The following is a 133,619-nucleotide window of genomic DNA, read 5'->3' as shown; positions in this document are numbered from 1 at the left end:
AAAATGTTGGCTGCAGGGCTTATGAGTACAGGGTGGGGGCTGCAGACTGTGGGGCAAGGACTAGACACAAGGGCTGGACTCGAAGCTCTATTTGCACAGCAAGCTCAGGGTCCTCTTCAAACGACTTAAAATGATGGAGTCCTCGGCCTCACTCCCTGCCACCTCCTGGCATTGCCCCTGCTGTCTGGGGCTTCACCTACATTCTCTCTGCACCAGCCATGTGGGAAGCCTTCCCTGGTGTCAGTTTTCTCCTGCTTGCCCTCAGTTGTCCTTAGTTGTCTCACAAAAAGTTATATTTTAACTGAATTTCCTTTAGAGAAGGTGAAAGAGAAACAAATGAATGAGTCATTCTCAGAAAGATGTCATGTGATTTCGGTGAAACCACTGCTTTTGCTAACAGTCCATCTATGGTTGCACAGAGGGAGGGGACAAGGAAACACACTCTCAAGTCCATTTCCAGATCTAGACCAGCCAGAGTCACAGGGAGCCTCGAGGAGAGAGGTTGGCCTCCTTCCCAAGGTGAGAGCTGGGTGCCTGGGAGGGGGACCAGGGTAGGTAGGTGCTCCACCAAAATGTGTGCATCTAACAGGGGGTTTGTTATCTGGGACAGGGCTTCGCCTCAGAGGCTGGGGTCCTCAGCCAAGGGAGGTTTAGGTAGAGCAGGAAAATGATTTACATGCAAGAATCAGGTCTTCCTTCTAGAAGGGGCAATGGAAAACAAAGGGTGAGGGTCAGGGTTAGCCAAGACATCTGGGCCTTGGAATGTGTACCTTTGAATTGGCTGAGGTGTGGGGGTGTTACCTAAAACAGTCTGCCGGAGCTCTGGGGAGTCTCCCCCGTTGGCCAAGAGGGTGGCAGGGTGAGGTTCTAACACTGAGCCTGCCGAAAGCTAGATGAATGGATAAGGCCCCAAGTGAGCCAAAAGCTAGCAAGATAACTATAGAGAGAGAAGAAAAAAAAGCCCTCCCCTCCCTGGAAGAACTGCAGGCTGGGGCAGAAAGAAGAAATGGTCTTCCAGACAAAAGTCCAGAAGCAGTGAGTAGGTAAACTCCTCTCCCAGGCCTGCAGAGGAGTCTCCTGAGCCTGAAGCAGAGCAGGGCCCTGGCACCTCCACAGACCCCTAGAGATCGGGCCTGGGCTCCAGGGCAATAAACCCTCAGGTCTCTTGTCCAGGTGATCCCCTCCAGGCAGGACCCCTGTGAGGCTGAGGCCTGGCCTCTGACTTTGAGAAGCAGATCCCAGAGGCCCTAGGGGTATTGGAGCATTTGGGAAGATGACTTGGGTTGTCTTCTCCACAGGGGTGAGCTCTGATACCTTAAGAAGATGGTGGCATGCCCTGGCTGGTGTGGCTCAGGGGACTGAGTACTGGCCTGTGAACCAAAGGGTTGCTGGTTCCATGCGCATCAGAGCACATGCCTGGGTTGTGGGCTGGGTCCCTGAGGGGCATCTGATTGATGTATCTCTCACACATCGATATTTCTCTCCCTTTCTTTCTCCCTTCCTTTCTCTCTCTCTAAAAATAAATGAAATTAAAAAAATAAAGAAGATGACGTCAAAAAGCGTACTGCTCTTCGCAGTGGTGAGTAAAGATATCCCCCCATCACAATTAGCCAGGATTGGCCATGCCCAGCCACCAGCTACTGGAACAGGAACAGGACCCTGGTCATTTTCTCCATTGGCAGTGTGCACCCAGGGACAACTAAAGGCCTATGAGTCCCACTGCTTTCCTCTGGGCTAAGACCTCAGGACACCTGGGATGGGGTGTCTCAAGCTACAGGCCAGGAGTTCTCAGGGGACTCAGGGACCCCTCAGACTCCATCCCCTGCTGAGGAGTCACAGGCCCAGCCAGAACCGTGCTGTGGGAGTCAGAAGGACCCCAGAGCCCGAAGGCCCCTCTGTAGTGTGCCCAGCTCAGCCTGTGAGCACTTCCACTGGCCAGTACTCCTCCAGGTGCCTCCAGACAGTCCCCTGCTTTCTCCCTCCAGCCCAGTGGGTGGAGAGTGCCATCCCCACGACCCCAGGAAGTAGGCCCAGCGAGGCCAAGGAACCACCCCGCAACTACCACCTGCTCACTTCAGAGGGCAGAGCAGAGCCGGCATCTGCCTTGGAGCCCATTCTTCCCACTGAGCTCAGTGGGATGGGGCCATCTTGTGTGTCCCTCTTTTCTCTGGTTCCTAGCCACCCTGTCAGCCAGGACCCGAAGCCCCATAGACCCCTCATTGTCTGTATCCTGTGGGATCAGCCTGGGGTCACTGAGGTCTCCCCTCTTTATTCTTCCTCCATATAGGGAAAGGGGAGCCTGGCCTTGTTGGCCACAGGGTCTGCAGTGTGGGTCGCTGGGTTTGCATTGGCTCTGGGCGTCGGCATCGGTGGATATCTATACTTCAAGAAGGAGGTCAGAGCAAACCTGGGATCAGCACCTGGGGAGGTCTGGGGCTGGTGTAGGAATGAGGGGTGGGGGCTGCGCATGAGGAGGACTGGGGAGGGTGTGGGAGAGATACAGTTCAGACCAGAGAAGGCAGTGGGGCCCTCCACTGGCCTGGAGGCTTGGCAGCGCCCCCCCAATTGGCCGCCCATACTGTCCTCCCATTGTCAGCTCTGAGCCCTGTCTGACCTGCCCTCCTTCTCTTGCAGATGCAAAACAAGAATAAATTTCATTGACAGGAATCCTTTCCAATCCCCTAGCCAGACATGGAGGCCTGCCTTGCTGAAGAACTTTACGAAGCAACTTGCTATACATGGTTTATATTTTGAGTATGAACAAAGTATGGACAAAATAAAAATTAATTGAATACATATTTATTGAGTGCATACGGTGTGCCTGACTCTTTCAGAACCAGGCCCTGAATCCCAGGATTCTGGGTCCTTTGACACCCAGCGCCAACACCTCCAGCCCTGGGGCCTCCCCACACTCGAGCAGCCCCCACCTTGCCCTTCTGTTCCTGGACGAACACCTGGCCCTGCGTAGGTCTGGCCAGGAGTAGTGTGTGAGTTCTTGACTTCGTGCAGCAAAGATTTCACAAAATGAATCCAGGTGACTATGAGGATACATTTATTAAAGCTGAGGACCCTGAAACAAGGAAGGGCTTAGCATAGAAGAAGCAACAGGAGAGCCTGGTCTGGGCTGCCTTAGCTCACTGGGAAGTCAGAGTAAAGGGGTCTTAGGGGACAGGTTCAGGGGATCAGCTCGGGACAAGCTGCCAGCTGCCCATGGCTTTAGGGTTTAAGAGGCAAGTGCCTGTGAAGAAAGAAGTGGGGGGTGAAGGGAAAGGGAATGGCGCAGGTGCTCCCTAGGGGGAGAGCTCATGCTTGCTGAGTCCTTCCCCTTGCAGTCAGGAATCTTCAGGGAGGTCTCAGGGGAGGGTTTTAGCAAAGTATTCATCAGTTCTCCAGGGGTGCCCTTTAAGGGTCATGATCCCCAGGGGCTCTCTAGTCAGTGCAGTTGGTCCTGGCATCGCCCCCCTGGTTTTGCTGCTCTTCTGGGCCTGGAGCTGAAACACAACTGAGGCCTGGATGTCATCTCCAAGGAGGTGGTGACCTTCTGTATCCGGCTGTAAATTGCTTGGCCAGTCTCAATTTCCTATTCCACTTGCCAAGGAACTTTCCTAGCTTCTTACTATCCTGTCTCATTTTTCCAGGACTACTCGACCTGGTTCACCTTTCAGACCCAGGGCTGCTCTTCTGGGGCCTCCTCAGGGCCTGAAAAAGGAAAATCAACTTTGTTTCTCCTCTGCAATGTTCATGGTCACACACCCACACTTTGGACACCAGGCGTGTGGGATTTTCCACACCAAGCAATCTCCGGCTCTCTGTGGATACCAACTTTGTTTCCTCTGATTTAACTCAATTCAGACACTAACAGGCGTTATCAAAGACCCCACAGGGCAAGGGCTCAGTCCCACAGGTTTGCCCCCACGCCAGATGCCAATTGCAGGTACTGGGTTCCAAGTTATCCACAGAGTTTTTTTTACAACTTGGGGTTCTGTGGCTGGAGGGAAGAAGGGGAGATGATTGCTTATTGGGTAGAGTTTCTCTGGGATGGTGAAAAGTTTTGGAAATTGACTGGTGGTGGTTGAACAGCACTGTGAATGTAACTAGTGTCACTGAGTCATACACTTAAAATTGGTTAAAATGGCAAAAAGGGCTCTCCTTAGTTTTGTGTGTGTAGGCCTAAGCTGTTGAACAGATGAAAAGTAGACCCTGTAAACACTTCACAAAAAGAGAGACATATACAAAATAAACTGTAACGTAAAAGCAGTCTTTCTATCCCACCCCCTACCCCCCTCCAAGTTCCAGTCCTCACTTCTGGTGGATTGGACCTTGTCCCTCCGGGTATTTTCGGTACAAAGACGATCCAAATAGGTGTATTAGTCCCCTGGAGCTGCCGTAACAAATCACCACAACAGTGTGGCTTAAAACAACAGAATTTTATTCTCTCTCAGTTGTGCAGTTCTGAAGTCCAAAATCAAGGTGTGACCCCTGCAGAAGTCTCTAGGGGAGAATCCTCTGTATCTTCCAGCTTCTGGAGTTTCTTAGCTTATGGATCACTCCAGTGTCCACCTCCAACATCACATGGCCTCTCCTGGGTGTACCTGTGTGTCTGCATCTTCATGTCCCTTTCCTCCTATAAAGACACCTGTCCTTGGATTTAGGGCCCACCCTCAATCCTTGATGATTTCTTCTTAAGCTCCTTAACTAATCACATCTGCAAAGATCCTATTTCCAAGTAAGATCATATTTGTAGCTACTGAAAGCAATAGGATTTGAATGTATCTTCTTGGGGGACACATTTGTACACGTGTTTACACACAAGAGAGATCATACCATAAACATGTATGTTGCTATTGAAACTGGAGGGCAACTGAGTCCAGGGTTGTGCTTCCTGTCACCGCTCAGCCAAACAGCAGAGACAAGAATTGGGTGATAACTGCACTTTTATTAATATCAGAGGTCAGCAATCTGAGAAGGTGGTGGGTAAAAACCCTAATACCCACCTTCCCTTGAGCTTTCTGGAGCAAGTTTACATAGGGGAAACGTGGGAATTTAGGAGGCAGAAATTCTTAGGGGTAGTGCGGACATGCTGTTTCTCTTGAGAGGAAGGGGACAAGGAGCTGAAAGGGGAGTCACGTGGCTTCTTCCCAAGCTCGCTCCCTTTTTTCAGGTGTTATCTCTCCGTCTGCATTAGCAGTCCTCTCTTCCCTGGACACCAGAAGTTTATGGCCAGCAAGACTGTGTGTTCTCTGGTTAGGGAGGAGAGGTATAAACCATTTGCTTTCAAATGTCCTCAGCCCTGGCTGGTGTGGCTCATTGGATTGAGTGCCAGCCTGCAAACCAAGGTGTTGCAGGTTCAATTCCCAGTCAGGGCACATGCCTGGGAATTGCAACCACACATTGACATTTCTCTTCCTCTCTTTCTCCCTCACTTCCCCTCTCTCTACAAATAAATAAAATCTTTAAGTATCCTCAGTCAGGGGAGATAAGGTTTTACGATTCACCAGCTGACTGTAAGTCACTCAAACTGGCCTTGCTAAATTTTCTTGTCTTGTTTCCACATCCCACTTGCCCAGGAGTTTTCCTAGCTTCTTACTAGCCTGTCTCACTATGACAAAGTATAGAAATATATGTGGTTCTTTCTAACCACAAAGTAGAATTTTTTAACTTTTTATTTTGCAATAATTTTAAATTTACAGAAAAGTTGCCTTAAAAAGTATAGAGATGTCCCATATATTCTTCTCCTAGCTTTTACTAATGTTATCATTTTACATAACTATAGTAATTAACCACAGAAATGAACATCAGTACAATCCCATTAACTAAACTCCTAAAATCACAAACTTACTCAGATTTCACCAGATTTTCCACTAATGTCCTCCTCTGGTCGAAGATCTAATCTGAGATCTCAAATGCATTTATTTGTCATGTGTCCTTAGCATCCTCCAATCAGTGACAACCAACTAGAATATTTTATAGCCATTAGTAACTTAAAATGTTATGTATGGTCCAAATATTCATCAGTTTTATTGTTACCAGTCAGGCTCTGGGCCTGGAGTGGGTTTGCCTCCCACTACCTGGAGCTGGCAGGTGTAGTGTGTGGGTCCTTGACTTTGTGTAGGGAAGGTTTCACAACAAAGTTACAGGTGATTTTGAGAGTATGTTTATTAAAGCTTGAGACCGTGCAACCAAGGAAGGGTTTAAGGAAGAAGCAACAAGAGGGAGAAAGTCAGAGAAAAAGGAAGCCTTCGACACAGGTTCGAGGGGGTAAGCCTGGAAAGGGCTGCCACCGCCTGCTGCTCCCTTGGTTGCAAGTCTCATGGGGGCCCCTAGAGTTTAGGAGAAAAGAGGTACAAGCAGTGGATGTGCTTTGGTGAGACCGAGACCGTGCTGCGGGTCTTTGTCTTGAGGCCTCTCACCATTCTTTAGCAGGTAGGAATCTTAGGGGAGGCCTCAGGAGAGGGTCTTAACAGAATATTCATTAGCTATTCAGGTTTGTCCTTTGATATGCTGATTCACCAAAATGTGTGTATAGTGGGGTCAGGGTTATTTTTTTATTAGTCTTATTTTATTTTTTTAATATTTATTTATTTTTAGAGAAAAATAAGTTGATGTTTCTCTTTAGGGAGAGGGGAAGGGATGGAGAAAGAGAGGGAGAGAAACATCAGTGTGTGGCTGCCCCTCATGCACCCCCCACTGGGGACCTGGCCTGCAACCCAGGCACGAGCCCCCACTGGAAATCAAATCTGGTGACCCTTTGGTTCACAGGCCGGCATTCAATCCGCTGAACCACTCCAGCCAGGGCGGTTAGTTTTATTTTTAAAGAATGTTGTTGAACAGGGCATTCTGCTCCAGGACGGCCTGGAATATGTCAACCGTTCGCTCCTGAGTGTCCTTGGTTAGGGAAGATAAAACTTTGTGATTCATTAGCTGGCAATAAATTACTCAAATTGTTTGTCCTTGTTTAATTATTTTGTATCCGGTTCTCTTATTCCATTTGTTGAGGAATTTCCCTAGCTTCTTACTGTCCTGCCTTGCCACTTTATTTTAAAGAGGCATGAACCAGGGAATTGAATGAGGTATGGCCTCATCTGTCAGCTTGCACATCAACAATAACATGGCTTAAATTTCAAGCTATTTTTAAAAAATATTTAAGCTATATTTATCCCAGGATTGAAACAGAATAGTACTTTAGGAATGAGAACAACTTCATGTGAATAAGAATGCCTGTGCTTAAGGCATGTTTATAATTTGATTCTGATGGCACACCCACTAGAGTGTATTTTATTCCTTCTTCACCTAGGTAAAGGTTAAGACTTATACCCTCTGATTGAAAAATAGCCACACAGTCCTGGTCGAGTAGCTCAGCTGGTTGGAGCATTGCCCTGATACCACCAAGGTTGCAGGTTGGATCCCCGGTCAGGACACATGCAAGAATCAACCAGTGAATGTATAAATAAGTGGAACAATGAAATTAATGTTTTTTCCCTCTCTCTCTCCTCTCTCTCTTTCAATCAATCAATAAAAAAAAAAAAAAAAAGCCACACAGTGGAGCTGGTATCCACTGATCCACTGGCATCAGGGGTTCTTGGGAATTTCCAAGAAGGAAAATAAGAGAGTTCACCACACCCCAAAAAATCATTCTCAGGGAGAGGTGTACTACACCTCTCCACAGGGAAAGGAAGCACAGGGTGCACAGGGAAAGGAAGAATGGGCTGCTCCCCGAACAAAGGCTGGGGGACAGTTTTAAAGAAGCTGAGCTGGAAAAGACAACATCTAATTGTGACGTCCACGTGTGCAGAGCCGGGGACTCTGGCCCGTGCACAGTGGAACTACATGTTTCTTTCTTGTGTGGCGTGTCTCATTATCTCATTAAATCTCCACCCAGGGGTGTGTTTTCTAGCACTTATATGAGGGAAAATCAGAGAGGACAGTGCTTCTTGTTAGTGTGCATGTGTGAGCAAAGGGAACAAAATTTAAGCTCAGGAAGTAAATCTTGCAGATACCAATGTCCTCACTCTAACTGCTAATTGGCTGTGAGAAGAAGGGAAAACACTGGGGCAATTAACGGGTTTCTTGGCTTCCTACCAGCTAGGCTCAGGAAGGAGCCTGCCTATCTCACTGAGTTCAGGGTTAATACCACAAGTGATCTTTACAGGTAGTTTTTATTTTTTTTACAAGTATTGTTTAAACAATTAGTGATTTTTGTATGAAAGAGGTTATGAGAATATGCAGAAAATGCATGTCTAGACTCAAGGAACAAAATATGTTTTAGTTTCACTTTTTGGTACTTGAAATGAAATTATGTAAAATAAATGAAATTAGGAATATACAATTTATGAGGAGGCAGCTCTAATATACCTATCACCTTCTTGATTCTTTGTTTTTTAAAATTTTTTTAATTTATTGATTTTAGAGAGAGGAAGGGAAAGAGAGAGAGAAACACGGATTTGTTGTTCCACTTACTCATGCATTCATTGGTTGTTTCTCGTATGTGCCCTGAGAGGGCATGACACCCACAGCCTTGGTGTATCTGGACAATGCTCTAACCGACTGAACTACCTGGCCAGGGCACTTCATTTCTTTTTAAATTTAAAAAGATGCCATAAAATTTACCATTTTAGAGTGTACAATTCTGTGGCTCTTAGTATATTTATAAGATTGCACAGCCATCACCATTATCTAATTCCAGAACATATTCATCACCCCAAACAGAAACCCCACACCCATTACTAGTCACTCCCTATTTCCCCCAAATTTCCTGGCCCCTGGCAACCACTAGCCTACTTTCTGTCTCTATGGATTTGACTAATCTGGACATTTCAAATAAATGGACTCATCAAATCTGGCATTTTGTGTGCGTGTGTGTGTGTGTGTGTGTGTCTGGCTTCTTTTGTTCAGCGTGTTTTCTGAACTCAAGTTCATTCACTTTGTATTTGTATCTGTATTTCATTCCTTATTATGGCTGAATAATACTGCATTGCAGGAATAGGCCACATTTATTATTTGATGGACATTTGAGTCACTTTATACTTGTTTCACTGTTATAAATCATTTAAAAGTCCTTGTGGCTAAATCCTTGTCCCCTCAGGACACGCCATGAAATGAAAATGCAATTTAGTAAGGAAGTCAGAGGGATAAATAGGAGGTCTAATTATTCAGAAACTGAAGTGGGAGGTGAGAGGTGATGCAGGCCAGGACCAGGTAAACAAAACAGTGTCACCCATGGGCATGCGACTTCTGTGCTTTCCCTGGTTAAGGTAGAAGAGCAGGTCACAGTTATATTCAGACCTTCCTGGGAGGAAATTTTGTGACTGATGCTCCTGGCAGCCTGGAGGGAGCTTGCGTGGATTTGACCTCTCTCCTGGTGCCTCCTCGTTACCCGCGGTGAGAGCTGGCAGGAGTGCCCTTGGAGCCCTGCAGTCTTAATCTGTTACACAGGGCAGACCTAGGTCCCTCAACTAGGAGGTTTAAGAACCGGTGGCTCTAATCTGTCTTCTGCAGTGCTGGGGGATGGGGGGTTGACCGGCAGATGGCCTGCTACCGGGACCGTGTGAGATCCTTACTCCACTGCAACTTCCAGTTGCAATATTAATTGCAGTCCCCCATTTGATCTCCTTTCCATGTTAACTTTTTTCCCCCTCTCATAACGCTTTTCACAAAATCAATTTTCTTGATTTTTGTATGATTGACATAGAGTAAAATTTTCCCCTTTTGAAGTGTATACGTGGGCGTCGTTTGCCTGTAACCACCACTCCAATCAAGATAAGGAATGTTTCCATCATCCAAAAAGTTCCCTCAGATAGCGATTACCTTTAAATAAACTGTATAATTACTTAATTACTTACTATACCTATCTTATTATGTTTCCACACTGGTCCCACAATGTAGTCTCCTAAAGGGCAGAATCTTTGTTTTGTTCACTGAAGTTCCCAAGGTCAGAGTGCTGAGTATAGAGTAGCTATCGGACACACACTTGTTAGATAAATTCCAAAACACGAAATAATCAAATGGGCAAGGAGGTATTATCAAACTGTTGATGGGAGAGACCTGGTTCTTCTTGCTGGCGCATGTAAAGAATTACGTATCAGCAAATCTAGTAGTATGTAAGAAGTTTATTAGTGGTCCGCTTCCATGGAAGAGAACAGGACTGGGTAGATTAGGGGGCGAAAGGGAAAGTTTCAGAGTAAAGCAGGGTGAGAAAAGCAAGAGAGGCTGGAGACCAGGGTGCTAGGCCCCTGGGCAGCCTGAGGCCTGGTGGCCAGAGGCCCTGTGGCCTGAGAACGAAGAGCCCCCTGAGCTCACTAGAGGGGAGGGAGAGAGAGAGAGGAGAGAGAGAGAGAGACCTTTGTTCTCAGGACTTACATAGTTGGTGGGATAGGAGGGAAAAAAAGTTACATATTGACTAAAGGGTAAATGTGACGCCAGCTTTCCTAGGGAAATGTGACTGCCCAAATTTAGGGATGGATGGGGGTCTGTCCGCCCGAATTCTTATCTTGCTCCAGACTCCATTTGGTCATCCTGTTGTAAAACAAATACGTGACAGGAGGCAGTTAATTAGAATTGGGACAATTTCCAACATTATTTATGGGCTCTTTCTGTGAGCATCAGGGACTCCCTCCTAAAATAGTGACCAGAGGTAGGCAATTAACCGAAGTTGTTTTATGGGCTCTTTCTTTGGGCCCCAGGCCCCTCTCCCACATTCAGGCCTCGGGATGAAAGCACAGTTTCAAGGCTTTCTTTCTTGTTAATATAGTGTTTCTTGTGATATTGATTGAAACACCTGGCAATATTATCAGACTAGGCTTAGGACTGCTGAGTTAGCATGTGAGACTTGTCTCCTCCCTGCCTCGGTTTCTCTTTATTCTACCTAATTGGTAAAAGGTGTTTCCTGGCAACCAGAGTGCTAAATGCTGGCCGGTGACAGTATTGCAGTCTCAGAGTTCTTCCTATGCTGTCTCCTGCTTCAAAACCACTAAGGAAAAGTAAAGGTGCACATTATGAGTTAAACTGTGTTCAGCAAAAAGGTGAAGTCCTGACCCCCTAGTGGCCATGAATGTAACCTTATTTGGAAAGAAGATCTTTGCAGATGATCAAGTTAAGATGACATCATTAGGGTAGACCCTAATCCTACATGACAGATATCCTTTTATAAAAAGGGGAAATTTGGACACACACACACACAGGGAGAACGCCATGCAAAGATAAAAGCAAAGATGCACATGAAAGCCAAGGACAGACGCATGGAGCAGATTCTTCCTCACATCCCTTAGAAGGAACGGACCCTGTGGACACCGTGATCTCACACTCCTGGCCTCCAGCACTGCAAGACAAAATACATTTCCACTGTTTAAGCCCCCTGTTTGTGGTACTTTGTTTGACATCCAGAAAACTAATACAGGGAGTATCAAATAATTTATCCAATTCAGTATGGGTAGAATTTGCCAAGGATAATTTTTTTTTTTTAAGGAAACTCAGATGGGACAAGACCATTAGATTCAACTCTACAAACACATTATGAACCCTGAGAAAGAAGATACCTACTAAGAAGGGCTCCTGCTAGCTAACTGGGCTGAAATTTAAAAAACAGAGCCTAGCTGCCATTTCTACACAATGGCCTCTCACACCAACTGCACTTCAGGGAAAATCCTGTACTGAAGAACTTGCTTCTACACTAACCTGCCAGTCTGCGCTTTGTTTCTGCCGGCTGAGTCAGCCCTTATAAAGGAATTCCTGGAATTCAATTTTAACCAATAAGATTGAGGCTTTCCCATCCAATCACGGCTGCCCAGCCACAAACCCTGTCTGCTTCTTCACCAACCAATCAGAGCAGCTCCATTCTGACCAATCAGGTCAGTGCCTTTTGGACCAATCACACTTCGAGGATTTGCAGTCCTCATTTGTATGAAGAGGAACCAATCAGGGGCCATGGACGGTGCCTTCTGTCTATATAAATCAGCTCCCCTCTTCCTCTGGGGGTGCCCATTCCTTTGCACTGAAAATTGCATTTTCTTGACTAGAGCTGAGTGGTTGCGGAAACAGTGGAGCCCGGCCCCAGGACTACCTTGCACCAAGGCCTCCTAACAGCTGTGCTGTTTGCACTGAACAAATTCTCTATCTTCGCTGCACCTGTTGGTATTGCATTGATGCTAGTGACCTTCGGTTGACATATACCTATTTCCCTATGCCTCCACAAATGCAAATGCTATTTCAATCCAATGTGGAATGGTAGGATAAATCTCAATTTATTAAAAATATTTCTTAGGTCAGTAAAAAAAAATCAATAACTCAGTAGAAAAATGAATAGCATAGCAGTTCGCAAAGTGTGGCCTGGTGAGTCCTGGGGGCTCCCAAACCCTTTTCAGGAGGTCTATGATTCTCTTCTGTTTTTTTTAAACGAGATTCTTTAAAAAAAATTTTTTTGTTTTTTATTTTTAGAGAGAGGGAGAGAAACATCAATGTGTGGTTGCTGCCTGCAACCCAGGCATGTGCCCTGACTGGGAATTGAACCAGCGACCTTTTGGTTTGCAGGCCAGCACTCAATGCACTGAACTGTATCAGCCAGGGCTATGATCATTTTCATAGTAATTGTTAGGGTGGCCAGTGCCACAGGCTGTGAAAGAATTCACAAAGAAAAGACAAGGCAGAGAGCAAAGGTTTTATTCACTTTCCAAGAGGAAAAGGGGAATGTTGTGGAGAGGTTCACCAGCAGCAAGAAGTTGGGGCTGTGAGTTTTTATGGGGTGATAAACAGGGATGGAACTGGGTAATCATGGCAATTAGTTGTAAAATAGGAGGTTTCAGGCTGATTGTGCAGGCTTTGGTTTGTTCTGCTGTTATCTTTGGGTTCAGGGTCTGGGCACTCTGGTCTGGCATGTCTTGTCTGTATAAATTTTAAAACACTTACACAAGGGATGCTTATAATAATCTCTCCAGTCCTGAGAATAGAGGCCCAGAGAAACAACAGTTAATTACGCCTGACAAGCTCAAGGAAAGAGATAGCTAGCTCTGGTAAAGAAGACCCAAAAGAGGCCCTTTTTGTCCTTGCGGTAATGCTGAGAAACAATTTGCCTTTTTCACTATGTTGGCTTTGTACTGATGATGCAAAACCAACGGTGGCTCTTAGTTTGAATCAAGGTAGTGAAACCAAATTCACTAGCTGTCACTGTGTACTTAACCACCACCTACTGGCAAGGGGAAAAACAACTCTTTCACTTAAAACAGTCCTTGATAAGCAGTAAAAAATTATTAATTTTATTAAATCTTTGTCCTTAGGCACACATCTTTTTATTATTTTGTTAGTCAAAATGGAAGATGAAACAGGTACATAAAGCACCACTGTTGCATACCATTATTTTCTCAAGGAAAAGGATATAGGCCATTATTTGAGTTGCAAGGTGATCAAGCTGCTTTTTTCATGGAACATTATTTTTTCTTGAAAAAAAAATTATGGAGCCTGGCCAGGTGGCTCAGTTGGCTGGAGTGTTGTCGTGTATACCAAAAAGTTGCTGGTTCATTTCCCAGTCAGGGTGTTACTGGACAGGGACCAGCCAGGACATGGGTCTGTCTTAGGCCAGCCTATAGTGTGTGGGTTCTTGACTTTGTGTAGGAAAGATTTCACAACACAAGTCCAGGTGATTTTGAGACTATGTTTATTAAAGCTGGGGAGAGTGAAACAGAGGAAGGACTTAGGGCAGAAGAAGCAACAGGAGAGAGCCTAGGTGCTGCTCAGCTTTGGCTTCTTTCTAAGAAAGAAGCGAGCTGCTGTTCAAGGCAAGGCTGCTGTTAGCTGGCTCACTGGGAAGTAAAGGTCACAGTGACAGAAGTGAGCCGATGCAAGGCTGCTTTCAGTTCACTGGGAAGTCAGAGAAAAGGGGGGCCTTAAGAGACAGAATTGGGGGTAAGCCAGGGGTGAGCTGCCTCTGCTCACTGTTCCCCTGGTTACAAATCTCATAGGGTCCCTTAGAGTCTAGGAGGAGGTAAAAAGTTCATGACCAAAGGTACACACACGGATGAACTCTAGAGCAAACCAGCACAGAATCTTTGCCCTGAAGGCTTTTTATCTCTCCCTGCTGTCCCCCCACCCCACCCACACCCCAAGGGCAAGAATCTTAGGAGAGGGTTTCAGCAGGATATTCATCAGCTTTCCAGGTGGGATTTGAATATGCTAACACATCAAAATGAGCATTTAGGGGTGGGGGTCGGGGGTCGGGGTTGTTCTGTGGTCTGTTTTGCATTTATCTTGGGTCTGTGTGTCTCTAAGGTGTTTTTTGTTATTTGTTCTCCTGACTTCATCTGTCTTTGGGTTTAGCTGGCACAAATTAGGTCTCTGTTCTCTCTCTCTGATGAGGGTGATTTAAATTATGTTTTCTCTGGTTAGAGAGGAGAGGTATTTGCTCTCAATTGAGCTTGGTTAGGGAAGATAAGGTCTTGCAATTCACCAGCTGACAGTGAGTTGTCCAGATTGTTTGGTCTTGTTTAATTTTCTTGTCTCAGTTTCCTATTCCACTTGCCCAGGAATTCTTGTAGCTTTGTACTATCCTGTTACAAGGGCACATTCCTAAACTGTGGGTTTTGTCCCTGATAGGAGTGCATTTGGAAGGCAACCAGTTGATGTCGCTCTTTCTCTTTCTCCCTCTCCCTTCCTGTCTCAATGAAGGTATATATCCTTGGGTGAGAATTTAAAAAATAATGACCACCAGACAACCTGTGATTATTCAGAGTTTGGTAATTGGTAAACATTTTCTTAAAAATGACAGCATCAGCCCTGGCTGGTGTGGCTAAGTGGATTGAGTTCCGGCGTGTGAATCAAGGGGTCACCAGTTCGATTCCCAGTCAATGCCTGGGTTGCGTTGTGTGTTGGGTCCCCAAATGGGGGAGTGCAGGAGGCAGCCACACATCAGTGTTTCTCTCCCTCTTTCTTCTTCCTTTCCCCTCTCTATAAATAAATAAATAAATAAATAAATAAATAAATAGAAAGAAAACGTCATCCCAATATGCCAAGGTTGTGGGTTCAATCCCCAGTCAGAACACACAAGAATCAACCAGTGAATGCATCAATAAGTGGAACAACAAATCAGTGTTTCTCTCTCTTTCCCCATCTCAAAAATCAGTAAATATATTTTTGAAAAATGGACACTGTTGACCTTAGCCAGGTAGCCAGTTGGTTAGAGCATTGTCCCAACACACCAACGTTGCAGGTTTGAACCCCAGTCAAGGCACATATAAGAAGCACCCAATGAATGCATCAATAAGTGGAACAACAAATTAATGTTTCTCCCTCTCTCTTTTTCTTGCTTCCTCTCTCTCAAATCGATAAATAAAATAAAAAAAAAAATAACAGTCTGTTACTTCAAGGAAAACAACTGGCATGATTTCTTGCCAAGGGTAAAATTCTACCTAGCCTTCTTGGAAAAAGTAAAATTTTGGAAAACTTGAATATGCTGCCTTTAGATTCACAGATTCCCAATATTGTTAGACTTTTCTGATATGATTGGTGGCAATATCAATGAATGTTAATTTTTTTATATTGTATAATAAAATGGGCCAACATTTGCAAGATCTGCACAAGTGAGTAAACCAACATTTTCTAGAAAACCAGTGTGTGATGTTACAAAAGTACAGATGGGTAAAAGATCCCTTCAAAGTGCAAAATAGACAGATGGATCAGAATGTAATAGAACACACAAAAGGCACTGATGTCATTTCAGATTTCACATTTCAACTAGCCTTCAAGAAAGTGCTAGCCAGGAGAAGGGTCTCAAGGTCTGGGCAGTTCTTACTAAATTCTACACTTGCTAAATGTTAAAATGTAGCAGATGCTGCTGTGAACAGGATAAGCCTGACAGGAACTACATCAGGATAAATGTAGCCAACTGCAAAGAATTCAACATCTAACTGACCAATAGTGTATATAAATAATGTCTAAGCCTCCCTTCAGGGAGACAGAGCTTTGGATGTGAGTCCCCTGTCCCCTGTACTTGCTGCAGGCAATAAAACTACATGTGACAACCATGCCTCATTCTTGAATAGAACACCCCAAGCAGTGAATCCCTTGAGTTTGGTTAACAAAACTATCAGTGGTTGAGTGTTAGTGTAGCATCAAAGACTATCCACAATGATCTTCATAGGATATTAAATTACTTCCTTTTCCAATTATTATTCTATGTGAGACTGGATTTCTTCTCATGTTTCAACCAAAACAACAGTGCGACGGAGTGAAGGTGGAGGCAGATAGGAGAGTCCCGGTGTCTTAAAACAGATAGTAAAGAAATTTTTCAAAAATGTAGAACACTGCCACTGTCCTCACTTACTTTTTGGTTTGTAGTTAATTTATTATTGCTATTTTAAATTCTCAGCTTAAATTTATAAAATGGTAAATACTGGTAGATGTGACCCCAGGTAACTAAAAGCTCTTTGAGCTGCTTAATAATTTAAAGAGTGTACCTGGCCCATTGTCTTTGCTCTGTTCATGTCTGTCTAACTGCTTACCATATGGTGATTGTGCAGATTTTTTAATAAACTAAGAACTTTTAAAAAACTGAGGCAAAGAAGAGAAGTAACTGCTCAAATCACGCAGCTAGCAAGTGCCAGAGCTGGTATTTGAACCCATGCATCTGACCCCAAGCTCATGTACTTCCTTTGGCAACATGTATTAAAAGCCTTTAAAATATTCACTTTCTTTGACCTGTTACCAGGGAGAGACGGGCATCAGCACCCCTCACTCCCATCCAAGCTTGTTCCTCAGTTCTTGCCTCACTCTTGAGAGATGAATTCAACTGAGAGACAACACGTATAGTGGAAATGAGACAGCAAGTTTATTTATGAAACACATGCAAGCACAAAGCTGCAAGCAGGCACCTGGCTAGTCTGAATGCCCCATGTGTAAATGAAGTTGTTGGTAAATTTGTTCTATACTCTTGAGCAGAGGCTACAAGTGGGCACTCAGCTAATCTGAGTGCGCTGACTATTCCGGTTCAGGGGTTATAGACCTTAGTCAGCTTCTAGGTTCTCTCTTCCCCTTCCCCTTCTAATCTTGGGGATAATGTACAGCTACAAAGGCTTACTTTCTTAGCTAGTAAAGGATCTTTTTCTTAAGTGAAATTGCTACAGAGGCTCCCTTTCCCAGAACAGAGTCTCAAGGACTCCCTTCCTCCTGCACACTTTGTGATGTTCAGAACGCCTGGCAATCTTACGGGTCGCAACTCTGGACTGCCCAATCAATGGCCGAGACATGTCTCCCTCCTCCTCCCTGCCTTAGTTCGCTACCTATCTTACCTAACAGACGTCTTTCAGGAATTTAAAGAAAGGGGATGATCAGAGGTGTCAGAAATTTATATACAAAGATATTTATGAGAAAATAAAACTAGTAGCAACCAGCAGACAGTGGATGATTAATGGCAAATAAACTCATGAAAGGCTTTGACGAACACTGGAGAATGTCCAGGAAATGACGTGGCCCCAGGAGAAAGGACTTGGGGACAATGGAAGCCATGCAGGCTCATCCTGGGGTGGGAGGGAGGAATCTGCAGAGGCAGGGCCTGGGAGAAAGCAGAGAGCCTTTCTTGGGAGCGTGTGCAGGCCCTATTGCTATTTGGACGTGAGGAGGGGGAAGATATGGACTGGGCCCCAGTGGGTGTGGCTCGGTTGGTTGGGGCAACGTCCCCTTGAGGAAAGGTTGCATTGGGTTCCCCTCCGGTGCCTTCGGAAGGCAATCGACTGAGAGTTCCCTCTCACATCTATATTTCTCTCTCTTTCTCTGAAAGCAATGGGGAAAAAAAATGTCCTCGGGTGAGAAAAAAAAATTAATGTGCATATTAGGATGCCGGAGGACAGGAGAGAACTGGAGGACAGAGACGCAGAGCATGCGGAGGAGAACGTGGGAAATGCTGGAGGCCTAGCAGGCAGACCCCTAAGGAGCTGGACCGCACCTGCCCGGGGCCAGGGCGCCCACCCGCAGCAGCTTTAGAGCGACTCTGGAGGGAGGCGGAGGGAAGGGGTGTCAGAGGAGCGTGGGGTTTCCTAGACAGGAGCAGCGTCTTCACTCTGCAAACGCCGAGGACACAGCCCGAAGACCAGGGGCTCCGCTCGGCGAAGGGGTACGGTTGGAAGGAGGAGTCACGCGAGCTGTGGAGGGTCACGGTGAACGGAGGGCCGGGGGCACCGTGCGGGAGGGGAGGCGAGGCGTCGGGCCGCGCGCAGAGGCTTAGTGCTCGGGGGCCCCAGATCGGCAAGGCGGGAGTCAACTCAGATGATGCTGGGACTGCTCGGCCCAGCACCTGCCAAGTGTTCAGGAAAGCAGCGCCATGGCCCCACAACTTCCTGTACGGGAGTATTCCAGGTCTCCACCGCACAGGGTGGTCGGAGAATGACAAGTGTCCAGTGGCTGCGAGAAGGACTGATGGACGAGGTCCGGACTCGATGGGCGACGGCAGGACGAGTGGGGACCTCTGGGCTAATGGACGAGGGCCGGACCAATGTGCGAAGGTTTGACCTATCAGTGGGGGCTGGACCTACGGTCAGGGGCGGGACCGGCGGGCGGGGGAGGGTCCAATACTGAAGATGCTGGGCCATCCAGGACGCTGGGCTGGGCGGAGTCAGTGCCTTCCAGGAGCTGAGAGACCTACCCTTCGCTCTGGCAGGAAAGAGACTGGATTGAACGAGGCCATTAAAAAATTCCCCAGCTTCCTCCGCAAGGATCTGGGATCACACCCTTGGGGATGCCCGAGGGTCGCAGTTAAACCCACTTGCTTAGTGCTGGGGATTTGTAGCAGAGGATCCAAATCCAGGCCTCGGAGTTGCCGACACCACCGTCCCGCCCCCCCCTCCCCGCCCCCTGCCTCTCGTATTGGTCAGGTCGCTAGTTCGGCGCAGTTCTTGGAAGACCTGGAAAAGCGGAGTTTACCCAAGGAATAGGGTCCCCGCGTTGCTACTGCGCATGCTTGCGTCGTGACCCTTGCTTGAGGTGACTGTCACTATCAAGGCGAGGGCTGCAGGCACGGAAGCTTAGGGACTTGCTGAGGCTCAGTGGCCGGAGAGGGAGGGCTCCTCTGCGGTTGCTGACCTGCCGGTGCCTGGTAAGGACGGGCCACAGCGGGTCCGGAAGGGTCCTGGGTCCCCTGGCGGATGCGCCCCTCCCGGCAGGGGTCTTTCTTGGTTCCTAAGGGCTGCTGATCCTGGGAGTTTCCCCTGGCTCTGCGTCGCTGCGCTCAGGCCCCCTCCCTGTTTATCATCTGTGGTACGTCTCCTTTCTCCTCGCTCCTCCTTTTCCCAACCCAACCGACCCCGGGACGGAGCCCTGACAGACACCCTAAATCAGGGAGCCCCACATTGGCCTGCCTTTCCTTGACCCCACCCAGTACTTCTCCCCTCCCTGCACCCATCTTGAGCCCCGTCCCACCCTTGTGGCTCCAGAGGTCCCCGCAGGGATGGCAGAGAGTTGGAGGTGTGCAATATTGGGGCGGGCGACACACTCAAAGGCTTGGTCAGGAAGCAATGGAAATTACTGGAGATAATGGGAGCTGGGGCCATTTGGGCGCGGCACAGACAGGTGTGATGACAAATTACAATGGGTAAAGGACGAGTAAAAGTAACTAATATTCTGAGCCATGGTGATTAGGGGAAAGGCGGTGCCATGACACGAAATTCGCACTTTGGAGAAGCTCTTCCCTGCATACTATAGAGTAGCAGTTCTTGAGTTTTTTTGGATCACTGCTGTTTTGAAAATCTCCCTGTAAGGATATGTACCTGCACAGCTAAGCTGGCCCATCATCCCACCAACCATCCATTCACATCCCTCCATGAACCGCATGGGACAGTGATTATAGGGGGTGGGGGCAGCTGTCAATATCACTGGAAATTTTTTTTTTAAATCCTCACCCAAGGATGTTTATTGATTTTAGAGAGAGGGGAAGGGAGGGCACAGGAAGGGGGAAAGAGAGAGAAAAAAACATCAGTGTGAGAGAGAAACATCAATCGGTTGCCTTCCATATGCACGCTGGCTGGGGAATCGAACCCCCAACCTAAATATGTGCTCTGACAGGGAACTGAGTCAGCAACCTTTTGGTAAATGGGATGATGCTCCAGCCAACTTAGCCACCTGGACTGGGAACTTTTTATTTCATTTTAAAGACTTTTATTTATTCTTAGAGAGAGGGGAAGGAAGGGAGGGAGAAAGAGAGGGAGGGAAACATTGATCAGTTGTTGAACCCAGGCATATGCCCTGATGGAGAATCGAATCAGTGACCTTTCATTTTGCAGGACCACTGTGCCCAACCAACTGAGGTACACTGGTCAGGGCTCACTGGGAACTGTTTAAAACAACCACTTAACCTTTCACCTACCTGTTATTAAGAACCCCTGCTAAATTTACCACTATTCCTATTACACAGATGAAACCAACCCAGAAAGGGTAAGGGGTTTGCCCTCACGGCAGAGGACACAAGTGTTGATGGACATTGATGGTATTTCTCTCCCATAAGTATGAAGGTAATTCTGCTGATCCATCATCAGCCACCAGGCAGGGCTCCCACCTTTCAGAATCTCACCAGTAAGGTATTGGACCTCCCATTAGTTTCCTATTGCCTCAAATTACCACAAATTTAGTGGCTGAAAACAACACAGCTTTGTAACCAACTTACAGTTCTGGAGTTCAGATGTTTGATTAGGTCTCACTGGGTTAAAATCAAAGTGTGGGCAGGGCTGTTGCTTCCTGGGGACTCTAGGAGAGACCATCTATTTTTTTGTCTTTTCCATCTTCTAGAGGCCTCCAGCATTCCTTGGCTCAGGGCCTCCTCCACAGCCAGCAACACTGCATTTCTCTGACCCTGCTAACATCAGCGTATCTTTCTCTGACTCTCTTCTTCTGCCTCCCTCTCCTGCTATTTAGGATCCCTTTGACTGCACCCACGTGGATAATCCAAGTTAATCTTCTACTTTAGTAACCCTAATTCCATCTAAAAACTTCATTCCTCTTTGCTACATAAGGTAACATTCGCAGGTTCAGGGTTTGGGACCTGGACATTTTGGGAAGGCTGTTATTCTGCCTCCCAAAGATCTGATGATGTCTCAGAGGCTCCTGCCAGTTCTTAATATTGTGTGAGCCATCTTTAACTCCTGGCTCTCCTTTGTACAGACCAGTGTCATGGCAGCTGGTTGGGATAAGTGGAGACTGAGGCCGCAGCAATATAAAACCACCAGGTTACACAGTTATGGGGAGCATGTAAACTGAATGGAGTAAGGTAGCTGTTAAACCTTTTGATCTTTTTAATTTGTTTCTGCTTCACTTTTTTTTATCCTCACCTGAGGATATGCTTATTGATTTTAGAGACAGGGGAAGGGAGAGAGAGAAACATCAATGTGTGAAAGAAACATCAACTGGTTGCCTCTTGCATGCTCCAACTGGGGACCTGGCTGGCAACCCAGTCATGTGGCCTGACCCAGAATTGAACTAGTGACCTTTGGTTTCGTAGGCCGATGCTCAATCCACTGAGCCACACCAGCCAGAGCCTATCTTTAAAAAAAAAAAAAAAAGTTTTATAACCCCTGGTTGGTGTGGTTCAGTGGATTGAGCACCGGCCTAGGAACGAAAGGGTTGCAGGTTTGATTCCCAGTCAGGGCACATGCCTGGGTTGCAGGCCAGGTTCCCCGGTGAGGGGCACACGAGAGGCAACCACACATTGATGTTTCTCTCCCTCCCTTCCCCTCTGTTTAAAAATAAAGAAAGAAAATGTTTTAAAAAAGAGTTTTATAACTAGCTCTTACAGTTAAGTCTATGATCTATTTAAAGTTAATTTTTCATGTGGTGTGAGGAGGGAGCTCATCTTCATTCTTTTGTATTGGATATCTAGTTATTCCAACATTCCACATTTGTTGAAAAGTCTATTCTTTCCCCCTCATCAAGGGTCGGACTTAATCTTTACCTCCTGAAAGGGGAAGTGTTTACTTTTTGGAATTATTCATGAAGATTACTTGTCCCTTCTCCCCCATTTGTTTATTTATTCATTCAATTATTCATATCGGTGTGGACTTATGGAAATGTATTTATTCTTTGGGCTATACCCTGAGAACTTCCTCTGAGGTTCTGGATGAAGTTTTCTCTGTAACTGGCATTTCTCAGTTTAAGCCTCAGCTGCTCAGGGTGAAGCAGCTGAGGAATGTTGGATCTGGACCAGCCAGACTGGGTTCAAGTTTTGGCTCCGCTATCTCTGCTGTCCCGGGACACTTATTTAAGTCCCTGGGCCTCTCAGTCCTACCAGGGGCAGAGCAAGGGTGATGGTGACACTTGGAAGGAAGGTTGTTGGGTTATGTGTGGCACTGCAGGTGTGGACTAACGTCATGGGGTTTTTGTTCCCACCTCAGACCCCAGCCTGAGAACCAAGGACATGGCTCTGGGTGGGTCACTTTAATGTTGAACAGGGACAGGAATGCCAGAGGGGCAGGGTGTATCCTCTCTTTCTCATTTATTTTGAATTCTGGTTGTTTATATTAATCTTTACTTTTAAATGTTAATTACTTTCCCATTGTAAGAGTAGTTCATAAACATTACAATTTGGGGAAAATAATGGAAAATTAGAAAAAATTATAGAAAACTAGCAAAAAATGAAATCCCTCATTCCCACCACTAACATATTGATAAATTACTTTTTAGTTAGCTTTAGTGCATTTTTATATAATTTTTTGCAAACAGACTAGAAAGCACCTGCTTTTTAAGTTAAGAACAAGTCAAATAAAATTAGTACACACATGACAAATATGACTGGAATGGAGAATAAATAAAAGGAAAGACAAGTGGGTTGAGAGAGAAAGACACAAGACAGGGACCAAAGTTCTTGGTCTTAGTTTTTGTTTTTTGGAAAAATGCACAGTTGTTTAGCCTAGAAAAGATCATCTTTGCTAAATATGGTCATTGGACTTTCTTTCTAACGATGCTTTTTTTGTAAATCAGATGTAGACACTTTAAAGCCTTATATCCTTTTCCTTTGTCACCCCTTGTGTCCTCTCCTTTTTAAAAAGTATTTTTATTTATTTATTTTTAGAGAGGGAAAGGGAGGGAGAAAGAGAGGGAGAGGAACACCAATGTGTGGTTGCCTCTTCAGCGCCCCTCACTGGGTACCCGCCCCACAACCCAGGCATGTGTGCTGACTGGGAATTGAATGGGCGACGCTTTGGGCTGCAGACCAGAACTCAATCCACTGAGCCACACCAGCCAGGACTTTTTTTTTTAATCTTGGTAAAATGGTTCATTTTAAGGATGAACATCCCTATGTTTTGGTCTTCTAGAATACTGTTGCTAAAGGTTTAAATTGAATTTTCCACAATACAAGGGTGAATTAAATTGTGCTCTGGCACTTTATAAGGGTCTTTACATCTGGTCTCTAAGCTGATGGTTTCCACCTAACAAATGGAAAGAAAACAGGAAATACAATTATTTGAAAGCTTTGTTTGTAGCTATGAAAAATGTATGTAGAAAACAATGCAGAAATGAAAGCAGTTTGTGATAGGATGGTAGGATTATGCAGATTTACTTTTATTGTTTAATGTATTCTGTATAACTTTTTCAATGAAATGTTTCAAAATTTTAAAATAAACTCAATATAATCTATCTTATTGCTTTCCTTTGGTTAGAAAACTAAATCCAGATAAACTGTGTAGTGTCTCAGCAGTGTGGAAGAGCTGTTAATTGTGCAGGAATATGTTTTCAAACTGGTAGCTCTTGGATGGTGGTTTCCATGAGCATTTACCTTATTTTATTTTATTTTTTTATTTGAATGATGATCTAAAGAAAAAAAATTGTATAAGCCTATTCTGGCTCCCCGGATGACAAGCAGAGCTTTTGGAACTGTGGAGGCAGCTGTGCTAAGATCCAGCTGGCTTGAGGGCTCCTTACTGAGCAAACAGCCTCTAGTCTCATGCACAGGCCCTGTGTGTGCCTCCCTTCTGGGAGCATGCTCTTGGTCTGAATGTGATGGAAGGTTGGGATCAAGATATAGGGATACCACAAGCTATGATTTTTTAAAGATTTTATTTATTTATTTCTAGAAGAGGGGAAGGGAGGAAGAGAGGGTGAGAAACATCAATGTGTGGTTGCCTCTCATATGCCCAGACCAGTTCTCATGCACTGGAGAACTGGCCTGGAACCCAGGCATGTGCCCTGATTGGGAATTGAATTGGGGACCCGTCAGTTTGCAGGCCGGCACTCAATTCATTGAGCTACACCAGTGAGGGCGCTATTATTTATTGGGCACTTACCATGCTCTATGCCCTTTTGTGCTGACTTGTGCCTGCCCCCAAATTCATATGCTGAAGTTTTAATCTTCAGGACCTCAGAATGTGACTATATTGGAGATAGGGCCTTTAAAGAGGAAATTTAGGTTAAAATGTGTCATATTAGCTTGGCCTTGATCCAGTACGAACGGAGTCCCTATAAGAAGATATTAGAGTCCCTATAAGAAGATATTAGACTGTGAAGCTTCCGTCCAAGATGGAGGTGTAGGTAAATATGTTTTGCTTCCTCGCACAACCAAAAGAAGGATAACAACCAATTTAAAAACAAAAAACAACCAGAACTGCCAGATTATTGAACTGTATGGAAGTTCGAAAACCGAGGTGTTAAAGAAGAAACATTCATTCAGACTGGTAGGAGGGGTGGAGATGGGCAGCCACGTAGGAGAGGATGTGTGGCAAGGCAATGGCTGGTGGACCGGGCGGTCCCACGTTTGCATGCAGATAAACCAGGAGAAACTACTGGGAAGTGAGACAGACAGTGCAACCCAGGGTTCCAGTTCCAGGAAAAGAAAGCTTCAACAACCTCTGGCTGTAAAGTCTGTGGGGTTGCAGCGGTGGGAGAAACTGCCAGTCTCACAGGAGAGTCCTTTGGAAGGACCCATGGGGTCCTAAACATACACAAGCCCACCCATGCAGGAATCAGTACCTGAAGGGCACAACTCCCTTGTGAGTAGTGAGGGAATGACTGACAGTGGGGCAAGAGCTGAGCAAGCAGCATTGTTCTCTCTGACCCCTCCCACATACAGCACCACAACACAGAGATGTGGGTTGCCCCACCCCCAGCGAATACATAAGGCTCTGCCCCTTACAACATAACAGGTGCGCTTAGACAAAGAAATATGGCTCAAATGAAAGAACAGATCAAAACTCCAGAAAAGCAACTAAGCAACGAAGAGATAGCCAGCCTATCAGATGCAGAGTTCAAAACACTGATAACCAGGATGCTCTCAGAAATGACTGAGTATGGATACAAAATAAAGAAAGAAATAACCCTGGCTGGTGTAGCTCAGTGGTGAACTGAGCATGGACTGTGAACCAAAGGGTCACTGGTTCAATTCCCAGTCAGGCACATCCCTGGGTTGTGGACCAGGTCCCCAGTGGGGGCCATGTAAGAAGCAACCACACATTGATGTTTCTCTCCCTCTCTTTCTCCCCCGCTTCCCCTCTCTCTAAAAATGAATGAATGAAATCTTTAAGAAAAAAAGAAAGACTATGCAAAGTGAAATAAAGAAAAATATACAGGGAACCAAGAGCGAAGGAAAGGGAAGAGATCAATGATTTGGAACAGAAGGAAGAAATAAACATTCAACCAGAACAGAATGAAGAAACAAGAATTCAAAAAAAATGAGGAGAGGCTTAAGAACCTCCAGGACAACTTTAAATGTTCCAACATCTGAATCATAGGGGAAGAAGAAGAGGAAGAAGGAGAAATTGAAAGCTTATTTGAAAAAATAATGAAGGAAAACTTCCGCAATCTGGCAAAGGAAACAGACTTCCAGGAAGCTCAGAGAGTTCCAAAGAAGTTGGACCCAAGGAAGCACACACCAAGGCACATCATAATTACATTACCCAAGGTTAAAGATAAGGAAAAAATCTTAAAAGCAACAGGAGAAAGGGTGAGGGTTACCTACAAAGGAGTTCCCATAAGACTGTCAGCTGATTTCTCAAAAGAAATCTTGCAGGCCCTTCTTGGAGACACCTCCCAGGGCCAGGGACTCTGGTCTGCAGAGTGTCAGGGTGGAAAGGTTCTGGGAATCCTGGGAGGGTCAATGACCTGAGCCCACGTCCCCACTGTCTGTCTCGGATGCAGGGACTGTTACCCTGGACAAGGCACAGCAGGTGTCGGTCGTGTGAGGTTGGGCTCCGGATCTTCCTCAACTAGACTCCCAGCTCTGCTGCTTCCTGGCTGTGTTAGCCGCCCTGGCTTGGCTCAGTGTCCTCATCTGTAAACTGGGTCAGTAACAATGGTAAACTTTTATAACACGGGGGCTGAAAGGTTAAATGGAAAAACCGCTGAAACACTTGGCCCCATCCTCAGCACCTTCAGGCCTCGATTCGTAGTAACTCAGTGATCAGTATCTTTATCCCCCAACAGTGCTGCCCTCCCTGCCCCCCACCCTAGGGGCCCTGTGCTTGGCACATTTTACACTGGGGGCTGGGGGGAGTGAGATTTGGTTGGGGGAGGTGACACACTCACTGCTGCCAAGAGAGGAACTGGCCAAGCAGAAGCAGCTGCCCAGACTTCTCCGGCTGTGTCCAGGTCCGTGCCCATCCTGGTGCCCCGTCTGCCCAGTCTGCACCCCGGGGTCCCTTCTGAGCCCCAGGCTTCACTGATGGGGGCTGTATCCTCTCTTAGGACAGAGCCCCTGGACTGCCAGCTCCCTTGCCAGGGAGGAGGAGTAGAAGTCCATCCACTGGGGCCTGAGCGAGGCCTGGGGGACAGGCTGTTGGTCCCAGGATGCCTCTGCCTGAGCCCAGCGAGCAGGAGAGTGAGAGTGTGAAGGCCAGTCAGGAGCTGTCCCCTGAGTCTCCTGGGGCTGGCACTGATGTTATTCCTACAGCCCCCAAGAAGCCCAGGAAGTTCTCCAAACTGGTCCTGCTGACAGCCTCCAAAGACAGTGCCAAAGTGGCCACAGCCAAGCGCAAAGGAGTGCACTGCATCATGTCTCTGGGGGTGCCTGGCCCCACCACCCTTGCCAAGGCCCTCCTTAAGATCCATCCTGAGGCCCAGCGTGCCATTGAGGCAGCCCCCCAGGAGCCTGAACAGAAATGCAGGAAGCTGGATGCTGGTGAGGCCCTGGTCCCTGAAAGAAAAACTAAACAAGACCTCCCTGGGGCCAGAAATCCCCTGATACCTGGGCAACCAAGGTGATAGACAGGCTGGGTCGGCTCTGGAAAGAGTGTGCCTGTCCTGTGAATGTGTCTGTGTATGTCCTGCTTTTCACGATACATCTCAGTGTAAATCTCTGTGTGTTTGTAGCCTCCCTACATGTGTGTCTAGAGTTCTGTGTCTACATATGTGTTTGTCTGGGAAGGTGTGTCTGTGTATATCATTGTGTGTCCTTGTCCCTGGGACTATTTCTGTCCATGTCTGCTAGTATGTGTTTGCGTATTTATGTGTCTGGGGGTCTGTGTGTGCATGTTTCTGTGCAGAGTCTATTTGAGGCCCCAACTGGAATGCCCCCACCCACTACCCCCTCCACCAGGCTTGGTGCAGATGACAATGGAATGTAGAATCCTGAGGGATGCCTGGGGGAGAGGATGCCTAGTGGTTGGGAAGGAGATGAGCTGGGGTTTCTTTTCAACTGGAAGTGGGTCTGCCATGCCCTAAGAAGACAGAGAAAATAAAAGCCACAGCAGTTGGCTCTGTTTGCTGCCTATGAACAGGCAGCCCCCTTGGAGTTAGTCAGGGCACTTGGACTGGCAGCCAGTCTCGGGAAAGGGAAACTAAAGCCTCTTGGTTTCCATCATATGTAGCTGGGCAGTGCAGTTGACCCCACCTCATTGATGGAAATTTACAGGGGAGTGCTCTGAAGTCAGCGGGGAGCCCTACTGTTTCCCCAAGGCTAAGACTTCAGGGCTCCTGAGATTGGGGCACCCCAGCTACAGGCTGGGAGCTCACAGGGGACCTAAGGAACCCCTCACCTTCCATCCCTTGCTAGAAAGGAGCTGCAATCAGGGAGTTGGGGACCTCAGCTCCCCAGAACCTGGAGGCCCCGTTGCAGCACCCCCAGCTCACCTTGGGAGCACTTCTACCAGCCAGTTCTGGTTCAGGTGTCTCTGTGTGTCTACCTGCTTCCTGCCAGCCCTGGGGGTGAAGGTTGCCACCGCATGACCTGTTGGGCAGCAAGGCTCAGACAGGCAAGTTACTACCTTGAAGCCACCCGTTGATCGTGGCAGAGGGTGAAAGGGGAACATCTGGCTCAGAGCTCATGCTTCCTGCTTAACTCAGTGGGTTGGGTAATCTGCAGGGTCTTTTCTACCCTGTCTGAGACCTCTGTTTAGCCATTTCCCCAGATTCTGGAGCTACATGGGCCCCACTCCACTCATGCTACTGTGAGAATTAGAACAAAGCCACCCTTCCTCAGATGGAGAACAGAACAAGGACTGCCTCTCAGCCACACAGTGTCCCTTAGGCAGGCACTCCGGCAGTCAACAGCTCCCTCAGCCTGCTGCCCCATCTTCACCGCTGTACCTAATCCATACCTTCTCCACCTCTTGCTCCGCCCCAAGCCAGGAAGTGGAGAGAGCAGCAGGTTCCACATGCTCAGCCCATACTTGGTCCAGAGTTTCCTGGAAATGACTTTAGCAGCCTCGGTGGCCTTTGGGAGCATATCTCGAGTGGCAATTACTTCTTTAAGTCAGTCTGTGGAAACCCCCACCCCTCCCTTTTCCTCTGACACCAGCCTGACCCACCCCCTTCTCTTCCAGAAGGAAAAGAAGACAGAAGGTTGGCAGGGAGGCCTGCCCCCAGTCCTGCAGTGGGCGGGGAGGAGTCCTCTGTGGGGCCCAGCAAGGCCTCATAACCCTGACAACTGCAGGCGAAGCATCCTTGACGAGTGATGAATTTGGCTGTGACTTCTGGCTGGGGCCCTGTCCCTGGCTGATTTTCACTCTTAAACATCATGTAATGTTTTTCAGCTCAAGCGCAATTTACTTTTGTAAGCAGGGAAAAAAATATGAAAACAGAATAAAATAAGCTACATGCTAGATCCCATCATGAACAGGTTGTATAAATTCCAGGATTCTGGATCCTTTGAGGCCCAATTCCAACCACCCCCCATGCCCTGGGACCCTGCCCACCCTACCAGCCCTCACAGGGCCCTTCCCTGGGGCTGCCTGGTTTGGGCTATCTCTCAGCCCTGGGGTGGCTCTCGGGGGGCCTCCATCCCTCATAACCTCATACCCTGGGGCACTTTCAGTCTGGAAAACCAGCCGCTGGCCCAGAGACTAGGTGGGGTCCCTGAGGTTCCCCTTCCTTCTGCCTTGGCCTGAAAGTAGGCAGTGGGACCTCTAACCCTGATCCTCTAGGAATCTTGTCCAGCCCCTCCCTGACTCTCCTTCCATGGTTGTTCCCTTGCTGGAGTGTCAGCCTGTTCCTGTGGGACTCCCAGGCAGCCACACGGGACTGACAGCCCCCTGCACAGGGTCCCTGCAACAATGGCAGCCCAGGGTTCTACTGAGGAGGGGGTGGGCAGGCAGTGCAGGGGTAGGAACCGTGGCAGAGGTGTGCGGTAGGTACTCCCATCATGCTCCTCCCAGGAGGTTTTGTGGGCTGAGGGGGATAACCAGGACCCTGAGCCCCACCCCAGCCCCTGGGAGCTGCCCCTGCTGGAGGAGGAGGGGAAGAAACACAGTTTGCCTTCACTGGAAGTCAGGATCCCCCAGAGCTCCCATGGGGAAGGTTTCCGCCCCAGTTGCTTCACCACATGTGGCCTCATCCTTTGAAAACTGCTACCGGACACAAGAAATGGCTTATTTTTTAAATGTAGGGTTTAGAGGCCTTGTGTAATCCATAATCAGTATCTATTGACGCCCTCTCAGGAGAGGGAGACACTTAGCAGTTTCCTTGCCCGCTCTCCATTTTACTATTTTATTTTTATAGCATGTTTGTTTATAATATTTGTATTCTATAATCGTAATTTGAGGTGTTCTTTTGTCTTAATTCTATATTTAAATAGATTCCTCTTACCCTCCAATTCCGCCTTTCCTCAGTTCTGAGTCATCCTTTCAGTGGGCTTTGTCTGATGGTAAGAATGCAGGGGGAATTGCTCAGGGCCTAATGTGTGACGGTGGAGTGCCACTAGAGAAGCAGCAGTGGAAAAGAGGATGTGAGGAGAGGGAGCAGGCAAGGCGTGACTTCAGCCTCTCAGCCTGATGTCCAGGCAGGCCCAACCTGGGTGGGTCAGAGAGGATTAACCCTGGCCCACCCACTCCCTGAACTTTAGAGTCACATTGTTGACCCCTCCTGCTATTATCAGGGAAGCCTCAAGCTGGGTTCTTCGGTCCCCAGTGAGGGGCCTGGCTGACTTGGTGGCCACTGGAGGCTGCTTGAGGGCACAGCAAGGACCCACCTCCCTCCTGAGTGGCAGGTGGTGTCCATTGTCTGTCTGCAAGGTGTTCAGTACCATGAGGCAGGAAGCTACTGCTGAGCCAGCTGGGAGCACACTCTGGGGCCAGTAGTGTCAAGATTTCCTTTATTTTAAGACATTTCAAACTTCCATAAAAGTTGAAGGAACAGTGCAGGTGACATGGTGTAGCCCTCACCTAGATTCACCCTCGTCTCTCCCTCTTTCCCTCTACCTGTCGGTCCAGAGTGGGGTGCCTGGGATCTGGGTCACAGCTCTGGACTCCCAGGGCTAGACAGGAAACATGGAGCTATCTGACTTGTAAGTTTATGAAAGCTGACCAGGAGAAGGCCAGGTACGCCACAGCATCTGACAGGGTTCTGACTTGGTGGGCTCAGGGAGACCCTTAGAGGGAGCTGAAGGGTGAGGAAGGTGGGCCTGAGAGGGTTAAGTGTAGGGCCCAGAGGGAGCAGGGCAGGAAGACCTGGAGGCAGGCATGGTAGGCAGGTGCTGGTGGCTCAGGGCCTGGAGTCCAGAGTGAGGGTTTCAGATTTATCATGGATATTGGGAGTCAGGGGAAGGATTCATGCAGAGAAGGGACATGGTCAGCATCATTACACAAAACTCCCCCAAGCGCCATTAGGAGGGACTGGTAGGGTCTGGAAAGCCGTTGAAGAGGCCCCACAGCCTGGGTGAGAGGAGAGGGAGGGGAGGTAGCTGAGCCAGGCTTAGTGACAGATGGTTTTGCTGGGGGACTGGGCATGAGGGAGAGAAGACTGACCTGCCCAGCTGAGGGGTGACAGTGTCACCTACCAGGAGGAGAAGGGGCAGGGGAAGTGACCCATTCTGGTTCCACGCAGTTGGCATTCTGCCGGATGATTTCGTTCCTGTGAGGAGAGTGGTTCCCAGGAGTGTCCAACGAAGCAGAAAATTCTCAGAGGTCGAAGATGACGCTGCCAGCTCCTACTCGGTGTGTGGGAGGGTGGTGCATTAATTACGGTGGGGATGAAAAGTGAATAGGATGATCACACATTTCCTTTTTAAAAAGAGCTTTTATTCATCTTCAAACTAAAATAAAAGGTAATTCATAGTCATTGAAAAATAGAAAATAGACGATGAAAAAATATTACAAACACATTTTGTAACCCACCATTTATAATCCATATGTTTCATATTCAGAAAATTGAGATGATACAGCTCATACGTTTTCTTAATGATTTTCTAACATCCTTTTACTAACTGCACAGCACACCACTGCAGGGATGGGTTTGTCCAGTCAGTTCTGACTGCGGGAGTATCCCAATTGTTTCTACATTGCTAACAATCTTTTAAAGTAGCAATTTGCAACCTTTTCCATCTCATGGCACACAAAAAACTAATTACTAAAATTCTACAGCACACCCAAAATTATATGTTTTTTGCCAGTCTGACAAAAACAAAGCTCGAATTTTGATTCATTCACACTGCATGGATGTGTTGCTGTTGTGATTTATCTGACAATCTAAGGGAACAGAGGTCAGTGCCCCTCAATAGTCAGGCACTGCAAAGTTCCTGTGGCACGCGGGTTGAAAATCGCCGTTTTTAACAGCCTTGGGCTTTCCTAGGACAAAGCTTTCATTGGCAAACCTCATTGAAGTGAGGTTGCCAATGAATACCGAACTGTCCGACATTCTTGCAAGCACCTGGTTCTATCATTAAAAAGAAAAAATAGCACCCTCCACTTTCCTCTTGTACGCACAGCTTTTATATGTTTTCTCCTGGGGGGTGAGTTTCCCTTGGTTGCTTTCGAGAGTTCGGGAGAACCTTTGTGGCTGACCCTCCTGGCAGCGCCCCGCCCCTCACGTAGGGGGCGCAAGCTGACTCAGCGGCGATCCAGGCGCCTCGCTTATACCTGGGCTGTGAGGGCCGCCAGGTGTGCCGTTTTTCGGCAGTGTCTGTTTATCCTACTCTACGAACCCAAGACGCACGCCCAGACACATCAGGGATCCGGCACCGGCTCTAAAGTGCCGTCTGCAGGGGGAGATGGTGGGCGATTGACCGGAGAGGGACCGCTACCAGGAGAATGCGACTGCCATCTTCCCACCCTAAAGTCTAGCACAAGTTATAGGCAACGCTCCTTCCTATTTTATTTCCCCATAGCACGTACGTCTTTTTCTTTTAATTAAAATTTTACTTTTCAACTACAGTTTACATACAATGAGCCTGTACTACTTATAACAGACCATCAGCTCAGTGTTTGCATCTATTGCTTCCTGCCCATCCCTAATAACACAAGCTCCACATCACTAGGGCGGGGAGCTTTGTTGATTTTGGTCCCTGAGGTGGCAGGTGTGGAGAACTGGAAGGTGGGCAGGCTGAAAGGTGCGGAGTGCGAAGGGGTACAGGACTGGGAGTGCAGGTGGAGAGCAGAGATGTGGAGCTTGGAGAAGCTTAGGAGCGAGAAAGACGTGGAGGATGCGGGGAACGGGGCAGAGCACTGAAATTGTCGAGGGTGGGAAAGGGTGCGGGAGAACGCTTTAGTTTAGACGAAACAGACTCCGGGATAGGACTCGCGGAGGATTCGGAGAATAAGGGAACCAGGAGCCGGCGGGAGGACCAGCAGTAGGGCCCTGCAGGATGTGGACATCCACTCGCCTGGCTCCAGGGGGCGCTAGAGCAGCTGCTTTAGAGCGACAAGCAGGAGAAGGGGAGGGCGGTCTGAACAGCGCGGAGTTCCCTACAGAGGAACAGCGTCTTACTCCACAAACTCCGAGGCCGAGGACGCGCAGCTAGAAGACTGGGAGCTCTGGCTGGCGAAAGAGAGAGAATGGAGGAAGGGGTCCCCCAGGGCTACGGAGGGTCGCGGTGAACGAGGTCCCGGGGACCGAGCGGGAGGAGAAGCTAGTTGTCCGGGCGACAGGCAGTCGCTTCGCCTCTGAAGCCCCTCAGGCTTTCACCAGCTAAGTGTCTAGGAAAGCAGTGCTGAGGCCCCTCAGCTCCCCACGCCAGATCAGTTCTGGTTCCCACATCACAAGGGGGTCGGAGAATGACAAGTGCCTAGTGGCTGTGCGAAGGACGACCACTGCACCTATGGACGAGGTCGGGACCAAGGGGCCAAGGCTGGACCGGACCCATGCGCGAGGGAGGGACCAATGTGAAATAAATGCTTTCCTATCCGGAATATTTTTGTTTGTTTGACGTTTTACTTTGACATAATTCACACCTACGGAAAAAATTCAAGAAGTGTTCAAAGCATTCCCATGTATTCTTCACCCCCCAAATGTTAGCAATGATGCCAGCCACAGCAGCAATATTGATAATAGTTAGATTTAGAAAAGAAATTTCCAAAAGAAAAATAAATTATGTAGTCAACCATGTGTAAAATTAGCTTACATATTTTTACTAAAAGAAATTTCCCTTCTCCCCTATTTACTTATTTACATCATGCCAACTCATGGATTCTTATTTTATTCAATGTTATAGTCCATTATCATTTATTTTGAATCTCAAATTGGCCCACGTTGGGGCGGGGTCATTTGAAGGTTTCAATGAGATGCAAAAGAAATTGCCTTCTGCTCCCAATTAAGATCCCATTCACTAGTGTAGGAGCTACCATTCAGGAGACCCCGGACTAGACGCAGGTACTGAGGCTCCGCCCAGGAAGCCGCCATCCAATCCTGGGCTTTCTCCACCTCTTTTGCGAGCTCTAGCCCCACCTCCCAGCGCGGATTGGTTGAGCTGCCAGCTCCACACCGCGCCGCAAGACCCGGAGAAGCGGATTTCGTTCCCCAAAAAGGGCTCTGCTGCGTAAGAAAACCGGGAGCTGGCTTAGGCGATCCCAAAGGCCGGTTCCCCCGAGGGGTGGCGCGCGCTCCCGACCACCCGTGTGACGGCGCGCGAGGGCGCGGAGCTCGCTCCCGAGTGTCATGTGGGGGCGGGGATCCGGAGCTCCTGTTGCGGTGGCCTGAGGGGCCTGGGCCGCAAGGTCGACGCCTGTGGCTGCAGTGGCCGAGGCCAAAGGACCTGCCGCAGCTCGGTCGCCGGGGAGGGAGGGCCCCGATGCCGTCGCCTTCTGGCCGGTGCCCGGTGAGGACGGGTCCCAGCGGGTCGGGGAGGGTTCCAGTTATCATGATATGGACGCGACTCTCCTGGCGGTCCCAACGGTTGCTGATGCTGGGAGTAGGGGGGGTCCCAGGCTCTGGGTTGTGGCGCTGAGGCCGCCTCCTTGTCCTTCACTCGAGATTCGCCGCCTTTCTCCTCACCCCTCCTTCCCGCACCCACCGCACCCTGGAACTGAGCCCTGACACCCGGAATGAGGGAGCCCCACATTCGCCCGTCTTCCCCAGCGGTGACCACTCCACGACATACAGCCTCCACTCTGGCACCCATCTTTGCAGCTGTGGAGGTACCAGTGACCTTGCACTTTTTGCTGTTCTTATATTCCTCATTCCACTTCTGACTATGTAGATTGTCCCCTGTGGCTTTCAAACTTTTTTCCAACTTACACTGAGAAATATATTTTACGTACAAACCCTGCACCTGTACATACAGATTAATGAAAGATAACTTTAAAGGGAGATGTTACCCTAATTTCACATTCACATTCTATTCTAGTCTAGCCCAGCCTAGTCTATTCTATTCTATTCTTTCCATTTCAAAAGACTATTGCTAAACTATGAAACTGATTTTGGGACCTATCCTGTGTGACCATAGTTCCAAACACTTGCTCTAACCATCAGTTTTTCACTTCCGTTATTCCTTGACATTGGTGGATACTGAGCTGCGTAATCAGAGAATCATGTGTAACCTTCAAAAGGGTATATTTTTATTATTTTGACATTTCTGTGTTTCAGGCCCAAGACCATTTCCAGGACTTGATTTGAATTTCCTGGTTTGATTCAGTCAGGTTTCTCGTGCTCGTCTTCCAAATCTTCCAAAACCCCATAGTCAGACTGGAGGAAGAGAAAGTGTGTGGGGCCTGAGCTAAATTGTGGAGGGGTGTGTGTGTGTGTGTGTGTGTGTGTGTGTGTGTAGCTTTTATAACAGAGATGGAGATGGTTTTTATTGGAGAGAGAAATGATTCAAGTTGAATTTTAGGAAGATTAACCTGTCAGTATTGCACTGCGTAGGGAGAATTGGAAAGACGAAGCTAGTGGAGAAGGCCATTAAGGACACAGTGGGGATTGTCGAAGTACTGAGGTGATGTGCACTGGAAGGCGTGGAAGATGGCTGGATCAAGTATAAAGAGAATGAGATTTGAGGATACATTAGGCCTGGTAAGGGAGAAGTTAAAAATAGCTAAGATTCTGATGGGGGATTTGGGGTTTAGGGGAGGGGAGTACCCTTGGCTGCAATCTCTCTTTCTATAATGCATCTCAGGGAACATTCACAATGTTGGTTGTCAGGACTTTGGAGGTGCTCTGGCATCTAGCAGGTAGAGACTATGGATGCTGCTCAACATCCTTCATTGCACAGGACATCCACCACAACAGAGAATTATCTGGCGCAAAGTGCCAGTGGTGCTGAGTTTGAGAAGCCCTGCTTTAGAATAGCAGCTCTGAATCTTGATCGCTGCCACCTACAAGCCCCCCCAAGAATAATGCCTGTATACACACTCAGGCTGGTGTGTATATAGAAGGGTTCACAGGCTGGCCAGTGTGCATCTTTAACCCACATAGCTCATTAGTGGCGAAAGGTAGGGGGACAGCAATTGGACTCATCCAGGAGCTTTAAAAAAATTTTTTTTAGCCCTGGCTGGTGTAGCTCAGTGGATTGAGTGCAGGCTTGTGAAACAAAGCATTGCTGGTTTGATTCCCAGTCAGGGCACATGCCTGGGTTGCAGGCCATATCCCCAGATATGGGCTGTGCTAGAGGCAGCCATACATTGATGTTTCACTCCCTCTCTTTCTCCCTCCCTTCCCCAGCTCTCTAAAATAAATAAACAAAATCTTTAAAAATTTTTTCAATTCCTTTTTTTTTATGTATTGATTTTAGAAAGCGAGGAAAGGAAAGAGAAAAAAACATCAATTTGTTGTTTCACTTATTTATGCATTTGTTCGTTGACCTGGGATTGAACCCTCTACCTTGGTGTATTGGGAGGATGCTCTAACCAACTGAGCTGCCTGGCCAGGGCTCATCCTGGAGCTTTTTCAAATATCATGACCTTCTCTCCTCCCCTCCATTCTTCAGGACCACTATTTGGGCCTGGACAAAGAATTCCCTGTTCTTGTGTGGTGACTTACAATTTATAGAAGAATTTCACATACAATATCTCATTTGCCACTTTTCCTGTTTCACAGGTGAAACCAGCCCAGAGAAGTGATGGGATTTGCCCCAGGTCTCCCACCTAGAAAGCCAGAGCTAAGGACCTAGTTATTGGCACCTGACGATGGGGGTTGTCCCTCTCTTGTGTGAAGGTAATTCTGTTGATCAGTTGCTGAGCCAGGCTCCACCTTCCAAGGTCTTACTGATCAGGGCTTGGACCCAGGAGTGCCACTTGTGTGTTGGGTTTACACCGATCCCTTTGTCACCACCAGAGGACAGCATTATCAGAGCAGGCTATCTGAATACTGCCCTCAGATTGCTCTGTACCACAGTTTTGGGGGAGGGGAGAGAGGGTAAGAGAGTGACCAACCAAAACTGTGAAGCTCTGGAACTTTCCATTTACATCTGCCTGACTGAAAAACACTCCAGATGCTCAAGAAATCTGTATTAAGTAAAAATTAAGTGCTATGAAATAAATATATTAGGACCCAAGAATTTACCTCAAAACAATGACCATCCAAAGTAAAAAATGCTAATCTACCTAGAATAAATATATGTATAACAAATAACAGTTTCATATGATAATACTCACTTTTATTACAGGCAATAAAGATTGGTATAGCTGAAGTAATTTTTTAAATTGTGACTGGAACCCAAAGATGATAGGACCAATGACCAGGATAATTTAAAAAGTGGAGCCTTAGACCAAAACAAAGGAAATAAAACTCATGATTTCATACAGATATAAAATGAATATGTGTGAAAGCTTTTACTCAATTCATGAACCAAGAAACCAGTAAGATCTTACAATCAGTTATCAAGAGAACCCAAAGAAGATTTTAGAAGACTAGATCAAGAATTTAGAAATGAATGTACAGATGGAGGCAAAATTGGTTTCTTCCCCAGTGGGAAGAATCATTTACATGTCTATCTTTATTTACATGGAGAGAGAGAGAATTTATTGTCTTTAGCCTAAGTTATTTTGCATTGTTATCAGTTCTTTTTTTAAATGTATTTTATTGATTATGCTATTACAGTTGTCCCATTTCCCCCCTTCTCTCCCCTCCACCCTGTACCCCCTCTCCCACCCACGTTCCCCCCCTTTAGTTCATGTCCATGTGTCATTCTTATGAGTTCTTTAGCTTCTACATTTCCCATACTATTCTTGTCCTCCCCCTATCTATTTTCAACCTACATTCTATGCTACTTATTCTCTATACCTTTTCCCCCTCTCTCCTCCTCCCACCTCCCTGCTGCTAGCCCTCCATGTGCCCTCCATTTCTGTGGTTCTGTTCCTGTTCTAGTTGTTTACTTAAGTTTCTTTTGGTTTTGCTTTAGGTGTGGTTGTTAATAATTGTGAGTTTGCTGTCCTTTTACTATACATGTCTTTTCTTTATCTTCTTTTCTTAGATAAGTCCCTTTAGCATTTCATAAAATAAGGGCTTGGTGATGATGAACTCCTTTAACTTGACCTTATCTGAAAAGCACTTTATCTTCCCTTCCATTCTAAATGAGAGCTTTGCTGGATAGAGCAATCTGGGATGTAGGTCCTTGTCTTTCATGACTTGGAATATTTCTTTCCAGCCCCTTCTTGCCTGTAAGGTCTCTTTGGAGACATCAGCTGACAGTCTGATGGGAACTCCTTTGTAGGTGACTGTCCCCTTATCTCTTGCTGCTTCTAGGATTCTCTCCTTCGTTTTTACCTTGGCTAATGTAATTATGATGTGCCTTGGTGTGTTTCTTCTTGGGTCCAACTTCTTTGGGGCTTTCTGAACTTCTTGGATTTCTTGGAGGACTGTTCCCTTTGCCAGATTGGGGAAGTTCTCCTTTATCATTTGTTCAAATACGTGCTCCATCTGTTGCTTTTCTCCTTCCTGTTCTGGTACCCCTATAATTTGGATGTTGGAACGTTTAAAGGTGTCCTGGATGCTCTTAAGCTTTTCCTCAATTTTTTGAATTCTTATTTCATCATGCTTTCCTGCTTGGTTGATTCTATCTTCCTTCTGGTCCACTGTATTGTTTTGAGACTCAGATTCCTTCCTTTCACTATTGGCTCTCCTCCGCGTATCTTCCTGCATCTCTTTTATGGTAACCTGCATCCTTTCATCTAAATTGCGCCCAAAATCAACCAATTCCGTGAGCTTTCTGATCACCAGTGTTTTGAACTGTGCATCTGATAGATTGGCTATTTCTTGGTCGCTCAAAAGGATGAGTCCTGTGGGACTGATCTGTTCTGTTGGATGCATGTCTTATGTCTTTCCCTGTCTCTGGTCTCTCTTGTTACAGTGGGGGGCGGAGCCTTAGGTGTTCACCGGGGCTGGGCACCCTGGTCGCTAGATTGTGACGTTGTATGTGTGGGCGGGGGCGGGAGCCGGAGGGGGCTCAGGCCCTTCCTTGGGATCCTGGGCTGCGAGCTCTGCCCTGGTCCACAATCGCTGCCCCACAGGGTCCGCCAGCCGCAGCTTGCCTACTCAGGGATCACCGCTGTGTTCTTGCGCCCCCGGATGGCTGTCGCGCTGATTTCGCACCAAATTTTCCCCGACCTCCGCGCGCCGCTGACCCACGCCTGCCCGGCTCGTCGTCTCCTACCGGTCTGGATGCACGGGTCTACTTCAACTTCTTGGCTGTCTGACTTCCATTCAGATAAATCCTGTCAGTTCTGAGTGATATTCTATCTGTAAATTATTGTTGTTCTAATCTTGGTTGTGCGAGGAGGCACGGTGCGTCCACCTATTCCTCCATCTTGCCGGAAGTCCGCATTGTTATCAGTTCTTACTTTTCATTATTCTGTATAATGTACAGAGTTGTAAAAATAGCTCAAGCTATGGAAAGGCTAGATTCATATAACCTGGAAGGGTATGTTCTAGACAATGTGTAGTTTTCCACTGAAGAACAAATTTTCCCTACAGTCTCATAATCTCAGTGAAAGATATTTTTATCATGAAATAAGGCTGGTCTCATTAGTTTTGGTCTGATTATTTTCCTAGGTGCAGCAAGTGTGTTAATTCACCTTATAGGCTTTTTTTTTTTAGTCTCATTCTTTTTTTTTTAAAGATTATTTATTTATTTTTAGACAGAGGGGAAGGGAGGGAGAGAGAAAGACAAACATCAATGTGAGGTTGCCTCTCACGCGCCCCCTGCTGGGGACTTGGCCCACAATCCAGGCATGTGCCCTGACTGGGAATCGAACTGGGGATGCTCTGGTTCACAGGCCAGCGCTCAATCCACTGCACCACACCAGCCAGGGCACCTTATAGGCTTTCTTGAGTTTGCTTTGCTGGAAGTCTTCATAAGGAATCTCAGATTGAATTTTTGAAAGTCTGGTGTTTGCTCTCCTGAGGCATAGAAACCATGCCCAGGAAGCTCTCTCCACCATATTTTACCTGTACTACTTACACATTTTCTCAAGTTCCTCTCTTTTTGAGGTGCCCACAACACTCCAGAGTATCTGAAACTTGTTAAATTGTTAAAGGATCATTTTTTAAAAGAGGAAATCATGACTCTCCCACTGATATAAAATAAAGAGATGTTAATGATTTTATTTAACATATTAATGAGGGAACCTGTACCATGCGACAGATTTAAATGACATAATATACATAAAACATTTTGTGTAGTACCTGGCACAAAGAAAACCTCAGATACTTCTTAAGTTGGTCACTTAGCTGTGGACCACCTATTTGTCAAGGGCATTTATTCCAGTGTGTCTCAAAGCACAGTTCATGGTCCACTAGTACCAAAGCCTCATGGAGTACTTGTTAAAAACCCAGATTCTTGAATCCCTCTCCAGAATTTTAGGTGTGAAATTCAGGCACCTGTATTTTTGTCAGATACCCTGGGTAATTCTTACAGAGACCAGAATTACACTTACAAATACTTAAAATAAAAACTTAATGAAAACTATACTTAGCTTCGTTATATGGATGCTGTCTTTATATTCTACTTCATTTTTTAAAAGTTTAATTCAAGTGTCGCAGGTTCGATTCCCAGCCAGGGTACATGCCTGGGTTGCAGGCCATGACCCCCAGCAACCGCATATTGATGTTTCTCTCTCTCTCTCTCTCTCCCTCCCTTACCTCTCTAAAAATAAATAAATAAAATCTTTTAAAAAAAGCTTAATTCATAGTTTTTGCAAATTAGATTTACTTTTTTTTTAGATTTTATTTATTTTTAGAAAGGGGAAGGGAGGGGAAAAGAGAGGGAGAGAAACATCAATGTGTGGTTGCCTCTTGTGCACCCCCTACTGGGGACCTAGCCTGAAACGTAGGTATGTGCCCTGACCGGGAATCAAACCAGAGACATTTGGGTTCACAGGCCGGCACTCAATCTACTGAGCTACACCATCCAGGGCCTATTCATTTTTTAAACACTGGTCTTAGGCAGGGTTTCTCAACCTTGGTACTATTGTCATTTTAGACCAGATTCTTCTTTGAAGTAAGTGGGGTGAGAGGCTGCCCTGGGCACTGTGGAATAAGTAAAAGTAACCTTCCTGGCCCTTACCCACTAGTAGGGTAGTGGTGTGCCCTGCCCCCCCCCCCCTTGTGACAACCAAGGATGTCTCCAGATATTTGCCAAATGTTGCCCAGGGAGCAAGTCACCCTGACTGAAAAACACCAGTCTTAACTCACTATAGTGATACCTATGGCTGGAACTATTTTAACTTATTTTAAGAGTTTAGGCCCTGAAGGCATACCCAGAAGGTTTGAATGCTCACTCTGGCCCTTTGCTGTCCTGTCCTTTAGGTTGGTCTCAGGAACCTAAAATTAAGCCTTATGTGCCTACTCTAATATCAAAGAACAGTAGAATTTTTTTAAAGATTTCATCCATTTATTTATTTTTAGAGAGAGGGGAAGGGAGGGAGAAAGAGAGGGAGAGAAACATTGACGTGTGAGAGACCCAGACCAAAACCCAGGCATGTGCCCTGACTGGGAATCAAACCAGTGACCTTCCAGTATTCAGGCCAGCACTCCATCCGCTGAGCCACACCAGCCAGGGCAAAGAACAGTAGAATTTAATTGATGGGGCTCTTTGGAAGATAATATGACATGATGCATTGAAAGTCCTTAGCTTAGTGTGGCACATAGCTGCTGTTTGATAAACATTAAATGTTGTAATCACAGTCCTTTAGACTCCTGAAGGATGTATCTGTCAGAATCTAACTAGGAAAACAGAAACTACTGTAAGATTTCAACTGGGAATTTCATTGCTCTTCCTGGTGGTAGAAGAGCCGAGAAGCCAAACAAGAATGGTGAGCATCCTCGGAGATGGACAGTGGTTAGATGCTGCCACCACAACCATGCCAGGGATCCAGGGCAGTGGGAGGGCAACCCTGAAAAGCCGGAGCAGACAGCCCTGGTGGGGCCAAATCAGGCAGGTGACTGTGGAGACACCCTGCTTGCTCTGCCCTCCAGTCTCCCACAGCACCCCCCATTGGGCAGATCAGTTGGAAGCCACTATGACAAACCACAGAATAGTTGGCCTGTAGGGATGCGTCAGTGCAGCCGACAGCTTACTCTGAGGGTCTGGCCACAGCTCTGTGCCTGTTACCTCTGCAACTGGCATTCCTCACTTTAATCCCTGCACTGCACCGTCCGCCCACCTTAGGAAGTCTCTGATCACCTATTTTCTCTGTCAACTTCCATTGTGTCTATAATTTTGAAACTTGGGTTTTCAAAAACCTATTATTTTTAGTTCATTTTAGACTTTTTAAAAATTGCAAAAATAGCACAAGGAATTCCCATATATCCATCAGCCAGTCTCCCTGAATGTCAACATGTTACCTGACATTGTGCGGTGATCAAATCCAGGAAAACCCCACCAGTGCAATACTGTTAACCTAAACTATTGACCTTACTCAGATTTTACCACCTTTGCACCTAGCACCCCCTTTCTGTTCTGGGCTCCCACATTGCATTTAGTTGTCATGTCTCCTCAGTCTCCTGCAGACTCGAACAGGTATTCAGCCTTTCCTTGCCCTCAATGACTTTGACAGTTTTGACAGTTCTGGTCAGTTGTTTTGTAGACTGTCCCTCCATGTGGCTTGTCTGACTAGAATAGGGGTGCATGTTTTGGGCAGGAGTATCACAGAGATGCTATTGTGTCCTTGTCAGTGCTTTTTATCAAGGACGTTATTGAGTAAATTTGTCTTTTTATTGGTTGACCTTGCTCACTTAAGGGGATGTCTGTGGGATTTCTTCACTGTCAAGTTACTATCTTTCCCTATGTAGTTAATAAACATCTTGTGGGAAATATCTTTGAGGCTATGCAAATCCCAGAACAGAGATTTTAATATACTTGATTTTTACTCATTTCTCTCTTCTATTGTTTATACTATTTATTTTCTTGTATGACATCATGTCATATAGGAATGTTCCCTGCTTTTTCTATGAGTTACAGAGTTAAAAAGAAATCACCAAGCAAGAAGATACAGCTTATCTTTAAAGCATTTAATATTTTCCCACTGTAAAAAGAGTTTATGCACATTGTAAACCATTTTGAAAAAAAGTGTAAGGAAAAAATAAATCACTATTCTTAATACTTTCAACATTTTGAGATATTTCTTCCTCGTTACTTATGGTTTATTTTAAGTCATGAATACATAAAGTAAAATTAGTCAGTAAATAAAAAATATGACCAGAATCAAGAAGATTCAGAAGAAAAGCGAATTGGTAATGTCAGGGTCTCAGTGATACTGTGGGTTTGTTTGTTTTTTTAAACCTAGTTTAGAAAAAATAGTGTTTGTTGAATTTGTTCATTGGATTCTGCTTCTTAACTAATAAGTTTTATAGATACAAGCATTTTCAGAATTCTTGAATTATTTTTGTGACATATTCAAACTCACAAATTCTTGTTTTGGAAACACTGTTCTGTGCGTTTAACTTTTACCAAGGATGCTGTAGATTAATTTTTATGGGGCAACATCACCATCTTGTGGCCTTCGCAAGTATTGCTGCTGAGGATTTAGATTTGTATTGTAACTGTTACGGGCCTAGGTTAGTTAGATAATGCTTTAGGACTCCACCTAGTCTGTAGGCAGGGGCTTACCACTTCAACATGCAGTAAAATAGCAAACAACATGTTGAACACAATGTGTGTACAACAGGAAATAAGGAGTTGTTAAAGGTACAATTACAAGAATATAAATAGCTGTGCACTGGCGTGGCAGGATTATGGGTGATTTATTAGTGTTTTGTTCTTAACATTTTAAAAATGTATTCTGTGTAGTCTTTACAATATAACATTAGCACCTTACACAATATCTCAATACACAATTTATACTACCCCCTCCTTTGATGAGTAAACCAAGCCCAGGAGTGAGAAACCTGTTTATGGTATAGAAAACTGTTTTTTATCCAAGTGACCCTGGGAACCTAAGTTAACTATAAGAATGAATTTATTTATTTATTTATTTATTTATTTATTTATTTATTTATGATTGGAGAAGGGAGAAAGAAGGAAAGAAGCATTAATGTGTGGTTGCCCCTTGCGCGTCCCCTGCTGGGGACCTGGCCTGCAGCCCAGGCATGTGCCCTGACTGGGAGTCAAACTAGCAACCCTTTGATTTGTAGGCTGGCACTCAATCCAGTGAGCCACACCAGCCAGGGCCCTGTAAGGATTTTTTAAATGGCATTATTGAGATATGATTTATATACCATACAATCCCTCATCTAATGTGTATATTCCAATGTTTTTAGTGTACTCACAGAGCTGTACAACCATCACCAGGACTAATTGTACATTTTCATTATCCCCAAAAGAACCCCCACACCTCTTGGTATCACTCCCTGATCTCCCCCACCCCCACAGTTCTATGCAACCACTAATCTGCTTTCTGTCTGTGTGGATTTGCCTTTTCTGGACATTTCATATGAATGAATCACACAATATGTAACCTTTGTGTCTGGCTTTTTTCACTGTGCATCGTGTTTTCAAGGTTCATCCACATTGTAACATGTGTCAGAACTTCATTCCTGTATTCCTAAATAAATGCCCTTGTCCAGATAGACCACGTGCAGGCGTGAACAAGGGTTTCAGAGGGAGAGCGTGGTTTATGGACCGATTCTGCACGGTGGCCAAAGAGGAGAGTGTCTGCGGATGACCAGGGTGAGAAGGAAGGGTATGGGCTGTCCTTGCAAAATTAAACCATTAAGGGAAGAAGGGGGTTTTGTTAGGTTTTGTTTTAGTATACAGGAGACCAAAAACCTTGATGATCCAAATGCAAAGAACCAGTCGAGGCGCAGAGGTCTGGTGACCAGAGCGCAGGACATGAATGGTAGAGACAGGGCTCCCCTGGGATATGGGGAGCCCTTGGTACCTGGGAGGTGTGCCAAGGGAAATGGATGAAGACACGTTATTCTCCAAATTAGGGTAAAATGTGTACGCCTTTTTATCCAGAAAGTGAGGGGTTATAAGAGCTTATGAAGATATCTATCCCAAATGGACAAATTGTGAAACCTGAAATTGTAAAAATTCTGAATCATGGAGGGACACCTGTAGTTAATCAGATGTTAGGTAAATGGGGCATTACTACATATAGTTGGTTACAGACTGTTTCTTTGCCTGTGTGGTAAAATAGACACAAAAATTTACAACTTAAGTCATGTTTAAGCACACAGTTCAGTGGCATTAAGCACATTCACAGTGTTGTGCCACCGTCACCACCGTCCATCTTGTCATTGTCCCAGACTTTGCCCTGTACCCCTCACACAACTCCCCACCCCCACCCCCGCCCGTTAACCACCATTCGACTTTCTGTCTCTGAGTCTGATCACTCCAGCCAAATCATAGAAGTGGAATCATATAGTATTTATCCTTCTGTGACTAGTTACTTCATCTTATAGGCTTTTTCTTTTTCTTTTATTATTATTATTATTATTATTATTTTAGAGAGGGGGGAAGGGAAGGAGAAAGAAGGAAAGAAACACAGATGTGAGAGAGAAACATCTTGTATGCGCCCAGATGGGGGACTGAACCTGCAACCTAGGCATGTGTCCTAATTGGAAATCCAACTGCTGACCTTTCGCTCTGAGGGACGATGCCCCAACCAACTGAGCCACACAAGTCAGGCCTCATGTTACATACTTTTTAATACATAACTCTCATTTGCTCTCCTTTATACTTAATATTTTTGTTTGAGTGTATTATACTTAATATACTAAATATTTTGCTCCTTAATGTACTTAACACCTTCACAGCCCTTTAAGTGCAGTCATCTGAGGGATTGAATATTTGTGTAGCATGGCACCTGGATTTCAAAAGCACTTTGATGTTGAATATTGCAGAACCATTAGTGTCATTCCATTCATCAAAAAGCCAAAACCCATGAGGTTCAGTCACTTGCCAAGAACTGTGTAATAAATGTAAATAATCCTTCATCTTAGTGGCTTAAGTGACAGTCGTTTATTATTGATCAGGGTTTCGTGGGGTGGCTGGGCTTTCCCAGGCACCTTCATGTGGCTACATCCAGCTGGAGGGTCTGCTGGGCTGGACGGTGCAAGATGGTCTTCCTCCATCCCTGCAGTGCTCCAGTCCCTCTCGTGTGGCCACTCATACAGCCCCCTTCCCTGTCAGTCTCAGGGCCATGTCCCAGCAGACAAGGGCTCCAAACCCCCACAGTATTTCTGTGACACTCAAGTCACACAGTGAGTGACCAATCTGGGCAGGAGGCCAGTCCGGGTTCGAGACCACAGTGTAAAGGGGCCTGTATACTTTACAGGAGAATTTGTGGTTGTTAAATGGTCTACACTTTAAGGCCCCTCAATGGCTGAGAATGGGAACTATGAATCAAATCCAAACTCTAGTCCATGGAGGTACCCAGACCTTTCCAGATGATGGTGAGCTATAGTTCAAGGTCTCTTGTTATACAAGGTCTTTTCCAGTACATGGGTCTTGAATTTAAACAGCAATTTCTGTTGAAAGGATTGCAGTGTCTCCTGACTCGGGTGCGTACAGTTTCAGGGGAATTTTGAGTCCTTGCCATGCTCACCTGTGTTGGTTATGGCTGGTCCTGTCAACCCCAGCTGAGCAGGAGGAGGCAGGGCTTCAGCATCCTATGTCTGGGCCAGGCAGTTGGTGTGGGGCAGGGAGGGGGCGTCAGGGGAGTCCCTGCAACCTCCAGTCCTGTCCAGCTGCGTGGCAGGGACCAACTGCCTGGTGCTGTAAGAATGTGCATGCTGGCTGGACAGTGACCTTACAGCTTTTGGGTGGCCTGAGGGGTCGGAAAGGCCACCTGTGGAGGGGAAGGCCAGCTTCTCTATGTTTTTTTACCCTGTCGGTGGAGAGCACGGGCAACTCTCTGGGGCATGAGAAGGAGGCAGCATAGGGGGCCCACCATTTTCTTTCATCCCAGAGACCCCAGGGACCCCAGAGACCTCAGGGACCCCAGAGAGCCTGGGAGCCAGCAGGGCAGGTTGCTGGTGGAGGGACATGCACTGGGGCCAATCAGCATGGGAAGCTGGGTGGCCTGTAGGTGGGGCCTCCACTGTAACCCTTACCTGCCAGAGGGAATCTGCCTGAGGAGGTGCAAGAGGTGTCTGCTTCTGCCAGCACTGTCCCCAGAGTCCCCACCTGCTTCATGGAGTTGTGGTGGGAAAGGCAGGGCAGAGAAGGACAGCACAAGAATGAGGGATTAGCTTGTTCTGGAGCTGGACCGGGGTGCGGAGGCAGGACACAGGAGGTTAGGTGGGGTCTCCCAACCAGATGTCCCAGTACCTGGAGGATTTATTTTCCTGACTCACCCCGCCTCAGGGCTAGGCTTCACTGCTGCCGGGGGCTGGGCAAGCATGGAGCACAGGGACTTCTGGGGAGGCAGCAGGATACTTGGAAACCCTGGGGCCCAGAGCTTGGGCTGACCAGGCCTTGGAGAGCTAAATGTGGCCACCAGCCCAGGGAACTTCTAAGTGGGTATGGGGAACCAGGAGGAATTGGAACTGCAGAACTTGGGATCGAGGTGGTAGGTCACAGTGGAGAAACCAAAATACGAATGCAGGCAGCTGTCTTGAATCTGGGCTATTAGTGAAAGATGGGAAAGACTCCACAACCCACCCACCACCTACTCCCCCGAGAAGACAGAAAGACCATTCCACACTGGTACCCCTGGGCCAAGTATCCGGTACACCCTGGCCCATAGTTCATTCTTCCTGCCTCTCCAGGCCAGGGAGTCCTAGGTGACCACATATTCTTGAACAGCTTCACAGCCCTGTCCCCACCCAGCTGAGGCAGTGCCAGCACCAGCTCAGGTACAAGGTCACTGCACTCACAGAACCCCGGCACCTCCTGAGCTCTGGGGGACCCCAGGCCTCCTGCCTGGGGCTGGGGCAGGATCTAGTTGTGAGTCCAGAGAGTCCCACCTCCCAGGGCCAGGGACTCTGGTCTGCAGAGTGTCAGGGTGGAAAGGTTCTGGGAATCCTGGGAGGGTCAATGACCTGAGCCCACGTCCCCACTGTCTGTCTCAGATGCTTGGCGCTCAGGAACACCAGGGACTGTTACCCTGGACAAGGCACGGCAGGTGTCGGTCGTGTGAGGTTGGGCTCCGGATCTTCCTCAACTAGACTCCCAGCTCTGCTGCTTCCTGGCTGTGTTAGCCGCCCTGGCCTGGCTCAGTGTCCTCATCTGTAAACTGGGTCAGTAACAATGGTAAACTTTTATAACACGGGGGCTGAAAGGTTAAATGGAAAAACCGCTGAAACACTTGGCCCCATCCTCAGCACCTTCAGGCCTCGATTCGATTCGTAGTAACTCAGTGATCAGTATCTTTATCCCCCAACAGTGCTGCCCTCCCTGCCCCCCACCCTAGGGGCCCTGTGCTTGGCACATTTTACACTGGGGGCTGGGGGGAGTGAGATTTGGTTGGGGGGAGGTGACACACTCACTGCTGCCAAGAGAGGAACTGGCCAAGCAGAAGCAGCTGCCCAGACTTCTCCGGCTGTGTCCAGGTCCGTGCCCATCCTGGTGCCCCGTCTGCCCAGTCTGCACCCCGGGTCCCTTCTGAGCCCCAGGCTTCACTGATGGGGGCTGTATCCTCTCTTAGGACAGAGCCCCTGGACTGCCAGCTCCCTTGCCAGGGAGGAGGAGTAGAAGTCCATCCACTGGGGCCTGAGCGAGGCCTGGGGGACAGGCTGTTGGTCCCAGGATGCCTCTGCCTGAGCCCAGTGAGCAGGAGAGTGAGAGTGTGAAGGCCAGTCAGGAGCTGTCCCCCAAGCCCTCTGGGGCTGGCACTGATGTTATTCCTACAGCCCCTGTGAAGCTCAAGGAATTCTCTGATCTGGTTCTGCTAATGGCCTCCACTGAGAACGGGGGTGGGGTGCGCTCCCTGCCCAAAGGAGCAGACTGCGTCACGTCCCTGGAGATGTCTGGCCCTGACACCCTGGCCAGGACCCTCCAGGCCCTGCCAGCAGAGGAGCAGGGAGGGCCAGTCCAGCCAAGCCCCCGGGTCTTCGAGCAGAAATACAACAAGCCAGATACAGGTGAGTTCCAGGCCTGCTACCCCTGGCCTTGCATGCTCAGACTTGGGGCCCCACAAACCTCCCCCTCTCTTTCCAGTGCAGTGACTTTGGATGTCCCAGTCCCTCTCTGAGCCACGCCTGCTTGTCTCTCATTACGAAGCTGTCCCAGGCTGGTGTGACGATCCTCATCCCTGTCCACCATCTCCCCCATCCCTCTGGTCCACATCCCTGACTTCATGTTTGCTCCGTGTTAGCTAACCCAGCCCTCTCCTTGGTCTTAGCAGACCCCAAGCCCCTGGAGTTCCTGAGGACCCCATTCGGGGGCCGCCTCCTGGTGCTCGAGTCCTTCCTGTACAAGCAGGAGAAAGCCGTGGGGGACAAAGTGTACTGGAAGTGCCGAGAGCACACAGAACTGGGCTGCCGGGGCCGGGCCATCACCCGGGGCTCTCGGGCCACAGTGATGCGGGGCCACTGCCACCCCCCTGATGAAGAGGGCCTGGAGGCCCGGCGCCAGAAACAGAAGCTGCGTGGTCCAGTCCTGCCAGAAGGCTCTGGGGGTCCTGAGGTCCTCCGAGGCCAGGTGGAGGAGCCACCCAAGGGAGTGGGCCCATGGCCCTGCCCCAAGGAGCCAGAGCCTGCCCCTGGGCTGGTGCCGAGCATGCCGGCTCCAGAGAGGAGTGGAGGGCTGCAAGGCTTGTCGATGCTGAGCTTGCCCTTCAAGAAACGCCGAATACTGAGGATTGGTGAGTGCATTTCAGCTGCTGCGTGCACCCCAGCTGGGGATCAAGCCCATGTCCTAGGCACATGCTCTGACCAGCAATCAAACCAGCAACCTTTTGGTTACAGGGTGATGTTCCAACCAACTGAGCCTTGCTGGCCAGGGCCCTTCTAGGATTTTCTGATGCAGCAGGGTCTGGTGTGGGGCCCAGAACTATGAGTTTTAATAGGCGCCATGTAATCCTGGTAACCCATGCAGTTTGGGAAGGTTGGCCTGGTGGGAGAATTTTGAGCTATGGGTTTCAGATTCAAGTTCCAGCCCCACCTCATGTAGCTGGGTAGCCTCACAACATTTGCTGAATTTCTGCAGTTTTGGGAGCTTTGTCCTAAGAAGGGTGATAGCCTAAGTGTCAGGGAGATTAGATGTTTGGCATGTGGGAAGTACTCGGCACCAGCCCAGCATGTGGTGGTGGCACTGAGTAACTTATAGATGGAATTTTTGTGCAGTTTTTATTACCTGTAACTGGGAGGTGGACTTGGTCCCAAAGGTGGGTGCCTCCCAACCTGGAAAGGATTAAGGACTTGAGGATTAAAGGATTAAAGGCAGCTGCTGTGCTGGGCACTTGGGGTGGGATGAGGGAGAAGGACTGGTTTTACATTGTGTGTCTTCATAGCATTTGTATTTATGACATGTGCAAGCATCACTCAAAAATTAGATAAAAATTTCAAACAAACCCTAAGAAAAAGCATGGCCTGAAGTGACTGAGCACGCAGGCTGTCTTCCTTCTGGGTGCATGACCTTGGACGTGGCCTCCTCTCTGACCACCAGGAGAGGAACTGCAGCCCCCACTTGGGTTTCTGGGTGAGGGGGCTCAGTGGGGTGCATTTGGACCAAGCCCACCTGGCCACCCATTCCACTGGCCGAACCGCCCACCTCCTCCCCTTCTGCCAGTGTGACTGCCAGTTCCTCCTCCAGGCGAGCTCCCGCCCTTCGAGTTCCTAAGGACCTGCTATGGGGGCAGCTTCCTGGTGCACAAGTCGTTCCTATACAAGCGCGAGAAGGCTGTGGGAGACAAGGTGTACTGGACGTGCCGAGACCACACACTGCACGGCTGCCGTAGCCGAGCCATCACCCAGGGCCAGCGAGTGACTGTGATGCGCAACCATAGCCACCCACCTGACATGGAGGGCCTACAGGCCCGGCGGCAGCAGGAGAAGACCATGAAGGTGCCGCAGGCCAGGCCAGCTGGCCCTGGGAGCCAAGTGGACAAGGTGCTTCAAGGAGTGGATGGCCTGCTCTACTGCAGGGCGCCCGACACCACGACTCTCACCAGGGCCCGTCCCAGAAAGCCCACAAAGCCCCAGGCCCTGCGGGGATCCCCTACCGAGGACCAGGACAAGGGCCCGGGTGAGTCCTCCTTACCCACTGACCAGAGCTGGGGCCCCATCAAGTCTTACTTTCTGAGGGCCTGGGAGGCAGGAGGGGGTAGCATCAGGCCTGGCCCAGCATTTTCTGACCACCTACCCCATTTCTCTTAAGGAGGCCCTGAGTTCCTGAGTACCCCTCTTGGGGGCAGCTTCTTGGTGCACGAGTCCTTCCTCTACAGGCGGGAGAAGGCCGCTGGCGAGAAGGTGTACTGGACGTGCCGCGACCAGGCCCGAATGGGCTGCCGCAGCCGGGCCATCACCCAGGGCCAGCGGGTGACTGTGATGCGAAGCCACTGCCACCCGCCTGACCTGGTGGGCCTGGATATCCTGAGGCAGCGGGAGAAACACCCTGGTTCAGCCCAGCGTGGAATTTCAGGTAATTCAGATGCTGCAGGCCTGGGAAAAGGCAAGAGATCCAGTGAGCTAGCCTTTCCCTCTTGACCCTCCATGCTCCCTAGGAAGCACCCTCCCTTCCCTTGCTAGGAGCACTCTGGAAGGAGTCACAGCCCTCTCCTTGCTCTTCCCTTTCCTCACCTCCACTCCTTGACCACCACCCCTCACTGCATTTCCCGACCAGACCCCACCAGGCTCTGGGCGGCTGGGGGTGGTCCCGCCGACTCAAGTGGCAGTCCTCACCCTCCTGCTCAGAGCAGCCGAGCTGCCCCGCAATCTCCACATGACCAACCCAGGCTCCCTTTTCTCTCCCTCCTCCCTTCTTTTTCTTAAGAGTTTGTAGCATTTATAAAGGAAGCTGATTGCACATGGCCATTTTTACAGTGTGAGTGGGTAATACAGAGCCTAGTAACAAGCACATCTTGCAGACCTGGTGGTTAAAGACAGAAGGTGCTATTTTCGTGTAGTTAATCAACTACTTCTCTCCTCCAGCTGCTCTCCATAAATTTCTGTCACCAGCCCTAAGGGAGCACTGATGAGAGAGATACAGCCCCTCTCTTGTCAGCCTTGTCCACCTGGTCAGCCCCATAGGGCGCAGCGCTTGGGCTCTCACGATCACAATGATGTAAATGTTCCTGTCCTCATCTTGCTAAGAAGAGCAACTTCGGCCCAGTTCTTCATTCATGTCAGAGAGACATCTGCCTCTCCTTCAGGGGTTACCCATTGTATAATTTTCTGAGTTACCTGAGTCACCTCTGGAGTCTTTTTGGCCCTAAAGTTCTCTGAAGCTTGCAATCTCTGATTATATTTCTTCCTGACTGTCTTCCCCCCACCCCCGCCTCCGCCCCGCCATTTCCTTGTAACTTCTGTGTACATGGAGACAAAGCTACAAGGCACACGGCAGCCCTGCCCTATCCTCGCCCCCAATTCCCACCCCGAATAACCACTCTGGGCTCTTTCCCTTGTTTCTTAGAGTATCTGCTGCCCTATTTCTTGAAATTTGCTTCTACCACTATGACTGCTTTTTCAACCTCTTGTTGACTTCCAATGAAAGAAAGAATTGGTTTAAAAAAGAGAGAGAAAATATGACTTCAGCTGTTACCTGCTGCCCCCATCCTTTCAATGAAGTTACTGCAGTTTTTGTTTTTGCTTATATAAACCTGTTCACGCTGAGCTGGGAACGTGCCGCCATTGTTTCCTCCTCACACAGGGCTTTGTTTTCCAGGCAGTCCAGCAGCTGCTTCATTTGTAGGCCTGGTGCTCTGCATGCCCCTCACTTCTCTTCTTCACATACCACTTCCTTTCCTCATCCGGCAGCAGACAACTCCAGGTCTTTTTGCTCCAGTCTGACTGGGGCCCTGCCTCACCATCTCCCTGTGGTCCCCTAGCCGGACCCTCATCTCTAGGTCTCTCTTGCTCTTGCTTGGTGTACCCCCTTGTCATCTGAAGCCCCTCTTCTAGTCACTCCCCTAGCAAGAATTCCTGGAGGCCACACTGTTCAGACCATGCATATCCGAAAGCCTCTTGATGGAGAGTGTGGCCATCTGCGGAGCCCCAGGCTACATGAGTCCTTCTGCAATTGTTTGGTCTCTGTTCTTGAATGACACAGCTTTCTGAGGACTGATCCTGTGCAAGTAGTAATGTGTCTTGGTTTGAAGCTTTAGGTTGAGTCTGCATCCCTGGGCTGATCAGTGTCCACGGGAAGAACTTCCCACAGTGGTCTATGGCTGGCTACGGGCGTTCTGGGACTTGGGCAGGGAAAATAAGCGACAAGTGTCACGTTCCAGCTGCAGACCTCCACTTCCTCTTTCTGCACCCCAAAGAGTCTTTCTTCCCCAGGCACAGACACCCTTACATCATTGATCTTCATACAAAAACCTCACACCCAGGCCCCCTGTGTAGCACTGCCCCAGACCCCACCTTCTGAGAGACCTCAGACCTCCCAGACTTGTTCACGAGACTCCACTGTTCTCAGTGGCTTCCCCGTCAGGCTGGTTTGCCAAGTCTGTAACCGCACCTGCCCCTCCATACCCCAGCCTCTCCCATTCTGTCAGCATCTCTGCTCTACTGCCCTGTCCCCTCCTCTCCAGATTTCTGCCCAGTACTCTGAGCCTTCATCATCCCTCAGGCGACATTTCCACTGGGTGTGGTGCTGGAGGAACAAAAACATGCCCTGAGGTCAGCTAGCTCCATTCCACATCCAGATACCCTCGACCCAGCCCCCACCCTCTCCAGGGCTTTCTCACCCCCCCACCCCCCCTCCCCCCGCCCCATGGCTCCTGCTGTTCTCTGCTGTGGGGAGACAGATTTCCCAGTTTGTCGCCAGCTCTTCTGTGTGTTCCCTGAATGGAGGGGAGGGAGTCCTTTGGGCAGAAGCGTTTGGCCACCTCCCTCTCAACACATTCAAGACCTGGCTCACTCTATTGCTTACCTCCTCCTACTGCCCTCCGGTCAAATCCCCACTTAGCCCGGCTCCCTGGAGAGTCTACTCTTCTTTAACCCAACTCCCTGCTGCAGGAAAGTGGAAGGTGCCACACACAGTGCCCATGTCATTGCTGATTACTTGTCCCCCAGAGGAGCTGTCCACTTACTCCTCCAGTGCATTAGGGACCGCACGGCCTGGTGTGCATCCCATCACAGGCCTCCAGGATAAGCGAGTGCATGGAGTAAAGACACCCCTTTCCCGTAGGCACCATGAGATGGGGGGAGAGCCCTCTGCCTTCAGCAGCCTCCACCTCATAGTCTCCCATCTCCCCGACCTGCCAGACTCTGGAAAGTAGCCTCCAGGACTTGAAGCTAGGCTGGGTTTAACACTCCTGGCCTGTGGGTGTCGGTGCCCTGGGCTCTAGGGCCTCCTGCTATGAGGAGGTGGGAGCAGCATGGGAGGGTTTGTGGAGGTCACTCCAGGAGCCGAGCTGCTCTGGCTCTGAGAATAGAGCACCCACCACCTCACTGCTCTGCTCCAAGGCCCAGGCTCCAGGCTTTCCCTCCACTGACTGCTGCCCCTTTTTCCCCTCTTTTCCCCCAGGAGGCCCTGAGTTCCTGAGGACCCCTCTGGGGGGCAGCTTCCTGGTGCACGAGTCCTTCCTCTACAGGCGGGAAAAGGCTTCCGGCGAGAAGGTGTACTGGACGTGCCGAGACCAGGCCCGCATGGGCTGCCGCAGCCGGGCCATCACCCAGGGCCAGCGGGTGATGGTAATGCGCAGGCACTGCCACCCACCGGACCTGGGGGGCCTGGAGGCCCTGAGGCAGCGCGAGCACTCCCCCAGCCGAGCCCAGAGGGAAGGTTCAGGTGTGGGTTGGCGCTGGGCTCTGGGCTCCCTGCTGACCTGGCTGGCCCCGGGCCAGCCTCAAAACACAGGCTGAAGGCTGCCTGCTAGGACCTTCCGTACATGGCCCATGTCCAGTGGGGTCCAGCCAGGCACATCAGTCCGTCCATGTGGGCTGTGAGTTCCCTGAGGGCAGAGGCTGCATCTGGGCTCCTCATTCACGGTCCTGGTCCCAGGCTGAGATGGGCTGTCAGTGGGAGAAACCCACTCAGACCATTGAAGAAAAGGGGGTGTGCCAGGGTGGCATTATTAGCCGGCACAGGAAGTGCTTGGCACCCATTTATGGGGCAATGCGCCCAGACCTTGGGGGCCCTTTGTCTCCACTCTCTGGGTCTCTCTTAGGCCTGTTTTCCTCTGCCTCCTCTCTCTCTTCAACTGCCACTCTCCCTGCATTTGTCTCTGGCCACCCCAAACCCAACATTGCTTGACCTTTCAGTTAAGGTCATGAGAGACAGGGTTGATTGGTTGCCAGCTGGCCAACAGGAGGGTGGACGGGGAGTTGGGAGGTCCCTGGTGCACATGGTTCAGACCAGCCATGGGCCTCCCCGAATGTTCCAGCTCAGCCCCTGACCTGGGGTGCTTGCCAGGAAGTGTGGAGTCCAAGCCAAGTCAGGAGAGGCCAGCAGGAAGCTCGGGGTTTGGGCGGCTGCAGAGCCAACCTCCCCAGGCAGCACTAGCACCCTTAGAGACAGCAGTCTCCACTTGTAGGTGTCAGAGCTGTGGGCCCTAGGCCAGTGACCTGAGCTTTGGTCCCCAGGCCCCTGAGGCACAGACAGGGGTAGTAACCAGAGTGAGCACTACAGGGGGTGGGGATGGCAGTTTCCTGGTTGGAGCAGGCTAGTGGGAAAAAGGCAACAGGCTCCCTCCCTGGCACCTAGGCTCCTGCCCCTGCTCCCAAGGTCTGGCCCAGGCACTCTACTCACAGCACTGTGTTCCTTCCAGGAACCCCCCAGCCTCTGGAGTTCCTGAGGACGTCCCTCGGGGGGAGGTTCCTGGTATACGAGTCCTTCCTCTACAGGAAGGAGAAGGCCGCCGGTGAGAAGGTATATTGGATGTGCCGGGACCAGGCCCGCTTGGGCTGTCGCAGCCGGGCCATCACCCAGGGCCAGCAGGTGACTGTGATGCGCAGCCACTGCCACATGCCTGACCTGGTGGGCCTGGAGGCCCTGAGGCAGCGGGAGAAGCTCCCCAGTGCGGCCCAGCAGGAGGACCCAGGTACAGACAGGGATGGGGGGCAGAGGAGGGGTACAAAAGCCTGTGTGATCTTGCTCTCCACCAGCCCAAGGTTCAGACACCTCAGGGAACACGCACTGTCTTGGGAGCTTTGTGCCCTGGCCTTTCTGTCTTTCCAGAATCTTCTATCTGTCCTCTCATCTGGCTTCTTCTCCTGAACTGGAAAACACACCTAAATCTATCACATCCTTAAAAACAAACTACCATTTTCTGTATCTTTTATTTTGAGGTCTTAACTTTTTAATGATTGTAATCTCTTTTGAAAATCTGATGAAAAAATATAGACCACCCCGAAGGTTGAACTAAGGTATGTGCCCAAGCACAGGCAAACACTCCTGTAAATTTTGCAAACAATTAACTGTGTTGAATTGAAATGGTTTCTCTTCATGTAAACAGAATATAAAACCAGTCTTTAGAAAGCATTGTGTGTCTCACATGAATTCATGTAAATATTAAGGCCCACATCTTATAAAATACAGAAATGAATCCAAGTTGTATAAAACAACCAAAAGAAACTTGATTTCTGCTTAAAACATAAAAGAAGATTTCGAGGAGTTTCAACAGGAAGTGGAAGTTGTGGAGTGCCTTTGGCATGGTAAAGGGCAGATCATCTTTGGTATCTGGTGGATTCCCAATCTGTTTGAGGACAAGGGCAGCCAACTGACTCTTGGGATCTCATACAGCTTATTGTCCCAGGCACAGGTGGTTTGGGGCTTCCGGGGAACTCCCCAGATCAGCATCATTCTACTGGTTTTCTTTATCCTTAGGCCTTGAGGTCTTCATTACAAGGTATGTGTCACTGGCTCTAGCAGCTTCAACAAGAAAAGAGTTATTAATCCAGGTTTTCCTTTTTTTTTTCTTCAGAAAGGATAATTCAACTGTGCTTCAAGACTTGTTCTCCTGAAAGCCAGCAGATTAATGGGTAATTGTATTAGTTATCTAATGCTGTGTCACAAATTACCCCAAAACTTAGTGACTTAAAATGACAAATATTTACTGTCTTACACAGTTTCTGTAGGTCAAGATTTCAGGAGTGGTTGAGCCGGGTGCTTCTGGATCAGGGTCTCTCATAAGGTCCAAGAACAGATGTCAGCCAGAGCTGCGGTCTCCTCAGGGCTTGAGTGCAGCTGGAAGAAGTAGCTCCTAGCTGGTCCATTCACTCACATGACTGTGAGACTCAGCTTCTCACCATACAGACCCCTCCACAGGGCTGCTTGAGTGTCCTTAAACATGACAGCTACCTTCCCCCCAAATGAGTGAAAGAGCAGAACAAGAAGAAAACCGCCAACAATAGCAGAGTCCATATTCTTCTCAAGCGCACATAGAACATCCTCCAGAATAGACCATATCTGAGCCATAAAACAAGACTCCGTAAATTTAAGAGGATTGAAATAATACAAAGTGTGCTATCTGACCACAGTGGAATGAAACCAGAAATTAGTCACAGAAAGAAATTTGGGAAACTCACAAATATGTGACAATTAAACAACATACTTCTAAATAATCAATGACTCTAAGAAATCACGAGGAAAATTAGAAAACACTCTGAGATGAGCTTTGGAGACACAGCACACAAAAACCTCCCGGGGTGCACCGAGCACACTTAGAGGGCAATTTATAGCTGTAAATGCTATGTTAAACAACAAAGATCTCAAATCTACAACCTAAACTCACATATTAAAACACTAGAAAAAGAACAAAGTAAAATAAAGTAGAGGAAGGAAATGATAAGCATAAAAATAGAAATTAATGAAATGAAGAAGAGAAAGTTAACAAAACCAAAAGTTGGTTCTTTTTTAAATTTTTAAATTTATTTTTAGAGAAAGGGAAAGGGAAGGAAAAAGAGAGGAAGAGAAACATCATGTGTGTTTGCCTCTCAATGGCCCCCACTAGGGACCTGGCTTGCAACCCAGGCATGTGCCCTGACTGGGAATCGAACCGGCCAACCCTTTGGTTTGCAGCCTGCACTCAATCCACTGAGCTACACCAGCCAGGGCAAAAAGTTGGTTCTTTCAAATGATCAACAAATTTGACAAACCTTTAGTTAAATTGACCCAAAAATATTTTTTAAATATCAAGAAAACTCAAATTATTAAAATCATGAATGGAAGATGGGACATTACTCCCTACCTCACAGGAAAGAAAAAGGATTATAAGGGAATACTATGAACAATAGCATGCCAACAAATTAGATAACTCAGATGAAATGAAAACAATTCCTAGAAAGACAAGCTCAAGAAGAAATAGAGCCCTGACTGGTGTGGCTTGGTTTGCTGTTGTCCTGCCAAAGCAAAAGGTCGCTAACTTGATTCCCAGTCTGGGCACATGCCTGGATTACGGGTTCAGTCCCTAGTCAGGGCACGAACAAGAGGCTACCGATTAACGTTTCTCTCCCTCTCTTTCTCCCTCCTTTCCCCTCTCTCTAGAAATAAATAAAATCTTATTTTTTAAAAAATTTTTAAAGATTTTATTTATTGAGGGAAGGGAAGGAAAGAGAGAGAGAGAGAGAGAGAGAGAGAGAGAGAGAGAGAGAGAGAGATCAATGTGCGGTTGCTGGGGGTCATGGCCTGCAACCCAGGCATGTACCCTGACTGGGAATCAAACCTGTGACACTTTGGTTCACAGCCCACACTCAATCCACTGAGATACGCCAGCCAGGGCTTTAAATAAAATCCTTTTTAAAAATAAAAGGAAATAGAAAATCCGAGTAGACCTATATAATAAGAGATTGAATTAGTAATTTTAAAACTTCCCACAAAGAAAAGCCCAGCCCCAGATGAATGATTTCATTGGTGACTTCTACAAACATTTAAATAATGAACACCAGTTCTTCACAAATTCTTCCCAATAATAGAAGAGGAGGGAGAGGACTTTTGGGGTAGTGAAAATGTTCTACAAGTAATTATGGTGATAAATGCACAACCCTGTGAATATACTAAAACCATCAAATTCTATACTGTAAGTGGGTGAACTATATGGTATGTGAATTATAACTCAATAAAGCTGTTTAGGAAAAGAGGGGGAAATGCCACCATAGCTTTATGACCGATGCTTCACCGCTTCACTGCTGCTTTACTCTGTTCGTTAGAAGCCAGTCACCTTGCCCAAGGGAGAGGAATCACACTCTTCCACTCAGAGTGAGAAATATCAAGGAATTAGAGAACATTTTCTAACCCTATCGCAGTAACAGAGGAGAATTGTTTTCTGACCAAGAATCTTGAAAAGGCTTGGCAGCTCCCAGAGCAGCACGCGGGCCCCCACAGACATGCTGGTGCTTCCTCCCAGGGCACTGTAGTGCACAGAGTCGGGAATTCCCAAGTTTCATGGCAGTGGAGTAATTTCAGTTCTAAAGGGACTGGTGTGATGTATGTATATGTGTGTGTATAGAAATGTTCTCATTGATGGTTTTCTCTAGGGAAAAAGTATTACAGGAATCCTTAACTTTCTCTTTTCCCTATTTCTGCCATTTTTGGGTTTTTATGATGAATGTGTGTTTCTTTGTAATCAGAAAAGTCAAAGATATAAAACCCAACAGTGATTCTCAGTGAAGCCAGTCTCCTCTCCAACTCAGAGGAACCTCATGTGTCTCCAGCTTCAAGGATGTTCCACATCTACACGGGACCCCGGCATCCCCCACCCGATTAGCTTCTGCTGGACAAAAGCCCTTTTCCACTCTCTGAAAGCATCAGCAGCCTTCACGCTTCCTCAAGAGGCCTCTCAGGAGGAATGCTCTGGTGTCGTCTTCGTGCAAGCAAACAAAAGTTCCAGAAGCTGGCAGCTGACAGGTGTGCCTGACATGGGGAAGGCCTGACCTCCAAAAGATCTGAAGACGCATCTTTTGACAAAGTCACTCTTCCCTGTCTGCCACCCTGAGCCACGAATACCCATCTGTTTTCAGAGCATGAGACTTTGCCAAGGACTTTCCAGTCAGGTGTTGCCCTGCTTTGGCCAAGGAACGTTTGGGGAACTTTCTGCTTTTTGGAGCTGAGCTGAGCTGCCCTACCTAGCTCCAGCCACTCAGGTGTTTTCTAGACAGGTGCCTGATGGGTCTTTGTGCCCCTTGACTGCCTGTTGTTGGGGTGCAGTGATCAGAGCAACAGCAGGCCAAACAAGAGGCCCCATTACACGCACTGCCCAGCTTTCTTTCCCTCACCGTTTTCCACCTTGAGCCCAGTGTCCGTGATCCCCACAGCAGGTGTTGTTCCCGGCAGTGGGGGCCAGCCCGGATGTTTGCAGAAAGCCAGCACGGGGCAGATTTGGCCTGGCTGAGGCCAGCAGTGTCCTGGGTCACCCAAGTTTGACGCAGGAGGAGAGGCAGATGTGGATGGCAGCCGAAGTGAGGTTCTTTCTCTCTGCAGGTGACACAGCAGAGACCTGCCCTAGCAGGTCCAGGGGAAGCAGGCTGATGTCCCCCTGGGAACTCCAAAGACTGCTGCTTGCTAACAAGTCTTCATCTTTGACAGTGAGGCTCCTTTCCTTCATTCTGTAATTGCAGAGGAGCGCACATGCAGGCTTTTTCTCTCCCGGCAAGCCGACCACAGAGCCTGCCATCCCACCATGGGACAGTGACATCTTGGATGCCCCTCACTGTCCCTCTGCTTGTTCCTTTCCCTCAGTAAACCTTATTTTATATATCTCACTATGCAGAGCTGGTGTGTGTGTTCACATCCCCTTTGCAACAACAGCTGGCCATCACAGAGCCACACACTCCAGATGTCTCAGTAGCATGTGGTGGGAAAGCTGGACTTTGGCTTAGTTCCCTGAGGATGGGGAACCTGACACAGGCCTGAGGTGCCTGGTGTGAAGCACTCAGCCACAGCCATTGCCATCTGCAGAGCCTGTACTCTTCTACCCGTTCTGCAGCCTCCCCAGTGGGGCCTTCAGACCAGTAACTTTCCTGGTCCCAAGTCCCACGGCTGTCACCTTGGCTGGGCTCTAGGCACCCAGAAGTTGGGTTCAGTGTAAAAAGGATCGAAAGAGGACACAGGGGCCAGTGCATTTCTTCTTCTCCAAACCTGCTTTTACCTTAGAGAATAGATGGATGGTCCATGTTGCTTGGACTGAGGACACCCAGATGGACATAAATTTGGACACTGCCATCACTTTGGGTGGCCCCATGGCCCCTCAACCGCTGGAAGTGTCGTCCTCCTAAGTCCAGATGTCCCCTGCTCCATCACTGTTACAAAGTGCACAGGGCAGACCACTCTCTTGGAAGCTGACCCCTCCGCAGACAGCAGCATCTCAGAGGGGTGGTGCTCTCCTTCCCTGCTCCCACTCTGCTGCTAGTTTCCCCCAGTAAATCCTGTTTTATTATGTCTGCACCTCGGGTAGGTGGTATCTCTGTGCTCCTGTGCATGACAGTGCACAACAATGTCTCAATTGTGCAATTTAAAAAGTTCACAAGGGTTAGGAAAAGTATCAATAAGGAACTCAAATTTTAAAAATGGGGAGCAGTGGCCAGGCCTAAGAGCCTTGGCCCCAGTCCCTGTCCCCAAAGTTGTAAGGTAAGCATCATGGAAAGCTAGTCATGGCCCCACTCCCCCTTCTGGCCCCAGCCCAGCTTCCTGTCCCCATGTCCTCTGTTGGGAAAGCTTCTGCAGGGTGGAACTAAGAACCTCCTTTTCACTAAAGTCAGCAGATGCTTTTCAGAGCTCATGCTCTGGCATTGACCACCCCTGCCTTGATACTGTCTCTTGGTTCACTAACCCCTACCTGCATTCCTTCCCAGTCTTCCTCAAGGGATCCTCTTCCCTCTCCTAACCCCTGACCTATAAGCCTGGTAGTTGGTGCTCTGGAAACTGGACCTCAGTCCTTTTCTGCCCAGCCACTTTCAGAGTTCATGGTTCGTCGGTGTGCAGCACTAGCCTAGCCCTCCCTTCTGCAACCAAACCTGTGTATCCGGCTGCCTCCAGGGCCCTGGCCCTGGGTGCCCCGTGAGCACCAGAAGCGGGCAGCAAAGAGGAATGTCTACCTGTTGTCCTTGTCTGGTGGCCCCACCACACAAGTAGAGCTCAGAGCCATCCTCAACACTGTCCTGCCTGTCCCTATGTGTCCCATCAGTTGTCAATGTCCACCAGTGCCACCCAACACATTTCCTTTTCTTTCTTTCTTTCTTTCTTTCTTTCTTTCTTTCTTTCTTTCTTTCTTTCTTTCTTTCTTTCTTTCTTTCTTTCTTCCTTCCTTCCTTCCTTCCTTCCTTCCTTCCTTCCTTCCTTTCTTTCTTTCTTTCTTTCTTTCTTTCTTTCTTTCTTTCTTTCTTTCTAGTAAAAGCTTTATTGAGCTACAGTCCACATACCATACAACTTATCCAATAGGCTGTAGCAAATGTAATTAGTTAAGACAAGGTCATCCTGGAGAAGAGAGAACCCTAATCCAATGAGTGTCATCCTTATATAAAGGGGAAATTTGGACACAGACACACACACAGGGAGAAGATGGAGGCAGAGATCTAGGTGATGGACACTTCTGCAAGCCAAGGAATGGTAATGATGGCCAACAAACCACCAAAGCCAGTCCAGAGCCACAGAACAGATTCTCCCTCACAGCTCCTATTGTTCACAGGAAGGAACCATCCCTGACTGTGAACAATAAATTTTTGTTGTTTAATTCCCCAGTCTGTGGGTCCCCTCAGCAGGAGGCAAGGGCCCTGGCTTCCTTAGTTGGAAGTTCCATGTGCCACCTAGGACTGGCGCTTGCAATGGGGGCACTGCCCTTCCTCTCAGTGCCTGAGTCCTGGAACTGAGCACCCCTTCCCTTTCAACCAAAACCCCCTTTTCAGGAGACTAAGGTAGTGGGGAGTGGGGAAGGCAAGTGCTGTGGACCCAATGGACAGTCCTTTTTTGTCCAGACTCCCTCCAGGGAAAGGGCCAGTTACTCCTCTATTCCCTCCATACCCCCCATTGTTCATGTGGGAGCCTGGTTGTCCTTGTCCCCCACCTCACCCTTTCCTTGACAGGCTGTGACTAAGGGCTGGGAAGGACCACATGCACCCCTGTTGCCCTGGACCCTGGCCCAGGCCTGTGGCCCTAGGATGCTTTCCATGATCCCATGGAGCCTCTGCAGTGATGGTACTCACGGGCAGAAGGGAGAAGGGGACCCAATCCATGGGTGGCTACCCAGTCACCAGTAGCAACTCCCAGTCAGGTGCTCCACAGGGCCAGGAGACTGAGAGGTGAGCTTTGGGCCAGCCTGGCCACTGACTGAGCTCCCCAGGAGGCAACTCCAGTGCCAGCCTTGGGTCTCAGCAAGCCCTCCTCCTTCCGGTGCTCCCCTGTGTGCCACCCCCATCCACCTACCCAAGAGCTTGTGTGTGAATTACTAACTTCGAAGTCTTCTCTGCTCTCATCACCCGCAGAGGCACCTTGGCCTTCCTAGAATCCTCCCTGTGCCCCCCATCTTGGGAGGAGTTCGGTGCTGACATGTTGGGAACAGGTCTTCCCAGGCTGGACAGCCTGATTTGGGCCTGGTGAGGCGTGAGGCTGGACTGAGGGGCAAGGGATCTGGGAGAAACTGGTCCGTTTTGGGCCTCGGGCCACCACCCATCTCCTCCCCAGGTCCCCTCCCTCACCCTCCAACGCACCTGCGCTGGCCTCCCCCCAAGCCCTGGGGGCAGCCGGCGGGCGGCGCTGGGAGATCAGAGAACTCAGTGGAGTCGGGCCCAGGGGGAGGGGGCGGGGAATTTCCCCCCACGCCTGCCTAGGCCTGTTAACCTCCCCCTTCTTCGCCGGGGAAAGGGGGGTACCGCTGGGGGAATTCCATCGAGCTGCGATGGCTCCGGGGAGCCTGGACTAGGGGTCTTAGGGAGAGAAGGGGGAGGAGAGGAAGGGACAGGCTGGGACCAGGGGCGCAGCTGCCTTCATCCCCAGACACCAGCTGCCCCTGCCTGTCCGGGACAGAGCGGGCACCATTCCCGCCTGTCTCGAGGGTGCGGGGGCAGGGCGTGGCACTTCCTCTGTCAGGCCAGAGGCATCCGGACCTGTGGAGCGAGGGGAATGAGGATCCGCGAGAGCGTATGTGTGTGAGCGTCTGACAATGAATGGGCGACTGAGTGGAAGTGCGTGCCAAGTGCATTTCATTCAGGAGTGCTTGTGAGTAGTGTCCCGGGGGCGTGTGGCCTCGGGAGAGGGTTCTGTATCTCCCCCATTAAGGTCTTCCCCCACACATCCCACTAGAACCTGCACCAACCCTGAGAAGGGGAGGGGGCAGAGAGGCCCGTGCCGGGACGCTGAGGGTCCCGGGGCAAGCAGGAAAGGCGTCTGGACCTGCTGCCTTCGCTCCAGTCTCGGGCGGGGCTTCCCGGCCTCAGGGGTGGGAGGTGGGGAGGTAGGGACTCAAGGGGGAGGGACTCAAGGGGGAGGGACTCGCAGAAGGACTCGAGGGGGGCAGGAGCCAGCTCATTAGAAACCTACTGTAGGGAAACTCAGAGCGAGGTTCAGCGGGAGGGGGAAGGTGTGGGAGCTGAGGCAAGACCCCCCCCCCCGCCCCCGCGAGCACCGAGAAGCAGAGATGGAGAAGCACTTGGCCAGAGATCCCCTGGGAGACCCCCAGTAAGGACGGGGCAGAGAGACGCCTTCAGGGGCAGAAACCCTGGGATGCAAATACCCGCAGGAGATATTTCCCCACCCTAGACGGAGTGTGCTGCCCAGAGTCGACGAGGATTCACAGTCAAAGGACAACGACCCCTCCCCCCCAGGTCTCCTGGAAGACCCCGGAGAGACCCCAGGGGTGGAACAGGTCGTGAGCGGGCCAGGGCAGCCTCTCCTAGTTTGGGGGAGATGGGGACACGATCCCCTCAGAGTCTCCTCCTTCTCCTCTTCTTCCTCCTGGCGCTGCCGCCACGGGGGGCCTCTGCGGGGAGCCTGCATAGCCCAGGTGAGTCTTGATTCTGCTACTGGACCTTGGTCACTATTCCCTCCTCTGCCTTCGCACCTAGGAGCCCGGTCCCGAGCCTGGAGGCCAGGCAGGGCAGGTGGCAGGAGCAGCTGAGCAGCCCCCAGGGCCCCGTAGGCATCAGGGGTGCCAGCTGGGGGACCGGCAGGAGTTGGTGTGGGGTGGGGATCAGGGCCAGGTTCTGAACCTCCCAAGGTCCTGCCGTTGCCGTGCAGGCCTATCCGAGTGCTTCCAGGTGAACGGCGCCGACTACCGTGGCCACCAGAACCGCACGGGCCCGCGCGGGGCGGGCCGCCCTTGCCTCTTCTGGGACCAAACGCAGCAGCACAGCTACAGCAGCGCCAGAGACCCCCAGGGTCGCTGGGGGCTGGGAGCACACAACTTCTGCCGGTGAGGGGCGGGGCCAGGGCGGGGCCAATTGGAGGCGAGCCTTTGGGGCGGGGCCTTGCAGGAGGCGGGGCTGGGTGCACCAATGCAGGCGTGGGTGTGAGGCAGGGTCCCGGGATTGGTGGAGCAGAAGGCCTGGGGGCAGGCCTTAGTCTGCGCTGGGGGCGGGGACGGGCACTCAACTGTTTCCGACTTGGGTCGGCCTCAGGTGCCCAACTTCTCAGGTCAGACCCCGACTTTCAAAGGGGACTTGGGGGCGGGGCCAGAGAGCGAGCTCTGGAATGAGGGGCCTGGTTCTTGCTCTACAACTTCTTGAGTGGGGCATCCACTAGCGGTGAAAGAGGGGTTGGAAGTTTCGAGATACAACTGTTGTATGGAGCTGCAGGGACTGAGCTGAGAGCTGAGCGGGAGGACACTTCTCTGCTTATAGAAGTCACCACTTCTGCTTTAAAGCAGTGCTCTGAGGCAAGGCACAAGGCCGAGGCCCAGGGCTGGGTGGGCAGCAAACACTACAGAGAACACTCAAAGTCCTCCGCTGAAACCTAAAATCAGCCCTCAGGCCTCTTTAATGACTTCCCATTGTCCACTCGGAAGTGGACACGCAGAACAGAAAGCTGTTGTACCACTCACGGTCGCCGCTTTGCCGATAGACCCGGGGTGGTGCCTGGGATTTGCAGGTAGCAGGATCCAGACTTCTCCCCACCTGCAGGAACCCAGACGGTGATGTGCAGCCATGGTGCTACGTGGCTGAGACGGAGGAGGGCATCTATTGGCGCTACTGCGACATTCCCACGTGTCACAGTGAGTGGGCCCAGCCGGACAAGGGTGGGAGCGCTGGGCTGCCTGAGTGGAGTTCACCTTCGGAGGCACTGGACAGACCCTGACTCCCCTGCCACCTCAGTGCCCGGTTACCTGGGCTGCTTCGTGGACTCAGGAGCGCCCCCCGCCCTCAGCGGCCCCAGTGGCACCTCAACGAAACTCACGGTGCAGGTGTGCCTTCGCTTCTGCCGTATGAAGGGCTACCAGGTACTGCCCACAGGCCCAGACCAGTGACCCCTGACCTTGACCGAAATCAGGATAAAAAACAACTCCCAACTCTGACGCCAAACTTCGGCACTGATTTCTGAACCTCCGACCCGATTCCCACTGTGAGCCCTACCCCTGGCTCCCATGCCCCCACCCTTACCCCAGACCCTGCCCTTGGCGTCACACAGTCTGTGCTCCCAGCTGGCGGGCGTGGAGGCTGGCTACGCCTGCTTCTGCGGCTCTGAGAGCGACCTGGCCCGGGGACGCCCAGCCCCGGCCACCGACTGTGACCAAATATGCTTCGGCCACCCAGGCCAGCTGTGCGGGGGCGATGGGCGACTGGGCGTCTATGAAGGTGAGGAGAAGGCGAGAAAGAGCGGCCTGGTTGAGGGGCGGGGCCTGAGGAGGGCACTGGGCTGAACCTGGGAGCCAAGGGAGGGGCCTGGAGCTGAGAGCAGGATTTGAGGAAGCTGTTGGGTCAGCCTGGGTGCGGGCCTAGCTGGAAAGGGGAGGGACTTCTGGGTGGAGCCCGTAGGTCTCCCGGCTCTGACCTTCGACCCTGCCCACAGTGTCGGTAGGCTCCTGTCAGGGGAACTGGACCGCACCTCAGGGCGTCATCTACTCCCCCGACTTCCCGGACGAATACGGGCCAGACCAGAACTGCAGCTGGGCACTTGGTCCGCCCGGCGCCGCGCTGGAGCTCACTTTCCGCCTCTTCGAGTTAGCTGACCCGCGCGACCGGTTGGAGCTGCGCGACGCGGCCTCGGGCAGCCTGCTCCGCGCCTTCGACGGCGCCCGCCCACCGCCACCCGGGATTCTGCGCCTCAGCACCGCGGCGCTGCTGCTCACCTTCCGCAGCGACGCACGTGGCCACGCGCAGGGCTTCGCGCTCACCTACCGAGGTGAGGCCCACGACCCATCACCCCTGTGATCATTCCCCCTCCTTCTGCCTCACACCCCTCTCCACAGGTGTGCAGGACGCGGCGGAGAACCTGTTGCTTCCCAAGGGCTCGGCCCAGACCCCTGCAGCGCTCCCCGACGGGGCCAATGTGAGCTGCAGCCCCCGGCCTGGGGCTCCGGAGGCCACGATGGGGGGTGAGGCGGGCGCTTGAGGCGGGAGGGAGTTTGGGGAACAGACCTTCTGAAGCCCTGTCCTCACCGCAACCATGTACCCACAGCCCGAGTCTTCTCGACAGTGATGGCCGTCTCAGTGCTGCTGCTGCTGTTGCTGCTGCTATCGCTCCTGCGACAACGGTGCGCGCCCTGGGGTGCCTGATGCCTCAGTGCCCAGGAGTGGGGCGGGGTGGGGGGAGCTGGGGCCCAGAAGGGGAACGGAGCCGGAACTCCTAAGCTCTTGAGGGGCACAGCCTTGGGTCCACACAGGGAATCATGCCTGGGATAGCAAGTGAAACAGGAGGCTAGAGGTGAGACTGGTTGGGTGTTTGGCTGACATCTGCTCCCTCTCTAGGAGTTGTCTGCTGGCTCCAGGAAAAGGGCCCCCAGCTCTGAGGCTTTCCCAGGGCTCTGGGAGAACCTGGGCTGTGTGGTACCGACGTCCTGGAGGGGTGGCACTGCCCCGCCCCCCTGGAGACCCCGAGGCAGAGGGTCTAGCCTCGAATTACCGCCCGCTGAGCACCTCCAGCCAGAGTTCCCTGCGATCGCTCATCTCTGCTCTGTGACTTAAGATCCCCAGGGTCCACTGGATCCTCCGACAGTGGGATATACACCTGAGACGCTATGCTGCACTCTGCCTTGGCCTCCCACCTTTTAAAGGGCAGCTCTGCCTCTGGTCATCTCTCAGAGGCCAGACATCTGACAGGAAGCATCTGGTACTGTTATTGGGAACTTGACCTGACTGTAGGTGCCCAGATGGTTAAGGCCAAATGGCAAAAGGAATCAGATCCCCTCCTCATAGATCTCTGATTTCAGGGGTCTTTGAGCCCCTATTTGGGTGGTCCTGGACTCCTGCCCTAAGTCAAATATGAGAGGTCAAGAAAAGTGGTCAAAAGGCCAGTTGGACTTTGAATAAAGGAGCTATTTTGGAGTACGGCTCTTCAAATTCTTAAGTGGTGGGAAGTTATGTTGAGAACACTGGAGGCAAGGGTTTGGGCATGTTCATGCATATTAAGGGTGTTACACGCAGTTTCTGGAGCCGCTTGAAGTACAGAGAACTGAGGAATCGCCCAGGCGGAAGACTGGGGGCCCGCGGGATTCCGGGGGAAGGGGAGAAAAAGGCCAGGTTAAGTGGTAGAAGTGACGCCTTTCTGGGCCCGCCTTAGTATGAACCCAGGCGGGAACTGACATTTCTTCCCTATTTGCCCTTTCTCTTCCCATTTCCTGACTGTCCTGGGCGGAGCTGAAGGTGCACTTTGTGGGAGATAACAGGGAAAGAGTTTGGTCGAGCTCAAGCTCAAAGACTGACCCTAGGGTTCCGGACGTTCAGGCACACCCTTAGGAACCTGGACATCTCAGACCACTTTGCTGAGCTCCGGCGGCGTTTGGCCTGTGAGAGATCATCCCTGGAGTGGGGGTGCGGCAGCTCTAGACCTGACCTGTCCGAAAACGTCTTGGGCTGGCAGCACCTTGGACAGAGCACGGGCTGCGGGGAGGGGGGGTGCTGGGTGGTAAGGTTGTGCAGGGGAGGGTGAGTGCCCAAAGGTGCGTTGACCTGGAGGTCGTGAGTGACGCCGGGACACACACTGCGGAGGGGGACGCGAGATGCCAGGGTTACTCTGGCAAAGCCACCGGGACCCAAAATGTCAGGTCCCAAGTGAATAGTCACTCCCTGCAAATGAGACTGGCACCGCAAATATCACGCTAAAAGGGTGAAGGCCTGGGTGGCCTCGGGGCGGGGCCTCCCCACCAGCCCGTAGCTATTGGCCCTCGCAGCATCTACGCTGGTGGGATGGCAGGGGTGGCCAGCTGGGGCGGAGTCTTCCGTCCCCTCCCCCGTCAGGCCGCACCCGTCCTCACGGCTTCAGAGAGACCACTGGCCCGCTGCCGCCTCCTTGAACCGTCCCTACGGTGCGCCTGCCCAGGCGGAGACCGGTGCACTGCAGCGGCTGACGCAGGGGCGCCGGACCCGCGCTTGCGCAGCGGAGGAGCGAGAGCAGGGACCCCCAAGCCGGCGCGTGCGCGAGCTGTGCATTGGCCCGTGGGCAGGCGCTGGGATGAGCCTCCCGCCGCTGCTGCCCCACTGAGGAGGCAGGGTGGGGTGTAAGAGGAGGGCGGCCCGCTCGCACCCGGGCCGGGCCATGGCGTTCCTGGCCGGGCCGCGCCTGCTGGATTGGGCCAGCTCTCCGCCACACCTGCAGTTCAACAAGTTCGTGTTGACCGGCTACCGTCCAGCCAGCAGCGGCTCGGGCTGCCTGCGCAGCCTCTTCTACCTACACAACGAGCTGGGCAACATCTACACACACGGTGAGCTGCGCCCCACATCCCATACCCGCAACAGCCCTGCCTGCGCCGGGCTGGGGGCCCGAAGGCCGAGGAGCAGGCCAAGGGGCGACCAGGTTCTGGGCTGCCCCTGTCCTGGCACAGCCAGGAGCCGCGGTGACAAAGCTGCCATTGTCCGGCACGGCACAGACTGCTTCCGCTACCCCGGCAGGGCCCCCAGGGCAGGCGAGGGAAGCAGAGTGGGGGACCAAGTCTGCTTAATCCCTCTGAGCCCCGGGGAGAAGCAGCCTGATATCCAGCCCCTTCATAATCCCGGTTCCCTGTGCACCTTCCCCACCAGCACCCGTCCCAGACTTGGGTGTTGACTCGGGCGAGAAGGGGTCCAGGAGGAAAAGTCGGGCACCGGCCCCTCCCCGCGCAGCCGCCCTGCCAACCCTTTCCGGAACAATCCAGTCTTGGGACTCCGCCTGGTGGTGACACCTCCGCTGCCCCACCACCACCTCCGCAGGCGTGGGGCTCTTCCTGTGAGGCCCCGCGGAGCTGTGCTGACCAAGAGAGGGGGCCCTGAGCGGGCTGGGCCCAGCCTTGGTACCTCCTCCACTGGGGGGCTGTGGCCTGGCCAGACCCTGCCAATAGTGGGTAGCCAGAGGCCCCAGTCTGCTGTGCCCGCTTTTGACCCGTGAGGGCAATGTCAGAATGCCAGCAGGGAGGGTAGAACGCCTAGGATGGGGGGAATGGAGCTCCCAGAGGAGGTACCTGGGTTGAAGATGGAACAAGCTCTTTTCCACCTTTTCCTGCCTGGCCTAGCCCCGTTCAGAAGACAGAAGATTGCAAAGCTTTCATTTGTCTGGTTACTTATGGAGAGGAGAGACATGGGGTTGGGAAGAATAAGCTTAAGGGTCCTGGGATCTGGTATTATTGCCCCCATGTCCTTTTCAGAGCTCAGCTCGAGTCACACCATGTTCTGGTTTCTGCTGACACACAGAGGCCAGGTTGGGGTTTGAGGTCCCTTGCTTTCAGGGAGGTGATATAGTTGCAGAGGTGAGAGCAGCTTGGGAGTTAAAGAGGCCTGAGCTCTCTTCTACTTGCCGGAGACACCTGGGACAGGTTACTGTTTCCTCACCTGTGAAGTGGGGATAATGATCTCTTCTACTTCCAGAACTATTGTGAGCTCTGCTGAGTAAGTAAAGTTCCTGAAAGCCCAGGGCCTGCCTCTGTCCCAGGTCTGGCGATAGCTGTCTATCACTGTTGTCAAGACCTGTCTTGCTCTCATTCCTCTCATGTCTCTAGACTGTGGACTCCTGAGGACATGACCTGTCCTCCGTGCTGAAGTTGTGTGATGGATAACTGTCTCCTCCCCCCAGGGCTGGCCCTGCTGGGCTTCCTGGTGCTGCTGCCAATGACCATACCCTGGGGTCAGCTGGGCAAGGATAGCTGGCTGGGGGGCACACACTGTGTGGCCTGCCTGGCACCACCCGCAGGCTCTGTGCTCTACCATCTCTTCATGTGCCACCAAGGGGGCAGCCCTGTGTACACTCGGCTCCTTGCCCTGGATATGTGTGGGGTCTGCCTTGTCAACACCCTCGGTGAGCCAAAGGATGGGGGGAGGGGCTAGAAGAATGAAATCTGTGGGGCAAGTGGGGAGGGGGCAGTAGGGGACACTCACATGAATCCTGGGTAGAAAGGGCAGACAGACCCCCAGACTGATGTGCCCTCTCCTGCTCTCTCCTCTGCAGGAGCCCTGCCCATCATCCACTGCACACTGGCCTGCAGGCCCTGGCTTCGCCCAGCTGCCCTGGTGGGCTACACCATGCTGTCAGGTGTGGCTGGCTGGAGGGCCCTTACCGCCCCCTCCACCAGTGCCCGACTACGAGCTTTTGGTTGGCAGGCTGGTGCCCGCCTCCTGGTGTTTGGGGCTCGGGGAGTGGGGCTAGGCTCTGGAGCTCCAGGCTCCCTGCCCTGCTACCTGCGCATGGATGCCCTAGCACTGCTTGGGGGACTAGTGAACGTGGCCCGTCTGCCAGAACGTTGGGGACCAGGTCGCTTCGACTACTGGGGGAATTCACACCAGATCATGCACCTGCTCAGTGTGGGCTCCATCCTTCAACTGCACGCTGGTGTCGTGCCTGACCTGCTTTGGGCCGCCCACCATGCCTGCCCCCCAGACTGAACCACCACCCACACAACATGCCAGCCTGCCCAATCTTCTAGGGCTAACATCACCAGGCTCCCCTCCTTCTGCTGGTCTGCAAGGGGCTGGCTCCCTGGATGCTTCCCAGCCCTTGGTTGTTCACCTATTCTTCCCTGTGGAGTCTCTTCTCCTATCCACACCTTCAAGCTCCAGCATCCTTTCCTGCCTTCTTCCAGGGTACTGTCTTCCTATGCCGGCTGGAAGGAAACCAGTCCTTCTCAGGGCCTCAGCTTACCCTCTGTGACCTATGAGAGTTGGGCCAGAGGGACTCTGGGGTCAAGTCTTGCTTTCTCTGATAGCTGGAGTCCTGCCAGCCCAGAGCCATAACCCCACCGTGCCCCTCCTCAGACCTTCACATAAGGTACCACATGGGTGGCTGGCCGGGCCACCAGCCCATGATTCCTGACCTCTGACTTTCAACCCTGCACGCCAGCCCTCCTAGGAACCTGAGGCTCGCCTACTCCTCCCTTCTGTCCAGACTGTGGAGTGGGGAGTTTGGGTAGCAGGACTATCCCTTTACCCCAGGAATAAGGGGCAGGAGGACTGCTGCTACTTTTTCCAGGTAACTGGCCAGATGTAAAGAGCTGAGTGGCCCTGGACCTGGGCCCCACGTGGCTGAGGGCCGACCCTCCACATTGAACGCCATGCTCTAATAGCTCAACCTGCCCACCAGGGACATACCTGCTCAGGAAATCTGTTCCACACAGCATGGGGCTCCCAGCTGCAATCTGCTGGCCTGAGGCCCTGCTTCAAGGCTTGGCCTCAGTCCATCCCAGAGCCCTCAGACCCTGGGTGATGTCAATAAAATGGGCAGAAAGCCCTGTGTTGCCATGCAAGCAAGCTTGGGCGCTCCCAAGATTCAAATATGTTTTATTAGACATGGCCAGGCAGAAGGGACCACTGGAGTTCCCAGAGGGACCCCAGCCTCCAGGAGGATGCGGGAAGGAATTAAAAGGTTAAAAGCACCAGGGCTGTCTGGGCTCAGGTTGGGCCCAGTGAGTCCTCAAACAGGCTGAGGAGGTTCCGAGGCTCAAAGGAGGGGAAGGAGCCCTGAGGGGCCTCAGAGTCAATGTCACTTAGGTCCAGGGCATCCCTGGGGGGAAGAAAGAGAAATGACACTCAAGATTCAAAAGACCTTCCTCCCTGCCTTCTAACCCTAGGCCCACTCACCTCAGTGTGTGCCTGCTCTGGGGGGTGGAGGTACTCCTGGCAGCCCTGGCCAGGATGGCCTCTGGAGAGAGCGAGGGCCTGTATGGGGTGGGCGAGACAAGCAGGGTGTCAAGCAATGGGGAGCACATGGGGAGGAGGTCCTGGGAAGAGCAAGATCAGCCCTGTCCCTGTATAGCCTCCCAGACAGGGGCCACAGCTGGGAACAATGAAAGTATAGTGCCCTTCCAAAGAATAATTTCCACAACTTTAAAAACTACCTCATTACACTCAAAGGCCACCTCTGTCCCTTTTCAGAACACAAGGACTTCAAATGAACTGGCTTTGGAGTGAACCTGTGGTAAATGAAGCTTATTTGGTACTTCATGTCAGTTATAAAGTGTCCCTATGACAATGGGGTGACCTTTTCATAAGGGGTTAATGGCATGATTCCTTCTGAGAACTGTCTGCCCTGAGCATGTTGTTTTCCTTTGCCACAGTTTCTTAATTACAGCCCCTCACTTGGCCACCAGGGATCCTGGACTAAGGAATTCCTCCCAGTATGTGGCCTTGCCAGGCTCTGAGAACTTTGTCCCATGAAAAACACAATGCCTTGTCCTTGGGCACTGGCAGCCTCCACTGAGCTTGGTGCTGTACTGCCTACTCTCCCACTGGGGGCTGTGGCCCTCCAGCTGCTCCCTCGAGTGGCAGTGCCCTAAGGGTGAAGTTGCCAGTTCTGCACAGTGGCCATTCCACTCACTAAGCTTAGAAGAAACAGTTGCATTCAAACCAGGACAGGCTGCACTCCTGCCAGCCTCAGTGCCCTTCCCAGGGTATGATGGGGCCAGATTTGCGGGAGGGATCCCTGCTCACCACTAATCCCAATGGAGCCTGGCCTCTATATGGAGTTTGGCCACAGTGACAGCCCATCTCTCCACCCCTTACCCATCAGTCCAGAGCTCTCACCCACCCTATGCTGTCGTCATCCCAGTTGCTGGAGTGGCTGCTGTCCAGGAGGAAGCTGCAGGGTGGTGAGCCAGGCGGGGTGGCTGGAGGGCCCGGGGACTGCAGCCAGCTGGCTGGGTGAGCCAGCCCATGCCAGAGCCAGCACAGCAGGGCAAGCAGGGCCTGTGGGGACAGGGAGCCAAGGGAGGCTGGGCAGACCCCAGGGCCAAGGATCAGGGTAGAATAGCCTGTCACTTTCACCAGGCTTACCTGCCACAGGGCCCACCCTCGACTTAGGGCTTCAGCAGCCATGTACCACAGGACACTCCAGGGCCGTGGCTGCCTGAGCATAGGCAGGGCCAGCAGGGCCTCAGCTGTGGGCCGAAGCTTGGGATCAGGCTCCAGCATCATGATGAGGACAGACCGCAGCTCAGAAGACAGGCCTGTCCATGGGGCAGGGCCATGTCAAGGGTGACTGGGCCCTGAACCCAGCAGTCCCCCACAGCCTGCCATTCTCTTCCACTCTAGTCTGCCCTCCCTGTGACACAATGTCCCCTCCCATCCTTGCCCCCACTCACCGGCAGTGAACTCTGGGGGCAGGTAGCCCTGGCGCAGCTGTTGCCAGCCCTCTCCACCATGGGGTAGCTCCATGTTGCATGCCACTTCCAAGATGGTGAGACCCAGACTGGGAGGCAGGCGGTGGGCACAGAGACAGGGACAGAAGATAAGCAAGGTTGGCCTTGAGCCACAGATCCCAGAGTCCCAGGATACCCCTGAGAAGAGGGTGGGGAATGGCTGCTGTCTTCCACCATGAGCCAGGGAGATGGGGAAGGAGAGGCTGGGAGCTCTGAGAAGGCCTCAGCAGGACCAATGATGGGAACACGCCATGAAGCATGGACCCAGTGCCCAGCACGGCCCACACATGACTGTGGAGAGTCCTGGCACCTCCACCTGACAGACACTATGGTTATTAGTATTATTATCAGGGTCCTGTGGACATGGCTGGATAGACTGTTAGAGGCAGAGCAATGGTTACTGGCATGGACCATGGAACCCAGAGCCTGGTTCAGTCTAAGCTTCATCACCTGCTAACTGGATTTTGAGCAAGTTTTTTTAACCCCCCTGTACCCATTTCCCTATGAGTAATAATTGTCCCTCCATGGAGATGTGGTAAAGAGATGGGTAAATCTAGTAGGGCAGCTCCAGATGGTTCACTGTCTAGCCTGACTCTGTAGAACCCCCTCAACTACAGGATGGGGCCTTCATACTCTTAGGGCACTGTCTCCTAGCTAGAGGCCAAATCTTCCTGACTTTGAGCCAGGATGGCATTTCCCTCCCTCTGCTACTGTACCCCAACCAGGAAGGACCTTCCGAAGCCCAGCCTTTACCTGAACACATCGGCTGCTGTCCCGTAGGAGCCCTGCAGCAGCTCAGGGGCCATGTAGCGGGGATCTCCCTCCTGGGCCTCACCAGCTCCAGATGCATCTAGCTCCACCAGCAGCCCAAAGTCACCCAGTTTGCAGCGGCCCCGAGGCCCCAGGAAGATGTTGGCAGGCTTGATGTCAAGGTGGACCAGGCCTTGGCCATGCAGGTGAGCCAGAGCAAGGAGGGTATCCCGCAAGTAGCCCCAGACCTGAGCCTCAGGCAGGCTAGTGCCCCAGGCCTCACAGTGCTGCTGTAGGCTGGGACCACACAGTTCTGTCTGCAGGTACAGGATGCCACCCTCCTCCCAAGCTCGCTCCAGTCGCACACAGCGTGGGTGCTTCCCCACCTTCTCATGGCCGCTGACCTCAGCCAGCTTTCGGGCCCGATCCTTGGGTCCCCGGAATGGCGACATAGAGCGCTTTATAGCATAGAGCCGGCCATCTTCCTTGGAGCGTACCTGGAAGGAAGATAATGCCTGCAGGTGGGGTGGGAGGTGGCCCAACCATTTAGCAGCACAATCCAGCAGATTCTATTAAGATTTCATGTGCAGAAGGTGCAGTGTGGCATTTACCTTAGAAAGACCCCTGAACATACAATAGTAAGACCAGATGCTGGTTCCCTGGAGGCCCAACAAGGAAGAGACAGGGCAGACATCTAAGTACTAACACAGAGGGTCTCTCAGACTATTGTGTGAGGTGAAAAAAGCTGGCTACAGAACAATACAGGCAGTGTGATTCACTGTGTAGAATATTAATGGTTTATCTCTATATGGTCAATTTTAGAGGTGTAGAGAAAGTTCTGGAAGGAAGGGTGCCCATTTGAGAAGCTTAGTGGTTTCCTCTAGGAAGAATTAATCTAGGGTGGGGGAGCTGGTTTATAAGGGGGATAAACAGTAATGGGAAAAAATACAATTAAAAAAAAAAAGAAGTAATCTAGGGGTCCATGTTGTTTATAGCACTTCTCTAAGGAAAACTACCATTTAGAAGAAAATAGAAATTATTGGAAAATGTTTTTTTAAAAAGGTGGCACACAAGGTATAGCCTAAGTGTCTGCAACCTGAGTAGGGGGGCAGAGGGCAAGGCAGAGCTCGCCAAGAACCCCAGAGTGGCTGGCTCTAGGCTGGGAGGAGACGGTAGCTGGGAGCCACTCCCAGGCATGCCAGGCTCTGGAAAAGGCAGGAGTGTGCACTGAAGGGGCTGTCGAAGGGGCCTATGTGGGGGTTATAAGAAAGTGGCCAAATCAAACCCTGAGGACGGCCACCTGGCAGCCCAGGAGAGACAAAGAGGAGAGAGAGCTGCCCAGAATACTATCCTATCCAGGCAGGGGTAGGGAAGCAAGGGGGCGTCTCCAGACAGGCCCATAGAGTTGTTACTCCACTTACCTTGAAGACCTCTCCATAAGAGCCATGGCCCAGGCGGCCAAGCCTCTGGAAACTCTGCTGGAAAAAGGACTCCGGCCGGCTTGGGTCATAACCGGGGCTCTGCAGGGTCTCAGAGGCTTTGCCTTGAAATGACACGCTCCGGGGCTGGGGCTGGTGCCAGCCAGGGGTCCGAGGAGGAAAGAGACGACTAATGGGGATGCTGCCCTTGGCAGGGGGCCGGGGCGGAAGGGTCCGGCTAAGCCCCCTGGGCCTCTTGAGGGAAAAACCAGGTTCTGCATGGCGAAAGTAAGCAGGGACTGGGATGGGGGTGCCACTCAGCGGCGGTGGGGTGCCCTCTGTGGGCACAGGCATGGCCAGCACAGGAGGCCCTGAGAGGTAGAGTACAGAACAGTGTGTCCACTCAAATGGGTCCTTGTCCTGTGGCCCCAGAGAGGCTGTGGAAGAAGGCCGAGGCTACTCTGCACACATGTTCTGCTTTAAACATGGAGGCCGTGGAGACACAAGCACCTGCCAGGAAAAGTCAGAGGACAAATTATACAAACCCGCATACAGCTGTCTGTACCTGCAGGTCACAGAAACAACTGCATGGGATCATGGCCCAGAGCCTCCCACAGTCCAGCAGAAGTCAAAACAAGGCAGGTTTGGGAGCCGTACAGCATGTGCCTGCAATCCCTGCCTTGTCACAACTGCTATTTAACATTACCATATGCAATCCCTTCCAAGATGGTAAGAGGGAAATAGTCACACAGACCCACATTCCCTTATCTCCAATTCCAAAGGGAAAAAAAGAAGGTCTAATTCCAAGTTTCTTGCCTTCTTTTTCCTAGTTGTGATGCTAAAACTCATGTGGTAGTTTCACTTTCAACTCTTGTGTTGCAGAGGCTAAATTCCAGCTGAATGTAGCAGAGAGGGCTCCCTCCTTCCACCATCCCCTACTGATAAGGCAGAAACTCTGTCTTAGGTCTAGCAGACTATGAATACTGCAGCACAATCACTTAAACCCCAGCTCATTCCTACAGAGGAGGTTCTACACTGGGAGAGGCAAGCTAAGAAGGCCAGAGGCTTCTGCCTTCACCCTAAGGCAGCAGTGTCACTCGGGGAGATGGGCATAACTGTCCCTGCCCTCAGCTCCAGAGCTGCAGCTCAAAGATTTTGCCTAGAGAGAGAGAGGTTATAAAACAGAGAGCTCTGGCCCTAGCGGGTTAGCTTAGTTGGTATAGGTGCATCACCCTATACACTAAGGTTGTGGGTTTGATGCCTGGTCAGGACACATACAAGAATCAACAAATGAATGCATAAAAAAGTGAACAAATTAGCCCTGGCTGGTGTGGCTCAGTGGATTGAGTGCTGGCCTGCGAACCAAAAGGTCCCAGTCAGGGCACATGCCTGGGTTGCAAGCCAGGTCCCCAGTTGGGGACGCATGAGAGGCAACCACACATTGATGTTTCCCTCCCTCCCACCCATCCCCTCTATCTGAAAATGAATAAAATATTTTAAAAAAACTTTAAGAATCTACAGGCATACTTTAGAAAATTATTTTTAAAAAGAAGTGAACAAATCAATCAATTAAACATTTTTTTAAATTAAAAAACAAAAATAGAGCTCTGAAAGCTCTCTCCTTGCCACCCCCTGCCTGCACCAAAAACCTGACTTTATGTGAAACAGAATGAGAAGTTCAAGTTTAAAGGTGCTCTCAAAAATCACTTGAGCCCTGGCTAGTGTGGCTCAGTTGACTGAGTGCTGGCCTGTGAATGGAAGAATCGCTGGTTCAATTCCCAGTCCGGACACATGCCTGGGTTGTGGGCCTGGTTCCTGGTTGGTAGCATGCAAGAGGCAACCACACACTGATGTTTCTCTCCCTTTCTTTCTCCCTCCTTTCCCCTCTTTAAAATGTAGGTAAATAAAATCTTAAAAAAAAAAAAAGAATCAATCAGGATCAATCAGGATTTAGGCTCTGGCTGGGGTAGCTCAGGTAGTTAGTGTCATCCCCATACACCAAGGTTGCAGGTTTGATCCCCAGTCATGGCACATGCAAGAATCAACCAGTAGGGGTCAAGGGGGGAAAACTGGGACAACTGTAGTATCATAAACAATAAAAATTTAAAAAAAAAAAAATTTTAACAATCAATCAGTGAATGCTTAAATAAGTGAAACAACAAATTGATGTTTCTCTCTCTCCCCCCTCTCTAAAATCAATCAATAAATACAAATATTTTTTTAAAAATCAGTGCTGGTGGTAAGCAAAGAGAAGGTGGCTGGTGATTCCATTATCACAAAAAGCTAAATCATGGGACAGCTAGTTTAGCAGAGAGAATCAGGGAAAGAGCCAGCTAAGAGCCTTCTTGGTTTCAGAACAAAGCTCAAACACTGAATTAAAAAGCTACCCTGTTAAAGGAGCCAAAATTTAATTATATCAGTCTATAGAGCAATTGATACTGCAGGACAAAAGCAATAGAGAAGAAAGACAGAAATTAGGGTAGCCTGACAGGTGGATATGATCAGGGAAAGCACAAAGAGAGTCCCCCAAAATTCTCAGTGTGCCAGGTTGACTGTGCACATGTTCCAGCTGGACCCTGTAAGGAGCAATGTCAGAGACTTCATACTGCAGAAAGAGAAGTCACTACAATGGTCCAACCAGTCACTAAACAAACAGATAAGCAAACACACACAAACACGCGTACACACATGTGCACACGCGCACACACACGTGCACACGCACACACAGCCTAGGCTGGGTGGTTCAGTTGGTTGAAGCATCAGCCCGATGTGCTGGTGTTGAAGGTTTGATCCCCAGTTGGGGCACCTGTGGGAGTCAACCAATGAATGCACTAATGGGTAGAAGGGCAAATAGATATGTCTCTCTTTCTTTCTCTCGCCTTTCCTCTCTCTTTAAAAATCAATTTTTTTTTTAAATCACAAGCCCTAGAAGGGGTGGTGAGGAACCAGTGTACACAGTGGCTAAAACATATTATCTAAAATGTCCATGACCTGAAGACCCTGGCTGGTACCTCAGTTGGCTAGAGAGTCACCCAATACGCCAAGGTTACCGGTTTGACCTCTGGTCAGGGCACATACAAGAAGCAACCAAGGAGTACATAAATAAGTGGAACAACAAGTCATTGTTTTTCTCTTGTTCTCTCTCCCCCTTCCTCTCTCTCTCAAATCAATTTTAAAAAATGTCCAGTTTTCAACAAAAAATTGCAAGTTGTGCAAAGACACGGGGAAAAAGGCAACAGAAACTGCCTATGAGAGGGACCAGATGTCAGATGTAACAGATTAAGACTTCAAAGTAGCCACTGTAAATATGTTCAATGAACAAAAGAAAGCCACGCTTAAAGGAAGCATGCTGACATATCACCAAATAGGGAATATTAATAATAAGATAGGTATTATTGAAATAATCAAATGGAAATTGTGGAGTTGAAAAGTACAATAACAGCCCTGGCTGGCGTAGCTCAGTGGATTGAGCACGGGCCGGGAACCACAGTGTCCCAGGTTCGATTCCCAGCCAGGGTACATTCCTGGGTTGCAGGCCATAACCCCCAGCAACCGCACATTGATGTTTCTCTCTCTCTCTTTCTCCCTCCCTTCCCTCTCTAAAAATAAATAAATAAAATCTTTAATAAAAAAAAAGTAAAAAAAAAAAAGTACAATAACTGAAGTGAAAATTCACTGGAGGGGTTAAACATTAGATTTGAACTGGCAGAACAAATAATTAGTAAAGTTGAAGATAGATTGATAGAAATTATACGATCTGAAGAACAGAGAGAAAAAAGAATGACAGGAACAGAGCCTGAGAGAAATGTATCACACCATTAAGTGTACCAGCATAAACATAATGAGGGCACCAGAAGAAGAGAAGGAGCAGGAAAAATATGCTAAGAAGTAATGGATAAAAACTTCCCAAATGTAATTTAGAAAAACACATAGTAAAGAAGCTCAGTAAACTTCAAGTAGGATAAAAACACAGATCCACAAACACATTATATTAAAAGTGCTGAAAATCAAACAAGGAGAAAATCTTGAGAGCAGCAAGAGAAAAATGATCCATCACTTAAAAACCTCCTCATAAGATTAACTGCTGACTTCTCATCAAAAACAATGCAGGTCAGAAGGAAACAGGAACCCTGGCTGGTGTGGCTCAGTGGATTGGGCCCGGGCCTTCGAACCAAAGGGTTGCTGGTTCAATTCCCGGCCATAGCACATGTCTGGGTTGTGGGCTGGGTCCCCAGTGGAGGGTGTGCAAGAGGCAACCACACATTGATGTTTCTTTCCCTCTCTTTCTCCCTCTCTCCCCCTCTGTCTATAAAAATAAGTAATTTTTTTTTAAGGCAACAGGATAAGGGGTTCAAAGTGCTAGGAGAGAATTTGTCAACCAAGAATCCTATATCCATCAAATTATTTTTCAAAAATAAAGGCAAAATAAAGACATTCCCAGATAAACAAAAAGAGAAAGAATTCATTGCCAAAAGACCTACTTTACAAGAAAAACTAAAGGAAATTCTTCAAACTAAAAGCATGTGATCCCAAGCAGTAATTCTAACCTACATGAAAAAACAAAAAACACTAGTAAAGGAAATTATGCAATATAAAAGAAGTATAAATGCATATTTCTTCTCCTTTCTTCTCCTAGCTAATTTAAAAAGCAACTGTATAAAACAATGTGTAATTGTATTGTTGGGCATATAACACAAAGAAATGTGATATACTTGCATATAATTGCACAAAGGAGGCAGGAGAGAATAATACTATTGGACTAGAAAATGACACCCAATAGTAACTCAAACCCACAGGAACAAATGAAAAGAAACAGATGTGGTAAATAAGGTCACTGTAACAAACATTATGCATATATACTTTCTTTCCTTTCTTCCCTCAGCTTTTTTTTTTAAAGAGCTGATTTTATTTATTTATTTTTAGAGAGGGGGGAAGGGAAGGAGAGAAGGAAAACATCGATGTGTGGTTGCCTCTCACATGCCTCCTACCAGGGACCTGGCCTGCAACCCAGGCATGTGCCCTGACTGGGAATCGAACTCGCAACCCTTTGGCTCGCAGTCTGATGCTCAATCTACTGAGCCACACCTGCCAGAGCACCTCAGCTTTTAAATATATATATATATTTTATTGATTATGCTGTTACAGTTGTCCCAATTTTCCCCCTTTTTCCCCATTCCACCTAGCAACTCCCACTCCCTCAGGCTATCCCCACATCATTGTTCATGTCCATGGGTCAGGCGTGTAAGTCCTTTGGCTACTCCATTTCCTGTGCTGTACTTTATTCCCCCATGGCTATTCTGTAACTACCTATTTGTATTTATTAATCCTCTCACCTCTTCACCCATTCCCCTACACCCTTTTCCATCTGGAAACCATCAAAACACTCTCCACATCCATGATTCCATCTCTGTTCTTCTTGTTTGCTTTGTTTGTTTTTTTTTTAGATTCAATTATTGATCCATATGTATTCATTGCCATTTTATTGTTCCTAGTTATGATCTTCTTTTTCTTAAGCAAATTCCTTTAACATTTCATATAATAATAGTTTGATGATGATGAACTCCTTTAGTTTTTTGTCTGGGAAGCTCTTTATCTGTCCTTCGAGTCTAAATGTTCTGTTTGTTTTTTTAATTTTATCTTTTTATTTTTTAGAGAGAGGGGAAGGGAGGGAAGAAAAGAGAGAAAGAAACATTAATGTGAGAGAAACATCAATTCTTTGCCTTCTGCATGTGCCCTGGCCCAGGACCAAAACCACAACCCAGGCACGTGCTCCACCTGGGAATCAAACTGGTGACCTTTTGTTTTGTGAGACAACACCCAACCAAATGAACCACACAGGCCAGAGTTCCCTCAGCTTCTTTAGGAAATTAAAGACAACCTAAATAAGTGATGGGGCAAAAGTAGGTTTACAGTTGTGAGTATGAGAAACAGAGTTTATTCTTGTATTAGTGATTAATTCCTGTATTATTTTCCATACAAACAAATGTAAACCTGCTTTGGCTCTACTCCATTAATGGAAAGATATTACATGTTCATAGATCCAAAGATTTAATATGGATAAAATGATAATACTCTCCAAATTAACCTACAGATTCAGCACAAACTCTATCAGAATTTCAGCTGGATTTTTTTGCAGAAACTAGCGAGCTGATCCTAAAATTCATATGGAAATGCACCAGACCCACAATAGCCAAAAACAATCAAAATGAAATTGGAGAACTCATACTTTGATTTCAAAACTTACTACAAAACAACAATAATCAAAACAGTGTGGTATTCACATAAGGATAGACATAAAGATCAAATAGAGAATTGAAATAAACCCTCACATTTATAGTCAATTAATTTTGACAAGGGTGCCAAAACAATTCAGTGGGAAAGAACAGTCTTCACAACAAATGGGACAACTAAATATCTACATGTAAAACTCATGTGGCAGAAAAATCTGGTCTGACCTTTTTTCCCTCTAAGTATGAATGTTTATATATTTCTCAACAGAAGTATTAATGTGTTTCATATTGGATGATGTCCCAGACCCATGGGTGGTGTTACATATAAATGTCATATGCACCCTATTAGCTTTCTAAAATCTGACACCTTCTGAATTCTGAAATTCATCTGGCTGATTCAGGGGGTTTGTGGACCTATAAATTAACCTCAGGGAAGGCTCAGCCTAGTGTCTAGCATGCAGATTCCTCAATAAGTGCTGTTAAAAGACACACAAAATTACAAAGGCCCCATGTGTATAAGTGGCTTTGTGTGTTGGGGCACAGAGGGCTTTTTGTGTTGCTATAATGTTGTAATTAAAACAAAAATAAGAAAACAAAAGGGGGGAGTTTACTTTTGAGAGGGAGCCACAGTGTATCAAAAGATGCCACCCCCAACAAGAGGTGAGCCAGTAACTGAAACAAGGGGGACAGTCATCTTGAAGTGTACACTCCAGTCCCTGGGAGAGTGAGGACTGAGGGAGGGACCCCCATGGGTGCCTGCCTAGAAAACTCACCCTACATATTGTGATGACCCTTCCTCTGCCTCTTTTACCTCAGGAATCCCATTCCAGGGTTTCTCAAAGTGAAGAGCTGGGATGTCAGGATCCTCCAGGGTACTGGTTAGAAGTACAGCCTCCAGACCCAGTCCTGTCACATTTGGAGACACTGGCCACCTATATCTTAAACCAGTTCTCAGACCATCCCAAAGTCACATTTTAGTACCACTGGCCTGGCCAAACAGGTTTGTGGGTGGGGCAGGGTAGGTAGAAGGAGCAAGGTGAATCCAGTGTGGCCCTGAGCAGAGGCAGGGCCAGGGTGACCTCTACAGCTTCTACAAGCCTCATCCTCTCTTTGGACAGGACACATCTGCTGACCTCGGTCTACCACACTAGACTGTGAATTCTTCCCGGGCAGGGCAACAGCAGATTCACCTCCACGGGAGTAGGGAAACAAACCCTGGCGAAAAGAGTTGAGTAGACCAGCTGTCACGCGGGAGGGGCTGTGGATGGAATGTGGGTGGGGCTTTTCCTGGGGAAGGACAAGTAACAGGGGCGGGGGCAGTCGCTGGGGTTCCCAAATGAAAGGGGACAGGGAGTCTGTGGAAGGACTGGGAGCGGCAGGGTCCGTCACCCCCAGCAGCTAGAGGGAAAGTGGGCGGGGTCGCCCGGGGCAGGGCCAGCCAAAGAAAAGCTAACAGAGGGACACGGCGGGACACAGCCCGACTGAGAGGGAGGACGTCTAAGGGATATGAGGGAGGAGGATGAGGGTGAGCAGGGGAGGAGCTCTCCGAGGGCAAGGGGTGCCAGGAGCGAGGGGAAGAAGAAAAGAAGAGGGGAGGGCGGTCAGGCCGGAAGACCCTCAGGGCTGGCTCTGGGCTCACCTGGAGCGGGTAGGCGGGGCGCAGCTCTGCGAGCTCCCAGATTTCGGGTCAGCAGAGGCCGCAGGGACCTGTCGGGGGGTCAGGAGGGCCAGGGTCTGCCGTCGACAGCTCTCTACGCCCAGGCGAGAGGAGCCTCTGGAAGGGGAACGGCCCGTGAACGCGCGCGGAGTCAACTCGCGCCAAAAATTCCAAGCCGGACTCGAGTCCCCGCCCAAGAACGCCTCTTGCTCCGCCCCCTCCCCAATTCAGCCCATCAAACAGCTCAGTCTTCTTGAGCTCTGCCCCTCACGTCCCTGCGTGCTGGTCGCCAATCGGGGCCCACAAGTTCCTCCTGCCGAGCGTTCTTATTGCGCAGGCGCAAAGCCTTCCCGGCGCCGGCCGGGGGAGGGGCAGAAGCGGATACTACTTGCTGTCGTGTCGCTGAGGCGTTACTACGGGTGTGAACTGTACGTTAGGTCCCTTCCACCTCTCTTCCGGGACTCCGACCGACCTCCAGACCCTGGTCCTGTCACCATGATTCTTTCTGGCTTAGTTTTCTCTTCTATGAAAGGAGCAGTCACCGCATTTTGCCCCGGAGGTGTAGTCCAGGAGGCGGTCACCTTAGGGCAGGACAGGAAGTTCCTGCGTCCTGTAGGATCCCGGCGAGGTGGAGTTCCCTGGGCTCGCTGGTTACCCCCACCCCCCGGGTTCCACCACACACGCGCGCGCGCGCGCACACACACACACACACACACACACACGTCGTGCACCACACGGTGAATGCGGTGGGGATGCCAGACAGACATTCCTTAGACCCGCGGAACGAGCGGTTTTGGCTTTGGGAATCAGAAAATGCCAACCCAGGAAGCTTTCCAGACAGCTAGGCTGGAGCCTCTCTGCTTCCAGGCTTCAGCCACCTCGGCCGCAGTTCTCCTCATTCATTGGATTTGAGACTTGAGCTCAGCTCACACCTCCCTCAACTCCGGGTTTGAATGACCTTGGAAACGCACCTGGGCCTTTCTGAGCTTCGGATTAGTCTCCTCTCTAAAAATTGAGCTGATGAAGCTTTCCTCAAGGAGCTAGAGGTTCAAGTAGAATGATCCCCTTAAAGTGCTTTATCAGGAGGCTGACACAGAGCAAGTGCTGATTCCTAACATTAGTGCAGCTAAGGTTACTCCTTCACGGAGCGGGCCTTTATTTCACTCAACAGGGTGGAGGGGAGTCACTCTTCCAGGCCACTCTCCATAGAGTGCTCTGCATCTCATCACATACATTTTCACACTTCATTTTCTTCTTATTGCAACTCTATATGAAATTCTATCCTGCTTACTGGTTTACTTATTGACCACCTGTCCCTCAAGTTTCTGAAAGGTCATGGACTCCAGGACTCCCAACCCACTACAGTTCCTGGCCTTCAGTGAACATTCTCCAGTGCACAGATCAGCCTGACATCCCAGGTTAGGTCCAGAACTCTGGAGGACTCAGCCCCTTCCCCTTTCCTTGCACCCTTCCTTTTCATTAGCATCTCTGGCAGCCATAGTCCCTGTGACTCACCCTAGATCCTCATTAAAGACCCCAGGCTGGTCCCCAGGAGGCCTTGGGAGCAGGCATACCCCTCTCCAGCTGCCATCCACTCTGCCAACCCCATCTTCGAGAGTCCTGGACTCAGGCCTCTTTCCAACTGCCCATTCCTGAAAGTCTAACTCACAACGACTTAAAAATATTTTTTAATTAAAAAAATATGCTTCCAATGGACATTTTATTGTGTAGAAGGGCTCAAATGTAAAGTTAAGTACAAATAGCAGAAAAGAGCATGGGCCATAGAGTCGGGGAAACTGGGGCTCCTTTTCTGCGACACAGAAGCTATACAATCATGGGTACGTTTCTTTACATCTCTGGGCCTGTTTCCACACTTGTAAAATGGAGATAATAATAGTTCCTACCTCCTTGGGGAGTATGAGCATTAAATGAGAAAATGCATGTGAAGTGTCCAGCACAGGGGCTAGAACACAGTAAGAGCTCATTGTTTAATAGCAGTAACACTCCCTTATTTGCACAGTGTTTTACAGTTTTTAAAGCAACCCCCTGGACCAAAAGGAGGAATTTGGAGAAGAGGGGTCAAGACTCCCACACCCACCCCAGAGTCACAGGGGTAGAGGCATGGGCCCTCAGGATTTGAGACCACACTGCTTGGCTGGGGCTCCATCTAGGAGAAAGCCCCCACCCCCTGCCCAGGAGTGTGATTCCTAGCTACACATCCACATGAGAGCTGGCTTGAGCCACACACGTCCCCGTGTGTCCCCATCACAACAGCACCTGTACCTCTCATACTATCTCCAGGAAGTCCTTCAATGTGGCCACAAAACAGGATAAGGTGGAGTAAGAAAGGCAAGTAAAAGGCCACAAATGCAAAAAAGACAGCTTCCTAGCAGGAAAGGGGAGATTGTGATGGGTGCTTTTGGGGAGCCGACTGTGTTCTATTTCTTGACTTCTGTGCCAGCCACATAGGTGTTTGCTTTGTAAATATTTATTATATTGTACATTTCCATCTTATGCACACTTCCGAATGTACATCGTATTTCACACTGGTATACAATCTAAGCCAAGGCCTTTCTACTCTGCTTTTGTTTCCCATCTGTAAAATGGAGTATCAAGTAGCTCCCCCAATAGCCCTGACACTGTGGAACTATTCGTATCATCAGTTTAGAGGACAGTCAACAGACTCAGGGAGGTCAGATACCTGCTCAAGCTCCCCAACTAGATAGAGCAGCTACTTAACCCAGAATGTACACCATATTTCACACGGTTTTAATAAACTGACAGTTTATTAAACTGGTGTGTGAGGAGAGGGAATTAACAGAGGTCAACTTTACACAGTGCAAATGCCTGAGGATGCCAGGGAAGGTGTCCCAGAGCCTCGATTCAGGGATGGGGCTGAAGAGCTGCCACATAGAGGGTCAAGAGGGTGACCTGAGGGCCCTTTAGCACAGCTGCAGGTTCAGAAGGTATCTTTCCTGTAGGCTTCTGGTTGCCCTTCTAGCTAGGGGAATTCTCCCTAATTCCCCATTTGGTAGGTAGGTGGTGCTATCGAGAGTAGACGGCTGGGAGCCTATTGACACAGGCTATGTCATTTTATTTTATTTTATTTTATTTTATTTTATTTTATTTTATTTTATTTTATTTTATTTTATTTTATTTTATTTTTATTTTGTTTTATCTTCACCCAAGGATATGTTTACTGATTTGAGCGAGAGAAAGAGAAAAAAGAACATCTATGTGAGAGACAAACATCAATCAGTTGCCTCCCCTATGCACCTTGACTAGGGATCAAACCCGCAACCTAGGTATATGCCCTGACCAGGAATCAAACCCACAGCCTCTTGGTGCATAGGATGATGCTCCAACCAACTAAGCCACCAGGCCAGGGTGGCTGTGCCATTTTAGGTGACTGACTTCTTGGGCCTCTGTCTTGCACTTTAAAACTTTTTTTTTTTTAAATTTATTGATTTTAGAGGGACAGAGACAGAAGAGAGAGAAACACTGATTTGTTGTTCCACTTATTTACACATTCATTGGTTGATTCTTGTATGTGCCCTCACTGGGGATTGAACCCGCAACCTTGGCTTATTGGGAAGATGCTTTAACCAGCTAACTGAGCTACCAGGCCAGGGCTGTCTTGCACTTTTAACACCCCAGCTGTCACCTTGTCCTGAGCTTGTAGCTCTGGCCCGCAAAGTTGCTCCTCTATGCAGAGGCTGGGCCATGTCCCCTCAAGCCTGGGAGCAAGGGGGAGCCGAGGCCTGGACTCCACCAGGAGCTCTGTCAGCCCCAAAGTGATTCATGTGCTCTCAGGCCTGCCCTGCCTGTTTGGGGCTGGGGGTGAGCTGAGGGGACAGCTATGCTGGGGGTAGGGGTAGTGGCAGTGCAGGGGCTGTGGATGCCCAACTGGGCCTGATCCTTGTCCTGAGTAGCGTTAAACTGGCCCACGGCCCCTGGCTGACTGACATTTCCCACAGGCCCATGCCAGCACCCAGGCAGCTTGGCAGTGGTGGTGGGCACCAGCATTCCCTCTGGAAGTGGCCAAGCAGGCACCCAGCCTTTACCTCCCACATGGCTCTTCCTGGTCTCCCCGCCTGCCTCCTCCTGAGCCAAGCTTCCCTGGCACCCTGTGGGGTGAGCTGAGTGTCTGTGTGACTGGGTCTGTGTAGGGGGCCCTCAAGTCCCAAGCAGACACCTTGGGCCCAGACTGGTGCAGGGCAGGCAAAGAGCAATGCAGTGTCTGGAGTAACTGGGCCTGTTGCTGCCACAAGTGTGTGGAGTAGCAAAGAATGAAGGACTGTGAACTAGGATTGCAGGTGTAGGCTACCTGGCTTCAAAGTTCAACCCTGTTACTTAGGAGGTATGTAATCTAAGCCAAGTCCCTTCTACTCTCTGCCTCTGTTTCCCCATCTGCAAAATGGAGTATCAAGTAGCTCCCTTAATACCCCTGACACCGTGCTACTATTAATATCATCAGTTAAGAGGAGAGTGAACAGACTCAGGGAGGTCAGATGCCTGCTCAGGCTTCCCAGCTAGATAAAGCAGATACTTAACCCAATCTGAATCTGAGCCCAGCACCCAGCCCATTGACCATGAGGCCATGAGCTTCCCTCCATGAAGATCACTACTGGTTGCCACAGGGAAGAGCAAGTGGCAGGCAGGAAATCCCTCCCTGGGGAGCCTGAGTGAACCATCCCAGCTGTCCCTAGCTGTCTTGGGTGGCTGGGGCCAGGGGCCACACCTGAGCCATTCCTAGTAACCAGTGGAAGGTCCGGCGTCCTCCAGGACTCTAGGTTACACCCTCTGCCAGACAGGGCAGGAGGTGGCATGTGGAGTGCTGTGTTAAGGCATTGGACTGAGGAGACCCAGCAGGAGCCTTGTGCAAAGATGGGTCTGTCAGAGGAGCTGGGTGCCGGAGGCATGGTTTTATGTGTGTATGCGCATGCATGCATGAACTCAGGTGAGCGTGATTCCTGAGTGGGGGTCCTCTTGTGTGGGGAGAGAGAGCAGCAAGGGTGTAGCCCAAGGGTGGGTGGAAGGAAAGGTGCAGGCACAGATCAGTTCTGGGATGACTACAGGTGAGGGGATACCTGGAAAAAGGCCTGCATTCCACTGGTGGCTGGAGCTGTCCCCATAGCTGTTGTGGGCTCCAAGGGCTCACATAAGAAGCAAAACCCACCACATGCTGCCCACTCCTCACTGTGGCCCCTCTCCAGGCCCCCACCCTGACAGCCTGCCTCATTTGGCAGGCTGGACTCCTTAGCCACAGGTGCCAAGAGGGGTTGACCAAGCAGGGAGTGGGCCAGCAGATAGAGAGGGTGTGGGGCCTTGCGGACTAGGGTCCAAGGGGTCTGAGTCACTGCTATTTCCAGCCAGCCCAGTGGGGCCCACAGACTCACTGGAGGAGGTAAGGGCTGGTGTCCAGACCCTCGACTCCTGGCATTTCCCAGGCCTGCCTCTCCTGTCCTCTCATACTCCCACCAAGCCCCCTTCACCTGACTTGACTCCATCTGCCCTCCCCCTAGGAATGGAGAGTGGTTACTAGCCCCCCAGGTACTCTTCCTGGAATCCTGAGCCTGCAATCCTGCTCCTACCACAGCCTGCGCAGTGGACCCCCAACACTCTGTCCCCCAAAACTAGAGTCACTGCTGCTTATTTCAGCAAGAGATGGAGGTGAAGCTGGGAGGGCCTCCTGCAATGGGTGGGCCCTAGCAGAGCCTTCAGGAAAAGTGAAGACCCTTGGACAGGATGAGCATGGGGTGACCCAGCCCTATGAAAGGAGGCTCAGGCCCACTCTTGCAAGTCCAGCCTCAGTTGGGTATGAAGGGCCATCTCCCAGTGCTGCACTGGGTTGGATGAGATAATATTTCGGTCTTCAGGGTTGGATGGGATAATACTGCCTCTCTTCTTGTGGGCAAGTCTACTTGTCACACACAGTGAGCTACATTGTTTCCTGGCCACTGGCCTTGTAACACCCTGTGGCCTCTGCCTCCTTTTGCTTTCTCTCTCCATGTAACACAGTAACTCATTCTGAGTCTCCCATGTCAGCCACACCCACATTTTTAACTTGGCTCCTCCCTCTCCCCAGCTGTGTTTGGGCTGGGGCTGGGGTGCCCCCAGTGCCTGCCTGCCCCTCATCAACAGTTGGGGTAACATCTGAGCTGTCAGGCCTGGTGCCAGGGCCACAGTGCCTAACAAGGGTGGAGGAGCCTCGGGGGCCAGGTGGGGCCTCTCCCAGCTGTCAGCACCCATGATGGATGAGGGGTGGGGCAGGGAGAAGGCCAGGAGCTGGACTCTTGCTGCAGAGAGAGGTGGGGGCTGGCGTCTTGGGCCTGCCAACAGATCCTCTGTCACTCACAGCAGGGGGGCCTGGGTAAGGAACCCCACCCAGCAGAGGTGTTTAAAGGCTCAAAGTGTACGTGCCTTCCCACTCTGCCAGGCATCATGGGCGCCTGGGCCTTCCCTGCAGCCCTCTTCCTACTCTGCCTGACTTCTGAAAGCCTACAAGGCGGTGAGGGCAGGTGGCAGGCAGCTGCGGGGTCTGGGTGGCTGGGGTCTGGGTGGCTAGGGGTATAGGCAGAGCATTGGGTCAGAGGGTTGAGCTCCAGAGAGAGGGTTGATTCAGTATCTGAAATCTAGTCTGGGTAGGGTTTTGGGGGGTTGAGGTACAGATACCTTTGTCCCACCCCTCTCTGTCTCTGTGCCCCACCCTGAGTTAGTACCCCCTGCTCCCCAGGGCTGCCTTGGTTGTCTCCTGGCCTAGGGAAAGGTAAGTGGACCCTCCTGGCACTGGGGTCCAGGAAGAGGACCTAGTCTTTTCTCCCAGGAGCCTTGGAGCTCTCTGGGGGGCAGCCCCAAATATTCCCCAGCTTTGAGATTCAGATGTGCAGCCGAGGAGAGCACCAAGCCCCTCGGTCTTCCTAGCAGCCAGTCTTGTCCATGGTCAGCTCAAGTGTGGGGAGCACAGACCCACACCCTTGGAATAGAGTGACATGGGACAGAATCTCAACTCTGGGCATGAGAATATCAGACCCTGCCCCAGACCCTGATATTCTCATGCTCAGAGGAGGGGCCTAGAGCTGAGTCTTATGGAGCAGAGGATAGTGTTGTGACAGGAAAGGGGAAATGTGTCCCTAGAAGCAAGAGGACCGAAGGCCTGGAGGTGGGACAGGATGGGAGGGGAGAAGGCTGGGGCAAGGGGAGGGGAGGAGGAGGCTGAGTGTCAGAGGAGGGTCTTCGCCGGTGACCTGTGCCATCCTAAGGGTAGGAGAGGGGCCTCCCTCCAGAGACCTGATGCATCTAAGCTGCTGGAGAGAAAGATTGAGGGGTGGCGGTGAGGAAGATGAAGTTTCAGGAAAGGAAGGGTCCAAAACACTCCAGTTGGAATGGAGGGGGAAGGTACACACATCCCTGAGGCAGATAGAGTAGGAGACCTGCCCCCAGGGACACAGCTCCCCGCTTGTAGCCTCCTTCAGCCTGCCTCCCTCATTCTGTCCTTGCCCCTCCTGTGAACAGAGAGAATATGAGGCCTGCGGTGGGGTGGGGTGCACTCTCTCTCGCTCTGCAGAGTGGGAGGGAGAGCATCCAGATTTGGCCATCTTTGCCCCTTCCTAAATTACCCCCTTCTCCTTGACCCCGCAGGCTTAGGGAGCCTGAATGGCTACAGACCAGGTAAAGTTGGCTGAGAGGTGGGGGCAGCTCTGTGTCCCTTAAATGAGGGCAGAGCACCCTAGCTCCTGGCCCCTCCTGCCTCCCTTAGGCTCAAAACATCATTCCTCCCTCAGGTTATGGCCCCCCCAGTGGCCTGGGAGCAGGTAAGGGGTAGACAAATGGCATTTGTGGTGGGGGACAGCCATCTCAGAAATACCTGGGGTCAGCACTGACACTCCTGAGGCAGAGAAGCCCACCTGAGACCCCTTCCTACAGGCCTCCTCTTTTCCCTCCTGCACATACATCCCCCCACCCTCTGCCCCCAAAGAATCCATCAAGACTGTTCGGGTACCATCTCACCCTGCCCTTCACTGCATGGCCCCTACGCCAGTTGAGAGCAGGCTTTGTGCAGAGGTGGGTGGGTCCTGGATCCCTCACCTCCTTCTTGGGTCTCCCCCAGGCTTCCCAGGGAGTGTTAAACTTCAGAAGCCAGAGTCCTGCCTAGCCCCAGCATGGTCTGTCTGTCTGTCTGTCTATCTGTCTCTTTCTCCGTCTTTCTCTCACACCCCTCACCTCTATCTATCCTGCCAGGATTTGCGAAGAGAAATGGCCTGGGAGTCCAGCCAGGTGAGAATGATGGGGTCTGGGGTTGGTCCCCTCCCTGCTCCCTCCAGGCCTTAGAAGGAAGGGGCAGGGTTGGTGCACAACTCTGGAGGGAGGTGCTGGATTGGCAGCCTTCAGGTTTGCTGTTTCTGGCTGGGTCCAAGGGTCCTGCACACCCACCCCAGCTAGGACCCCACAACTCCCCAGTTCATTCCTCCCTCTCACCATGGGCCCTCCAGTTCAGAATGGCTACGGAACAGATAGAGATGGGCTCAGAGTAGGGAGGTGGTGAGACTAGGACCCATATTCTAGGGGCATCCCTGAAATGGGGTGTCCTGAAACCCTCACTTGACCCATTTCCTTCTCAGGCATTGGAGGGGGTGTAAAACCCCACAAGCCAGGTGAGGCCGCACCCTACCTATCTCCCCGAATCATGCCATGACCCTCCCATTACTGTCTACTCCTCCTCCCTGATCCCCTTTTGCCTGCTTTCCCTAGGATTTGGGAATGGGAATGGGCTAGGAGCAGGGGCCTTCCCAGGTGTCTCAGCCCAGCCAGGTGAGGTGGAGGAAGAGGGAGGGTAGGGCATGCTGGGGATAGGGCTGGGTCAGCATTCGGAGGACCTTCTCCCAGATTCCCCCAGGGCAGAGCTGGTAACTCACTGGGAGCAGAGGGAAGGACAATATATGGGTTCCTATTGTCTGGTTTCAGAACATCACGCCCATCTCAGCGGGGATTCCAAATACTCCCTGCCCCACCCCTCAGCTTAGCAAGACTTTGGAGCCCTAGGAAGAAACTGGGTCCCTGGGGTCCCCTCATCTACTTTATCTCTCTCTCCAGGCTTTGGAGGGGGTGTGAAACCCCAGAAGCCAGGTAAGACCCTGCTCTCCATGCCCAATGCATCTGTCTCAACATCAGTCTGCCTCCCTTTGAAGCCCAGACCCCTCCTCCCCTTATTCTGCCTTCTGCTTCTGTCTGCCCAGGATATGGAAACGGGCTGGGAGCTGGTGCCTTCCCAGGGCTGGGAGCCCAGCCAGGTGAGGACGCTGGGGGCACCACCCTGGGGCTCAGGGAGGGAGAAGATTGAGGGCTGGAATCAGGGGGCCAGTAGGGGAGAGAGCTGGGTTCTTGGGGGAGGGCAGGAGGCTCAGCCTCTCTGTCCCTCCCCAGGCCTGGAAGGGGAAATGAAACCTTCGAAGCCAGGTAAGTAGAGAGCATGCCCCCATTCTAGCACATTCCTTGCTTATTTCCATCCCAGTTCCTCTGTGTGCCAAAAACCTGGGTTTACAGCCCCACCTCTGTATCCCCAGGATTTGGGAGCAGAAATGGTTTAGGAGTCAGCACTTTTCCAGGGGCAGGAGCCCTGCCAGGTGAGGGTGATTAGGGCAGTGGCTGCAGGAAGGGGCAGGCAAGGGAGAGGGGGTTTCAGGGTCATGATCTGCATTCTGAGGGAGGGGAGCTGGTGGGAGTTAGTGCCAACCTCTTTCCCTATCTCTCCCCAGGCCTGGGAGCGGGAATGAAACCCCAGAAGCCAGGTGAGTGGAGAGACCCGCCCCTCACCCTGTGGCACTATTGCTCTTATGGAATGCTCCCTTGGTTGGGCTGCTGTGGCCGCCGCTATGCTTCAGCCGTGGTCTCGGGAGGGTCTTCCAAACTTCCAGGCCCTTCTCATAACTTGCTCCCTGAGAAGAGCTGTTGGGGAGAGTAGGGCACAGAGGTCCTGAGAGGAGGACAGCATGGAAGGAAGGTGCGAGCCCACACTGGCCCAGCTCCAGCCTCTGCCCTCTCTCTCTCCATAGGCCCTGCAGCTCCGAATGGTGGCCAGGGACCAGGTAGGGGAGGATGGTGAGAACTGGGGCATATGCTCGGGTTTGGGGGTATAAGAGAGCTCCAGGCTCCTTAACCTGGTTCCTATCTCTTACTCAGGAATTGGAGGGGGTATGAAACCTCAAAAGCCAGGTGAGCTCTACCCTGTCCCTGTGTCCCTGTTCCTCTTTTTCCATCCATCCCTGCTCACCCATGCTGCCTGGCCTCCCCTTAACTCCTTCTTGCCTGCTCTCCCCAGGATTTGTCAATGGGAATGGGATGGGAGCCAGGGCCTTCCCAGGAGTCGAAGCCCAGCCAGGTGAGGACACCTGGACCAAACTGGGGTTCAAGGAAGGAAGAAAGGGAAGAGCTAGGTGATCAGGAGGGCAGAAAACGGATTTCTGTGGAGCAGGGTCCACGCATGGCTCAGTGGCACCTGGTCTTTCCCCAGGCTTGGGAGGGGGCGTGAAACCGCAGAAACCAGGTGAGCGGAGACCTGCCCCCCACCCCCCTTCCTGACTCTGTCCCTACCCATTCCTGTCCTTGTCCTTCCCAGGCCCATTCCTCACACTGCTGCCCTGTCCAGTGTCTGGCATTGGCAATGGCCTGGGGCCCACTGTCAAAGCGGCAGGGAGAGGGGCTCAGAGAAAGAGGCCAGGGCCCTGTGCACCCCTCCCCAACCCCGGTTTCTGCCCGGTTTCACCTGCCCTGAGTTGGTCCAGCTGTGCACAGCAGGCATCGTGCTAGTCAACACAGACCTGGCTGGCAACTCCCGAGGCTAAGCCCACAAGCCCAGAACTACACAAGCCCAATGCCATCTCGAGGACTGTGGTCAGGACTGTTGGCGGGGAACCCATGGGACAGGGAAAGTGAGAGGGCAGGTCCTGAGGCTGGAGGCCTGGGGATTTAGGCAGAAAGTGAAAACCCTGGCTCCTGGAAGCTGATGTTTATAGGGCTGGACTCCCTGGACTTCCTGGACTCACAGGAAGAAGCAGCGGGAGTTAGACTACTTGGGAGTCTCAGGGGCCAGAAACAGAGGGCAACTGTGAGGAGGGGTCGGGGCTCCAGTTCCTCCCTGCCTCAGTCTCCCCGGTCCCCTTCCTGTCACAAGTCCCCTGTTACCTGTCCCCCTTTGTGAACCTAGCCAGGATAAATGGAGGGACGTGTGGGGCCAGGTGGGGGAGGCTAGGAGCCATTTCCACCCCAGCAGCACCCAGCTTTCCCAACAGGTCTTGCAGCACCGAATGGCTTGGGACCAGGTAAAGAAGGGGCAGCTGGTGTATGAGGGTAGAAGTCAAGTTCCTGGGGCAGGATGGGGATTCTGGGTCCCTCATGTGCTCCTCTCTTTCCCAGGCTATGGCGGGGATGGAAAACCCCAGAAGCCAGGTGAGCCCACTCTATCTGGTATCTCTGTATCTGTCTATTCCCCGCAAGTCCCAGATTCCTCCTTACTCCCTCCTGCTCTGTCTCCCCAGGATTCGGGAATGGGGCCTTCGTGGGAGCAGGAGCACAGCCAGGCAAGGCCCAGGAACTCAGGAGCATGGGTATCACTGCAGGGTTAGCTGATGTGGGTGCCTGATCCTAGTTCTCAAAGAATAGGAATGAGGTGGACTCATGTGCGACGCCTTCTCTTTTCCAGGTCTCGGAGCACTAAAACCTCAGAAGCCAGGTGAGACCTGCACTCTGCATCTTCCACTTGGTGCCCTGCAAGAAACAGTCATTCAGCAAACATCCAGGGGCCAGCCAAGTACTGGAGACAGGCCCTCCCAGAGCCTGGGGCAGGGGGAGGCAGACAGGAAGGGAGTATGAACACAACCAGGACCCAGGCTGCCCACTAGAGGGCGTGGCCCACTGAAAACCAAATGACCAGGAGGCAATAGGGGCTGGAGCTAATGATGATACCACTGGGCTAATAAGGGGAAGGAGGCCTGAGGGAGTTCACCTACCTGGCTAGTTGACATGGCTGATGACAGTGACACTCAATTAGGTGGACACAGGCAATAAGATGTGACATTCAGGCTCTGGAGGGAGGCTGGACACCAGGGGGAAGTCTAGGACCCAGCTGGGTAGGTCAAGGTCTGGGGCGTGAGTTAAAGGGGCAAGCTTAGGGTGGAGCCTCAGAGAGAGGCCAGCACCCAGAGCCCCCTCTCCCCTTCCACCAGGCCCTGCAGCTCAAAATGGCTATGGACCAGGTAGGGGCATCCTGGGGTTCTGGGGAAGCGCAGGGATGGGGCTCAGGTCCCTCACCTGCTCCCTATCTCTCCACCAGGCTTTGGAGTGCATGTGAAGCCCCAGAAGCCAGGTAAGCCTCACCCCAGCCTGTTTCTCTCAACCTCTCCAAAACCCTGAGCTCCCCTCCCCTTATTCACACCCCCACCTGGATCTGTACCCCCAGGACTGGGGAACGGGAATGGGCACAGGCTTGGAGCCCAGCCAGGTGAGGCTAGGCAGTGGAGTCTATGTCTGGGTGTCTTCTCCTGCCTCCCTCCCAGGCCTTGGAGGGGCAGAACTGGTGAATAATTGAGCAGGTCCTGGGAGGAAGCCTCAAGGATACCAGCTTTCTGGCTTGGTCCAAGAGGAGGGAACTTTTTCTCCACTTCAGCCAGAACCCCAGTCCCTTCAGCTCATCCTCCCTTTCCCTTAGGCCCAGCAGCCCAGAATGGATATGGAGCCGGTAGGAGTGGAGTGGGTAGGAACCTGGGGAGGCCCTGATAGGGGGCTCCCAAATCTCTCACCTGCTCCCAAATCTTCTTCAGGCTTTGGGGTGGGCATGAAGCCCCAGAAGCCAGGTGAGTCCTTGTAGTCTTGCCTCTGAAGCCATAGTACCTCCTACTCTCACTTCCCTATCTCTCCAGGATCTGTAAACAGCTGGGCCTTCCCCTGGGGCAGGAGCCCAGGCTTCTCAGAGGGAGAGGAGAGGGTTTTAGGAGCGGCGGGGGGTGGGGGGGGGGTGGGGGGTGGGGAGCCTGGCCTGGGCCAGGGAGCTAGGTGCCCAGCAGTGAGGAATTGGAGGGTTGGCCTGTGCCCCGGGAGGGGGAGTGAAACCTCACTGTGGTGATAGCAAGGGGAGGGTGTGGGTGGAAGTGAAAGAGCATAGAGAGGATAAATGATGATGGAAAAAAGAAAAAGGAAAATAAAAGAAAAAGAAATCTCAGAAACCAGGTTCTGGTAGGCCCTGGCCAGATAGCTCAGTTGGTTAGAGTGTCATTCTGATACACCAAGGTTGCTGGTTTGAACCCTGGTAAGGGCACATAGAAGAAGCAACTGATGAATGCATAAATAAGTAGAACAACAAATCACTGTCTTTCTCTCTTCCTTCCTCTCTAAAAAAAAATCAATAAGTAAAAATTAAAAAAAAAGAAAAAGAAACCAGTTAAGGGGAGAGACCACCTTGCATCTCATCTTATCTCTGAGGCTTCCTGACTCTCTGCACTGCCTCTACACACTGCCCTTCATGCCCCCCCTGTTTTGCCTCCCTAGGATATAGTAATGGAAATGGACTGGGAACCCAGCTAGGTGAGTGCAGCTGGGCCTGGACCCTAAGGGATTGGAAGGGAGGCACAGGGACCCAGTCGAACAGAGGCTCCTTGCCTTGGGGTGGGGATGTGAGAGAAGCCTGGGGGTGTCTGTGTTAGCCTCTCCTCCTTCCCAGGCCTAGAAAGGGGTATGAAACCCCTTGGCCACAGTGAGAGGACAGCTGTCCTGTCCCTCCTCATTTCTCTTAGGCCTCTCTCGTTCACCACCTCCCTCGACACTAAGAGCATTGCGTGGGGATCTGTGCATCACTCTGAGAAGAGGGGCACTATCTGCCTCAGGGGTGAAGGGTGTCAGGGGCACCAAGGACCATGGGGAGAGGAGCGGGAGGAAAACCCAAGGGTCCCGCAGTGCTGGCCTCAGCCCCTCAGCCCCTCGGCCAGCTTTATCATTCCCCCACCTTCTCCCCACAGGCCCTGCAGCTAAAAATGGACCAGATAGGAGTAGGTCAGAGTTATGGGGGCAGGGGGTGCAGGGATGGGGTCAGGATCCCTCACCTGTTGTCTGTGTCTCCACCAGGCTTTGGAGCAGGTGTGAAACCCCAGAAGCCAGGTGAGCCTCATTCCTGGCTGTCTCTCTCCACCTCTCCAAAACTCAGAGCTTCCCCCACCCCACTCACACCCTACTTCCACATGTTTCCGCAGGATTTTGGACCAGAAATGGGCTGGGAGCCCAGCCAGGTGAGACTGGTGGGGTCTAGGGTGTGGGTTTGCATCTGGGTGTCCCCTCCCATTTCCCTCCAGGCTTTTGAGGGGCAGGTTTGCTGAATGATTAAAAGAGGCTAGGGAAAGCCTCCATGATCACTGGTTCTGGCTCAGCTTGGAAGGAACACATTCCAGCTGTGTTCCTTCAAAGGGACCCCACCTTAGCTAGGGTCCCAAACCTCCTATTCTTCCTTCCCACCCCCACTGGCCCCCAGCTCAGAATGGGTGCCAGAGCAGGTAGGTACTGAGGGTTTGAGAGCAGCTGGAAAGGAGGAGATAGGGGGCCCTTGGGGAGGGGTAGTCTTCACCCAGACCCTGTTCTGATGAACCCCCTCATGGGCTCCTGCCGCACTTGGAGAACTTGGAGTTGGCATAAAGCAGAGGAGGCCTCGTGGCATCTAGTTGCTAAATTGGGAGAAAAGGCAGCCCACCATCCAGTCTGCTGCTGCCTTACCCTCTCCTGTCCCCATAGACCGTGCAGTTCCCATCGGCCATGGACCAGGTAGCAGAGTGGGCAGGTAGTAGAGTGAGCCCTGAGGGGCAAGAGGCCAGGTTCTGGAGGACAGCCCAGCAGGTGGGTAGTGGGTCCCTCACCTGCTGCCATCTCTTCTCATCTCTAGGCATTGGTGAGGGCATGAAACCTCAGAAGCCAGGTAAACCCTTTCTCTCTACCTCCACTGTGATATTGTGATTTATAATAAGAAATATACACTTGGTCTCCCTCCCATTCTTGGTACAGAGCTGGCTCCTAAAAGTCTTGGAATTTCCTAAATGCTGAGAGATAAAAGTTTTTTTTGTTGTGTTAATGAGGTGACTTTTGGAAAGCCCCTATGTCACCTAAGGGTGGGGGCCAGGTTGCCAGGGGAACCCACCTTATGATTGGAGGGTTGCAACCTCTGGGAGGAGGCGATGCTGGAGGAGTTCCATCACCAGTGGCCAATGACTTAATCAATCTTGCTTGTGTAGTGAAGCCTCCATAAACACCCAAAGGACAGGGTTGGGAGAGCTTCCTCCCAGGCTGGTGCAGGGAGAGTGGTGGGCGGGAGCATGGGAACTCCAAGGGCCTTCCCACATACCTCATCCCATGCATGTTGGTCATCCGACTGTTTCCGAGTTGTATCTTTTATAATAAACCTGTGATTTAATAAGGGAACTGTTCTGAATTCTGGGAGCCACTCTAGACAATTAATTGAACCCAACAAATCAGAGTTCATGGGAAACTCCGATTTCTACTGATGGTTGCTCAGAAGCACAGGTGACGACCTGGACTGGCAATTGGCACCTGAAGTGGGAGGAGGGCACAGTATTGTGGGACTGAGCCCTTAACCTGTGGAATCTGATGCTATAGTGTAGCCAGGTAGCCAGTGTCAGAACTGAATTAAATTGTGGGACACCCAGCTGGTATCTGAACATTGCTTGGTGGTGTTGGAAAACCCCCAGAACTGAAATTGGTATCAGAATTAGGTCCTGCTGCCACTCCTCTCTACCTCTAGAAACTTTCTACTCTCTCCACCTCTTTCCCCCTCACAACCCCCAATCTGTCACCCCAGTTTACAGGAATGGGCTGGGAGCTATAGCCTTCCTCAGTGAAAGGGCCCAGCTGGGTTGAGGGAGGCAGGGCAGGCATGGAGTTCCGGGAAGTGGGGGGAGGGGAAGGGCGGCACAGGGCCTCACGGGGCAAAGAGTTGGATCCTGAGGAAGAGAAGGGGCAGAGTGGAGTCCGCCTGTCACTCAGCCTCCATCTGTCTCTCCCCAGGACTAGGAGGGGCCATAAGCCCTCCAAAGCCAGGTGAGCCCATCCCTGCCTGTCTCCCACCTCCACCTGAAGTCTCCCCAACCCCAGCCCCAGTCCTCATCCCTGCTCTTGCTCCCAGGATACACACCAGGGAATGGGCTCGCACCAGGTGAGCATGATAGGGTGTCACTGTCTGGGAGAGAGGGCTCATACCTAGGGAGGGGCTGGTCCCTTCTGAAGCTGTCTCTTTGTCTCTCCTACAGGTTTGGGAGGGGATATGAAACCTCCGAAGCCAGGCAAGTGAGGGAACTCACTATTTCTGTACCTTCTCCTGTCTCTACTTCCAGGACTCCCACAACCCCCAAATACTACCACTCACATCCCTGTTTTTTTCTCCAGGATATGGCAATGGAAAAGGACTGGGGGCCCAGCCAGGTGAGGCCCCAGGGGCTGGAGGGTGGTCAGGAGAGAGGTGGGAGGGATGTTGCTGGGAGGCTGTGGGGCTGGGTGGGCAAATAGCAGGAACCATGGCAGGAGGTTATTAGGTCATCTGGTCCTCAGAGCAGGTTGTGACTCACAAAAACTGGACTTTTTCTGACCTGGCCAGTGTCCCCCTTTGGAAGCTCTGCCCTAGAAGCCACTGCAGGCTGATGAATTGGCCAGGCCAAGGCCAGGAGGGCAGCTGCGGTAGGCACTGGTCTGGGTTCACTGCCCTCTCCCTTCTTCTCCAATCTAGGTCCCTGCAATGGGAAGGTCCCACCATTGCTTCTCCCCAGGCTTCCCACTCCAGGAGGCCCTTCTGATAGAGCAGGTGTCTGGGGTCTGAAATCCCAGCCCCCTCCTCCAGTGCAGAATGGCAAGTTCCCAGGTCAGTGTGGAGGGCGGAGCCATTCTGGGTGGTGGTGTGCCTGGTCCCAGGAGGGGCTGGGCCTGGCTGGGCTGCTCAGTAGCTCCCATGCCCATTGTTCAGCTGAAATTGAGGCTTGTTGTGAGCCAGCCGAAGAAAAGCCTGAACTCTGGCTCTGAACCCCATGTGACCCCCAATATGGCAGTTTCCCCAAGCCCCTCCCCCATGGCAGTCTGTGGCAGTGCCAACCTGCCTGGCCCAGAGTTCACTCCTATCCCCTGGCTTTCTTCCTAGCACCGACTCCAGCCATCCAGTGGGGACTGAAACCTCAGAAAGCAGGTGCGAGTCTGTCTGCCTCTGTCCCCACACCAGACCAGGGTCACTCCCCCATCACCCTTACTCCCAGGCTGCTTCAGCTGTTCAGGCCAGGAAAGTTCCTCCCGAACCTATCCTCCCTCTCTCCTGCTGCTTTCTAAACTCATTTCTTCTGATTCCTTTCCCTATGGGTAGGGAGAATCCCTTCTTCCTCCTCAGAGTCCTTAAGACCCTACTTGGGAAAGTCTGGGTCCTCCCCACCGATCTCTGTTCCCCTCACAGGGTACTATCCTTTGCATGGCTATGGACCAGGAGCAGAACTAGGTGAGGAGGCCCTTCATCTGAGTTCTCCTTCCTCCCGTCCCATATTCCCCACTGTGACCACTTCTGATCCCCACCACCGCCCCTCAACCTCTGACCCCTGTTTCCTCCGCCGCAGGCTTTGGTGATGGCCTCAAACCTCAGAAAGTTGGTGAGCCCCCAGGGCCCTCATCTTGAGCAAGAGCTCACACTTCCCTCATGGCAAGCCCTCCATGTCGCTATCTCTGTCACGTCTGTCTGTCTCTTTCTTTATTCGTCCAGCAAAGATTTACTATGCACTGGGCTATAATGATGGCCGTTATCTCAGGTGAGGGTAGACTGACAGACTGAGGCCAGTTGGAAAAGGAAGCTGCCCAGAGAGAAGTCAGGGGAGGCTTCCAGAAGGTTGTGCAGGCTTAGCTTGCTGAGGGTGGGGGGATGTGAGCGCCCCTCTCTGGATGGCATTTGAGCCAGTCTGTTTATCCGTCCATGAGCCGGTCACCCTGGCCTCCCCAGTGCTGTCTGCCGCTCCCTACCCCAGCCCTTCTCTAATCTCTCTCCTGCAGGTTTTGGTTATGGGAACGGTGGTCTGGGAGCTGGGATTTTCCCTGAGGTCTTCCTGCAACCAGGTGCCTGGGGTTGGGCTTGGGGAGGCTTGGGGGGCTCCAGGCTCAGGGACAGTTCAGGCCTGATCTCTCTCCTCTTCCAGGGTTCCCTGGGGCCAATGGTTTTAGGAATGGTGAGTTGGACCCAGGGCACATAGTGCAGGGCGTGAGGAGAAGGGATATGCGGGGGCTGGGTAGGAATGAATCACATGGATCTCTTGTAGGGTATGGCGAGGAAGCCCTGGTGTACCCCAAAGCTGCAGCTCCAGCCTCTGAAGGAAATGGTAAGAAATGAGAGTTCAGGGAGCAGAGTGAGCCCTGGCAAGGGCTGTTGGGACCAGGCCAAGTGGATGGGGGCCAGGGGGTGCCTCTGAGGCCCTGAGAGGACTGGGGGCATCCTGGATGTCCAGGTCCTGAGGGCAGGGATTCCCATGCCAGCTCTCCCTCTGCAGATCAGACTGAGTCTCTGAGGGACTCTCCTTGACCCTCCCTCCAGCCCTAGGCCTGGGAAGGGGGGTGCATCTTGAAGCCTGATATGGGGCCAGAGGCACATATACAGGGGTTGCAAGCCAGTCGGTTAATGGGGTGTGTAGTAGAACAACGTGGAGGGGATGAGGGGTGGCTTTAGGGAGCTGGGTCCTAGGCCCAGGACCACCCCACAACCCTGCAGAGATGGAAGGAACATTCATGGTGAAGGGAATGTGAGGGGGACAGGAATGGGTGGGATTGGAGGAGGGATAGGTAAGAGCAGTGGGTCGTGAGCATGAGCCTGGTACCTAGACCAAGATAGGGAGCTGACCAATAAGAACAAGGGCTATTGGTGTCTTTGTGCTCCCACCTTCTGTCCTTTCCCCAGGGCCCTATGAGCAGCTGAGGCCAGACCTGGGCCCCAGGCCTTTCGGTGAGTGGGGGTCTCTAAGGCCTAGGGTGAAGCTGGAGGTAGCAGGAGCACTCAGAAGTTCTGTGACCTGGGTCCCCTGGCTTGTCTGTCTCTACCTTAGGGGGCCCTGAGGTGAAGTGAGGCAGCAGTGGATGCTGGAAATAGCTATGGAGGTGAGAGGGAGTGCAATGGCCCTGTCCCCCACTACCAGTGCCACCACCATTGTCATCCCTTCAGGCTGCACTTGGGGATGCCCCCAGTCATTGTGAGGCATGGCAGGCTCTCAGACCACATGTAGGTTTCTGCTGAGTGATGGACCTCAGAGACCAGAGGAGGGAGAGGGCTCAGTTTCCCCCAGGAGGTGCGAAGGGGGTATCTCAACAGGTCCCTGCTCTGCCTCTTCCCAGGCCATTGTCCTCTTGGGAAATGCTGAGCACCTGAGCTGATCCACTGCCCATCCTGAGCGCCTCTGTACCAGAGCCTCGTCTGCTTGGCAAGGACAGCCAGACAACCCTTGGGCTTGGTCTCTGGCCTGGGGTCTTCTGAGGGCTGAAAGTATTAATAAAGGCAATGTGCTTCTGTTTGTCTCTGTATGCTGCAGTAGAGTTGGGGTGGGGGATGGGCATTGGCTGCCTGAGGTTAGGGTCACATGGGCCTACAGTGTCTACCCTGCACCTCATTCATTCATTCTACAAATAGTGTGGCTGTATGCCAGGGGCTTTGCTCTGATGTGAGAGACCATGAGAACAGAACAGATTCGGGCCTGCCCTTGGAGAGGGGGCAGCACTTGGTAATAATCTTGTGGGGGAATATATCCAAGTTAGGGGACTTGTGCATTATTTGTGTATTAGTTTATAATCAATTCATTAAAGTCACTAATGTAAAATCTCACTTTTCTTAAGCCTTTGCACCTACTCCTGGACATTATTGTACTGATTAATCTTATAATTTGGATGTAAAACTCACTTTCACATTCTTTGATTAATGTTCAATTAGATTATAAATTTGACAGGTTGATGTCCCCCTAAATATTTTACATTCTTTACAAGCCTGATTGTAATTCAATTCCTTTAGCATTTCAAACAATTACATACATAATCTACGTGATGTCTTAATGGAAGGTAATGGAAGGTTGGGGGGAATCCAACCAGTAATGTCTTCCTAAGCACTGTTGGAAATGAATAAATCAGACATTTGATATCTCAGATTAATGAATGTTTACAAACATCTTAAAAAGCTAGTTACTAATCCACTATCATTACCAGTGTTGTTGGATCACTTTATTTTCTCATCTCGTGATTAAAATTTCACTCACCCAGAAATGCAGAAGCAAATTACTCTCTAGGCTGGGCCTGGGATGGCAGTTGCACAATTGGGGATTGATCTGCTATTCTGAACTTTGACCTAGATCCTGGCCAGTCCCAGGATCAGTCTCTATGAGTCTCTGTGTTCAGAGTTTTTCTAAATCCACACCTCGTGTAACCTGGTGAATTGTTTTGTTTTGTTTTTAAATCCTCACCCGAAGACATTTTTTCATTGCTTTTAGAGAGAGAGGAAGGGAGAGAGAGAAATACTGATGCAAGAGAGAAGCATCTACTGGTTGCTTCCCGTTAAGTGCCTAGACCTGGGATGTATACACCCAGATGAGGGACCAAACCCACAACCTAGAAAGGGTTAGGAGACAACATCTGGGCACAGGGGCCACAGAGCAGATTGTCTCAGTGAGGGTAGTGGACGGTACCTTCCTAACACACCTAGAAATGTTCTAATGTTATAATAAAGGTTTCTATATTCCGATATTAAATAGAAACCCCCTTTATATAATAAAGGTTTCTATATTCCGATTAAACATATTTGAAATGATTTTACCCATCTTAGCACCGTTGCTACATGTCAGGCTCTGCTTTTGAATTAATGTCTTTTCTATAAGATAACTGAATGGAAATCTGCCTAGATCTTGACCCACACGCAGGCATTTCAGTCTGGAATCACTAAGGGCAAAGCCAAAAAGGGAAGAGCCACACAGTTTCCTTATTGGCCACCGAGGGAGACGGGGCAGGGTGCCGAGGAGAGTAGCCCCGGCTCAGTGGAGCCTCTTGCCAGGAGGGGGCGCCCACCGTGCGAATGCAGCGCCTGGTCTCAGGGATAGTAGGCTGTGGAGGCAGCGCCCCCAGGGAACACAGTGATTGGCTGTGACCTAAGTTAGAAAGCGCTGTTGCCTCTGATTGGCTGCCAGGGGTAGCTAGTGCCAGTCAATGCGAGAGACTAGTAGACCGTTAGCGCATTTGCTCTTGATTGGCTGGAACCCCGAGGGGCGCGGTTCCGATTGGCCTTGCCGCTGTCCGCAAGCGTGGCCTCCCGCAGGCGGGATGTGGCCACGACTGACCGCGCGAGCTAAACTCTGGCGCAGCGGCAAGTGCAGTGACCGCAGTGACTACAACGACCAAGCTGGCAGCGCGGCTCCCCCGCTCCCGCTCGCACCCGCGGCTCGTCCGCGCCCGCGCCCACTCGCGGCTGGGCCGGGCCCGTGCGTCGCTATCGCTGACCCGGCCGCCCACCCCGACCCTGCCGCACCCGCCGCTACCCGGCTTGCCTCCGGGTCTGAGACCGGAGCCCCCGCCGTCGTCGGCGCTAGCCCTGGCCGAGTTGCCTCCGCTGCCTGCGCTCCCGTTGCGGCCCGAGCCGCTGGCACCTTGGGGCCCCGGTGCCTACCTGGCGCTGCCCGAGCTACCTCCCGAGGCTTGCGCGCCCGAGCCGCCCGCCGCCGCTCTCGCCCTGCAGGACCTCCCACGCCTGCCTGCGCCTGCGCCACCGCCCGCGCACCTGCCACTGCCGCCGTTGCCGGAGACCGCGATCGTCGCCACTCCCGGGCCTGTGGGCGCGCGAGGCCGTCCGCCACTGGTAGCCGAGACGCCCCCACAACCGCTGCCGCCGCTGCCCGCACGGCCCTCGTCTTTCAACCTACTGGCGCCGCCTGCGCCCTGCGACCCCTGGCCACTGCCCCCTTTCTCACCTCCCCTGCCGCCGCCGGCGCTGCCACCACCTCACTTCTTTCTGTCGCCGCCCTGTTGACAGTCCGGCCCTCCAGTGGACGAGTGGGTAGGCAGCCCACCCTGGACACGGGGCTTTGCTCCTCGCCGCCTTCCCCACGGACAGATCTAGAAGGCGTGGGGCAGAGCCCGGCCTGGGGAAGAGGGGTCTGCCAGGGCAGAAGCCCAGTTTGGGGGGAGGAAGCAGTAAGTCTGAAAATAAACTCATTTATTCCATTTTCTTCTCCTGTCCTACAGCAAGCCTCTTGTCTCGTTATTTGAGAATGTAATTCATCCCCTGTGCTGATAAGCTGGGTGGTGATCTGGGCGGGTGGGGCTCCAGGGCACAGCATGTGGCTTGAGGAAATGAAAACAAAAGTTTAAAATATTTAAACTAAAGCTACCCCAAATATTTCATTTTCACTCTCTTTTTTCTTTTTGCTGCTATTGTTTCCATTTGGTCCAATGCTTGGAAGAGGCTTCTAGGGTGGTTAAAAGGATGGATGCCTAGTGGTTTCAGGGAGAGGCTCAGGCAAAATCCAGATGCCAGGGGACCCCTTTGAGGGGCAGAGGGGCCCCTCAAAGACCTCTGGGCTCCAAAGGCTCCTAGGTGATTGAGAGTAAGCTGGAGAACCTCGCCCAGCCCAGTTTGGGGCTGGACAGCCTGTGGAGGTTAGCCAGGTGGTCGCCCATCTTCTAGATGGGTTTCACTTTCTCATCCAAGAAGTGGTTCTCCAGAAAGCTACAGAGATGACAGTCTGTGTCAGTAGAACCCAAGGCATGCAGATCCAAAAGCTCCTGGTTCAGGTCCTTCTCCATGATCACAGCATCTTCAGTTTTACCCCATTCCTCTTGTGAAGGCTTTGGCATGTCCTTCCAGGACTTGGCCACCGCTCTGGTTTTGCATCTTTAATAGAAACTAGGTGCCCTCAAGCTTCTCCTCAGCCAGCTCATGGAGGAAGTGGCCCATGCCCTCCAGAGCCACATCTTCGAGGTTGAAATAGAAGCCCAGAGAGAGGTAGCTGTAGGAGGTCTACAGATGCACCTTCACCAAGCGGTTCACAGCATTCTCCACCTGGGTGGAATAATTCTGATTAATTTGAGAGCTCATGGTTTGGCAAAAGGAATTAAGGTAAAAAAAAACCCAACTGTGTTGACTGTTTTAGGAGGCTGAGGATGGCTGAGGTGGTTCTGAAGGTGGTGACTGGAAAAGAGGTTGGAGGGGCCATGGCCAGGTGGCTTGGTCGGTTAGAGCATCATCCTGATATGCCAAGACTGTGGGTTTGGGCCTCCATCATGGCACATACAAGAATCAATCAGTGAATGCGTGAATAAGTGGAACAACAAATTGATGTTTCTCTCCTTCCTCTCTCTAAAATCTATTTTTAAAAACTTGGAGAAAAAGAATTAACAGGCTGGAGGGTGGTTGGAGGCTGGAAGAAGGGGAGTCCCTGGGTCTGTTTCATCCAAACACTATGAAGCAAGAGACAGATCCAGGGGACCTACAGAGGGCAGTGCCTCATTTTCTCTTACAGAGTTTGGATGCCATCGCTGAGGCCCTCCTCCACTTAGGTTTGTATGTCTTTTTGGAAACTCGATCCTGCCTTCTAAGTCTGAAGTCATACTTTCAGCTGAAATAGATTCGGGGTTCTGAGGGCCTGGGCGCACTGGGAATAGTGTTGAACAATCGATACTGGGCCCTGGAATGAGGGTTGTGAGGTCATCCCCACGGGACAGGAAAGCTCCCACGGTGAGTCATGAGAGGAAGCCCCTGTTCTCTCCCCATCTTCACCTGTCCTCCCAGTTTCTCCCCAGCATGTACAACTCAGAATAAAGTTCTCTTTGTTACTCAGGTGGCTTGGGCTCAGGTAACCAGGCAGACGCCCTATCTCAATGGGCTCTTCTGTAGCAACAGTATCAGGAAGCCAACTTGACCTTGGGGGACCTCTGAGATCCTGGAACCTATCAGCAGCAAAGGCAGTGTAAGAGTTTCCTGTGACTACTGTAGCAAGTCACTACAGCTGGGCAGCTTAAACCAACAGAACTTTATTCTTTCCTAGCTCTGGAAGCCAGAAGTCCAAAATCAAGGTATCGCAGGACTGTCCCTACCAAGGTTCTAGGGGAGGATTCTTCCTTGTCTCATCCAGCATCAGGTGGCTCCCGGTGTTCCTTGGCTTGTAGCCAAGTCACTCCAGTCTCTGTCTCCATCTTCACATGGCTTTCTCCTGTGTCTGTATCTCAAATCTCTCCCGGCCTTTTTTTCCTGATTCACCTGTCATGGGATATAGGGCCCACCATAAATCCAGAAGGATCTCATCTTGAATTTTTAACCTAATTACACCTGCAAAGACCCTTTTTGCAAATAAGGCCACACTCACACCAGGGCTTAAGGCCACCCAGCATTGGGCGCTACCGTCCAATCCATATGGGTAGTACCTTTCCCCTTTGGGGCTAGCCCACAGCCTGAGCTGTCTTCCCAGCTTCCCTCTCTGTGTTTTAGGCTCTGTTCCTCACTGACCTGGAGCCCTGGTTGCGCTTGGAGTCCCCAGACAGGAGCCTAAGGCACTAGTACCTTGATAAAGCTTTCACTGGCACAGGAATTAAAAAAAAAAGAGAGTGATGGTCTTTTCCTCTTTGTTGAATGATGGCCAAGTTCTCATTCCTGCTGGCCTGTCGCTTCCTCTGTCCTCTTTAGGTCCCATAGCCCTCCTCTCTTCTCAACTAAGGATCAGACAGTAAATGGGAAGGGCAAAACAATGTGTATCTTTCAAGAAGATGATGTTGAGCCCTGGCTGGTGTGGCTCAGTTGGTTGGAGCCCCACTTGTATACTGTCCTGTATACCGAAAGGATGGGGGTTCAATTCCCGATCAGGGCACATACCTAGGTTGTGGGTTCGATCCCCACTTGGGGTGCATATGAGAGACAACCAATTGATGTTTCTCTCTCCAACTCTCTCCCTTCCTCTCTCTAAAATCAATAAGCATATTTTTACAAAGTAAACAATAAAAGACAGTATTGAGAGAGCACCTCCACTCTCAAAACTCTACCTGGATAACTACTGCTGGTTGAAAGCTGACAATTACAACTGTTAATAAAGTTCATTGCTACCCAATCAATGGAGTCTGCCCATGCTTAGAAGTGAAGCTGCCATTGTCCTCTTGACAAAACAGCTTGTTAACACCTATAGCAACCCCCAAGACATATGAGGGACTGGCGGCCTGGGCAAATGCCTTTGGTGACTGGAGATGAGCAGGGCAGACTTCTCCTTTATTGTACAGCCAGGAGATTAGGGCAGCTGTGACTCGCTCAATGCAGCCCTGGGGCAGGGTTGGCACCAGGTCTGACCCAGGGTCCAGTGAGCTGCCTGCTGCAGGTGGTGAGCAAACACCAGAGCTCTCTGCATCGGGGGCCCAGACATGGTGAAAGTGAGCCAGGGTGGAGAGTGGTTTCTTGTGGAATCAGATCCAGATGTGGCTCTCTGCAGAGACTTCCTGGCACAGGGAACCTCTAGAAGTAGGGGGAAGAAGAGGGTGGCTGGCTCTGGGGCAGGGGGTGCAGGTGGGGTGGCAGTGTGGGGCTTAGCTATTGGGCTGCACTGCTGGCTGCCTCCAGAGAAAGGCACCGGAAGGCCCAACTTCACGAGCTCCCCCATAGGCTGGGGAAGGAGTCGGCTTTGAAGTCAGGGTCTGGAGTGGCATCAGGTTGGTCCTGTTTCATGCATGTACACATAGGCCACATTTCCTTAACGTATTTCCATGTCTGTAAAGTGGGGGTTGTAAAACCGGTGAGAATTCTTAAAGAATCTCAAGGTTTGATCCACACCTTTAGGTTTAGGAACCTGGACGGGCTTTTGTACCAGTAACACTGGGGCTTCAGGCACCGTCCCAGTAGGTGATGCCCTTGGGTTGTGTAGCCCCCAAACCCACTTCCAGGCCCACTCCTTGAAGGGGCTGGTGGAGAGCAAGGCTGACCCCTGCCCCGGTTTCCTCTCTAGGTAGCTGGGGAATGCTCTCCTGTCCCACCTCATTCTGGGGCAGAGGCAGATGGGGGTAGGGATTCCAACCGAGGTGTTAAAGTGCCCTTGAGTTGCTAACCTCAGTGGGGATCTCAACCCTCCATATCAATGGCATTCCAGCCCCATCACAGTCTCAGCTTCAGGCTCCAACTGTAACCCTTCGGTTTCCAGATGCAACTGAATCCAGGTGTACCAGGGGAACTCAGAGAGGGATTGGGGCCTCCTGGACTCTTTCCAAGAAGGGCTGAGGGCAGGAAGTCCATTCTTGCTTAGGTGCCCCGGGAATCTATCCCCTGCCTATGAATCTCCCTCTCCCTCCACCCGCAGTGGGCAGCTCCTCCAACCTCTCACTTCTGGCCTGTTTTCCAACAAATTGTCCCACTTTTACTCTCCCTCTAGGCAGCACCTTATCAAAGTGCGGTGGGGGGAGTGGGTGACAGGTAGGAGGAAGCTGAAGCCACCAGGCCACCCTGGAGGCACCTCTGGTAGACTGGTCTCTGGAGGTGGGGAATGAAAGGGAGGGTGTCTTCATCCTTTGGACACCCGCCTCCCATGTGGCTGGCCAGCCCCTAGCAGTGTGGGGTCTCCACCTTCTTGAATGTAGATATTTGGGGCCAAAGAACTGAGGTCTAAAAAAAATTAGGGGCCCCTTAGTGCCTTCTCGGGATGCTAGGGTTCCTTGGTGTGTGTGTGCAGCACAGACAAGGCCCCATGACAACACTGGGGGTCGGCGCTGAAGAGCTGCCTGTGGAACTGGTGGGCCCTGAAACAGGCCTGACTGCAGGCTGACGAACTGTCCTAGATTCCCCAGGATGCAGGACTCAGTCCTGAAACCAGAATGACGAGTGGGTCACCTTAAGGCCAAGGCAGGAGGCAGACTGTGCTGGGCCTGGGGGCCACAAAAGGCCCTAGGCTGGGGCTGCCTGGGATGGGAGGCCTTTCTGACCCATGTGGGCGGGGTCGGTGGGCCCTTCCAGAGACCTGGGCTTGCTGAGTGTGCCTGACATCTGCCCAAACCTGTGGAGCTGGATTCCTGGCAGTCCTGCTGACTATAGAGGGAGCCCACTGAAGGTTTGCTTCTATTTGCCTTCAGCTCAGCTACCCTTCCTCCCCATGCAACTGAAGCCTCAGGGGCTGGAGGAACTGGGCAAGCTCTGCCCAAGATATTCCATGCCCATCACAGCCTGCTGTCATCAGCACTCCCCTCATAGTCCTCAGACGTCCAAGGGCCACCAGGTCAGCCCCTCACACTGGACAGCATTGCCCCATGGCCCTGTGGGGAGGCACCAGGTATAGAGGAGGTCCCCATCACAGGGGCCCACTTGCAGACCCACAGATTACCTCTGGCCTCAGTCTCCCCATTTTAGGGGGATGGGTTCTCAAACTTTTGGGGTCAACCACCCCTTTGCAAATCTGCAGAAAATATAGACCCCTCTTACAAAAATATCCTAAAACCCACTCCCAGAGCAATGCACCAACCTGAAGTTAGAGTCATTTATGAATAAAGCCCCTTCGGGGTAAGTGGGGACACACCTAACACCCTCCCCTCTCCCAGGGTTGTAGGGTGGTGCAGTGACCAGGTGTGTGTGGGGTCCTCCCCGCCCTCCAGGACACACGTTGAGGGACATCTCCTCACAGGGCAGTCAGGCCTCTGTTCTTCCTCAGGAGGGATGGAGGTGAGAGGATCTCCCAGGAGAGGGCTGTCTTTGAGAGTCCTCCCAACCACCCTGGAGAGTGGAATTTTCATCAGTCCCCTTGGCTTTCATACAATTCGCAGTTCTTAGCACCCAGGGAGGGGCTTGAGGGAGTTCATAACCCATGCCCTAAAATGAGGGGCTTGCATTTCTGGGCCTCAGGAGGTTTCTCAAAGAGGTCTTTGACCCAAGGAGGTTAAGGAACTTGACCTTTTGTTATCTATCCCAGGCGAGAGGGGCAGGATTTCAGCTAAGGTCTGTGTGCCTCCCAGGCCGCCTCCCGCAGAGGGTGTCATGGAGCTCTGCTTGGTCTTGAGGACAGGGTCTTTCCTGAGGACTGTGAGGCAGGGCTCAGGGAGACCGGAGTCACCTGGGCCGAACTCCTGTTGCCTTCCTCCTGGGTGTCTCATCCAGAGCCATCACTCACTCCCCACGGGCAAGGGGAGCTCCTGCCCCTGCTGCTCTTTCCCTTTCACCCAAGCCCCGAGTGCTCCTCCCCCACTTCCACAACAGGCTCTTTATCCTCTGGCCTCCAGAGACTTCACAGCAACTCAGCTTGGCCCCCAGTTTCAGTGGAGGGGGTGGAGAGGGCATACCTGAGCTAAGGGATAACTGAGGGGGTGGTTTTCTAGGCCGTTGCCTGGACGATGCCACCTGAGCTGGGCGCCAGGCACCTGTCGCCTAGGGAACGGTGCGGGCGGGGGCCCTTCCCTCGGGAGCCGCTAGGGCCTCTGGGCTCAAACAGGAGACAGATCGAATTCCGGAGAGTCCTAGCCGCGGGGTATGGGCGGGTGGGGGTGCGCGATACTGGGAAAGCTGGGATACGTTTGCATCATCAAGAAACGAACCAGGCCAGGGAGAGCAAGGACAGCGGGGGAGGGGCGAAGGAGTCTCAGGAAGGGGAGCTGAGCCCCGCAACTGCCCCACTTCTTTGTCCTGAGCCAGTTACATTTCTTCTCCCAGAGCCGATGCTCAGTCTCACCACTCCTTTGTCCCTGGGTTCCCACGGGCATAGATGTTCTTCTCTCCTCCCCTGTTCCTTCCAGGTCACGGTATGCCCTCCCCGCTAACTTCGAGTCCTCCTCCCCTCCCAGCCCCGCCTCCTCCCGGTAGCACTGGCCTCCCCAGTCTTTGCCTGGCTGCTCCTCCCCTGCCTCCGCCTTAAAACCCCCATGCCTGCTGCCAGGAGCCGGCAGTCCCCAGGTGGCATCCGGCAGGGGTATACTGCTCAGCGTGAACCTGCGCCAGTCAGAGGGGAGGAGGCTCTCTCCAGCCTGAAGGTGGGTTGGAGGGAAGGTTCTATGTAGCTGGTCAGACAGGCAGTGATTGGGGCGTGACTGCAGGGTGGCAGAAGAAGCAGCCACTGGGCAACTGGTGGGCGACGGGCATCTCCAGGGGATACCAGCCACTCAGCTGAGCAGGTCTGTGAGCTTTTGTATTTGTCGGGGGCCAGAGACACTTGTGAGGGGCACGGAGCGAGGAGGTGCCTTGTAAGAAAGAGGTCTACAAATGTGAGAACTGTCCTGGACTGAGGACACTGCCCATTCCTGGCTGGAGCAAGACCCCTACTTGGCAGCATCTGACGACTCACTCCTCAGTTTACCGGACTACCAAGAGTTGAGAAGACCTAATCGAAGGGGCAGATGGCTTCAGCTGGCCTAGAACTCCTGGGCATGACCCTGGCCGTGTTGGGCTGGCTGGGGACCCTGGTGTCCTGCACCCTGCCCCTGTGGAAGGTGACCGCCTTCATCGGCAACAGCATCGTGGTGGCCCAGGTGGTGTGGGAGGGACTGTGGATGTCCTGCGTGGTGCAGAGCACGGGCCAGATGCAGTGCAAGGTGTATGACTCCATTCTGGCGCTGCCCCAGGACCTGCAGGCTGCCCGAGCCCTCTGTGTGGTTGCCCTCCTGCTGGCCCTGCTCGGCCTGCTGGTGGCCATTACGGGCGCCCAGTGCACCACCTGTGTGGAGGACGAAGGTGCCAAAGCCCGCATCGTACTCACCGGGGGGGTCATCCTCCTCCTCTCAGGCATCCTGGTTCTCATCCCCATCTGCTGGACAGCCCACGCTATCATCCAGGACTTCTACAACCCCCTGGTGGCTGAGGCCCTCAAACGGGAGCTGGGGGCCTCCCTTTACCTGGGCTGGGCAGCAGCTGCCCTGCTCATGCTGGGCGGGGGCCTCCTCTGCTGCACATGCCCTCCACCCCAGATCGACCGGCCCCGAGGACCCAGGCTGGGCTACTCCATCCCCTCCCGCTCAGGCACCTCTGGGATGGACAAGAGGGACTACGTGTGAGGTGAAAGAAGTCTCTGGGAGCCCGCTGCTCTGAGCCTGGACTTTCTACTGGATGCCTTCTCTAACCCCTGCCTTCTACCACCAACCCCTTCCCCACGTGACACCCACTTTCCAGGAGCTCCAGCCAGCTTGGCTTCTGGGCTAGTCTCACATGGCCTGGCTGAGCCCATGCCCTCCTCAATGGGGTCTGACCTCCTGGCCTGCCTCTCAAAACCAGTTGCTTTTTTCCTGCTGCCCAGGTCCTGGGTTGGGCCTCCTCCCCTGCCCCTGGAACCTGGGCCTCATCCGAAGGGCAGTAGCTCCTTGGCTCAAACAAGCAGAGGATCATGCTCTGCCTGCCCTGGAGCTGGTCTGCTCCAGCTTGGCCAGAACATACCTGCATTCAGAGACCCAGGCCAGGCCAGAAGGTCCACCCTACTCCCCTGCCCCAAATGGAGTTCCCAGAATAAAGATTATTTGTACCTCTGGCTGCCTTGATCTGTGATTAGGCAGGGAAGCCCAGGTGACCTCCCCAGGGCTTTCAAGCCAAGGTCTGATCCAGGTCCTGCCCTATGGGTAAACCTCACTCAGACCATGCTAGGCAGGGGGCAACAAAGGAGGCCAGTCACTCACGCTCACTGCACACCAGGCTGGAACTCAATAGCTTGCCAGCAACACCAAAGGCAAGTAACAAAGCAAAACAAAACACTTTATTTAGTAAAAATTGCTGAGTGTGGGTGTGGCATAGCAGAAGTGTACAGGGCCCAGAGATGAGGGTCAGGGTCCCACAGCATGGCTGAGAAGCAACTCTGGGCCGAGGACGAAAGAACCAGAGGTCAGAATCTTTGGAGGTAGGTGGTTTCTGGTAACTTATCATCTGCCCTTCTCAAGGGTACTTGGTGCTCAAGAGTCCCTGGGCTTCTAGAGGCCTGACCAGGAAGGTGGGGCTCATCCCTGCAAATCCAGGGAGGCCCTGCCCCAACAACAGCAGGAACTCTTGGGGACAGACCATCAAAGCATCTTGTCACAAAGCACCTGGCCAGGCCGGACTCCCAGATGGGAATGTCCAAGGTGGAGAAAGATCCAGAAACTCTTCAGTGTTGTCTCCTTGGTTCCATCATCCAAAGACAGGCCAGCAGCAGAGCCCAGGTGGGAGTCTGTTTCTTCTTGGTTCAGTGTTTATCAAATGGATTAAAAGGAAAACCCCCTCCCCCAATAATAAAAAGAAAAACAAAAGCAATCGAGAAACCATTGTGCATTTTGATGATTCCAGCTCAGGGGTAGGCTCCATTGTCAAGGGAGCCCACTCTCCCACCCACATCAGACATAATTCTTGGTGGGGTATTCAGAGGGTCCCTGAGAGTTGGCGCGTGGGGCAGATGCTGAGTATCGGGCCAGGTAGTGGCTGGAGCCCCGAGACCCCCCGGAAGGGCAGGTGTAGCACAGCAGCCCCCCACCCAGCAACAAAAGGCCAGATGCTGCCCAGCCCAGGTAGAGGGAGGCCCCCAGCTCCCGCTTTTGGGCCTCTGCCACCAGGGGGTTGTAGAAGTCCTGAATGATGGCATGGGCCGTCCAGCAGATGGGGATGAGGGTCAGGACCCCTGAGATGACAAAGATGACCCCAGAGGTGAGCACCAGATGGGCCTTGGAGTCCTTGTCCTCCACACAGGTGGTGCACTTGGCCCCACCAAGGTAGATCAGCAGGCCCACCAGGGCAACGAGGAGGGTGATGACACAGAGGGCTCGGGCAACCTGCAGGTCCTGGGGTAGCGCCAGCATTGAGTCATACACCTTGCACTGCATCTGGCCCGTGCTCTGCACCACGCAGGACATCCACAGTCCCTCCCACACCACCTGGGCCACCACGATGCTGTTGCCGATGAAGGCGGTCACCTTCCACAGGGGCAGGGCACAGGACACCAGAGCGTTCACCCAGCCAAGCAGTGTCAGGACAATCCCCAGTATTTGCAGACCAGCAGAGGCCATGATGAGGTTGAGGTTGAAAGCTGTGCTGAGGGACAGAACAGAGTAATGTTTATGACCAGCTGGTCCAGATCCCTCATTCCCAGTGACTGCCAACCCTGATGCCATGTGCCATGGCCACACAGAACTCCAAAGGTATGAACCCTGGGAGTTGGGATACCATGTCCTGTCCCTGAGCCTCTTTTTCTTATGGGCAAAATGAGCATTACTGCTTTACCATTTATTTCTTTTTCCCTAGTTATGTGACAGGCACTGTCTTACAATAGTGAATAAATAAGCCACCTAGTCCTGGCTGTTTTGAGTACAAATGAAAGATAATATAAAGCCTAAGCAAGTGTTAGTTCCTAGCTTCAGCCACTATGGGTACATTTTATCAAACAGCAAAGTGACAAAAAGGGGATGAAGTGACAGCGAAATCTTTAGGTATCTTCCACAGGGTGCACAGACGGAAGGCTGGCTCGAGCTGTTGAGTTTCAATCTCAAAACCACCAAGATTAGAGATCCAAGCTTTCTCTTACCAGCCAGTAGGAGTGTCCAAACCCCTCACCCCAACAGGGTTCCATACCTCAGGCAGGAGGTTTCCAGTTTGATCTTAGAGATCTTGTGTTCTGGGTGGCTCACCAGTCCCCACTTCACCTGCCCTAGCCCAGCCCAGCCCAGCCCAGCCCAGCAGGAGCCAACAATCCCTGAAGAGGCAGAGGAGATGAGGGGAAAAAGCAGTCTCCCACCCAAAAGCACTTCCTTCCCTATGGTCACTCTTCTGCTCTCCCTTTGGGGTCACAAAACATACGCCCAAGGTCAGGGACATTTTTCTTGTGTGTGTGTGTGGTTTTTTTTTGGGGGGGGGCCCAAATGCCATCCTCTCAGGACACAACTTCCCTAAAAGGAGCTAAAATCCTTGGGGTCTATCCAGTGAACCAGTTCTTCTACAGCAGCCTCCTCGCACCTGTCTCCCCTCACATCTCACTTAGTGTCGGGGGTCTCCACCCGGATCAGTTTTGTTCGGGTTCTTGCGGCTCTCCATTGCCCAAAGTTCCTGCGCACCGCTCGGACCTAAACCTAGCACCAGCCCAGCAGTGTAGCCAGAGGGCAGGTTCTCCATTCACTTTTTCAACTGAGCCTGAGTTGAAGACCTCGGGGGAGATCAGCCGGGGTGGCCCACCCCTTGCTGGTCCCAGTCCCCTGTCTACACCTCCAGCCGTCCCGCCGAGTTACAGCCGAGGGCAGCCAGCCTAGGCATCCTGCACCTCGTCTGCCCTCGACCCATTCCCTTTCCACACACCATGGGCTCGACTCGTGCCGAGGGTGCTCCTTCCCGCTCCCGATTCCTACTTCCCTTGGGAGTCCGGCCCGAAGGTGGGTGTCCTCAGTTCCCCAACAGCCTGGGAGCGGCTCGGGAGGTAATGTTTAATGGCTGCGCCCGCCTAGGGTCTGCTCCCGCAGGTGAGGGGGAGGGGCGACGGATCCAGAAGCAGCGCCGGTGGGGGAGGGGCGCCCGGGTTTCGGTGCCTTTGTCCCAGGGGAGGGGGGAAGGGGAGTTTAACCCTTTTCGAACAGCCGAAGGACCCGATCTGTCCCTCGCCGGGGCCTCGCCGACCCCAGTGGCCGCCGCCGCCAGATCAGTCCAGGTTGTCCATGCTGCCTGTCCCCTTGCACCCCGTTCCTCTAGGTATCCACCTCCTCCTTCCCAATACGCACGCTGCCCGCAGGGTCACCTGAGAAGGAAGCAGTCCGCGGAGATTCCTAGGAGCCGCGAGTGTGAGGATGGGGCGGAGGCGGGAATTTAAAGAGGCACTGACGTCACTGGACCACCGCCCCGGGGAGGGGCAGAGACCCCAGTGCAGACCACTGAGGGTGCGCGAATCGCGACCTCCTGGTCCTCAGCTCTGGAGACTGGGTGCGGGTGTGGGGGCTCGGGCGGCTGACGTCGGGGCCCGCAGCGGGTCGGGGCGCAGGGCGTGGAGCCAAATGGAACTTGGGTCTCGGCTCCGCCACTTTCCCGAGCCTTAGTTTCATACTCGGAAAATGGAGACAAGCACCCATTTTACTAGGTAATTATATCCTAAGGTAGAAATTAAAGGATACATCATTATTTTAATATGGTACCCCCGGGGTCCTTAATAAAGCTGCAGTTATCTGTGCCTTGGGTGGTTTCGTGTCTGATTCCGCCCACACACACCTCCCGGACCTGACCCCGGAGAGCGCAGCCAGTCTGCGACCCGCCAAGTCCCCAGGCTCGCGCACGCGGACGCTGTTTGCAGAGCCGAGGACTGAATTTAGCGGGCCGGCGGGCGGGGCGGGGCGTCTGGGGGCCGGCCGCGGCTAGCGGCCCGCCCCGGAAGGCGGGGGCGGGGACCCGGCTGAGGCCGTCTGTCCCCGGGACTCGCCGCGGTCTCAGATGGCAGCGGCCGCGGGACGCGCACCATGGCTCTCAGCCTGCTGTGCCCGCTGCTGCGGCTCCTTGTACTGGGGCTCGGGCTGCCGCTGCTGTGCGCGGCGGCTGGGGAGCCGGTGTCAGGTACGCCGGGCTGGGGCTGGGCGGGAGGGCGGGAGGGCCGGGAACCCTCAATCGGGGACCGGGGGCCAGCTTTGGGGACCTAGAGGAGGGGGCAGAACTGGGGTTCCATGGAGTCGGGAGGCAGGTAGTTTCTAGACACCGCGCTGCCTGGCCAGGGGAAGTCCCATCTCGCTCCGAGCTTCATCCCCAGTCCCGGCCTCAGTTTCCCGCCTGTCCAACTTGGACTCGGAAGTGGAGAAAGTTTGAAGGCCGGATGTCTGGTCCGGTGACGGGGCATGCCCCCAGCTTGGTCAAACCGGGTCTGCCCAGTCCCAGTGACCGGAGTCTGGGGACGGTGTCTAGACAGGCACGGGGGTCTGCGCCCCATACCATGTGTGGTGCCCCCTTCCATCCGGTGACTTCAGTGCCCAGCTATGCGGGGGGGGGGGGGAGAGGACCGGGGTCGGGCCCAGTGCCCAGGAATGAGTCACCCGGCGGCGGCGGCGGTGAGGGGGTGTGGGGACCTCACCCCTCCCCCAGCCTCCCGCACTATGCCCCTCTTCACCCCGCGCTGCCACGTCCGGGTCAGGCCGTGCGGGTCACCTGTGAGGAATGCGGAGGGCGCCAGTGACTCACGTTATACGATCCGGCCGACCCTGACTTCAGCCCCCAGAATAGCCGCGTCCCAACCCCAGCCTCTGACCCATGGCCCCTTCCTCAGGCACCACTCCGTGCTCTCGTGGCAGCTCTTGGAGCGCGGACCTCGACAAGTGCATGGACTGCGCGTCGTGTCCGGCGCGACCGCACAGCGACTTCTGCCTGGGCTGTGAGTGGAGGGCGGGGCCAGAGGCGAGAGGACCCCAGACCGGGGGATAGTTGCTGGGGTAGAGGAGGGAGCAGGTGGCTTCAGATATGGGGAATTACGTGGGAAGCAGAAGCGGGCAAGGGCTCCAATTGGGGTAGGGGCCACGGTAGGGGAAAGACTTGAGGGTCAGATCTAGGGGGTGGAATTGGCCCAGGGAGGGTTGAGGTCTGACTTCGAATCCTGCCCCTAGGCGCAGGGGCCCCTTCAGCCTCCTTTGGGCTGCTGTGGCCCATCTTGGGGGGCGCCATGAGCCTGGCCCTCGTGCTGGGGCTACTTTCCGGCTTCCTGGTCTGGAGACAGTGCCGAAGAAGAGAAAAGTTTACCAGTAAGTATGCCCTGACCCGCCCACCCCCCATAACTCCTCAATATTTCCCCAGCTCATGACGACCCCTCTTCTTATCTTGCAGCTCCCATTGAGGAGACCGGTGGGGAAGGCTGTCCTGGCGTGGCGCTGATCCAGTGACAATGAGTGTCCTTGGTCAGCAGGAGGCGGTGCCCACTCTTCATTCATTCATTCATTCATTCAGAGCCAGCCCCTGCCTCCCAGACACAGCCAGAGCCAGGCTGCTCCAGTCATGGGGGTGTGCAGGGATGGGGGACAGGTGAATCACTTCTCTGAGGCCTGGATCCAGAGTTCAGGCTCCAGGACAGAAAAGGTGACCCAGGCCCACTCACACCAGATAACTGACATTAAAAAATGCAACATTTGCATAAGGGTCCCCTACCCCCATGGTCTGGGGGTTAGGCTGAAGTGAGGGGCAGACAGAACACCATGCCCCACCCACACAGATGTGCTGAAATTTCAGCACTGGGGTCTCAGCCTGCAGGGGGTGGGTTAGGGATCTGTTCCTAATGCTAGGGGGCTGGCCCTCTAGGGGGGCTGGCCCTGAGACACTGCACCCCCAACTCTCAAAGAGTGGGGAGATATTTATTTTGGGGAGAAAGTTTGGAGGGATGGGAGAATTTATTAATAAAAGAATCTTTAACTTTAAATGGATTGGAGAGTGGCATGATTCCCCAGCCTGACTTCCCAGAGCTAGAGGGAGGAGTGAGTCAGCCGCGGGGGCGGGGGTGAGGCTCTGACTCACACATTCTCAATGCTTGAGCCCAGCCTGCCAGGACCTGGGCAGGCCCTGGCCGTTTTTTCAGGGAAGATCTTCAGGAGAAAACCCAGCATTTGGTGCCCCAACCCTGCCCTCTCTTCCCAAAGGCCCCAGGTTCCAGACTGAAGCCATCATCTATCTGTTCAGCATTCTTTATTCAATTCTTCTGCGGGGGGAGATTGCTTCTCTTTCCATGCGGCTGTCCCTCCTGTCCCTCCTACCCCAGGCTCACTGTCCTCTGTTGGGGGAAGGTCTTGGTGCCCAAAGGCCTGATCTGGAAGAAAAGCAGGGCACCTGGTCCCTTCATGGTGGTGTTGGTCTTCTCTCTTGTGGAGAAGAAGGGTGGGCAGGTGCACTGCCTGCCAGCACTCAGAGCTCCATTATTTCCCCAGCTGGGGTTGCAGGGTAGTGGGATGCAGGAGTGTCCCCCAGCCTCAGCAGTCGGAGGGCCTCAGGGATCAAGTTTCCAGGGTAGCGCCACAGAAGCAGCTCAGAGCAAGGGCTCCTAGAAGAGGAAAGGACAGGACACAGGAATAAGGCTGGCCTGGCAGAGCCACCTCCCACCAGGTTCAGGTCCCCAGGGGCTTCTGGGCTGCCTCCACCTTCTAAGGATCCAAGAGGCTAAACAACAGTGGTTGGCTAGAAGTTAAAAATAGCAGGATGAGGCAGGGCCTGGAGGTTGGCTCCCAGACAGGGTGTGATCCTCCACAAGGCGCAGGCAGTGGATAGGGGATGGTGCCTACCTGAGAGGGGGCAGAGCTGGGGAGAAAGCCAGCGGGGTGCTGCAGTAAGGGTGGTCATTATGCAGACTGAGTCGAGAGAAGTGGGTGGCCATATTCTCCTCAGACAGGAACTGCTTTCGAAGGGGCTCCCTGGGGAAAGACCAGGAGGCAGGCAGGCTGGGATATTCGGAGGGGAGGCAGGGTGATGGGGACCTAAGATGACAGAGATCTTGTTGGGAATCCCTCCCTGCCCCCAAACTCACTGCTCCTCCTCCAGGCGCCGCTTGGTGCTCATGGGCACAGCTCCTCGGAGAGGGGAGCTGAGAAGAAAAGAGAGCTAGGTGCACCCTACTCTCTTGGCCCCATCCCCAAGATCTGCCAGCGTGAACATGGAGCGTCAGCCAGGAACTCCCCAGTCCACCTCAGCGGACGCCTAAGTCACCCCCACTATCCCGGGCCATCCAGCAGCCTGTCTGGGAAGTCTCCAAATCGGTCTCAGCTCATGCCCAAACCCTGCTGATTCTCCGCACCGTGTTATTCGGCAGGCAAGCCCCAAGCTCCCAATCAAAGCTCCTTTGGCTCTGGGAGGTTCCAGAGCACGCACACCGCACACACACACCTCGTGTCCAAGCCTCGAGGCGTCCCCAAGGTAGCTCGCGGGTCACCCTGGGCCCAATTCGGTCGGTCTCGCTCCAGGGCCTGCTGAAGGATCATTTGGGGTTCGGGGTCCTGCGGGAAGAGGGGTGGGATCCAGAGGCAAAGGCGGAGCTCCGAGGGCGTGGTCAACCGCGAGAGGTGTGGCTTTAGCCGAGCGCGCGGCCAGATCCCGCGCAGGCGTGATAGAAGGGCGGCAGCCACCGGAAAGCGGGTCTGCACGGAGGGTTTAGGGTAGGGATCCGGCGTAGCAGGGCTGTAGTGGACGCTGCTTAGTGTCGAGCGGGGGGTCTTCGCGACATCCACCTCGGCTTCTGGGGCTCTGGTACGCGACAACCGCCTTCAGGCCGAGCCAGCTGGCAGTATTGGATCGGTGGGACGTCGCGAAGGTGAGCCACTCGGGAACGTCCGGACTCGTGAGGCTGCGTCGCGCGCGGAGCACTCTGGGACTTGTAGTTCTCGAGATGGAGCGAGCTGTGCCACACACGGTGCCTTTGGGTCAGGTGAGGCGGGCGTGGTGCGCGGTGTCTTCTGGGGTTTGTAGTACATGCCGGGTTCATAAAGGGCAGGCAGGGAGTCGTGACCTGAATCCTGTTTTGCTTGGGCTGTTGGTAGGATTCGGACTCTGACCCCGAGCGGAAGAGTAACACAGACTATCTCATGGGCCTAACATGAAAGTCAGAGGGTGGGGATTAGAAGATAGTCTGTTTTTCTTCATTGGGGTGTTAGAGCCACGTTTTATGTGCTTTCAACGAGGCATTCCTGTGCGAAGCTCTTTTTGTACAGTAGTTCATACATTGGTAAAAGAATCTCCCGTGAGCTCCATTCAACAGTTGAGGAAACTTGGAGGAGAGGCTGGATGCATGCTCAAGGTCCTACTAGGCTCCTCACATCAAGCATCCCACTCCCGTCCTCCTCCTCTTCTTGGAGCAATCCCCGCGACCGTATGGGCAGATGCCCGCTTGGTGGGCCTCAAAGGAGGTCTGAGAAGTATGGGCAGTGGCTGAACTGATGGCAGGGGAACCAGGAAGGAGTCTGTGGATTAGGGTTCCCAGACAGCCTTCTTACAGCCTCTCCCTGCAGAGGGAAGTGTTTCAGGCGTTGCAGCGGCTGCATATGACCATATTCTCCCAGAGTGTCTCACCCTGCGGGAAGTTCCTGGCATCTGGCAACAATTATGGGCAAATAGCCATCTTCAGGTACCCTTGTCTCTGCTCCCCAACATCCATTGGCTCTGGCATTTGGCCTTCACAGGATTCATGTCCCTGCTTCTGACTCACACACCCTTTCCCCTTCAGCTTGTCTGCTGCTTTGAGCTCTGAGGCCAAAGAAGAAAGTAAGAAACCCATAGTGACCTTCCAAGGTGGGTGCAGCCATTGAGTTTGGCTCAGAGGATTCCAGGCTAGAGGAGGGGAGCAGCACAGGTCACTCAGGTTCTGCATTTCCATTTAGCCCATGATGGGCCCGTCTACACCATGGTCTCCACCGATCGACATCTGTTCAGTGCTGGAGATGGGGAGGTGAAGGCCTGGCTTTGGGTGGAGATCCTCAAGAAGGTAAGGAGTGTGGAGCTCAGGGTGGGGGGCACTGGGGTGCTCAGCCCCATAGAGAGCCTTTGAGGTCACTCAGTGTTCCCCTCCACGAAGGGCTGTAAGGAGCTATGGCGTCGTCAGCCCCCATACAGGTAAGCCAGAGCCACATGGGCAGAGGGCACATGGGGGTGCAAGTGCTGCCTCACCAGAGCTGACCCTGCTTTCCGTCCCCCAGGACCAGCCTGGAAGTGCCTGAGATCAATGCTTTGCTTCTCGTCCCCAAGGTCTGAGCCCTTTGTGACTATGGTTCTACCCTGTCCTGTTTTGAGCCTAAATTGATCCTCCCCCCATGTCTGTCCTGATTTGACATTGATTGCTGACCCCACCCTGCCTTCCTCTGCAGGAGAATTCCCTTATTTTGGCAGGGGGAGACTGCCAGTTGCATACGATGGACCTAGAGACAGGGACCTTCACGGTGAGAGGGCCCTGGAGCTGGATAGTGTGGGGATGCATTCTTCTAAGATCTCATTCTGACACTGCCCCTCTCCTTGCAGCAGGCACTCCGGGGCCACACAGACTACATCCACTGCCTGGCATTGCGGGAGCGGAACCCCGAGGTGCTGTCAGGCGGTGAAGATGGGGCTGTTCGGCTTTGGGGTAAGGAAGTATCTGGTTGGGAAGAAAGATGGTGGTAAGGGAGGCTGGGGTGAGTAGGGTACCTGTCATGGTTCTTTCCCCACAGACCTCCGTATGGCCAAGGAGGTCCAGACAATCGAAGTATACAAGCACGAGGTGAGGGCATGCTCCACACCCTGTTTTCCCCTCTTCCTGAGCATCTCCTGAGGCTTCATCTCCTGTCTTCCTGTCCTCCCTCCCAGGAGTGCTCAAGGCCCCATAACGGGCGCTGGATTGGATGTTTGGCAACTGACTCAGACTGGATGGTGAGCCAGACAAAGTGCAGGATGGGGTGGCAGCTCCAGACCCCACTAGCTGAGGGCCTGTGGCTTACGGTGACTGGGGACCCCCGCCTTTCTGCCTAGGTCTGTGGAGGGGGCCCAGCACTCACTCTCTGGCACCTCCGATCCTCCACGCCCACCACCATCTTCCCCATGTGGGCACCGCAAAAGCATGTCACCTTCTACCAGGACCTGGTGAGGCTCTCTGCCTTTATTTTACTACCTTTGCCTGGTTCTTGTCTCCAGCCATGATCTCTAAATCCCCTCCCTGCCCCACAGATTCTGTCAGCTGGCCAGGGCCCTTGTGTCAATCAGTGGCAGCTGAGTGGGGAGCTTAAGGCTCAGGTGCCTGGCTCCTCCCCAGGACTGCTCAGCCTCAGCCTCAACCAACAGCCAGCAGCACCGGAGTGCAAGGTGGGTCTTGCAAGGAGCTGTGGTGGTCCTGGGAAGCCAAGAGTGTGGGCAGGTTCATCACTCTTCTCTTGCCTGCAGGTGTTGACAGCTGCAGGTAGCAGCTGCCGGGTGGATGTGTTCACCAATCTGGGCTACCGAGCCTTCTCCCTGTCTTTCTGACCTCTGGCAACTCCCTCTCCCCACCATTCCAAGGGTCTGGACTGGTTTTTCTTTTTACAAATAAAATTTCAGACTTTTCTTCCATTTGCTTTATTCCCAAGAAGGGAGACTAAGTTGGTGTAATGATTTATATATTACTCTGATCTTGATACATAAATAACCATCCCCACCCTTCCCTGGAGCATGCCAGGGCCAGCGGGCCTAGTGCCCTAGTGCTTAGAAAAGACCTATATAGATTCAAAAAATAGGTAGTTCTGCCCCACCTGCTCCCACCACCGACCTGGGGCCTCCTGACTCCCAAAGTTGGGGCTTGCTCCCAGTAAGTCCCTGCTCAGCCTCCTGGGGCATGGGAGGGCACCAACCCCCTTTGGAGAACAATTATGGCCCTGTGCTCAGTTGGCTGGAAGAGGAAAGTAAGCCAGAGAGGGCAAGTGTGGGCCCCTTCACCTGGCCCTCAGGTCTTTCGGAAGAGGTTGCTGAAGAATCCGCCGGCAGGCCCAGGGCTCCTGCGCAGCGAGAAGCGGGACGTGGGGCGATGTAGAGCAGATTCAGCTTCACTCAGCTCTTTCTGGCGTTGGGAGCGCAGCTGCTCTTCAATTACCACTTGCATGTCGTCCTGCGTGCAGGTTAGCGGGCCGGAGGATTGGGTAAACCCGCGGTCCCATACCCTCTGGCCCCGCCCCCTCTATCCTGTCCCTCACCTGCCAAGCCTCCAGCTCTTGTGTCAGCGCCACCTTCTGGCGGATGGTGCGAAGCAGCTCTTGGGAGAGGGAGTCCCGTTCCAGAGAGATGCGGCTGAGCTCCAGGGACAGTTCCAGGGCCCTGCAAGCAACAGGGGCTGAGACCTGGTTAGAGGGTGCTGGAACCTGAGCGGCCAGGGGGACGGGCAGGCGGGGGCGCCTGAACTCGGGCCCAAGTGTGACTGCTAACACCAGAACCAAGACGGTCAGAGGGTCCCTGGGTCAGAGTTGGGATAATTATAACCCATACAACCAGTGAGGCTTAGAATGACCAGAGTGCTGGGGGGATCTTCAGCCCTGCTGAGGAGGTAGTGGATAGTGGCAGAGGCAGACTCACTTGTTCACAGCCTCTTCTCTGTCCGAGAGGGCACAGCTTAAGGCCTCCTTGGGGTCTGCCAGCTCCTGCAGCTCCTTCTGTCTTTGTAGCTCCTCCCGCAAGGACTGTATCTCTACCCGCTGCAGCTCGACCTGCGGGCGGGGGAGGGGGCAGAGAGGCAAGTAGGTTTCTGGGTCACTAAGCCCTTGCTCTTCCTGGAAGCTTGGGCTTCAGCTCTCTGACCACCCTTTCCTTGACTGCTCCACAAACACCCCAGGCAGCTGTGGTCCTGTGTTGGAGTGGAATCTTCTGAGTTCCCAGCCTGGTGCAGGGCTAGTTGGGTGGTATAAGCCTGCAGGAAGGGTGCATGGACAAGCATTGGGAGATGGGATTAGGGGGTAAATGCAGTCCACGAAGTCTTCCTGGAGGAGGCGGCACATAGGCTGGCTGTTGTTGGGATAAAGGATGATCCAGGTAGAGGAGGATTAGTGGAAAAGGGTTCAGAGTTGTAGATGGAAAGGAGAAACATTGAGAAAGGCTCTGCATCCAGCCCTATGGTCTTACTCCCCACCTGGTCCTGCAGCTCGGCCACTTCCAACTCCTTTTCCAGTATCTTCCCTGGGCTCAGGGATGCTCTCTTCTTGGGAGGCTCCAAGCTCTCCTCAGGGGGCAAAGGCTGGTGACTGGATAACTCCTGGGCCTTCGGGGACAGAGTGGTCTGTTCACCAAAGGAATTGGTCAGTGAGGTGTTGAACTTTGGAAAGAGGAAAAGAAGTGTAGTCTGCCGCCCTCCTGGGTGGCTGTTGGGCTTTGAGCTCACCAGAGCGTCTCTGTGGCCATCTGCATTCTGGTTCTGGTGGCTGTCAAGGCTATGGGCAAGCTCAGACTGCAGCGAGGCCCCTGATGCGTCAGCTTCCCGTAGGCGCGACTCTTCCTCCAGCTCCGAGACTCGCTGCTGCAGCCTTCGCAGCGTGCTCAGTGCCTCCCTGGCCTCGGAGCGCGCACATTCCAGCTGTGCTAGCGCCCGTAGACAGTCAGGCCAGGGCAGACAGACAGACAAGCAGGTGCCGTCAGCCAGGTGAGCCGGCTGCTGGCATCACATGGCTGGCCCACAGGGGGCGAAAGTGCGCCGTGGAGAGCCAGGCAGCTCGCCAATCTTTGCACCCCAACTACAGGCGCCTGCTCCCCCATTCCCAGATGGCCGGGATGGGCACTTCTCCTTACCCTACACCAATTTCTTTGCCTATAAAGCAGGGCGTGAGTGGGCGTCCCGGCTTTAAAGTCTTCCATCACCCTCCCTCCAGCTGCACCACGTCAGGTAACTTCTCAGAGAGCCTGGCCTGGACCCCGCCAGTCAGTCTTCTAACTCTTTCACTAATTGCTACCATCCAGCATTTATTGAGCCTTTTAACCCAGCGCTGTGCTCAGTGCCTCACACCCTCACCAACGCTCTGTACCATTACCATACCAACTCACAGGTGGGGAAGCTGAGGCTGAACATTCCATAATATAAGAAGGGATGCTGGAACAAGAACCCAGAAAATTTGATCCCAAAGTGCTGACTCTTTTCATTCCTTTTTCTCCATATCTACTGCTTCAGACCTGATCCAGGTCCCCATCATCTGGCCTGAGCTCTAGCCTTAGCCCCTTTCTGACCACCCAGCTGGTTGGTTCTGATGCATTCCGAGAGGGTACCACCCCTGCTTAATAAATACCCTTCATGGCTCCCACTTGCGTTTGGGCTAGTGCCTATACTCTTGTGGCCCAGCTGATGGGGCTCCCTGTGATACAGCTCTGGCTTCATCACCCAGGAAGACCTGAGGCAGTGGCTAAGGCCCCAGCTGGATGCACCCATGCACCCCAAACCCACTGGTCACCTCCAAGCTGTACTCCCGCCTCTCACGCCGCAGTAGCAACAGCTCCTCGTGGGTTGCCTGTAGCCTGCCCTGGCCCTTTTCCACCTCCTCACGCAGGTCTCGGATCTGGGCTTCCAGGTCCTGCCGGCGACTCTGCAGCATCTGGTTCTGGGGAAAGGTCTTGGAGCTGGAGGGGAGGTGCTGCACCAGTTCCAGATAGCCCCCAGCCTGGCCTTCCTGGCTCAACAGGCCCCCAGCCCCAGCCAGCACTCACCTCCCCCTGCAGGCTCTCTAGGCGTGTCCTCAGCTCTGCCCTGGCCAGGGCCTGGGTGTGGCATTGCCCCCGAAGGCCATCTAGTTCCCTCTGAAGCTCCTGCTCAGTCTGAGAAGCCTGGAGGCAGGTGGGGTTGGGGCAGCGGTGGAGAGGGGGAAGGTAGTGGGGCCTTCAGCTGGCCTAAAACTCAACACCAAGCCCAGGGCATCCCCCCAACTGGGAGCCAGGATTCTGGGTAGGTTAAAGCTTTCCCACCTGGGCCAGTTGCTGGCTGAGCCGTAGGTTCTGCTCACTGAGTTCGCCAAGGGCCTGTGCACGCTCTCGTCCGCTGTCCTGCTGCTCTGAGCGCTGTTCCCCCAGTTGGGCCTGCAGAGCCTCCACGTCCCCCTCCAGCTCCACGGCCCTGGCCTCCCACTCAGCTCCTCGTGCTGCCAGGCTCTGGCGGAGCTCGTGGTTCTCCTGCTGCAGTCGCTGTGGTGGCCAGGATAGAAGGTTAGAGACAGAGAGGGAGAGATGAGACTGGAACAGAGACAGAGACCCAGATGGAGAGACAGACCTAAAGAGAGTTTGGTAGAGTCTGAGACAGGCATGAAAGTGAGAGACAAGGGAGGAAGCAGGCAGAGGGAGCAAGAGGTAGAGACTCAGAGAAAAGAAGAGCTGGGGGGCACGGAAGAAGGAAGTTTCCAGGCCTGACAAGAGGGTCTGAGCCCCGCTGGCCATGGGGTGGGCTCCCTGATGCCCACTCACCTCTTGCTGCTGCCTGGGCTTCTGGACCCGAGATTGCAGGTGTCGCTTCTGGTGCCTTAGTCTGGCAGAATTTAAGCCCCGACCCATGGCCTCACACAACTAGGGTCTGGAGGTCCAGCTTCTACCAAGCCACTGCTCAGTCCCTCTCCCCCAGCTCCTCCCAGCCAGCTCCCTTTAATTAACCATGTCCAACCCCACCTGGGCCCCATGCCTTTGCCTTCCATCCCAAAAACCTGTCCAACTTGTATGAGGACAAGGCTGGCACACCCAAATGTCCAGCTTGGGGAAGCAGGCAAGTTGGGCCAGCCTCTGGCCCTCACTCTCCTTAGTTTCTCAAAGCTGGAAGGTGATGCTAACCATACTTGCTAGTTATTGGCAGTACTCCCACCAGGTCCTGTGCTGCTGCTTTACCTGTACCATTTCATTTAACCCACTAGAGTTAGAATCATGAATGCCCTCACTTTACAGATGAGGAAATGGGCTCAGGGAAGTGAAATGCCTCACCCAAGGACACAGTGAATTAATGGAGCAGGGATGCCAGCCCAGGCAGCCAAGCTCTTCACCAAATACTGTGAGGGCAATGCATCTTTAGGGTTAAGCTCACAGGATTGTGGTGCAATTGCCCTGGCTATTGTCCAGCTCTGCTGCTGCTTTGTGGTCAGGCAAGTCACTTAATATTGCCATGGCCTGCCCATCCATCTGTCCATCCATCCATCCATCCATCCATCCATCCATCCAGTATTTCCTGAGCTCATGCTTCCTCTTCTGGGGTCTGGATGTCAGCAGTCAGTGAGACCACAAAGTTCCCTGCCTAAAACAGCTTAGAGTCCAGAGATCTTAGGCAAATAGACACATGCTTGAACTAGGTAGTTTGGGGAGGACAGTTAGGGTTGAAAAGAAAAAAAAACTCTGGAAAGGAATGAAGAGCTGGTGGGGTGGAGGCTTCCTCTGGAGGAAGTGATGTCTGGATTGACTCCTGCAGGGCAAGAAGGAGGAGGGCTAAATGCAAGGAAGAGTAAGTGCAAGGCCCAGAGGGAACAAATGTAGTTACTCAAAGAACTGAAAAGAGGGCCTTCCCCTTATAGGAAGGGTGGTAAGGTGGGCTGAGGTCAGGGACTTTTAAGCTCTGGTAAGAAGTTTGAGTTTCATTCTATATGTGATAAAGAGCCATTGGGAGATCCTGAGCAAGGTCTGAAAGAACCTGATTTGCGATTTTTGAAGATCCCTCTGGCTGCCCCATAGACAATGGGCTCCAGGGAGCAAGAGTAGAAACGGGACCAGTGAGGAGGGCACTGCAGTGTCTGGGGCAGAGATGAGAGAGGCCGAGACCGGACTGGAGGCTACAGAAATAGTGAGTGGGAAGCTTCAGAATCTGGTGTAGAAGAACCAGTAGGGCTTACAGCTGTGGGAAAAGAGGTCATGGCAATGCTCAGGGTCTGGTCCTGAGGTGAGAAACTGAGATGGATATGGTGGGTGATAGGGTCATAATGAGGAGTACCACTGGTGTGGAGATGCCCATTCGATGGCCTGTTGGAGAGGTACAGGGTGGTCAGCTACCCAGGGCAGCCCTTAGGGCTGACGACATGGATTCAGGACTCAATGGTGTCCGGGGTGTTTAGGGGCCAGATGTGACCCCTGTGTGGTTGACAACAGAACCTGGGGACAGGGAAGAATTGTTCCTACCTCAAAGGTTGGGTGAGAATTGACCAAGATGATGCATGGAAAGTATTTAGTTCAGAGCCAGGTGGGGAGGGGGTGCCCAATAATGTTGGCTGGGGTTGCATTATAATGCTGAGGAGGTGGACCCAAGATTCAGAGAGGGCCAGCAGCTTGCCTAAGGTCACACAACCAGGCAGGGGTCTGAATCTAGGTCTTATCCTCAGAGCCCATGTTCTTAACCACCCAACAACATTGCCAGGGGAACTAAGCCCAGGCCTAAATTATTCCAGAAGTATCCCCATTTGGCTTTCTGCCCCCCACTCACCTGTCCTCCATCTGCCCACCCCTGCACCCTGCCTGCCACTCGCTGCCCACTCACTTCCTCACGCTCCGAGTGCTGGGTGCTCAGCATCTCTAGCTGCCGTTGCAGCTCCTCGTTGCGCTCCAGAAGCATCTTGCCAAGCTCTGCAGCCAACAGCAAGTCTTTCTCCTTCTGCTGCAGCTGCAGGGCCAGGTCATCGTGCTCCTGGGGCCCTGGGCCTCCTCCCAGGAATGAATCGCGCCGCTCCAGGACGAAAGGAAAGAAGCCCTCATCGCAGCTTGGGGAGGTGCCACCTGAGAGCAGCCCTGATTGGAAGCTTGGCCCTTCCGGGGAGCTCATGGTTCTTGCAGCATCTGTGGGGGCAGGTAAGTCTGTGGGGCAGGTAGCTGCAGGATATTCTACACTGCAGCCTGGGGTCTGACCTGTCCATCATTTAATTCTTTACCTGCCCACTGGCCCTCCCAGTCCTTCAGCCAAGGCCTCCCTGGGCCATGAAGGGTTAATACTCTATATCCTGGCCATTTAGCTCCATTAATGCCCCCAGGGTAAACTGAGGCAGGGAGAAGCAGGAAATGGGCTGCCATGCCTTTTGCCTCTGGGAGACCTTCTCTGCCCCCAGAGAACCTAGTCCCAGTGCTCTGGGACACAGGCCGCTCTGCTGACAGCCCCTGCCTCCCGCTTTCTACTGTAGAGTCCAGCTCCAAGCCCCTAACCAGCTGTGTACCTCCCCAGAACCCAGATTCTGAGGCATTAAGGATGCAGGGACAAGTCCAGACCCTTCTCCTTCCAAGAATACAGGGCCTTGGGAACTTAGGTATCCTGACCCCTTAGCTCCCAGCCCTCCAGCCCCCTTCTCTTCCAGAAGTCCAAGTCCCTGTCTCCTCAGGACTCAGCTGCCCTCCCAGGTATCCTGGCCCTTTTGTTTTCTCAAAACCCAGGTGTTTTGTTCCACACTTGTGAGAACTCAGGTGCCCAGACACTTAGCTGTCGCCTCTGGAGTTTCCCAGGGCCCAAGCAGGGCGAGGTAACAGGTTGTGCCAGCCACTGCTGCCCTGCCAATCCAGGTTCCTGTTTATTCCCCGGCCCGCCCCTGGTGACAGGAGCCTGGCGGCACTCCCCTAGGATCCCCCAGGGCCTGGCAGTTCAGGGACTCCAGACAGAGGGGACACATGGGGCTTCCCTGGTACACTCCTGCTGTCCTGGGCCCCTGGGGTACCCCTACCCTAGTACTCTGGGTACCTCCCAACACATACACTTGTCCTTCCCTTTTCTCCTCTCACCAGGTGTCCAAACCCAGCCCTACCAGTAGGACGTAGGTGTCCCAGCAGTCCAAGCCCATCTGCCCTCAGGCTACACCCCTCCTTGACGTGGTCCTTGGGGCCCAACCCTGCTCTGGAGACCCAGGGATGTCCGCTCCTTCCCCTTCCCCACACTAAGTTGCCATTTAGTACTTCAACCCAGGCTTCAGGGCCCCCAGCCCCTTGAACCTCCAGCCCAGGCATCTGAAGCTCAGCCACCACCTTCCTTCCTGCTGGCGTTCTGTGCTTTTGGGCTCCAGGAGCCCAGCCCCGTGCCTCCACCCCGCAGCCAATCACACCAACTCGCCCCGGCTCTGTCCCTCCTGAAGCTTGTGGGGCCCTCGTCCTCAGCGCCCTCTAGGTTCTCACCCCCGGATGGCGGGCTCCTGCCGTGATCCCTGCGATCTCCGATCCCTTCTTCCGGAGGTGGTGCCAGGTACACCGTCTACAGGTGAGGGGGCGGGGTTGTGGGCGGGGCTGTGGCGCCCCCTGGTGACTGGAATGGCAAGGACAGTCACCTCAACTCACGTCAGAGGCACTAACACATTTTGCTGCTGAAAGAAACTGGGTGCATTAACTGAGCACCTACTGTGTGCAGACTCTGAGCTGAGCATTGATGTCAGCTCCTTTCCTCTCACAACTGCTGAATGGGATAGACAATTATTTTCATTTGTTTATATATATATATATATTTTATTTTTCAATTACAGTTGACATACCCTATTGTCA

General features: G+C 52.0%; 13 protein-coding genes and 1 long non-coding RNA gene across 43 annotated transcripts; 10 read left to right on the top strand and 4 right to left on the bottom strand.

The window, feature by feature from the left end:
- Nucleotides 1-394: 394 nt before the first annotated feature.
- Nucleotides 395-3,653, top strand: LOC123807195. Its single transcript, XR_006783597.1, has 5 exons — nt 395-519; nt 1,544-1,579; nt 2,288-2,395; nt 2,635-3,034; nt 3,639-3,653. It is a non-coding gene; the product is annotated as an uncharacterized LOC123807195 (long non-coding RNA).
- Nucleotides 3,654-18,951: 15,298 nt separating this feature from the next.
- On the top strand, nt 18,952-28,987 carry FLYWCH2 (FLYWCH family member 2). Of its 3 annotated transcripts, none has more exons than XM_045820651.1 (4): nt 18,952-19,066; nt 26,086-26,229; nt 26,632-27,064; nt 28,707-28,987. In XM_045820651.1, exons 3-4 carry the CDS (start codon nt 26,734-26,736, stop codon nt 28,799-28,801), a joined length of 426 nt encoding a protein of 141 aa, XP_045676607.1. In that variant the 5' UTR covers nt 18,952-19,066; nt 26,086-26,229; nt 26,632-26,733; the 3' UTR covers nt 28,802-28,987. The 3 variants fall into 3 exon arrangements, with proteins under 3 accessions (XP_045676607.1, XP_045676609.1, XP_045676606.1); XM_045820650.1 differs by lacking the exon at nt 18,952-19,066 and adding an exon at nt 19,076-19,227; XM_045820653.1 differs by lacking the exon at nt 26,086-26,229 and having other exon boundaries at nt 18,957-19,066.
- A 5,123-nt stretch (nt 28,988-34,110) lies between these two features.
- FLYWCH1 (FLYWCH-type zinc finger 1) lies at nt 34,111-60,768 on the top strand. 15 transcript variants are annotated; one of them, XM_045820634.1, is made up of 14 exons: nt 34,111-34,408; nt 34,564-34,727; nt 35,452-35,598; nt 36,622-36,738; nt 44,591-44,689; nt 48,040-48,207; nt 48,615-49,050; nt 49,311-49,772; nt 50,723-51,154; nt 51,287-51,550; nt 54,596-54,859; nt 55,839-56,111; nt 56,994-57,051; nt 59,638-60,768. In XM_045820634.1, exons 7-14 carry the CDS (start codon nt 48,717-48,719, stop codon nt 59,675-59,677), a joined length of 2,127 nt encoding a protein of 708 aa, XP_045676590.1. In that variant the 5' UTR covers nt 34,111-34,408; nt 34,564-34,727; nt 35,452-35,598; nt 36,622-36,738; nt 44,591-44,689; nt 48,040-48,207; nt 48,615-48,716; the 3' UTR covers nt 59,678-60,768. The 15 variants fall into 15 exon arrangements, with proteins under 15 accessions (XP_045676590.1, XP_045676605.1, XP_045676589.1 ...); XM_045820649.1 differs by having other exon boundaries at nt 44,520-44,689; nt 49,314-49,772; XM_045820633.1 differs by having other exon boundaries at nt 44,520-44,689.
- Nucleotides 60,769-64,728: 3,960 nt separating this feature from the next.
- KREMEN2 (kringle containing transmembrane protein 2) lies at nt 64,729-68,475 on the top strand. 2 transcript variants are annotated; one of them, XM_045820785.1, is made up of 9 exons: nt 64,729-65,000; nt 65,234-65,408; nt 66,115-66,206; nt 66,307-66,395; nt 66,633-66,786; nt 67,001-67,333; nt 67,401-67,526; nt 67,610-67,685; nt 67,900-68,475. In XM_045820785.1, the coding sequence occupies exons 1-9, from the start codon at nt 64,904-64,906 to the stop codon at nt 68,108-68,110; spliced, it is 1,353 nt and encodes a 450-aa protein (XP_045676741.1). In that variant the 5' UTR covers nt 64,729-64,903; the 3' UTR covers nt 68,111-68,475. The 2 variants fall into 2 exon arrangements, with proteins under 2 accessions (XP_045676741.1, XP_045676740.1); XM_045820784.1 differs by having other exon boundaries at nt 64,730-65,000; nt 66,307-66,431.
- Nucleotides 68,476-69,366: 891 nt separating this feature from the next.
- PAQR4 (progestin and adipoQ receptor family member 4) lies at nt 69,367-72,854 on the top strand. Of its 2 annotated transcripts, none has more exons than XM_045820691.1 (3): nt 69,367-69,851; nt 71,192-71,413; nt 71,564-72,854. In XM_045820691.1, the coding sequence occupies exons 1-3, from the start codon at nt 69,686-69,688 to the stop codon at nt 71,995-71,997; spliced, it is 822 nt and encodes a 273-aa protein (XP_045676647.1). In that variant the 5' UTR covers nt 69,367-69,685; the 3' UTR covers nt 71,998-72,854. The 2 variants fall into 2 exon arrangements, with proteins under 2 accessions (XP_045676647.1, XP_045676648.1); XM_045820692.1 differs by having other exon boundaries at nt 69,714-69,851; nt 71,118-71,413.
- Nucleotides 72,855-72,973: 119 nt separating this feature from the next.
- Nucleotides 72,974-85,380, bottom strand: PKMYT1 (protein kinase, membrane associated tyrosine/threonine 1). Of its 4 annotated transcripts, none has more exons than XM_045820688.1 (8): nt 85,272-85,380; nt 84,782-84,916; nt 76,916-77,422; nt 75,498-75,991; nt 74,688-74,794; nt 74,135-74,552; nt 73,189-73,266; nt 72,974-73,111 (listed from the first exon to the last, which is right to left on the bottom strand). In XM_045820688.1, the coding sequence occupies exons 3-8, from the start codon at nt 77,264-77,266 to the stop codon at nt 73,000-73,002; spliced, it is 1,560 nt and encodes a 519-aa protein (XP_045676644.1). In that variant the 5' UTR covers nt 77,267-77,422; nt 84,782-84,916; nt 85,272-85,380; the 3' UTR covers nt 72,974-72,999. The 4 variants fall into 4 exon arrangements, with proteins under 4 accessions (XP_045676644.1, XP_045676646.1, XP_045676643.1 ...); XM_045820690.1 differs by having other exon boundaries at nt 74,135-74,292; nt 74,380-74,552; nt 84,782-85,372; XM_045820687.1 differs by having other exon boundaries at nt 84,782-85,372.
- A 7,075-nt stretch (nt 85,381-92,455) lies between these two features.
- On the top strand, nt 92,456-104,326 carry GREP1 (glycine rich extracellular protein 1). Its single transcript, XM_045820670.1, has 38 exons — nt 92,456-92,470; nt 92,559-92,613; nt 93,041-93,076; nt 93,421-93,453; nt 93,551-93,610; nt 93,893-93,925; nt 94,036-94,089; nt 94,223-94,255; nt 94,363-94,422; nt 94,555-94,587; nt 94,852-94,884; nt 94,979-95,011; nt 95,118-95,177; nt 95,310-95,342; nt 96,088-96,117; nt 96,212-96,244; nt 96,334-96,402; nt 96,498-96,527; nt 97,128-97,160; nt 97,503-97,532; nt 97,615-97,647; nt 98,339-98,374; nt 98,912-98,944; nt 99,037-99,072; nt 99,717-99,749; nt 100,853-100,885; nt 100,971-101,000; nt 101,095-101,127; nt 101,231-101,266; nt 101,568-101,699; nt 101,973-102,017; nt 102,276-102,317; nt 102,433-102,465; nt 102,860-102,922; nt 103,003-103,032; nt 103,123-103,182; nt 103,755-103,799; nt 104,186-104,326. The coding sequence occupies exons 1-38, from the start codon at nt 92,456-92,458 to the stop codon at nt 104,209-104,211; spliced, it is 1,575 nt and encodes a 524-aa protein (XP_045676626.1). The 3' UTR covers nt 104,212-104,326.
- A 566-nt stretch (nt 104,327-104,892) lies between these two features.
- On the top strand, nt 104,893-106,850 carry LOC123807121 (vegetative cell wall protein gp1-like). The gene is made up of 2 exons (XM_045820669.1): nt 104,893-104,899; nt 106,189-106,850. The coding sequence occupies exons 1-2, from the start codon at nt 104,893-104,895 to the stop codon at nt 106,848-106,850; spliced, it is 669 nt and encodes a 222-aa protein (XP_045676625.1).
- Nucleotides 106,851-114,160: 7,310 nt separating this feature from the next.
- On the top strand, nt 114,161-114,814 carry CLDN9 (claudin 9). Its single transcript, XM_045820826.1, has one exon. The coding sequence runs from the start codon at nt 114,161-114,163 to the stop codon at nt 114,812-114,814; it is 654 nt and encodes a 217-aa protein (XP_045676782.1).
- A 1,299-nt stretch (nt 114,815-116,113) lies between these two features.
- Nucleotides 116,114-116,779, bottom strand: CLDN6 (claudin 6). Its single transcript, XM_045820825.1, has one exon. The coding sequence runs from the start codon at nt 116,777-116,779 to the stop codon at nt 116,114-116,116; it is 666 nt and encodes a 221-aa protein (XP_045676781.1).
- A 2,355-nt stretch (nt 116,780-119,134) lies between these two features.
- On the top strand, nt 119,135-121,131 carry TNFRSF12A (TNF receptor superfamily member 12A). The gene is made up of 4 exons (XM_045820745.1): nt 119,135-119,294; nt 119,995-120,099; nt 120,329-120,463; nt 120,546-121,131. The coding sequence occupies exons 1-4, from the start codon at nt 119,201-119,203 to the stop codon at nt 120,599-120,601; spliced, it is 390 nt and encodes a 129-aa protein (XP_045676701.1). The 5' UTR covers nt 119,135-119,200; the 3' UTR covers nt 120,602-121,131.
- A 246-nt stretch (nt 121,132-121,377) lies between these two features.
- HCFC1R1 (host cell factor C1 regulator 1) lies at nt 121,378-122,714 on the bottom strand. 4 transcript variants are annotated; one of them, XM_045820741.1, is made up of 4 exons: nt 122,583-122,714; nt 122,227-122,283; nt 121,985-122,125; nt 121,378-121,746 (listed from the first exon to the last, which is right to left on the bottom strand). In XM_045820741.1, exons 1-4 carry the CDS (start codon nt 122,675-122,677, stop codon nt 121,611-121,613), a joined length of 429 nt encoding a protein of 142 aa, XP_045676697.1. In that variant the 5' UTR covers nt 122,678-122,714; the 3' UTR covers nt 121,378-121,610. The 4 variants fall into 4 exon arrangements, with proteins under 4 accessions (XP_045676697.1, XP_045676699.1, XP_045676700.1 ...); XM_045820743.1 differs by having other exon boundaries at nt 121,985-122,113; XM_045820744.1 differs by lacking the exon at nt 122,227-122,283 and having other exon boundaries at nt 121,985-122,113; nt 122,583-122,711.
- A 153-nt stretch (nt 122,715-122,867) lies between these two features.
- THOC6 (THO complex 6) lies at nt 122,868-125,756 on the top strand. Of its 4 annotated transcripts, none has more exons than XM_045820739.1 (13): nt 122,868-123,006; nt 123,688-123,816; nt 123,916-123,980; nt 124,070-124,173; nt 124,264-124,301; nt 124,385-124,433; nt 124,553-124,624; nt 124,704-124,806; nt 124,892-124,941; nt 125,028-125,090; nt 125,190-125,300; nt 125,385-125,519; nt 125,598-125,756. In XM_045820739.1, the coding sequence occupies exons 2-13, from the start codon at nt 123,734-123,736 to the stop codon at nt 125,676-125,678; spliced, it is 954 nt and encodes a 317-aa protein (XP_045676695.1). In that variant the 5' UTR covers nt 122,868-123,006; nt 123,688-123,733; the 3' UTR covers nt 125,679-125,756. The 4 variants fall into 4 exon arrangements, with proteins under 4 accessions (XP_045676695.1, XP_045676694.1, XP_045676693.1 ...); XM_045820738.1 differs by having other exon boundaries at nt 122,876-123,006; nt 123,701-123,816; XM_045820737.1 differs by having other exon boundaries at nt 122,989-123,120; nt 123,701-123,816; nt 124,707-124,806.
- BICDL2 (BICD family like cargo adaptor 2) lies at nt 125,753-133,308 on the bottom strand. 3 transcript variants are annotated; one of them, XM_045820734.1, is made up of 10 exons: nt 133,260-133,308; nt 131,650-131,945; nt 129,120-129,335; nt 128,865-128,981; nt 128,612-128,758; nt 127,555-127,746; nt 127,306-127,452; nt 126,756-126,886; nt 126,380-126,500; nt 125,753-126,294 (listed from the first exon to the last, which is right to left on the bottom strand). In XM_045820734.1, the coding sequence occupies exons 2-10, from the start codon at nt 131,929-131,931 to the stop codon at nt 126,133-126,135; spliced, it is 1,515 nt and encodes a 504-aa protein (XP_045676690.1). In that variant the 5' UTR covers nt 131,932-131,945; nt 133,260-133,308; the 3' UTR covers nt 125,753-126,132. The 3 variants fall into 3 exon arrangements, with proteins under 3 accessions (XP_045676690.1, XP_045676689.1, XP_045676691.1); XM_045820733.1 differs by lacking the exon at nt 133,260-133,308 and adding an exon at nt 133,113-133,219; XM_045820735.1 differs by lacking the exon at nt 133,260-133,308 and adding an exon at nt 133,044-133,062.
- Nucleotides 133,309-133,619: the final 311 nt, after the last annotated feature.

Source organism: Phyllostomus hastatus, unplaced genomic scaffold (assembly GCF_019186645.2).
Source record: "Phyllostomus hastatus isolate PE091 unplaced genomic scaffold, TTU_PhHast_1.1 phas_scaffold_442, whole genome shotgun sequence".
NCBI lineage: Eukaryota > Metazoa > Chordata > Mammalia > Chiroptera > Phyllostomidae > Phyllostomus > Phyllostomus hastatus.
The sequence above is the reverse complement of the archived record's forward strand: the minus strand, read 5'-3'. Positions and strand labels throughout refer to the sequence as shown.

Bases quoted from the DNA above. Each gene is read 5' to 3' on its own strand.
- FLYWCH2 (XM_045820651.1), top strand. From the start codon at position 26,734: ATGCCTCTGCCTGAGCCCAGCGAGCAGGAGAGTGAGAGTGTGAAGGCC. The intron at 27,065-28,706 runs GTGAGGCCCTGG...CTTCTCTTCCAG, and splicing joins ATGCAGGAAGCTGGATGCTG to AAGGAAAAGAAGACAGAAGG.
- FLYWCH1 (XM_045820648.1), top strand. From the start codon at position 48,717: ATGCCTCTGCCTGAGCCCAGTGAGCAGGAGAGTGAGAGTGTGAAGGCC. The intron at 49,773-50,722 runs GTGAGTGCATTT...TTCCTCCTCCAG, and splicing joins ACGCCGAATACTGAGGATTG to GCGAGCTCCCGCCCTTCGAG. The intron at 57,052-59,637 runs GTAATTGTATTA...CTTTGTAATCAG, and splicing joins GAAAGCCAGCAGATTAATGG to AAAAGTCAAAGATATAAAAC.
- KREMEN2 (XM_045820784.1), top strand. From the start codon at position 64,904: ATGGGGACACGATCCCCTCAGAGTCTCCTCCTTCTCCTCTTCTTCCTC. The intron at 66,432-66,632 runs GTACTGCCCACA...CTGTGCTCCCAG, and splicing joins GCCGTATGAAGGGCTACCAG to CTGGCGGGCGTGGAGGCTGG. The intron at 67,686-67,899 runs GTGCGCGCCCTG...CTCCCTCTCTAG, and splicing joins CTATCGCTCCTGCGACAACG to GAGTTGTCTGCTGGCTCCAG.
- PAQR4 (XM_045820691.1), top strand. From the start codon at position 69,686: ATGGCGTTCCTGGCCGGGCCGCGCCTGCTGGATTGGGCCAGCTCTCCG. The intron at 69,852-71,191 runs GTGAGCTGCGCC...TCCTCCCCCCAG, and splicing joins GGGCAACATCTACACACACG to GGCTGGCCCTGCTGGGCTTC. The intron at 71,414-71,563 runs GTGAGCCAAAGG...TCTCCTCTGCAG, and splicing joins CTGCCTTGTCAACACCCTCG to GAGCCCTGCCCATCATCCAC.
- PKMYT1 (XM_045820688.1), bottom strand. From the start codon at position 77,266: ATGCCTGTGCCCACAGAGGGCACCCCACCGCCGCTGAGTGGCACCCCC. The intron at 75,992-76,915 runs GTAAGTGGAGTA...TCTTCCTTCCAG, and splicing joins CTTATGGAGAGGTCTTCAAG to GTACGCTCCAAGGAAGATGG. The intron at 74,553-74,687 runs GTGAGTGGGGGC...CCCCATGGACAG, and splicing joins GCCCCCAGAGTTCACTGCCG to GCCTGTCTTCTGAGCTGCGG.
- GREP1 (XM_045820670.1), top strand. The intron at 92,614-93,040 runs GTAAGGGGTAGA...CTATCCTGCCAG, and splicing joins CCCCAGTGGCCTGGGAGCAG to GATTTGCGAAGAGAAATGGC. The intron at 101,267-101,567 runs GTGAGGCCCCAG...TCTCCAATCTAG, and splicing joins AGGACTGGGGGCCCAGCCAG to GTCCCTGCAATGGGAAGGTC.
- CLDN9 (XM_045820826.1), top strand. From the start codon at position 114,161: ATGGCTTCAGCTGGCCTAGAACTCCTGGGCATGACCCTGGCCGTGTTG.
- CLDN6 (XM_045820825.1), bottom strand. From the start codon at position 116,779: ATGGCCTCTGCTGGTCTGCAAATACTGGGGATTGTCCTGACACTGCTT.
- TNFRSF12A (XM_045820745.1), top strand. From the start codon at position 119,201: ATGGCTCTCAGCCTGCTGTGCCCGCTGCTGCGGCTCCTTGTACTGGGG. The intron at 119,295-119,994 runs GTACGCCGGGCT...CCCCTTCCTCAG, and splicing joins GGCTGGGGAGCCGGTGTCAG to GCACCACTCCGTGCTCTCGT. The intron at 120,464-120,545 runs GTAAGTATGCCC...CTTATCTTGCAG, and splicing joins AAGAAGAGAAAAGTTTACCA to CTCCCATTGAGGAGACCGGT.
- HCFC1R1 (XM_045820741.1), bottom strand. From the start codon at position 122,677: ATGATCCTTCAGCAGGCCCTGGAGCGAGACCGACCGAATTGGGCCCAG. The intron at 122,126-122,226 runs GTGAGTTTGGGG...GCCTGCCTCCTG, and splicing joins CGGCGCCTGGAGGAGGAGCA to GTCTTTCCCCAGGGAGCCCC. The intron at 121,747-121,984 runs GTAGGCACCATC...TTCCTCTTCTAG, and splicing joins CCAGCTCTGCCCCCTCTCAG to GAGCCCTTGCTCTGAGCTGC.
- THOC6 (XM_045820736.1), top strand. From the start codon at position 123,082: ATGGAGCGAGCTGTGCCACACACGGTGCCTTTGGGTCAG. The intron at 123,817-123,915 runs GTACCCTTGTCT...TTTCCCCTTCAG, and splicing joins GGGCAAATAGCCATCTTCAG to CTTGTCTGCTGCTTTGAGCT. The intron at 124,174-124,263 runs GTAAGGAGTGTG...CCCTCCACGAAG, and splicing joins GGGTGGAGATCCTCAAGAAG to GGCTGTAAGGAGCTATGGCG.
- BICDL2 (XM_045820734.1), bottom strand. From the start codon at position 131,931: ATGAGCTCCCCGGAAGGGCCAAGCTTCCAATCAGGGCTGCTCTCAGGT. The intron at 127,747-128,611 runs GTGACCAGTGGG...GCGCTAGCACAG, and splicing joins GGCGGGAGTACAGCTTGGAG to CTGGAATGTGCGCGCTCCGA. The intron at 126,295-126,379 runs GTGAGGGACAGG...ACCTGCACGCAG, and splicing joins AAGAGCTGGAGGCTTGGCAG to GACGACATGCAAGTGGTAAT.